The sequence below is a fragment of the Gopherus flavomarginatus genome, chromosome 1 (genome assembly GCF_025201925.1).
Source record: "Gopherus flavomarginatus isolate rGopFla2 chromosome 1, rGopFla2.mat.asm, whole genome shotgun sequence".
Taxonomy (NCBI): domain Eukaryota; kingdom Metazoa; phylum Chordata; order Testudines; family Testudinidae; genus Gopherus; species Gopherus flavomarginatus.
In genome coordinates, this window is record NC_066617.1 from 210,530,092 (window position 1) to 210,670,815 (window position 140,724).

General features: G+C 43.3%; 2 protein-coding genes across 4 annotated transcripts; one reads left to right on the plus strand and one right to left on the minus strand.

Annotated features, from left to right (window-relative positions):
* Nucleotides 1-9,540: 9,540 nt before the first annotated feature.
* HSF2BP (heat shock transcription factor 2 binding protein) lies at nt 9,541-74,578 on the minus strand. 3 transcript variants are annotated; one of them, XM_050936692.1, is made up of 9 exons: nt 74,475-74,578; nt 71,252-71,402; nt 63,887-63,990; nt 48,284-48,433; nt 46,243-46,381; nt 40,789-40,906; nt 39,635-39,727; nt 28,805-28,908; nt 9,541-9,621 (listed from the first exon to the last, which is right to left on the minus strand). In XM_050936692.1, the coding sequence occupies exons 1-9, from the start codon at nt 74,508-74,510 to the stop codon at nt 9,563-9,565; spliced, it is 954 nt and encodes a 317-aa protein (XP_050792649.1). In that variant the 5' UTR covers nt 74,511-74,578; the 3' UTR covers nt 9,541-9,562. The 3 variants fall into 3 exon arrangements, with proteins under 3 accessions (XP_050792649.1, XP_050792647.1, XP_050792648.1); XM_050936690.1 differs by lacking the exon at nt 9,541-9,621 and adding an exon at nt 16,335-20,022; XM_050936691.1 differs by lacking the exons at nt 9,541-9,621; nt 39,635-39,727 and adding an exon at nt 16,335-20,022.
* A 4,475-nt stretch (nt 74,579-79,053) lies between these two features.
* Nucleotides 79,054-114,424, plus strand: RRP1B (ribosomal RNA processing 1B). Its single transcript, XM_050936754.1, has 16 exons — nt 79,054-79,301; nt 84,236-84,318; nt 85,857-85,914; nt 86,732-86,817; nt 88,085-88,146; nt 92,522-92,651; nt 94,227-94,291; nt 94,868-95,034; nt 95,699-95,790; nt 97,146-97,243; nt 97,986-98,005; nt 98,499-98,627; nt 99,947-100,692; nt 102,872-103,018; nt 104,415-104,481; nt 111,088-114,424. Exons 1-16 carry the CDS (start codon nt 79,070-79,072, stop codon nt 111,273-111,275), a joined length of 2,370 nt encoding a protein of 789 aa, XP_050792711.1. The 5' UTR covers nt 79,054-79,069; the 3' UTR covers nt 111,276-114,424.
* The last annotated feature ends 26,300 nt before the right edge of the window (nt 114,425-140,724 follow it).

The window sequence follows — 140,724 nt, forward strand, 5'->3', positions numbered from 1 at the left end:
TCCAGGACCATAAGAACATAATTTTCAATATAGTTACATTATTCCTTAAGTACCAACCGTGCACACATCTCACAATGATTAGGAGTATCAATAAGTTACAAGCTTTCAGCAGAGCCCCTCACAAGCTACCTTTTATGGAGAAGTACCAGACCTGACAAACTCACTACACCTGGGACAGGAGTTGCTTGTAAAGAACAGTGAAATTTTTGCCAGTTGGCCCCAGTGTGTCACACTTTCCTGTTTGTTTTATTAATAATTTGCACCTATGGCATCTTTCAAGGAACTCAAAGCACTGTACAAACATCCTAATATGCCTGTTAAGTAGGGAAGTATTATCCCTATTTTTCTGTTGGGCCGAGGCACCAGGGAGCTAAGCACACAGCTCCAGATTAAATCAGTGGGAGTGCCAACTACTCAACAACTCTGCAAATCAGCCCCCACATGGCTTGAACTGGGCTCCCAGAACTAATACACACTTGCTAGAACTTTGGCCTAAATGACTTTCCCATGGTCACACAGCAAGTCAGTGGCAGAGTTGGGGAACAAAATCCTTGAGTCCAAGTGCCCAGTCACCTTCCCCAACCAGGTTTGTTTGCAGATGTGTTTGTTTAATTCAATACCTTAACTGGATTATACTAGAAAAAGGCCCAGGTCTTGTATCTCACTTGCCTGCCATCAAAATGCCCTTACTGTCATTCCCTGACCCAAAAACTGAACTGCCGTTGCCGAAGGTCAGTGGGAGCTGAGGGAGTTCAAGACCCTCCCACGAGGCATTCAGCTCCTCACTGGATCAGGTCCCATGTGCAGCGACAACTACAACAGTAAATGGATTTAGAACCAATGTACAGGGCCACATTTTTAGCTGGTGTAAATCAGGGTGCTCCACTGACATCAACGGAGCTACACTGATTTGCACCAGCTGGGAATCTGGACGACAGGCTCTAAGGCTGGGAGTTGTAATAATACCGGAAAGGAATACATTTTTAACATAGTACTGGAGACATTTGCCATGAAATGCAATAAAATACAACAAGTGCTTAGCATGGATGCCCAAAGAGATTCAAATGGGTTTTGCAGACAAGTAAGAGGAAGAGCACCTCTCTCTGCCCTCACCATAAGCCTTAGGCTCACTAGAATTATATTGTATAGATCTCAGATCTAAGCAGGATGTCCTGTTCATAAATCAAATCTCAGCAGGGCTTTCCCTCAACAGGACTTTTCCCTTCCTGGACTAGACGTTCGGGAAATTAGTGTCTTAAGCTCCAACCCTGCAAACCCTTATATACATGCTTCACTCTACTCACATGAGTAGTCCCATCAATAAAGTTATGCCTTTGTGCAAATGTTGGCAGGATCAGGGCCTATGGCTAGAAAAACACATATAAAACAGAATGCAATATTTCTTTCTAGACCTACGTATTTCTAACCAAATATCTGTATTTTTCCCTAGGATCTGATAACGGTACACACCCACCAACTGACATTTTGATCAGCTGTTTTGGCAGCTGAACTCTATACAAGGTAGGGGATGTACATTATAGAGTACATCACATAGTGCTTAAGAGTGTCACATTTCCCTCCCACACCATTATTCAAGCAGAAAATAGCAGATGGGGAGGGTATTTCCTGGCAACCATCCGGAGAAATTGAGGTCTTTGCCTTAGGCCAATCATTCAGACAGTCATTTTTAATCAGGAAATGACGTCTCCTCCTTATTGGTCTATTGCTGTTACAATGACCCTGAAACTAACTGACTGATTTTATTTCTTTTGGCTTATAAGAAAACTTTAGGCCTAAATTTATATTCTCTTCCTGGATCAGTTTCTAAATTTTCAGAAGTGATGAGTGATTTTAGGGGCTCAGCTTGAGATAATGTAAGCAGCCTGATTTCCAAAAGGCAGGTATTCAGCAAAATCAGGTTCCTTTAAGATGGGTGCCATCAAATTGTCAATATTTCTACAGTTAAAAATCAAATGTGTATTTCTCCCTCCCCCAAGTCTGGCTAAATTCATGTCCAATTAATCAATTTAAATTATCAAAGCTACTGGACATCATCCCAAAGGAAATTAAAAGTATGTATAATTTCTTAAAGTCTTGTGCTGCCTCCCTGAGCTACAGGACTGATTATGAAAATGTCTGACATTATAATGAATGAAAGAGACAACCAAAAAAACACTTTCTAAATATGCATGCACCCCAATCAAAAACAAGAGCTCTCCATCAGATCAGAAATATACGGTAGTTAAAAATGGACTCTCTCTTTAGCCAAAGAGAACAAACATCTTTTAAACAAATAAATAGAACTGCACTAATAACAACTGTTTTGATTTCTGACAATTCTGAAAAAAAATTGCTTCAGGTCAAAACAAAAGCAAACATTTCTGGCGAATCAAAAAGTTGAAAAAAGTTGTCAAAATGAAAATGGTCAAATTAAATGTTTTGTTTAGATCTTGAACATGTTTTCAATTTATTCAACAATGTTAAAAGAAATTTTGAAATGTTTTGTCTCCCACAGCCCTGCACCCAGCTGTAATGTCCAGCATTCACAGCCTGTCCCCCACACAGCTGTGTGTACAGTTTCTGGGGAATCCTCTCTGCGTCCAGCTTCTCTACAACTCCTGGCTAGCCATGTGGCCTCTGCTTCCTAACAGCCTGCCTGGCCACTTCCTGATTCAGGACCTTTCCCATTACCTGGCCTGGGGAAGGGGAAATGCAGTGGCGTGGGGCGAGGCAGGGAGAGGGGCTTAGCAGATCCATCACACTCCTAACCTAAGTGTGACAAAAGTGCTCATGCTCTGTTTGTGGATATGTTGCTAGCCTGGTGTTTCTGTACCATATGAATGGAATGGATATTTCAGTTGAGGGGTCTGTGTGGGTAGCGGAGCATACCTGCCTAGGAAAGAAGGAGGTGGTCTTTTTAATAGTTGCCTAAATGGTGTTTTTTCCACACCCCTGACTAATGTAGCTATGGTGCTATAACTTTTCAGCGTAGACCAGGCCTAAAGTGTGAATTAAACTGAATAATTAAACTGGTATAGGCCCCCCACATGGTATTCCTGTTCCAGTCAAGGGTGGCCTTTCCCAGTTTAGCTTAAACTGCTTCTAACATGACATAGCCTAAAGAACTTATCTGGAATAAAAATGTGGTGCTCCCCACAATAGCAGAGTTCTGATTGTTACATTTATATAAAAGCTTTAAAAGATTATAAGGAATTTTGTTTTGGAACAAAAAACTCACATTTCATTCAGAAAATATTGAAACAAGATGTTTCAGCATCAAATGGTTTCATTTTGGTTTTTTTCCTAAATGAAATTGCACTGAAATCAACATGTTTTTCAAAAAAATTCTCATTTGGACCAAAAAGTCATTTATTGGTTTAAAAAAAAAAAAAAGTTTACACAAAAATTTCTGACTCACTCACTGCTCCGTTGGCTTTTGAAGACCTTGCCTCAAGTCTGGTTATACTGCTGGGGCTGCCTCTTCTTGCTGATACTGGGAGATGAATAACTATCCCCTCTCCCAAGCTTTTGCTGTTGCTTTTGGGAGTTAGGGGCAAGCTCTCATTTGTCCTAAAAGCAAAATCATTGTTATCAGAGCTCAGCAGCAGGAGAACCTGAAGTCTTTAGTTCTGCCTTGAGCTATGTCTGCAGTCAATATGTTTAAGGACATTTGGGAAGAAGTCAAGCAGATGCGTGTGTAGAGCAGGGGAGTGGAAAGGAAGCAAAGTAGTGAAGATAAACAGCAGCGTTTTACTTTCTTCATTTCCAACGGAATGACATTTTCAAGCTGGAGAATGCAGTTAAACAAATATGACAATTACAGATTGTTTTCTCTCATTAGTTGTTTGTTATGGCCCAAGTTAATGTCCTTAAAATCACTCCTTCTGATGGCACTAGCACGATACGGCTTCTGGAAAGTGCAAATTTGTAATAAACTATCAAGCTTGGACAGGTGCATTAGAGATTAAGATACTAAACATGAACCTATTAAGATCTGTGGCAGCAGTTCTCAAACTGTGGGTCAGGTACCCAAAGTGGGTCATGACCCTGTTTTAATGGGGTCTCCAGCGCTGGTGTTAAACTGGCTGGGGCCTGGGGCCTAAGCCTGAGCCCCACCACTCAAGGCCCAAGCCCCACTGTCCAGGGCCCTGTGTGGCGGGACTTAGATTATAGGCCCCTGTCAATAACCTAGTCCCAGATTTGGACCTTAGCGTCCAAAATATGGGGGTTAGCATGAAAACCTCCAAGCTTAGTTACTAGCTTGGACCTGGTACTGCTGCCACCACCCAAAAAATTAGAGTGTTTTGGGGCACTCTGGTCCCCCCAAAAACCTTCCCTGGGGACCCCAAGACCCAAATCCCTTGAGTCTCACAACAAAGGGAAATAAACCTTTTCCCTTCCCCCCTCCAGGTGTTCCTGGAGAGATACACAGAAGCAACCTCCGTGAATCTAAGCAGAGGGATTCCACCCTCCCTGTTCCCAGCCTGGAGAACAGAATTACCGAGAGTCAATTTCTCTTCCCCTCTCACCCAGAGGGAATGCAAAGTCAGGCTAGTACATCTAACACACACAGGTTTTCCTCTGACTTCTTCCTCCCACCAATTCCCTGGTGAGCACAGACTCAATTTCCCTGGAGTTCCCCACTAAAGAAAAACTCCAACAGGTCTTAAAAAGAAAGCTTTATATAAAAAGAAAGAAAAATACATAAAAATGGTCTCTCTGTATTAAGGTGACAAATACAGGGTCAATTGCTTAAAAGAATATTGAATAAACAGCCTTATTCAAAAAGAATACAATTCAAAGCACTCCAGCAACTATAGACATGTAAATACAAAAGAAAAAAAACCATATAACTCACTATCTGATCTCTTTGTACTTACAACTGGGAAACAGAAGATTAGAAAGCAGGAAATAGAAAAATCCTTCTCATAGCTGAGAGAGAGGCAGACAGAAGACAAAGAACTCAGACACAAACTTCCCTCCACCCAGAGTTGAAAAAATCCTGTTTCCTGATTGGTCCTCTGGTCAGGTGCTTCAGGTTACTTTTTTTTCAGGTGAAAGAGACATTAACCCTTAGCTATCTGTTTATGACAGCCCCTACCCTGGGAAGAAGCCCCAGGGCTTTGGTCTCCTGCCCAGGGCAGTGGGGCTTGAGCAGACTCAGGCTTCCATCCCCCTTCCTGGGACCATGTAGCAATTTTTGTTGTCAGAACAGAGTTGTGGTGCAATGAAGTTTGAGAACCCTTGATCTATGGCACAGCTCCCAGTGGGAGACAGGGTCAGACCTTTACAGTGCTTTCACAAGCATCCATATTACTGGAGAGAATCCTTGCCTGGGAGTCTCAAGAATTCTAGGTTTAATGTTGAATCCTGTTACTTTCTGCAGTAGTGCTGTGAAATGGCAATTACTGGGATTTCCCATTCATCAGCAAATACATGGAGCCAATATTAATTCTGTAGGACCAAAGATCAGTGGCAAATATAAATAAAAAAAAATATATATGGAGATATACCTATCTCATAGAACTGGAAGGGACCCTGAAAGGTCATCGAGTCAGCCCCCTGCCTTCACTAGCAAGACCAAGTACCAGACCCAGAGGGGGAGGCTTCACGGAGCTGCCATGGGGCAGGGCAGTACAATTCCCCTGGATTTCCCCTGAACTCCCTGGCTTCCACCTTCATGGCTACTCAAAATGCCCCTCCGGTCGAAAGCCCTTGGCCACCTACCCTAAAATGCACAAGTTCCCTCTAAAGCCACCATCTGCTTACTGAGCTGATGTACTGGTGGATAGTACAGAAGCTTTACAATTCTATATGACCTACAGGAAAGGAGCATCTTTCCTCACAGGCATCCCCAACCCATTTCAAGGGGATGTGTTTTTGTCCAGAGGAGGAAACATTAAATAAACATATACAGTACCTTCTAAAATATTACCCCAGTCATAAAGGCTGGCTCCAGGATCAACAAGGTTTTAAATTGGCAAACTTATTACAAATAATCACATAACTTAAAAATGTACAGATCAAGTTTACTTTGTGCCCTCTGTTGGAGAGCTATCCTGTCTACCCTTCTGCGTGTTCATATCTACACCACATGGCATTCTGTGATCAGGTCAGTGAGGGAAACGGAAAGAGCACCAGCGTCAGAAAAATTCAAGAAAGCAATCCAGTTCACTCCAATTTTACACACAAATTGGACTTACTAAGAGGGATGTTAGTTCATAGAATCTATTACGTGTCATAGAGCATTATATTCTTAAATGAACCACGCTCAGCTAGCTCTCAACATTTAAAAATAATAGAAAAAAGAGTCAAACAGAAGTAGTGATGTGACTGGCTCAGAGGGAGCAAGCACATGCAGCCCCAGGGTGACATCTGTATCCAGTTGGCTGGGTACCTTTCATAGCATTTGCTGATGAAGTTTGCTCTGCACAATTTGTTGGCCTTGCACAGAAAAGCTGGTTAAACCCCAGTATATCATAGTACAAAATGGGTCAAATCACCATTGCTATCGAGTTACCTCATACAATGGGGTGTTCACTTAAAAACCTCCAGGTCAATAAATAACTAACACTGACTGCATCTCCTGCATAGGCATTTTTTGGTTAACAGAGCCTTAAATTCAAACAGATTCCAAGTCTACTGCTATTCACCACAGAAAGAAGCATTTTAGGTCACATATGATTTAACTTGATACTGTAATGTCACTGTTAAACAGAGCCACGTAAACTGTCATATCCCCCTGTGTTCAATGCATAATCCAGTGTTTATTCCATTTTGTTCTCTATGCAATTTGCTCCTGGTCCACATTAACATTTCATGGACATAGTAGCTAAGCGATAAACATCAACAACCAGTCAGCATTTCCGATAATAGGAATTGCCAGACTGGCTAAGACCTATGGTCCAGCTAGTCTAGTATCCTGTTGCCAACAGTGGCCAGTACCAGTGGCTACAAGAAAACCCTGAAATAGGCAACTAAGAAATAACCTACTAGTAAGGGAAGTTTCTTCCAAACCCTGCTCCCCAGGTCTGGGGTGGTTTATATGTTCTAGGGAAGGATGGTTTATATCTCTTCCAAATTCTGTGGATTTAAAAAAAATCCTATTTTATATCACTGTTGATTTCTATTTATCCATATCCAGGGTGACCATATTTCCTTATGCTGAATACAGGACACCTGGTAAAATTACTCATATTCAAGCAAGTTCAACGGCACTCAAGCAGAACTATGCAGTACAAACGTTCAAATTACTATCAAACTAACTGAGTCCCTGTTAAAAATACTGTGTAGTTGGATTCTTTTTATTTACCTTCTTATCTTTAAGCTTTAGCGTTCACACAGGGAAGGGTGACACACCCCTTCTCTCACCCCACCCCCTCCACACACTTACTCACTCTCCCATACCCCTCTCTCACATGGGGGGAGGGGTGACCAACTGACCCAACCCTCCCTATCCATTTCTCTCCACCCTCCATGCCTGGCTGGGTCCCCAGGATGGACCTGCCTCTCCTAGTGCCTGCCACCACAGCTTCCCCGGGCAACGGGTAGGGAGCATGCAGGGTCACATACCCCCTCCCCCAGATTTCTACCAGGGTTCACACCAGAATATGACCAAAAGCAGCCTTTCAGCACTGTGTGGGAGGGAAAGGAGTTGCTTCCAGCCACAGGGGGATGAGGGGGGAAGGAATGACCTGCCCTGTGTCTCTGCTGCTGGCCACCAACATGACCCAGCTGCCTCTGGCTACAACATGGGCAGGAAGGGGTTAAGCCCCAAGGATGCATTGTGCACCAGGGCCCAGGGAACCCAACTGCAGGGGCTCCAGGGAACCCAGCCAGAGAGGTGGCTCAGCAGGGGAGAGAGCAGCCCCAGGCTCCCTGGGGGCAGGACCCAGGGCCAGGGGTGAGATGCTAAACCCCTTCCCCAGGGGCTGCTGTGAAGCCTGCAGGGTCAGTTTGTGAACAGTCTGGAAATTGCTTCCCCCCACTCCAGAGCTTAGGGGCAGAGAGGCTCCCCCATGCCAGCACTGTGCAGAGCTTTGGTACATGAAGGGCTTGGCTCCTCCTGGCCACACAGTCTTAGGCATTCCTGACAGGCAAGAGGCAGTGGGGGAAGGAAGCAATCACCAATGCAGTTTATTTACAGTATGTAATCTCACCATATACAGCAAGGGAGTTGCCATCTGAAGGACTTCCCAGCTGCTACAACCAAGAGAGACATTCTCCTTCCACTCCCTGGTTTCCCCCCTTTCTGTCTATCCCCTTGACTTTCTTCCCCTGAGGCTTTTATGCAGCCCCAGGATAATCAGGCTGGCAGCTGTTTCTCCTTTCCCAGTCAGGCACAGGATTCTCTAGGCAGCTCCAATCTACCTCCCTTAATTGGCACTGGCATGACAGAGGGCTGGCTCAGGTTTCCAGCTCAGGACCTGTCACACAGACAACCAGTAAAATTTGGCCCCAAATTTAGTTATAAAAATAAATCTATAAAACCTAAGACCACAGAACAAAATTTTCATTGCAATAGGTCTGATCAACAGGCAAGGAAGACCTTTGCATCAGATTTTTTGTGGCAGAAGAAGAGGCAAGACTTGGTAACAGCCTGGAAGTATAGGGAAAAGGAGAGAGAGAATTATAGGACTGGAAGGGACCTCGAGAAGTCTTCTAGTCCAGTCTCCTACACTCATGGCAGCACTAAGTATTATCTAGACCATCCCTGACAGGTGTTTGTCTAACCTGCTCTTAAATACCTTCGACAATAGAGATTCCACAACCTTCCTAGGCAATTTATTCCAGTGCTTTACCACCCTGACAGTTAGGAAGATTTTCCTAATGTCCAACCTAAACCGCTCTTGCTGCAGTTTAAGCCCATTGCTTCTTGTCCTATCCTCAGAGGTTAAGGAGAACAATTTTCCTCCCTCCTCCTTGTAATAACTTTTTATGTACTTGAAAATTGTTATGCACCCAGACTCAAAGGAGTCTGTGGTAAAGGAGTGCTGGTCCAAGGTCTTGTGAAGGGGGAGGGGGGAAGACTTAATGAGAGGTCCCACAGGGAGTGGAGTGTGAGAGGGTGATGGGTAGGGTTGCCACCTCTGAGGTACAAAACAAAAGAGGGGATATTTGGGATGATCCTGAGCCCACAAAACTGGACACCCAACAGTGCATGCTGATTACCCTGCCAGGTTTCTCAGTAAAATACATAACCAAAAAAAAAAAAAAAAAAAAAGAGATGATCCTGGGAAAATCTGGACAGATGACAACCCAGATGGGCCTGCTAGAGGGAGATCCTGGAGATGCACTCATTTCCAGCCAGTCCATTGTCAATGTCATAGACTCAGCTAGTTCCCTCGGGTCCCAGTCAGTAGGAGTTACAAAATAAATGAGACAAACCATTTTCAGAGACGTATGGTCATCTTACACAATTCCAGACCCTGCATTACTCTCTCCCCACCCCCCAACATACCTTTACAAGTCCTGTGGGAGAGGAAACAGTGGTCTTTAACCCATTCCCTTTTCCAGAAGTTTTTCAGGAGCAAGAAGTAGGCCTGTTCAACCCCTGCCTTCCTTATTCAAGGAGATCATTGTCCTTCGGCTCACCAGGAATCTTCTGGCCAGGGAGCATAGCTGGAGAATGAATGAGAGCACACAGGCCTTTAAAAGGCCTGGTCCTGAGTAAAATCCTACCCTCAGCCAATGCCTTCCCAGGGCCCACAGGAATTTATGTCCACATTTGGTGGCATTCCAGGGTTTGTCTTTTTCTGTCACCCTGGAACATGAGCTGCCCAGATGGGGTTATCGCTTCCCATTTCCCTGGGAGAGCAAGTCCTTCCCTCTTTCTCCCCTTCTTTCTTTACCCTGCTTCCTGGAAATGGGTTCTCTCAAGCCAATGGAGCCTCCTTCTTCCTTCTCCTCCATTTTGCTTAGAGGTTGATCGAATGCCATGGACAGGGGTCATATCTCTCCTCCATACCTACGCACTGTACTGCCCTCTTTCCTATTCTTATCCCCGGGGTGGCGGGGGTTGGCTCTCCAGAAAAGGTTGTCCTCTTTGCCCCGCTCCTTGAACTTGGGATCTTCGCAGAGTTCTCCCAGCTTTCTGCACTGGGGCCAAGGAGATGAGGCTGGGGATATTCTCTCTCCTCCCCAATCTACTCCTGGGGAAGTGGGGAAGAGTAAGAGCACTGGTGCCCTCCATCTGTAGCTTACAGCTGCTGCTCTAAGCAGTAGCAATCTGACTTCAGAGCACCAGCTCTAAAACCCTTGTGTTCACCGCCTAACTTAACTTCACCACATCTGAGTGAGATTGAAATTAGGCAGGACAAATTTGCCCATCACTTTTTTCATTTGCTTTTCTATTCCACCGTGAGGGCAGTGTCTACTGAGCTGAAAAGTATCAACATTTATATCTGGGTAGCAACTGCCCCATTTGGCACTGTCAATAGCTTTCATTATTATTTCTCATTTGCCTTACACTAGGTCCCAACTAAGCTCAGAGCCCCGTTGTGCGAGGCACTGTACACACATATAGGAAGAATGACTCTTTGCCCTGACAAGCCAGACAGGGTGGAAGAAAGGAAGTATTGTTATCCCCATTATATAAACAGAGAACTGAGGAACAGAGACTAAGTGACTTGCCCATGGTCACATAAGTAGCCTGTGGCAGAACAGGGAACTGAATACCAATCCAGCAGCTCAACAATAAAACTATATTTCTTTTCTAGATGGATGAGCTTCAGGAGTAGTCTTCAATTCAATGTTCCTGCTAATTTTTCCCAGGACAAGGACAAGCCCCTGGTGGGCCGGGCCGGTTTGTGTATCCGCCGTGTCCGCAAGTTTGGACGATCACAGCTCCCACTGGCCACGGTTCGCTGCTCCAGGCCAATGGGAGTTGCTGGAAGCGGCGGCCAGCACATCCCTCGGCCCACACTGCTTCCAGCACCTGCCATTGGCCTGGAGCAGCAAACTGCCAGTGGGAGCTGTGATCGTCCAAACTTGCGGAAGTGGCGGGTACACAAACCAGCCCGGCCCACCAGGGGCTTTCCCTACACAAGCGGCAGAATAAGTTTGGGAACCATTGAATTAGAGGATCCCTTAGTAGGGAAGCTGAGGACCTCTCATCTCCTCAAAGAAAATCAAACACTGGATTAAAAAACCCTACTTCAATCGTTAAAACACAAATCTTACAGTTTGTTTAGTAAAGTTAAATTTCTGATTGTTAATGCAGGGCTGATAATTGTTTTACAGCCTCTTACTTTGGCCCTTTATAATGAATGACAACATCGAAAATGAGATCAGTTTTCAGCAATGGCCACCACCGCAGCAGCCTCCTGCTCTAAAATATCCATTAACAATTGAAAATGCCCGTTACGATTAAAAAACCATTATAATTAAAAATCCATTTTAAAGCACTTTCTCTCTTTCCACATCCTGACAAACATTTATTGCCATGTGGCATTTCAGAACACTGTGCTGAGCAAAAGGCTCACAATATGCTCCAAGTCAGAGGGGCTTTGCTGTACACAGGGGCGGCTCCAGGCACCAGCAGGCCAAGCATGTGCTGTGGGCGGCAAGCCACGGGGGGGCGCTCGGTTGGTCGCCGCAAGGGCGGCAGGCACGCTGCCTTTGGCGGTATGCCTGCGGAGGGTCCTCTGGTCCCGCGGCTTCAGCGGGCCTCCCACAGGCATGCCGCCGAATCCACGGGACTGGGGACCTCCCGCAGGCAGGCTGCCAAAGGCTGCCTGCCTGCCCTGCTTGGGGAGGCAAAATGCCTAGAGCAGCCTCTGGCTGTACAGCATTTATGAAGTAAAACTATTCATTAATTGGCTCCTCCTGGTGGGTAATTTTAATGTGGGCTTAATTATGGTCTCACATTCTTAGTCTAACTTTGAATGCTCCCCCCTCCCTAAACCAGTTACAGTAGGTCTATTGTTTTTAGCAGCTGACTTTAAGATTTCTGATCCCTAGATGAGGCCTCATATTTGATTGCATTTAGGGTTGCTATTGCTGCTTATGTCACTAGTCCCACACCTTTTGGTCTCCTGCCATTCAGAGCCACTGCATCAAGGCTGCAGAGGGGGAACCTCCTTTCCCCCTGCTTCCTTAACCAAGATCTGTCTGCTGCTAGATTAGCTGCCTGGGCACTGGAGACACTGGCTGTGTCAGACATGCAATCTCTTAAGGTTTCCGGGGCAGTCTTACATATTGTCAGCATTGTTAGAGTTGAATAGCTCGATGGCTGATCAGGGCAGCACAGGACATAATTTCTAGAGAGACTTCCTGTGAAGGCTTCCTTACTGGAATGGGAACGTCTCATTTTTCCTCTGCTCTTCATATTTCAGAGAGATTAAATTTCTGCTGCAGCAGAGCAATAATTGTGTTCATGATTATTACTCTGCCAGAATAAACGTTAGTGCTGGAATGAAAGAAGGGAAGCAGTATATACAGGATGAGTAGTAATCATTACTGGTCATTTCTTGTTATCAGATTAATAACATACGTGGATGGATTTTGTGATTCTTTGTGGTGTACACAGTATGGAGTGTCCAATGTATTTTCCCAATTGCCAGCTGTGGACAATTAGGTCTTGCAATGCCACACAGAGCTACAAGAACAAGTAAATATGAGGACTGTAGGGGGTTTACACATCTATATGCAAGTGAAATGCAGCTTTGGGCTCTTTGCCAGTTGTCAATATGTCATATCGGTGTTGCAATGTGTTCATGTGCCTGTGACAGGATGAGCAAAATGTACAGGGCCAGTTATCCTAAGGTTTCACACTTTCCATCAAACTATAAATTGCATTTCACTCTGTGGTTCATGACACTCAGGAGTTATCCCAACGGACTCATCCTTATTTACTGGTCTCTGTCAGTCTCCACTGGCTCATGTTTGTCTATTTAGGACAATCTTATAGCCAATCAGCACTTAGCTATTGTCTGCATCAGAAAGTGTCACAGGTTTAACTTAAAACCTGTTTTTACAGCAGTTTAGTTAAACTGACACAAACCCATTTGTGGACACTTTTTTTTGGTTAAAATTGGCTGATTAGCTTAAACTAGTCCCTAGCCAACTAAAACTGAACCAAAATAAACTTATCTGAAGGAAGCATGTTCACCAACTCTTTTGCCCAGTTTAAATCCGTTTAAAATCACACCTTAAGTTGTAGCGATGCAACCTACTGGCAGTCAAGCCCTGAGTAATTGTTGAGTTCTCCTTCTCTATATTAAGCTTCATATTGTTTTATTACTGGTGCTGCTTTTAGAGCTTGTCAGCGGGCATTGCCCTGTAAAACACGCTTCGTCCATTGCAGGGACAATTGTAAAGATTATTTACTTAAATTTTAGCCAGGTCTGATTTCACTCTTGTCCTGTTATACACAGTCTCTGCTGTTTCCTCATGTGTGGTCAGAGAACTCATGTCATTTTATTATTCTCTTTACACTCAACTTTCTGACAGTAGGCTCTAGCCTAGCATTTGTATCAGTGCATGAATGCTCCCTCTCTTACTGCAGACTTCTCCGAGCTCTGTTAGACCTATTCGGTTTTGTCCGATAAGCTTTCATAACCATTAACGTACTATAGGTGGGCAAAGCTTGGTTTTAAAAGCTTCAGTCATTCAGGTCACATTTTAAAGGATTTCTTCATCGAACAGCTTCCCTGGTGCTTCTTGCAAGCTCTGTCTGTACTGGAGCTTAGGGGAGGATTCATGAGATGGTTCCACTGAAGTTAATTTACATCAGCAGGGGATCTGCTGCTAGAAGCTTAGGCCTTGGCTACACTTGTGAGTTAGAGCACATTAAATCAGCCCTAGGTGCCCTAACCACCAAGGTGTCCACACTGGCAAGGCATGTACCAGCATGGCGGGAGACCGAAAGGAGGCTCCGCCAAAAGAATGCAGCTCACTGGCAACAAACCACAGAGAAGCTCGTAAGCATTACGGAGTGCCAAGCAGACTCGATGCAGGCGCTCATAGCACTGCATATGGACCAGATCCGTGCCAGCCCCCTCCCCACCCAGCCCTTTCCCCAAAACTCTTTCCCTTGTGCCCCTGTGTCACAGTCAAGCCACTTTCCCCAACATCTGGTTTCTTATCACCACCCGCTGCCTCCAACACCTGTAACTTCACCACTCAGCCCTGCAAACTACAACCCTTACCCACTGCACTCAAGCCCCATCACCATGCGTTTTGCCAGTTTGAAGTGCAGCACTCACTGCACAGCCCTCCACACAGGAAGGCTGACTATGATAAGACAACATATACAAATCTGTGTCTGTTTCATTCCCCACCCCGCCCCCTTCCCTCCTCCCACACAGCACAGATGTGTCATGCCATGTGTGTTTCCCCAGGAGTTGTGTTTCTTTTCAATAAATGATTTTTTTGGCTTTGCAAACATTCTTTATTGCATTAAGTAAAAGATAGTGTAGTCCATGAAAGCAACAGGCAGTGCAAGTCAGTGCAACATACATAGCAAACACAGATGCCTACTTGCACTGGAACCACTGCACTTCACTCCTGTGCAGGGCACCAAACATTACTGGCGGCTTTCAGCATCAAATTGCTCCCTTAAGGCATCCCTAATCTTTACAGCCCCACATAGGCACCGACTCTGTGGGTGCTCTGGGGCTGGAGCACCCGTGGGGAAAAATTAGTGGGTGCTCTGCACCCAGTAGCAGCCAAGCTCCTTGCCCCGCCCCGCCCCACCCCACCTCACCTCTTCCTCCTCCCTTGAGCACCCCTCATCCCAGCTCCTCCACCTACCTCCCAGTGCTTGCCACCGCCAAACAGCTGGGGGAGGAGCGGGGAAGAGGTGGGGCTGGGATTTGGGGAAGGAGTCAGAATGGGGGCGGAGTTGGGGCAGGGACTTTGGGAAAGGGGTTGGAATGGGGGCAGGAGGGGCAGGACAAGGGTGGAGTCAGGGCGGGGCCGGGGCAGAGAGGGGTCGAGCACCAGTGGAAGAACTAGCTGTAACGGTATAGTTATGCCAACACGGAGATACAGTCACATGAACCTTTTACCTATAGAAGTCCTACTGAAACAGAGCTAAGTTACTTCCAAAGAGGTGTAATTATTCTGATAAAAAGTATGAGACAAACCAAAAAGAGACAAAATCTTGGTGAAGTCAAGGTAGTTTCTGCTGGAAAAATACCCAAAAATATACCATTGCAAACTATCTGGTGCAGACAAGGCTACAGAATATAGATGTCGGTGCCCCAGGTCCCCAGAAGAGTTAGAACATGATTGTAACAGAATTATTAAGGCCTATGTTGTGTGTTGCCACAAACCAAGTTCTAACTATGTTTGTATCTGCATTCCCAGGTCATTTAAAACTTGACTCTAAGTGCATTGGCTACACTTGCAAATATAGCGCGCAAGGAGTTAAACCAGCCCTGGAGACCGTGACCTGGAAAGCGCGGCCATGTATTCACACAGTCAGATGCAAGCACAGTGGCATGGCCACATTTGCAGCACCTGCAGCTGCATTGGGAGCGGTGCATTTTGGGCAGCTATCCCACAGAGCACCTCTTCCCATTCTGGTGCTGTGGCTTGTGGGAAGGCAGAATGGGAGGTGCGGGGCATTCTGGGTCCTGTCCCAATGCCCCATGATGCATCGCTTTGCATCCCAGCAGATCCCACAGAACTCTCCAAGAGTTAGCATGACTCAGTTGCCACGTGCATGGTACATACCTCTTCAAGTAAGCAAAGTTCAATTTTAATTGCACACTGTGATCTGTGAGGTAAATAGGGATTTTACTACAGGGATTTTTACAACAGATTTTTGACCTTTTGGCTCATGTTAAGTGTAAGCACCAAATTCTGCTTTCACTTACACTGGTGTAAATCCAGAGTCACTCCATCACCGTCCTCAATGCAAATACCAAACTATAGTTCTCCTCTTGATGGCAACTCTGATTAACACTGACGCGAGCTGACAGTATGCCACAAGAGAAGTGGCTTCAATGGTGTTATTCTGGATTTACATGAGTGTTAGTGAAAGCTGACTTTGGCCCTATGTAAATTAATGTTTTGGAGGAGAAAAAGGTAAAGCGTTTAATCATCTGCCATATGAAAAAAACCCAAACTTTTCAAACTGTTGCACAAAGCACAATATAAATTTCCAAAACATTTAGTTCTTTTTAGACAACTAAAATTTCTAACAGCCTGAAGTTTCAGAATAGAGGGAACATTTACAACAATATAAAACCAGAGATTTATAATGCATAAGTTGACTGATCTTTAATTACAGTAGCACTAAAAGATGTTGCTACTATATCATATGTACTATATATTATCTATGTTCCTCTTTTTAATTTAAGAAAAAAATGGCACACACTTCGAAGTCCTTTGAGTAACATCTGTTTATTTCAGTAAAGCCAGCTTCTTTCCCCTGTTTATAAACTCCCCAAAGTGTATATTTTATTTTTTTTGGGGGGGAGGCACAATACTCTAACTACTTAATTTCCAGTAGTGGTCACATGGAGATAAATCAAGGCATTAAATGAAGATTATTCACTACAAAAACATTCAACTCAGAGCAGGTGTAACTGACACAGTGCTTCAAATGGTGACTCCTAGCTTTAGTAACACTGGATAAGATAAACTGTTTGCCCTGTTTTATTACTAGTGAAACGGACAGCAAAACCAAAAACAACTAGAACTAGGGTATGTCAGATGATCTGTGTTTGGAAGCCATCAGACTTTACTCCCACTACAAAGGGTTCTATTAAATGTAACCAGTAACAGATTGCTTCCAGATCTCAGCAATCTGGAGAAGGAGGTTGACTCCTGAGCCTACTGAATCTGGGATACAGGAAGAAAAAGACAGCAACACGATATTAAAGCTATAGATAAGTACTACAGCTAGTAAGCCACTATTTATTCCACCACAATATTTAAAGAGGGAAGGCTTTCTTGAAAAACAAATTTAAAACAGGTTTATCTGACTTCAAAACAGTTCAGCCCTTGTGATTCTCAAACTTTTTTGTGTGAACTGAAAAAAGCAATATACTGAACTATCATTTCCTTTGCACCAACAAAACCCAAACAAAATACCTTTTCTTTTGCATAAAACCAAGTTATGAACAACAATTTCACTAAGAACTGTAATAAACAGGTTGAACACGTCAATAAAAACAACTTGTTTAAAAATGTAATAGTGATCTTAAAACATTATTTGTTTTATTCCTGTTTGTTTCTGGAGTTTTTCATAATTCAAGTGTTTCAGAAGATGCAGTGAGTTTTTCAGAGCCAGCTATACTTTTACTTATTTATTAAAATAGCATAATTAAACTTTTAAAACTAAATAGGCATTTCCTCAAAGTTGGTGGATCCATAGCATTACGTGTGACTATGGGGGCCCATAGCCCCAGCAAGTTAAATCTTGGAGAAAGGGAGTTGGGAGATGTACTGATACTATCATATTAACTGATTAATTTCCAGTAGTGGTCACATGGAGATAAATCAAGGCACTAAATGAAGACTATTCACTACAAAAATATTCAATTCAGAGCAGATGTAACTGACATAGTGCTTCAAATGGTGAGCCCCCAGCTTTAGTAACACTAGGTATGATAAAAGTGTAAGATAAAGACAAGATAAAGTTGTAAGGTTTTTACCAAAGCCTCCAATGTGGATGGAAGTGCTGAGTGTACCTACATACACACACACACTCACATGTTTTTTTTCTGCTGCTTACCGGCTTCCAATGGTTTGAGTAAAAACATTAATGGGAGAACACCGCTCAGCTGAAAAGTATGTGATTAGACTTTGTTTTTTGCCTTTTACTATACTTTAAAATTAAATACTTTCTTGAGTCGATAGTCTCTAATTTCCTAGACTATCACCATTTTGACTTCATCATGGGATGGTGTCTGGTCAAGGTAAGAAAACAAATCCAAATAAAATGTATTTTAATAACGTGTGAGATTTTACTCTGATCAACATCTACACAGTTAGTATTGTATATTCTTGGATCAGAAATCATATAACTCCTGCTAAGTGCTCTTGGCATCTCTTTCTTACACTCACCCCTATCTAACCTCATTTGTGATATCAGTCTCATATTTTGCGATAACCCTTTGATTTATGGCATGCATTCTGGGAAGCTTATATATTGTATTTTGTTAATTCAGTGCTAATTAGGATCCACTGATTTTTTTAGTATGTTGGCAAATTACTGCAACGAGGAGCTTTACATCCATTTCTACTAAATTTTCTAACATTGACTATTTGTAATATTGTGCAACTATGTCTTTATCTAATGCATTTTATAGTTCCTCAGCTATAAAATGACCTATTAGCCATAACAGCTAATTAAGGGACAAAATGCATTTATTCTAAGGACTCCACCCTAAACAGAACAAGTTTGTATATATATTACAAAGAAGTAGCTACAGGATTCTTTTTATGTATCTGATTTGACTTGCACTTGATTTAATGTAACCAGTTATGCTGCGCTGTGTCATCAATGAGTTCAGTGGCACTGGAGACCCACTTCAGCAAATCACTTAAATATGTGCTTAACTTTAAGCCTGTGGTTAAATCCCAAATCAAAGTTAAGCCTGTGTTAACTGCTTTGCTGAACAGGGATGGAACTTTTACGCTTTACATTGTTTTTTGTCTTGTGCTACTGCCTGAAGAATAAAAAAATGCTGTAGCATGGTGCAGATGCAAGACACATCAACAAAATTGTCTAAAATTGATTTCAGAAGATTGTGTTCTCAGTCTTCTGCACAGATGATGTAGAAGACACCAATGCTGCATTTTTGTTAATGTGTCGGCTTCATCGGTGAAGAACCATAACACCAGTGGGTAAGAGGAAGTTGTTGTTTCTGTAAAAGTATATATCTTATCTGTCACTGTTTCCAACATTGTCACATTGCAAGCTATGTTACAAACACAAGAAAACAGGAAATGACAGTGTTATTGATACACATAAATTATAGCATTGCAAAGTATATAATATAGTTGGTTTGGGTTTTTTTAAATTGAGGTAAGCAAGCTTAGCTCTAATAAATAATGAGAATGTCAAATAAATACAACAGTGTTCACGACAGAGCAGTAATTAATTTTAGCCTCTTTCGCTATGGAACTAGGTATACTGAGACCACAGCAATCTTTTCCCTTCTGCAGGGCCTATGGGAAGCTCAGTTGCTATTATTCATGGCAGCTGCAAACTCAGTTCTCCAGCAGCTCTACTGAATTTGAATGAAAAATTCTAAAGCAGAATCTAATACACTCCACACAATTCCAATTGTCTTTGATTAGAAGGGATAGAGAAAAGAAACAGTAACAATAAAAATGAAATTTCTTATGTCTTCTGAAACACTAGAGTTATAAAAAGCATCAAAGTTGACTTTTAGCACACTAATTATTAGAGATGGACTGAACTGGACCAAAAAGGTTGGCTATCCTTGAAAATAAAGAATGTGCTACCTATAGTTCAGATGATTATTTTATTCCCTATGTATCACCAGTAGGTCATATGGTTTGGATCACTTTTGAAACACATTATCAACAAAATCCTATGAAATAAATTAAACCTGTCATTCTTCTGGGAGCTCTTTTAGGATTATGTTCAGGCACCTAACAAACAACATATGTTTTTTTCCCAAGTATTATTTGGATTGGGTTATCTGGCTAGTGGCAGGGATTCTGATACAGGTAACTAGATATATTGAAATGATTCAATCCAAGTCCACCTCTACTAATTACTCAATATGTATATTTTTAATCTGCGAAAATATTTTGCATACCCTAGCAGCATAAAAATATGGAGAAAACAAACATTTGATGTTGTAATACTTCAGCGACTATGTCTCTACACTTCACACTCTAGGATTTTGAGGTCTTCAAGCAGTTCTTGCGCCAGTGTTTGCAGCTCTGCGTTGCGGCTCTTTGACAGTGCTATGATACGTTGAAATGGCAAGGTGTCACGCATCTCAGGTGCTGATTTTGCTATAACTTCTGGTTCTAGAATCACAGACTGGAGAAGCCGTAGAACATGCAGACACACTTCTGTATCTGGGTCTAGAAGTGAGGAAGAAAAGATTTCAGCTATTTGTTACATGCCAGGATTAACATTATAGCTCTACATCACCATCCCCCATGGACCCTGGGTAAAGAAAGAGTGGCTGAAGTTCTGCTATTCTCAGCTGCTGAAATGGCCCTTTGGGGCTGCCTGGCCCCTGAATATGAGAAGATATAAAAGTGGTTTAAAACCACCACTGCACCTCTCATCAGTTCCCTGTGTGAAGAACTGGTTATCAGGAATATTTTGTTCCCTTCTTCTTTACTCCAAATGTAGCAAATCCCACAGATATGTGGGTTTATCAACAACTTTGTCAGTAACCAAGATTTACAGTTTGCTGCAGTTTCACTTGGAGCAGGATAAACTATGTCCCATTACTATTTAGTCTGTTTTAAAACACTCATTCTGCAAATTCTTATAAGGCTTTTCTTTATCTACATAAAGTTCAGATTCCATTTAAGTTCAATGAAACCTCAAATACCTCCAAATGCTAAAAATTCAGTTGACACAAACTGAAGTGTTGGTACATTTGATTGTATGGTAGTGGGACAAATCTGGTTTAACTGCTTAGGAACAAGTCAGAAAAACATGCCTAGGAAGATGTACAATTAATTCTGATTTCCATTGTTAAAGGAACAGGATGCATTTATTACTACTGAAATATTAGGAGTGATTCTATTTTAATTATACCCAATAGTCTGTAGGGGGTCTGTTTGTGCCTTTGCTAGACGCACTCAGGTGACTCCTTTTATTTTTACATTCTCTATTTTGCATATTCCAAACTTGTATTTCTAATGTATTTTGTAGCTAAAATATCTATTTATTTGTATCACGTGCTGTGCATTTCTACTATGTCTGTCACTGTCAAACCTAGATTTCAGGAAAGCCTTTGACAGAGTGTTGTACAAAAACATTGAGAAAAATTAACTGAAATTAATTTGCATACCAGCATTGCCATGGGGACTGAAGTCTTGCAGCAGGACCACAAATCAAGTGCAGTGATAAATCACAATGCCCTGAGCTAGAAGGAGGTGTCAAGTGGGCTAGAGCAAGGTTCTCTTATTAGTCAGCTTACTTAACACTTTTATTAATGATCTGAAATCAGGGTAAGCAGAATGCATTAAACTAATGCACCACATACATTAAATTGGGAGGTGCTGAAAACACCAAACAGGATAGGGAAACAGAACAGGGCCTTGAAAGGTGAGAAATATAGTCAAGAAATGACAAAAGCTTTGTCTAAATGGAGAATTTTATGAAATTCCCACTGGCACTTCAAACAGTTCAGCAGAACAGGCATTAAGCACTGGTGGTTTCTTGCAATTTTAACACTATGTTAGTTAAACCTGACTCTGCCAGACTTCCAGTGTGATGAGGACAGGTCACAATCTTTCTGTGCTTGAGATCCCCAGCTGTACAATGGGGTAACATATTTCCTTTCTCCTACCCTTTGCCTCTTCTGTTTAGATCGTAAGCTCACGAGAGCAGTGACAATCTCTTACTACGATCATGTCTACCCTACAGAGCCTATGCTGGCATAGCTATGCCAGCCTAGACCCCTAATGCAGACACTGTGTATTCTCACAGAAGGAGTTCTTCTGCTAGCACAGTAACACCACCTCCCAGAAACATATTAGCTATTCCAACAGAAGACCTTTTTCATTGGCTTAGCTGCATCTATACTGAGTTCTGCCGGCATAACTATATCGCCTGAGGGGGCAAATTTTTCACACCCCTAGCCGACATAGCTATGTCAGCAGAACTTTGTAGGGTAGACTAGATCTATGTGTCTATACCAGGGGTTCTCAACCGGGGGTACATGTACCTCTGGGGACATGCAAAAGTCTTCCAGGGCGTACATCAACTCATCCAGAAATTTGCCTAGTTTTACAACAGGCTGCATAAAAAACACTAGTGATGTCAATAAGAACTAAAATTTCATTCCACCAATGACTTGTTTATATAGTTCTATATTTTCAGTGGTTCTCAAACAATGGATTGCGACCTCAAAGTGGGATGTGAGTTTCACTTTAAGGGGGTCACAAGGGCCAGTGTCAGAGTCCCTGGGTCCTAGGGCAGAAAGCTGAAGCCCAAGCCCCACTACGTGGGGGGTAAGCTGAAGCCTGAGCCCCACTGCATGAGGCTGAAGCTGAAATCCAAGTTTTTAAGTGAGGTGAAACTTGGGGTACCCAAAACAAATCAGACTCCTGAAAGGGGTACAGTAGTCTGCAAAGGTTGAGAACCACTGGTTTATACAGTGATTAGCATAATGGAGCCCTCATCTCATCATATTTTCAGCTTGCTACCAAATATTGTGTCACCTTAAGTGAGACATTTATGGTAAAATTTCCAAAACTGTCCCTTAATTTTGGGTGATCAACTTGAAAACAACTAGGTGCCTGATTTTCAGAATGCTGAGCACACATAACTCCAGCTGAAGTCACAGAGAACTGCAGCTATTCTGCACCTCTGAAAGTAGGGTACTCATACTTAGTGGATACTCTTAAAAGTATGGGCTACAATCCAACATTTTCAGAAGTTTTTATTTTTCTGATTGTAGATCTATCCACAATAAGAGAAAAAGATTGTAAATGTGTCTTCAATTTTTGTCTTTAGGTTTCTAAGACTTTATTGTTTATTTCTGGCAAAACTGAGACTGAAATCCAAACACATACTTTTCAAAAAGAATATGACAAAGCCAAACTGTTCTCTCTAACACAGGGCCAAGTTCTGCTATCTTAACTTGGGTTGAACATTATATTACTTGCAATGGGGCTGTCATGGAGAAAGGTGCTGTGTACTGAGAATAAGGATAGTAAAATATGGTCCAGTGAGGCGGAAAAGAAGCTTATTGAAATGAACTGGATATAGTTAGTCACATCCCTCTTGTGTTTGTTTGTCTATCTATAAAACAAGTCTACTGCTTTTAGTACCTCACAGACGAGTTGCGAGGCTTAGTATATAGAAGTTGCTTTAAAATCCTTTGATGAAAGGTGCTATGTTAGCAAATACTGCATGCATTTACATTAGTATAATCTGCAAACATTAGAAGTGTGTACATACTAAGGAAGAGAGGAATTGCCTAAGGGGGTATAACACTATGCAACAAAGGTAAGGACAATTATATCTAGTTGCACAATGGAAAAATTTTCTATTGAGATCTACTGGATTCTGGGAAGAGTCTCCAATGGCAGTCACAGAATCCCTATTGGCTGAATCACTTGAATGAAGAATATATTAGGCATTTGGTGAATATAATGCTGCATCAGAAGAGGTGTAGATAAGATGAACTAAGTATCTCTCATCTCTGATTTCTATTGTTCTACATGTATTCCAAGACACTTAGAGTTACACAAATGGATACATGTTAAAACACACACATATACACCTTATGACTGTATATTGTTTTGTAAATCTGCTTGTTAGGGATAATTATATTTTTGTAATTTTCTACTTGGATTTTAAAACATACTCAAACAGCCGTTTTTTTGGTCTCCCCACTTTAATTAAGGATTTTTCTTTTAAAAGAAAATAAATTCTAGTAAAGAACAAGCAAAAGGAAAGCAAGTATGGCAGGAATCTTTATTACTCAGCATTATCTTTATTTCAATAGCTTCCAGAATTAGTCATTTCTATACTAATTGAGTAATTTTATTTACACAAAGCCAAAAAAAGTCTTAGCTGTAATCATATCACTTCATCACATCCTCCCAACAACTGGCGCACACATTTCTTAGCTAACATGTTCAAGTCTAACCATTAAGGAGAAAAAAATGTTGCTGTTTGTCTTGGTCTTGAACAGCATGTGTAATATAAGCCTAACACAGTTATAACACACTGATGCAATTTTAGCAAGGAACTGTGCTGACGTTTTGTTAACTGCTAACGAAGTACTGTCTGATGTCACTAGCACTCAGTCACTGATAAAAACAGCTGATAAAGCAGGCAGATTTTACAGTCACATCTGTCATTAGGAGTGTGCTCTCGGATGAACTATTCCCTACAGCAGAGTTTAAGTAACTGCATTACATCAATGAGAAACAGCCTATCTACAACTGGCTCTGTGGGTGGTGTGAATCCAATGTACACGTGCCTGTAACATTTCCTGGCCAACCTGGATGCAGTATTTATTGTTCACAAATGATTTGCAATAGAGTTTTAGGCTCTGCCTATGCCAGGACAATATTTCAAAAGTTTCACATCTTGGCTAACACTACTTCAGCACCACCAGAGTTAGCAATCCTGGGAGATCTTGTGTGGAGGGGCCACCAGCTGCTGCCCCCATTTTAAGCACTATCTCAATACCCATGATCACACTAAGTCTAACTAATGGTGAGGCAAGCTGATGGCCCACCCGTACAAAGGCTCCTTATATTCCTAATGCCTGTAGATCAGACCTGAACCAGCGTCGGCAGTAGCAGAGAGATTTTGAAAAATGACCCTACTGTTGATAGGGCCAAAGAGATAAGAGGAGACTTAATAAACAAAGTAACTGCAGTGGGGAAAATGCTAACACAGAAAGCATTTACAAAGAATGAGCTATGCTGCAACAAGTCCTAATACTGAAAGTTTGCTTTTTCTGTGTAACATATCCTTTTATATTCTCTTTTTTTAACTCCAGTTCCTGTATAACTGATGTCAGTTCAATCTGCCCTTTTGTCAGGGGACTGTTCTCACTGATATCTGAGGAGATCAGTCAGTCAGCAACCCCATCTGTTAGGGCCAAAACTAGTTTCCACCTGTAAATCCATTAAAGCTAATAGTGCTACTTTAGATTCACATCAGAACTCAGAATTTGGCCCATCTTTTCCACAACATGCCTGATTATTCACTGGACATGGAAGTGAGAGTACAGAGGTCTTTCACATGGACAAGTGATGCACTGTACATGTACCTCTGCTGGGCAGCTGTTTAAGTAAAATCTTAAGCACAGTACCTAGCACACACTGAGACTTCGATCACGGCTGGGAACTCTGAGCACTATCACAATACAACTAACAGAACATTGAAGAAAACGCAAATTATTTCTTATACTAATGGTCGACTGAAACACTAAAATATATTTATCAGATTAAGTTTAGAACCCTTTAAGATTTCTTATAAATAAAAACAAACAAAGTCACTGTGCTACTCATGAGAGACTTGATTTGGAGGAATTTGTTTTTAGGCATGCGGATGAAGACTTAATCATTAAATGAGTGCTGAGATGAATGCAGTCCTGAAGTGGATAAGGGCACTCTTCTGAAAACTCATTTCAAAGTCTGAAGAATTTGAATTGTTTGAGAGTTGGCTACTGTGACGATTAGAGAATCTAAGAATTAGAGGATTTGATTAATAAGAGCTAACAGAAAACCAAGATGACTTCTAAAAGAGGTGTTACCATGAGAAGGACCTGGATCTTCAAAAAATTCTGAGACACACAGACAATCCAGAGATACTCATTTGCAGAAACTTCTTGGATCAACAATAAGAGTTTTCAAATAGAACTGTGATAGCTTCAGGAGAAAACTGAGAGAAGAGAACTCTAAGAACACTCAAGAGCTCCCTGCCCTCTTTTGTTTTATGAAATACCTGAGTAATTTCCTTAGAGCTGAGCAGAATATGGCACAGCAATAATCCCTCCAAATTCTGTAACACCTCTGAGTCCAAATTCAACAGCACCAATCTTTTGGCTGTGTTCAAAAAAAGAAAATCAGCCATAACAAAAGAGATAAGAATGAAGGGGAATACCAGAGTGTGATGGAGCAGTTACCCCTCACCGGTATGTAAGGGGTTTTAAAGCAACGTTGGGGAGGCTGTGCGGGAGGCAGCCAATAAGGAAAAGGCTTGCAGTGCCAGCCAATTAGGGGAAGGTTTATTGGAGGAGCCAATCAGGGCAAGGCTGACCCATATAAGAAGGAGCTGAGCAGAGAAGGTGACAGTCACTTGCTGAAGGGTGAGGGAGAAGGACCACGGACAGACCAGTGCTGGGTTGGGTCAGTAGAGTATGAGAAAGCTCCAGGCTGATGGCTGCCAAATTAAGGCCCTAATACAAGGGCAGAGGAGGTGCTAGGGCTGTGGGGAAGCGGCCCATGGAAGGAGATGGTGGAGTTGGAGGAGGGGCAGTACATGGCTGTTGGCTATAGGTTACCTGAGTTGGGGCCTGGAGGAGGGAACTGGCCCAGATTCCCCTCTCTTTTGCCCCTACTGGCCACTGAGGAAAGTGGCCTGTGCACAGACTGCAGTCTGCCACTGAGATGAGTGGCTAGAACCTGAACTGCAGATTGCTACTGAGGCAAGTGGTTGGATGGAGGACTGTTGGTCCCCCTAAAGGGGGGAAAGAACTGAGTGAGGACAGCCAGAGGGCTGTGTCCAGAAGAGGATGCGAGTCCTGGATGAGGAAACAGGAATGATGATGTGGAAGACACCACCTGAGGAGGGCGCACTGGCAACCACCAGCTAATTCCCAGGACAGTCAGCAGGAGGTGCCGCAGTGGTGAGTTGTGCCCTGTCACACAGAGAATAGCCCAATGAATTCCCTTTTCTTGTAATTGTTTTAGCCCAGGAGAAGTGGCAAATCTGAGTCTACTCCCAATCAGTAACGCTTGGGCCAACTGCTTCTCCTTGATGCTTAATGTGGCAATTAACAGAGGAAGGTATTCTTGGTCTAGCACTTTGTAAGAGAGAAGTTGAGATGTACCTGTTGTATTCGGAGGAATGAAGCACTAAGAAATCAGAAGAGTCTCAAAAGGCTTTGTATCAGAAAGGAAATATATGTTGTTGAGAAAGATGGAGCTTCTTTATATCTGCAGATAATATAATAGCATTATCCAGGACAACACCACAGACACTGGCCCTTGAAAAGCGCTCATATTACACAGGTCCTGAAGAGGATGTCAGCCTCCCATGACCGTAGACAAATTGTTCTCCCTGAGATGGGAGAACATGAGGAGAGAACCTACCTGCACCACGAGGAAACTTGAGCTACTTCATTAATTCATTTAGGCTTGGGGCTGCCCTTTCTACCCCCTAGAGATCTGTGAGTGATGCCCATGTGACCACAGAAGCATACAAAGCTATATTTGAGGATCTGTTCCTTTTTCAGATTATGGTCAATACTGCTTATCCACTGGATCCTTTGGGATTGCACTGTTTCATAGGGATTACTTTTGTACAAAAACAAGCTGAGAAGGAGAAGCATTAACTTCAGCAGGTGTGTCAAATGTTAGCTTTTTTCCTCTTGTAATGTATATAGTCTAGTACAGATACAGCTAATACAATTTTTTTCTGTTGTGAGAAAGGCCATTTGGCATCATTCCCATTTTCTAAAGACATTGGGATAGGGAAACTCAGCCCTTCCTAAAGATTTTTCATCTATTCGGGATCTCTTCCTCTTAATATCCAAGGATTTAATGACAATAGGAATCAGTTCATCAGTTTTGCTATCTTGAAAAAGTCTCCCAGAGTCAGACAGGAAAGAAGAAATCTCTCCTTCCAAGTGAAAAAATAGTGGCACTCCACACACAGATGAGAGACATCTTTCGAACGCGCAACAGCATCTCACCCTCTTTTTCCATCAACAATTGCAAATTAAATACTATCAACTGTCTATCATCTTTGTCTGCTTATGTGACCGTGCTTTAATTAAAAAATAAAATCACATAAACTATCTAGCTCCAAGCAAGTTTAACTGAGTCCACCAAGGTCTTTTGAATGGGACACTTGGGAGCTTCAGTCACCTTATTTTTGTTAGACTAACGACCTAAATATTAGTTTGTCATAAAGAAGAAAATGTGGAGCAATGCGTGTAAGGTTTCTTTGTACTGTATGGCAAAAGACCATATACTGAGGTTCCTCCACTGAGCGATTCATCTCCCCCAGCTATGCATAAATCTATAAAATGGGTATGATATTTTACAGGCATGTTGTGAGGTTTAATTAACTGTGATCCTTTGAAGAAAAAGTTATTTGATATGAGCCCGAGTGCATAATTTGTACATAAAAATATATTCAAGAGCCATGTGACATATAGGAAATCCCTAAGTTAATTGAAATATCATAGATCAAACAACTCCAAGCGTCAATCTGATCCTTGCAACAGCAGGTGCAACTCCCATTAACTTCTATTATTATTTGTACTACAATAGCCCTGCTGCACTAGGCACTGTACAAACACAGAGACAAACCAAGTGCTGAAGAACTTAGTCTAAACAGAAAAGACACGTGAGAAGAGAAACCAACACAGAGGAGAATTTACTTACATGAGGTCACACAAGCGGCAGAGCTGGGAATATAACCTAAGTCTCGTGACTTTCAATCCAATGCTCCATCCACTGACTAGACCATGCTAGATCTTATCAATGGGAGCTGGACTCACACCAGGGATGCATTTAGTTGCAAAGGTTAATTTGTTTCAAGATCAAAGACTAAGCCTGACCTTACCCTACATACTTTTCAGCAATTACATTTTTATAGTGTCTCATAGATCAGAGATATTATTTTAAAGTGCATAGATGAAAGTGCAGGTGGCTGTCTTCCATTTGCTTTATCAGATTCCTCACCTCCTCCATTGGGATACTGCCATCAATAACTCTTACATGAATTGAATGTTATACACTAGTATCATTGATAGAAATACTTATATTCATCCCTTCAGTTATTTCTCTCTCTTTGGACCTTTATTAGCTCACAAAATTTAAAAAGAACAAGGTCACAGATCTGAATTTCTTCTCAGCTATTCTCTGTATCTATTCACAGCTATGATCAAAAAGTCCACAATTTGAACTGTTGTAACAATCTTACCGTTCAATAGCCACCAAAGTAATGGAATAAAACCTGGACTTTCACTAATGTACTTCAAGCCTTTCAAGTTGATGCTCACATTGTACAGTGACATCAGCATTAGCCTAAAATAAATTAAAAAGGTGATTAAATTGCATCTTAAACTGCATCATTACAATAACTGCATCCAATACTTACAATGAGCATCTACAGATGGCTAGATCCTGATGCATATTTCAAACTCAATATATACATACAGCTACATGAATGCAACAATGTGAGAGATTTTATTTAAATTTATAAATCAAAATATATTAATCATGTAAAAGTCAGCCAATTTGACAGCATTTAAATTCCTCTGAACTGAATGGGACTAATCACATGAGTAGGGCAAGCAGGATTTGGCCTTACATGATCACTCACCATATGCAACAGAATCCTCTTAACTGGGACTCCCCAGAAGGCAGCCTATCATCCTGATTAAGCTGCTTGTCTCAACAAATGAAAGGGCCACTTAAAAAAATAAAAGGCTGCAAAGATTTTATAACAATTACTATACTGAATCAAAAGAACTAAATGAAATTTGTTGCATTTCATTCATTCTTCTTTTGATCTTTGACAACTTCTGTATTTAAAAAAGAGAGCAGCTTAGAATTTCACAACTTTAATACCTAGCTATGCATCTCTTAATCATCTGACACTGGCCCCTCGTGTCCCTGTCAAACAAAGTTTATGTTAATTCTATACCAATTAAAGCAGCCGTCAATCATTCTTTTTATTAGGTTAAATCTGTCCTCTGGACGACATCCTGATAAAGGAGATGTCCCGAATCTAAGAGATACTGAGCACCTTGACTTCAGTGGGAGCTGAGGTTACACAACACTTTAAAGGATCAGGCCACAGGTAAAGCACACTCTAAAATAAAATCCGACAGAGAGGTTATTGAGAGAGAAAAGGTGAGACTCCATTGTAGTATATTGCAGATGATGTATTCCTTATGCCATCAGATCTTAAATTGAACTTCACACCCCTTGATAATCTGTACGTTATTCCCTGATAACCTGAAACTTCTACACTTAAACTCCATACCGTTCACTTTTTTAAACATCATCTTAATAAAATTTTTACTCTTTGCCAAACAATGTGTCTTAATAGCCAGTGGGACCATGAAATTATCCGAAGCAGGCACAATGCCTCCTGGAGTGCCACCCTTAAAGAAGGCACAATGATATCCTCTGCCACCGAACAGAGCCAACTCCACTGGCGGTTGTGGTCAGAGCTGGGACCACACCCATCTTTTTTTCATCCCACACTAAGACACACTTCTTGTTGCCCTGCTCACCCTTGCGTAGGCGTGAAGAAGCCAGGTAAAATTCAGGCCCAACATATATAAGCCAGTAAGAGTAACTGTTGCAGCCACAGAAAAGCAACAAGCCTTGAGCGTGCTGTATTCTCAGCTGACTGCCAATCCAAATGTCAAGAGTAAAGGGGATGATTCTGGCCCCAGTTCTGGCAACATACAGGACTTGCAAGAGGTTGGAGAAGACCCCTAAAATAGGAGCAGCATAGGACTTATGCAGCCTCCCTCACCAGATCCTAGCATAGAGACTGCACCAGGGCAGATATGGAGGGAGGGGACATACCCACAGTGCAGAGTACTCCAAGGGATTCTGGACTGCTGCAGGGCTGCTCTAATTTATACCAGGGGCTGAAATACCCCAGCAGCAGCCCAGAAGCCAGAGGATGCAACGGTGATGTAAAGCCACCACTGCCCCCTGGGCTGCACCTCCCAGAAAGTACAGCACAGAATCTGTCCCTGGCATATGGAAACAACTTAAGCCATCCTTCTTCAAGCATCTACCCAGGGCCCCTGCAAGCACAACTTAACACAACTCCTATAATGTGACAGATGGGAACTCATCCGTTCCTGTACAGGGAAACTGAGAAGGAAGCCACTGTTCTGCCACCATCTGAAATGTGTTTAGCAGTCCTTCACCAGTTCAGAGGATCGTTCCTGACAGTGCCAGCCTAGTCCAGTACTTGCACCCATCAGCCATATAGCACTGTCTCTGTCAATGTCTCTATGTGCTCCCCCAAACACCTTCGCATTCACACAGGGCCAGACAATTTGGTCCTTAAACGGTGGCTATACTGTGAAAAACGTATTTTTGACTCTTAAATTTCATCATGGGTCTATTGTGCCTCATGGATTCCACATCAAATTTGCTCAGTCTACAGGTAAAAAGATTTTTTTTTAATTGCCAGCCCTGCAAATTCAATCTGCGTCTGAGTCAAAACGCACTCTTGCCTTTGCACACATCACCAGCAGTCACAAAGATGATGCAAACAAATGATGCTCTCAGTTATACCTGCATAACTTCACTGCCTCCAAATACCTTAACACCTGTGCAACCCCACAAGCCTTCAGTGGGTTTTCATAGGAAGTAACTGAAGGCTTCTGTTGGCCTTTTTATTTTTGGTGTTGATGTCTGAAAGGAAAGAACCCAGCTTAGCTTTCAGATCACAGGTTGCGTCTCTGGGACTAACAGTTAGAAAAAACATCTTTTATTTATATATCAAAAAATTTGACATGGCCTCACACACACATTTTTAAAGTCAAATTACATTTAATGTTTATGCAACAGAATGAAAACGCAAACACTCCGTAAGTGCTATGCTCAGTCATGTATTATCAAAACCTCAAAATCTGTATTTAATAATTTGTCTTCCTAACGTAGCAACGTCCCTAGTCATCTTGTAAAAATACATCCATGACAAATTTAAGTAATAAAACAAACTAAAATTCTCAACTTTTCCTCGTAGTTGAAAAACGTATTCCCCGATCCACCCATGTTCACATAATATGAATGCTTACTGTATCTGACTAAGCCACCGAATTTCTCCCAGAAAGGTCCACTTTCAGAAGAGATAAGCAGGAGAAATTTCAGTAAGTTGAAAATGCTGAAAGCCACTGAAAAAGTGATTAGTATAAAGGTGCCATCTCAGCTTTAACTGCAAGACTGCTAATGCAATGTTATAAGATAAAATAAAATTCATCCTGGATAGTTTTATATACAGAAATGTGATGTCCGTATTATACAAGTTATTCAGAAATAAGACCAAATACGGAAGTTATTTTAAGTAGTTCTGATCCTTTTGGGGAACCCAGGGCACAGGAAAGATCATATTTCTTCAAAGCTGTCAAAAACTACTGATAATACTCGATGTAAAGATTGTATTGCCACTAAACGTTTGTTGCACTCTTTGCTGAGCTAAATAGATATCTGATGTTTGTTATTATATTGCCTTCCACACTCGCCACGTGATAAAGATTTCTGTACGTATTTTAAGATGAAAAGTTTTATGAACTTTTTTTTCTTAACTAGCAATACTCTGAATAGCTTAATGTCAATTTATTCTGATTTTGTTTCTCTTTTCTTCAATCATTTCCAACAGGTTTATGACCTAAATATTCAAAGGTGTTCAGCGCACACAAAATCACTGAAGTCAATGAGAGACAGCATTCAGCATTTCTAAAAACTAGGCCACTAGTGTACTGCAAACTCCTAGCCAGGAAGCTTTGAAGTGATTGAAAAAATAGTTGTATTCTGATGCTGATAGTTTTTTTTTAAGTTCTCTCCCCTTTTTAGTTTCTTTTCACACTCTCTTTTCTCTAGGAATTGAGAATGTTGGAGGATGCTATGGGGAAGAAAGGTTAATTACTGGATCTTATGACATGCTGTGATTAATAGTGATACTTTACATTTCTAGAGATCCTTTCATAGAAGGTGCTAAAGTCTTAATAAATGACAATGGAAAAGCTAACAAATAAAATCTTGCTTTTGAGGGACTTGCCCTACACTCATGGGACAAATCCCAGTACATGCCCAAAGCCTGTGTCCATGGTTTGGGAGCAAGGGAGCTTTGAGGAAGTAGGGAGTAGATTAGAATCTTCTTCCCCAATTTGGGGGGCAGGCTATGGAGCCATCAACCAGACCCTTCATGACTGCTACTGTAGTCTCAGGTTGCAGTAAGTTTGCATTTTACCATGCAACTTCTACACGGAGAGCTAGGGTAAAAAAACTAACGTTCCTAGGAGTGTTAGGAGTCTATGTCTCATTTTCAGAACTGATTTAGGTGCTTAGGAGTCTAACTTTCATGCACTTTCAATGAGACTTAGGCTCCTAAACCCCTGAATGATTTTAAAAATGGGACTCAGGCTCCTACATTGCTTAGCCACTTTTAAAAATTTTACCCCTGGACCAATGAATCTATTGTGGTCATGGCCCATAACAAGCTGTGGATGCTGCTATGGAGCTGTGCTCTGCAGCATTCATGACCCATGCGCACCTCACACCTCATAGAGCTTCCACGGCCCTTACTTGGGCAGCAAAATTTAGCCTTTAGTAATGAAATGTGAATATCTCTAACTATGCATGATCAGCCAAAATAAAAACAATAAATAAAATAACCATTTACCATAGAAAAGGTTAATATCTTTGGACATGGTCTTTCAATCTGTTCCTCAATCGAAATGTCAGACAGATTAAAAATGATGTAAAAGGACACTGCTAGTTTGTATTTTTCTTTCACTTGTTTGTTTTGTGTGGAGCTGAGGGACTGGTTGTGGTGAGCTAAAAATGTTGGAATGTTGTGGGGAGAAGAAGAAGAAAGTTTCTGAGATTTAAACCCATTCTGCTAGCCACTCTGAAGATCTAAGCCCAAAGTAATAATATATTATTAACATCATAATGTGGAAAAACTCCTTGGCTCTTTATGCCACTTTCAGCTCTACTACTCCTTTATGTTCCCTCTATAAAAACACAATTTTTCCTTTGCCCTTCTCCATATTATTACCGTATATACTTGTTCATAAGCTGAATATTTTTGGTAAAAAAGTGACACATCAAAGAGTAGGGGTCAGCTTATAAACAGGTCTACACCAAAATTTGATGATTTAAAACTCTATGGCAGGGATCGGCAACCTTTGGCACACGGCTCATCAGGGTAAGCACTTTGGTGGGGTGGTTTGTTTACCTGCCTTGTCTGCAGATTTGGCCGATCGTGGCTCCCACTGGCCGCGGTTCGCCATCCCAGGCCAATGCGGGCTGCAGGAAGCAGTGGCCAGCACATCCCTCGGCTCACGCCACTTCCCACAGCCCCCATTGGCCTAGAGCAGCGAACCATGGCCAGTGGGAGCTGCGATTGGCTGAACCTGAGGATGCGGCAGGTAAACAAACTGGCCCGGCCCGCCAGGGTACTTACTCTGGCGAGCCGCATGCCAAAGGTTGCTGATCCCTGCTCTATGGAATCATTGAATTGAATATCTAATACATTGGCTGGGAATGGTGAACTGTGGCCACAGGAGGCTGAGGGGTTCCATGCCTGCAGATGCTCCAGGTAAACAAAATGCCCCGACCCTCCAGCGGCTTACCCTGACAGGCTGGGAGCCAAAGTTTTCCAACCCTTGAAATATAGGGTCGGCTTATGAAAGGGTCATACAGTTTTTGCTATTTTTCCTTATCCATCTTGGGGGGGGATCAACTTATGGGGCTAATGAATGAGTATATACAGTATATTCCTCTCACTCTTATTTTTGTTATTTCCCCCCACCCTCCAAGTAACAAAAATTGGAAATGCATAACTCAGTCACCACATCTCTGAAGTAGCTACACTTATATATAAAGTAATTAGTTGAAAAAAAAAACCTCCAAAATGTTTCAAATCAGCATTTCCTTTGGTCAGTAGAAAAGATGTCATTTGATTTCGGAATCTGGACGCATACTTGTTTCTACGGCTTTTACTTGTACTGATTTCTTAAAAATAAATTGTGACACAACCTGGTAGCCATGCAGGCCTTACAAGTTTGACTATCAAACCTAGTCTCTCCAACCCAAGAGCCAGGTTTCAAGGAATATAAATAGGATCAAAGATTATCATTGCATTATGTAAGATACTGCACAATTAATTTGTGCAGTGCCTCTTTTGGGTTGTATGCTAACCCAGTTGGATGGACTTTATATACTGATATTCTACAAACTAGATGGCCCCTGTTGAGTCTTTGGTTTGTCTGCAGGATTGACTTGCACATGTTTTCAAATGGCTGTTGCAAGGTAGCTGGAGATTACACCACCACGAGAAACTGTTTGGCAATCAGCTTTAGTTGTCTTTACAATAAAGAACTTATTTTTTAAACTCATCTATGAAAGGAAGCCCTTCAAACACTGATGATGACAATATTGCCAAGTGTTCAAAAATCAAGAGCCAGCCCCCAAAACTCATAAAATTGCCTTAACAATCAAGAGATTTGTAGAAGTCTGGGCTCTTTTTATTTACCTTATGGATTGTGAGTCAGGGGTTCTCAAACTGGGGGTTGTGACCCCTCAGGGGGTCATGAGGTTATTACGCAGGGGGTTGTGAGTTGTCAGCCTTCACCCCAAACCCCGCTTTGCCCCCAGTATTTATAATAGTGTTAAATTAAAAACATTTTTTAATATAGTTATAAGGGAGGGTTGCACTCAGAGACTTGCTGTGTCACCAGTACAAAAGTTTGAGAACAACTGTTTTAGAGGTCACATTTCAAGCTTTTCTCTGAAATCATGAGGGCTAGAAATTTGCATTTTAAAAAAATGAAAGTTATGATTCTCACATAAGCATATGACTCCAGAAATTGGGGCATTCAGAAAAATACCAAATAATATTAAAGTTGGCTATCCTATTTTAAATGTTGACTTCCAAATCCTACGCTTGGGAAACAGCATGAGAGATATTACGTAATGCTAAGGCACTCTGTAATGACATACATAAATAACAAATTGTTAACAACATGGTCATTCAATATTTATGCTTTTTCACAGATCAACATTCAAATATCTACTAAAATAAAATACTGCACACATGAATCAAAGATTATTCACATCAGTAATATTTATCTTATTAATTTTCGGTATCTTTATATTCACAAACACCATATTAAGGCTCCCAATCCCTATTGTATCCAAGAGCCATATACATATGTCTAAGACAAGCTGAATTTCCAACTTGCCAGGAACAACTTGCTTTGATTAACTAGTAATATTGCTCAGAAAATGGCAAAGAATGTTCATGTGTTTCATTTCTTCATTTACTGGAAAGTCTGACTTTTCCCCTTTTTGGATTGTGTATCATAGTCTTTTCTTTACAATATTTCAAAACATCATAGATTCATTCATCTCACAGGGCTTCTTCACAGACACCCCTTTACCAATGTTGATGACAGCAGCTTGTGAGTAATAAGGTGGCAGGAGGTCATTTACTCTTTGCTGGCCTAAGACAAGCGCACATTTGGTACATATGTAAGCTACTTATTTAACTAACCAGGCATAGTATTTTAACAGATTATTTTTCATTTTGGACAGCGATACAGAGTGAGTCCTATATTTCTCTCAGTTCTTTTCCCTACTTTAAAACCTGAGCCTCTCTTAAATACCATTTATCCCAGCAACTCTGCCTCTTACCAAGGCAGTGATGGGCACATCCCCACATTGCCCATTATTCTGGTCCTTGATAGACCTTGCAGAGACACTGATGTGCCTGCAACATTGGCTATGGGGAATCGGTATGCAGCCACCAGCCTTGCAACCACACCTAGTATATTTCTGAGGAATGGATGCTGTGAATATTATTTCCAATGGACTTATTTCCTCTCCAATAAAATAAATAATGAATGAATCTGTGACGTGGTGTGTAAACTCCACACCAGCATGGAAGGAGTTAGGGAGCTGCTTGGGGCTGGAGTAACCCCATCCCGCAATACCTGCAATTAATGCCAGGAATGGACAAGGTACCTCAAGGAGGAAGTTCCCCTCAATAGTGGACAGCCTTGGAAGAATGCAGGGTGCTATGCTTCCCAGCTCCCAGGAAGGCCTGATGTCTAGTGCAACCTCTACCCTCACAAAAAGGAAACACAGATCTCCTGCGATAAAAGGAAGAATAGGCTTATCCTATAGCTTCTGCTGGAGTCCCAGAGGACTCTAAGGTGGACTACAGCCCATCCAGGGCCTCTCTGAAGAAAGGGGTCAATATCCTGGTCAGAACTGCATATATGTTTTTTTTTCTTGGCCCCTTTCTTTGGAATGGTCTACACTGGGTGAGGGGGGAGGAATCGATCTAAGATACGCAACTTCACCTATGTGAATAACGTAATTGAATTCAACGTACTTAGATCTACTCACCGCGGTGTCTTCACTGCAGTGAGTCGACTGCTGCTGCTCCCCTAATGACTCTGCCTGCGCCTCTCATGCCGGTGGAGTATAGGAGTCAACAGGAAGTGCTCGTGGGTCGATTTATCGCATCTAGACTAGATGCGATAAATCGACCCCCACTGGATCGATCGCTGCCCACCAATCTGGGCAGTATAGACATTGCCTTTAACTTCTTTTGCTGCCTTTGGATTGTTTGTTTCACCTGTGACTCTGAAAAGGGGAGAAATTGCCAGAAGGACGGCTGAGAGACCACCTCCACTAGACTGTCACTGAACATTCCTGCTAAAAGGACTGGATTTGTGTGACTGCTACTTTCCAAGTACATCCAAAGGAGGCATAGAGTAGTAAAAGAATCACTCAGTGAATGGAGGAGTACTGTGCTAGTGCCAAAACTTGATGGCATGACATGTTTCTGCACTGATTTTCAAAAGGTCAATGCGGCTTCAAAATTTAATGCATAGCCAAAGCCAACTGTGGATGAACTATTACAATGGCTGAGAGCTGCCAGATATATATCCACTTCAGAGCTCACAAAAGGGTACTGGAAAATACCTTTGCCAGAAACTGGGGGAAAAACAGTTTGTTCCACATCCTTTGGTATACATCAGTGGTGCACAAACTACAGCCCAACACTAGCTTATATCAAGTCCAATAAATGTTTTTGGTCACTCTGAGGTAGCGGAAACTTTCCAGAAGCTAATGGACCGAATCTTGTGGCTGCATAGGCAGCATGCAGCGGCCTACTTAGATTATATAGTTCTCTCCGGCCAGGACTGGGATAGTAGCTTAAAAATGGTCACAGCAGTACTCCAGTTCCTCGCAGATGCAGTAAGGCAGTGAACCGCAATGTCATGTACTGGGCTACATCAGGAGTCGGCAACCTATGGTATGCGTGCCAAAGACGGCACGCGAGCCGATTTTTAATGGCACACTGCGGCCGCTGCCGGCCCCACTCAGCCCGATGCCGAACTCCGGCAGCAGGCTGAGCGGGGCCAACGGCCGGGACCCTGACAGGCAGCAGCATGCCATTAAAAATCCTGCCTGGCCCAGCCCGCTCTTCTCTGCCCCCCGCCTACCACTCTCTCTGGCGGGGGCGGGGGCAGGGGGCCGAAAGCAGAAGCAAGCTTGGTCCTGCTGGCTGCTGCTGTAGGACAGGCTCTGCTGGCAGCCAAGTTTCCCCCTCCCCAGCCTCTTCCCTCAGCACGCTGCATCATGCCCCGCCTCCTCTCCCTTCCTACCGCCGACGGCCCTTGCAAGGGAGGGGAAAAAAGGAGCCCCAGCACCCTCACTGCTCAGACCGGAAAGGAAGTGGAGAAGAGGCAGGACTGGGGCCTTGGTGAAGGGGAGTGGAATCAGGGCGTATCCCTCCAGCTCCCTGCCGTGAGCCACTCAGGGCAGGGGGCTGGGAGCACCCCCCAATCCCAGCCCACCTCTCTGCCCTGACCCCTGCAGCCCCCTCACACCCCAGCCCTCTATGCTCTCCCCTACGACCCCAGCCCTGACTCTGGCACCCCTCACACATACCCAGCCCCCCGCACCCCATGCCTTGACTCCTGCACCCTCCACACACACCCTGTCCTGACTCCTGTACTCCCCACACATACCCAGCCCCCCCCAAACCCCATATCCTGACTCTTGCACCCCCCACATCCCCAACCCTCGGACCAAATGGGAGCTCTTGCACTCACACCCACCCCACATTCCCACCTGCACCCCTCGCACCAAATGGGAGCTGCCCAGTAAGCGCTCCACATCCAAACCTCCTGCCCTAACCCTGAGCCCCCTCCCTCATTCTAGCTCCTGGTCAGACCCTGCACCTCAACCCCCAGCCTGCTCCTTCAGCCCCAGCCCTGTGCTCAGTGCACTCCCACCCTCAGCTCAGTGCAGAGAGAGAGAGGAAGAGAACAGGCCAGAACCAGGGAGAAGCTAGGTACCCACTGTATGTGGGCAGGGCCGGAACCCCAGACCAGCAGTGGGCTGAGCAGGGTCAGCAGCTAGGACCCTGGCTGGCAGGAGCCAGCGGACGGAATCCCAGACCGGCGCCAGTCTGGGGTCCCGGTCCCCGGCCCCACTCAGCCCACTGCCAGTCTGGGGTTCTGGCTGCTGGCCCCTTGCCAGTCTGGGGTCCCAGCCCCAGCCCCACTCAGCCCGCTGCTGGTCTGCAGTTCTGGCTGCCAGCTCCATGCCAGCTGGGGTCCTGGTCGCAGGCCCTGCTCAGCCCGCTGCCAGCCTAGGTGAATGGAACCCCAGACTGAGAGCAGGCTGAGCAGGCTGGCAGCATAAGATCAGCATTTTAATTTAATTTTACATGAAGCTTCTTAAACATTTTGAAAACTTTGTTTACTTTACATACAACAGTAGTTTAGTTATATGATATATAGACTTATAGAGACCTTCTAAAAAACATTAAAATGTATTACCGGCACGTGAAACCTTAAATTAAAGTAAATAAATGAAGACTCGGCACAGCACTTCTGAAAGGTTGCCGACCCCTGGGATAGACCATGAGAGAAAGTCAACTACGACCCCTATTGAACAAGGTCCAAGCCTTGACACATTGTCCTGTTCCCACGACAAAACAACCCAGTTGTGAGTTGCAGGCAGTTACCAATGTTTTGTGCTGGGATTCACCACTACTGTGGCCCTCCTCACAGATCTTGTAAAGGACAGATGCCCAGAAAAGGTCCAGTGGTTGAAAAGCCTGCCATGAGACATTTAGGACACCGAAGGAGCGTTTATGTAAGGAGCCAGTCCTTTTTAATCCACATTTTTCAAAAAGATTTATTCTGCAAATAAATGCCTCACATATAGGACTAAGGTTGATCCCTTTGCAAAAAAATGAGGGGGACAGACATCTGGTATTGTACAACAACCAAAAGTTGTTCCCCAGAGAGAAAATATACTCCGTGATCAAGAAGGAGGCACTGGCAGTGAAATGGGCTGTGGATTCAGTGGATACTATCTGCTGGGAAACCCTTTTTTAAAAAAAAAATCACAGACCACACTCCACTTAGGCGTATGAACACCATGAAAGACACCAATCCAAGGATAATCCGCTACAACCCTATAGCTTCCAGGTACTCAACTGACCTGATAAGGCACATCAAAATGCTGCCTTTTTTTCACAAGACAGCAATTCCAGCACAGGGGATGCCGCCCTTGCCCCTGTCTTGAGAGGGAGGGTACGTAAACCCTACCCCAGTATGGAGGCGGTTAAGGCACCGCTTTGGGCTGGAGAAGCCTCATCACACCACACCTGCAAGTCATGCCAGGAATGGAGGAGTTTGAAAGGAGTAAGCTCCACTCAGTAGTGGGCAGCCCTGAAGGGGTGCAGACTGTTAAGTTTCCCAACTCCCAGGAAGAAGCCTGATAGCTAGCAGAATCTCTGTCCTCACAAAAAGGGGACACAGATCTCCTGTGCCAAAAGGAGGAAGGGACTGTATCTGATAACTTGTGCTGGAGACCTACAGGTTTTCCTTTTTATTTTTCCCTTTTGTAGCCTTTGGATTGTTTTACCTTTTACTCTGGAAAAGGGGAGATATAGCCAAAATGAGGGCTGAGAGCCCTCCACTGCTAGATTGTCACCAAATACTCCTGCTAAAAGGACCGGATCTGTATGAATGCTACTTTCCAAGTAGCATCCAAAGTGGGTGTTCTGATGAGGGCAGAACCTTAACAGGATCATTAGATAAAGAGCTGTAGTAATAATGGTCTACATTGTAAGATAACATGCTTCATTTTAAAAATATCTGGCCTTCATACACTTTCAGTTTGGTACAGAGTCCTGGCTTCATGTCTCTCAGAAGCTGCATCATTGTGTCCAACAACACCCGACTTGAATTAACCAGGAATTCACGGCCACATGCCAATGCAGCAACATCTACAACAGAACATAAAATAAAATAATAAAAATCACATTCCAAAAAAACAGGAAAATGAGTTCGTATCTAATACAATCAAATAGTAACTACCCGTAGGAACTGTGAAGACTGAGCCATGACATCTATAAACCTTTCCCTAAATGTAGCGACACAGTCAATATGGAACGGTATAATATGCTACTGAAGCAGAAAACAATACCTAGCAGTCAAAAAACCTGTTATAATTATACATTGTTCACTAAAAGATGTATTCAGGGTGGCTCAGCAGCAAAATGTGTAATGCAATGAGTTATGAAACAGATATGATTTAAAAAGCTCTGAACTGGCTGCATCTAGAACTACTGTAGAAATAATGTAAAGTTGATCCTAATGGACTCAGTTTTAAAGGAAGGAAGATGTAGATCAGTGGTGGGCAACCTGCGGCCCATCAGGGTAAGCTGACTGCAGGCCGCAAGACATTTTGCGGACGCTCAACGTCTGCAGGCACGGCCCCCTGCAGCTCCCAGTGGCTGCAGTTCACCGTTCCCGGAGAATGGGAGCTGTGGGAAGTGGCAGCCAGCATGCCCCTATGGCCCACAGCTTCCCACAGCTCCTATTGGCCAGGAACAGTGAACCGCGGCCACTGGGAGCTGCGCGGGGCCATACTGGTGGACGCTCAACGTCCGCAAAATGTCTCGCGGCCTGCAATCAGCTTACCCTGATGGGCCACATGCAGCCCATGGGGCTGCGAGTGGCCCACTGCTGATGTAGACTGCTTCATATTTACTCCCCCTATGTTCCCAGCTAGAGTACACATCTAAAGCAGCAACAGAAGTCAATCTGCAAGATCTTCCCTGCTCTTGTAGGAGTGCTTCCTTATGCAGCGGACAACACAATAGGCAAAAAATGCAGAAAGACTATTATTCTGCTAAGGATTCTGGACTAGATGACCACCTGAGGTCCCTTCCAAACCCTGATATTCTATGATTCTATGAAACAGTTCTCTCTTCAATAAACTTCTTGTACTGTAGGAAGCAAAACAAGTTCAAATGTTAAGCAGTGAGGAATGAAACAACATTACAACAGCTTGCATTTTAAAAAAATGAGCCTGACTCTCCTCAGACAGATGTAAATCAGGAATAACTTGACTGAAACCTACAGAGTCATAGCAGATGTAAAACTAGAGTAAGTGAGATGAGGATCAGGCTCAATTGCATTGTATTCTGATACACTGAACCCTTAAAGAGAAAATATATTGTAATCCTCACATTAACATGACAAAATTATGAGAATATATACATGTAGTCTTGCTATATTATCAATCACAAAATGGTTAAAAAAAGGAGAATATATATTCACCAACAGCAGGAAGGAAAGAAAGAAAGAAAGAAAGAAAAGTGCAAAAACGTGACATTTTAGAAATTACAGCCCTCGTCTAGAATGGATTTACTGTAAGAAAATCTGGCAGGAGGTGTTAGGCATCTTTTTTTCCTATTTGTTCTTTTTACTCCTGTTTTTTTAACATTTGAAGGGTGCTTTTAAGTAATGACTGTGACACTGACAGACCACTTCAGTTTGATGCTAAGAGACCAGCTCAAATCAAAGCCATAGGCCAATTCACTTGTGGTCTGAATATCAAAGAAATTTTAAAGTTATTGTCTTCATTTACCTATAATCTGTGGTTTACTCTCGCCTTACATTATGTATACCCTGTACTTAATTAACTCTAGATCAAAAGTGTATGTTAGTGAGAATTTAATTGATGTGTAAACTTCATGAAAACTAATGAAAGATTGTTGGGATTGCTGTAACTAAATGCATTGTGTATATCTCTGTAATTGGATTGCCCATCAAATGGGATTGGAGCCTTGGAAATATAAATGAAGAAGCATGCTAACTTCAAAGCATGGGTCACTGCATTCGACAATGGGAAATTCACAGATCCAGTCTGCGTTTAGTCAACCAAGGAAAAGCCTATTCTGTAATGGAAACATTTGCCAAATTGCTTTCTGGGGAAGACAGCGATAAGAATGGATTCAGGGAATGATCCTGAATCTCTGAACTGTTTGGATTCTAACAGGGTTGAATACTGAGCAAATAGAGATCCCCAGAATTATTTTGATAAACTCTGAGAGACTTAGGGAAAACTAGCAGATTATTACATCTCTGCTATCAATTTGGATGTACAAACTTGGACTCACCTGTTAACGTGTTTTACCTGCTTTAACTTCTCAATAACTCATTTCTTTTTCTTAGCTAATAAATTTTTAATTAGATTACTTGAGAAATCAGCTGCCAATGTTGTTTTTGGTGTAAGATTGAGAGTATCCATTGACTAGGGAAAAGTGACTGATCCTTTGGAGCTGGGAGTACCAATGTGAGGTGATTTTTGGTTTTAATAACCTTTCATCACAAAGTCTAGTTTGTCTGGGTGGCAAGATGTGCTGGAGAGCCTAAGGGGACTGTTTGTGACTCCATGGTAAGAGTACTAGTGTGGTGAAATCTAATTATAGAATATACTACCAACTTGGGGGGGGTCTGCCCTGTTTTCTGACAGTCTGACCTGAGATTGCACTCTCAGTTGTGAGCTACTCTAGACAGTGTGACAATGATTTTGCAGTCAACTGATGGTTTAGGTTTTTTGGAAGTGTAAATCATTGCTGGACTGGTTTACTGTTTCTGAAACTCCACATCGGTCTTGTTTTCTTTTTTCTCTCCTGCTTAATAATTATTTTTACAAAAATCACCATAAAAGACTTTTTTCTTCATTTGTTCTAAAGGAGAAATCAGCATTAAATATAATTAACAAACTTACTACATGATCCACTTTATACTAATTTCAAGAGACAATTTTATATCTAAAATCTGGGGAAAACACTTGATACAAAAATCACAGATGCCCACTTGACATTTTTATACACTCAGGTGATGAAGTGCTACATCAGGGGTCAGCAACCTTTCAGAAGTGGTGTGCCAAGTCTTCATTTATTCACTCTAATTTAAGGTTTCGCGTGCCACTAATACATTTAAACGTTTTTAGAAGGTCTCTTTCTATAAGTCTATAACATATAACTAAACTATTGTTGTATGTAAAGTAAATAAGGTTTTTAAAATGTTTAAGAAGCTTCATTTAAAATTAAATTAAAATGTAGAGCCCCCTGGACCAGTGGGAAGGACCTGGGCAGCGTGAGTGCCACTGAAAATCAGCTTGCGTGCCGCCTTTGGCACGCGTGCCATAGGTTGCCTACCCCGTGCCAAATGAAAAAAATGACAAATGTCAGAAAGTATGAGTATCACTGTATGTGCTAATATTTTAAGAGATGGAGATGATGAGAGGGCAAAAACATTTTAAATAGATTCAGGACCTGTACTAATGCTAGTAAGTTCGCTGGGTTCAAAGTCCTGCTCACCATTTTGTATCTTCAGGCAGCTAGCCCCAAAGATATGTTGGACATTTCAGTAACAATAAATATCGCTCTCACATGAATACACTTCCGATGCTGAACCCAATGAACCCATTAAAGACAGAGAATACCAGTTGAAAAAGTAACAACCTATGTCATAAAAATGTATCTTAAAAGACACAAACATAGGAATTCCCATACTAGCTCAGACTTACATACATCTAGTTCAGTATCCTGTCTCCAACAATGGCCTGCACCAGAAGAGTCAGAGGAAGGTGCAAGAAACCCTACAGCAGGGAAATATGGAATGATCTTCACCTCATGAAGCTCTCACTCTAATTCCCAACAGATAAAAACTGGTTTAAACCCTGAAGCATAAAATATTGTCTCTCTTCAACAACTCTTTTTTTGCATAACTATAACAAATCTGGATAATCTTCTTAGCCATATAAATATCCAGTCCCTCTTTCAATCTCACTAAATTGTTGGTCACAACAGCAGACAGTGGCAATGAGTTTCACAGTCTAATTACATGTTGAATTTAAAAGTATATCCTTTAATCAGTTTTTAATTTGCTACCTTTCAATTTTATTAAATGCCCTCGTGTTCCTGTGTTGGGAGGCAAGGACACCAGAATCTCCCAATTTAGAGCAGATCTAATCTAATCTAGAAGACCCAAACTGTGGACCAATCTGATTACACATGATGGAAATTGTTTGTTTTTTTCTTTTTCCATTTTTTTTAATTAAGAAATTATATCCAAAAAACCTACCTTAAAAATGTTAAGGTTGCAAAACCCAGATTAAGGTTCAATCATTCATTACAGTGTATCCTTTACCATATTTGTCCTTAAACATTCTCCTTTCCAAATTAAATAGACATATTAGGTGAAATCTCAGCAGCACTGAAGTCACTGGCAATATTCTTTTTATTTTTAACTCCCATCGAAGCCTTCCTCATTCCACTAACCTCTAAACATTGTCATTGTCGGTCTCTGGACCTTTATTTCTGTTATGCTTTTATAAATGAAGTGATCTGGGACAGAATAAAACCACACCTTTAATTTGTGGACAGGCATAATGTTTTCAATATTATTCTTAATGCAGTCTTTCATCTTATTTACATTTACTAGACATCTTAATGAACTAGCCACAATGACACCTAGATCACCCCCATCCCACTCCAAAAATAGGTTATTAAATTCAGAACCCACTACTGTGTATGAATAATTTATGTTGTTCTTATTTGGAACATCTTGTACTTGCCAATGTTGACTTTCATCTGCCATCATTTTGGCCAGTTTTCCTAGTGTTATTAGGAACTTCTGTAGTTCTTCACAATCCTCTCTAGTTTTGACTAACCTATATAATTTTGTGTCTCACCAAATGCTTCCATCTCAATAGTTTGGCCCTCTTTCACGATGTTGATTATACGGGCACACAGCTTTTGACATTTTTCTATGCCAAGAGCAAACGGGTCTTTGGCTTCCTATCTTTTACTTCTCACCCTACGATATCAGGCTTCCTTAATAACCATTTGTGAGGAATATACACCTTCTGGAAGTGAGATAATTAGCTTATGTCTTCTACTAATATTATATTAAAAGTGAAAGCCTTGTCTAAACTAGTGATTATAGTGAGAGAGAATCTAAATGGCAGCTTTTTCTTTTCAATAGATCTGCTCCCAGGATGAATTCAAAATCATATTTATCAACTTAAATAAAGTAAGTTTTAGCATGTTATACTCTTCTTAGCATGGCAGAACCAACACTGCTAAAAGACAATGAAGCTTTCTAGAACTTGAAGAGAATGGTGATTCATAAATGATACCAACATTTTAAAAATATCAATCATTTAGTCAAACAGCTATATATGCATCATCGTACATTTACTGCAATATATGCTCCTTACAGTATATGTGGAATATAGTCCTGACATACAAAACTGACTTACTTGTCACAATCCCTGCCAAAGCTAATACAAACTGATTTTCATCAGAATCCAGATCTTGGTGTTTGATGTCTTCACCTAATGACCTCACAAAGCTCTCCATAGTTTGTCCCGTGATTGTGAAAAACTTTACTGCTTTGCTCTGTAAGTGCGGAGGGAAAACAATCACTTTCACAGGTTGCACTCAGTAATACTGAAAGGAACATACGATAGGATACAAGTGTTGCCTCTACCCACTGTACATGTCATATTTCTTTACATGCTATAGTTTATTGTCTCTTGCAGAACTCTTCCCTTATGAGAGACATTCTCCAGTGACTAGAACTCAGCTGCCCAATTCAGCAGTTACATAAAGGGTAGAAGAAGTTAAATGTGGAGTGTAAACTGATTGGAAAACTGGCAAAAATGGTAAAGTAGTGCAACTTGAGCTCATCTTAGTGGCATTTAGTGTGATAGTAAAATGAGCAACTTAAACATGGCAGAGACAGAAGCAGCATTGCAGAAAAAGCAACTGATAACAGAGTGTAAGATAAAGCTGTGTAAATTATACTCATTTTGCACATCCACTGAATGACAAATTAAGGTCAATTTATACCTAAAATGTATCTTATACAGTATGCTCCCAATTATCTGAATAGCATGGTGGACATGAATTTTGTTCAGATAATCAGGAGTTTGGATAATCAAGAGGACAGGAGTGACACTGCAAGAAACCCTCTGCAAGGTGCTGGGGAGGAGGCTGTAGTGGCTGGGCAGAGCAGATCAGGAATCTGCTCTGACTCATCAGGACTGCAGCATTCTCTGCATCTTGCATCCGCAGGGAATGGGTGTTACCAGCCCTAGGATAGTGCAGGGAGCCCTCTGAAGCTGTGCTGTCATGGCCTTGCTCGCTCACTCCTGTGACAGCGAGGCTGTAAAGGGCTCCCTGCACTGTCCCAGGAGCCATTCACCAGCAGGGTTACCTCTCCCATGGCTGAAGTTTTCTGCTCTACTGTTCGAACCTTTCCATTAGCCAAATCCCAGGAAGCAAGGAGGGGATTTGGATAATGCATAAGTTCAGATATCAGGGTTTGGGAAAATTGGGAGTATGCCGTATTTCCATTTGTCATCCAGAGAATTCCAGAGCAGTTGCATCCATTTACACTTGGCACGATTTTAACCTTTTTGGTTTTTTTTAAACAAACAATTCCTGAGCATTGAGAAATAAGTAGCCAATTCATCCTCAGTATAATGACTTTATCGCTGTGCACTGACAGTACATTTGTATATTCCACATAAACTAACCAATACATCCTAGGTGCCTATTCCTATCAATGTGCAAGAAGTGCAGATATTTAAAAATCATTATCCATGGAATATTCCTCTTAGGAAGTGACATAATTGATCATTTGAATAAAATGTGTTAGTATGGCAAAGCAGTTCCAAACATGCACTTCCTTCACCAAAACAACACTCGTTAGACTCTTGGTCGGGCACAGTGCTCTATCACTTTTCTCCATTTTAAATTGCGTTTAAAACTATCACTTTTAATTTTGTGGGCCAGAACAGAGGAAGAAACATCCCATAGTTCCTTGTGTTTAATGGCATGAGAAGTAGACTGCGCATTTTCTGATGAGCACTGCGGCGCAGAGGACTGGTTGATAGGTACGTATGTTGGAGAATAAGTGGGCAAGGGAATTGCTGAAGTAATGTGAGGGATTCTTTTCCCCTGGTGGTGGGTTTGCAAAATTATTTACATTGTGATGGCAGTAATCTGTATTTTCAGTCCGATGATAGTTGGTGAGAGAAGATAATGTCCCTCTTATCTGTGCCTTTTAACATCAAATATTAAATTACTGTTTGTTCTCTGTTTGCTCTACATTAAACCATTTATAGAGACTATAAAACTGAATAGACCAAAAAGAATAAACAATTCAGAGAATTATTTTGTTATATGTTCAATTACTGAAATACATCTATGTGTTAAGATACATTATCTACAGCACACTATCTACCCACAATACCTAAGCATTCCCACTAAAATGTATACATCTGTTGTACTCACCCCTCCTAGAATGTTTTTAACTGCTTCCTCATTGCTAGAGACACCCCACAACAAAGTACAGACTGCAGCTCCCATTTCTGTACAATATTCTGCCTGCTGCAGTAGTTGTTGTCTTGCCTCATTCAGCTGCTGTCGAAGGGCTAGTTTCTCCTGAAATTAATTGAAGGAAATTTTGGAAGATTAATACTGAAGAGCATTTCATTTGGTTTCAAAGGATCCCAACTACATTTCTACCACTAAGCCAGAGAAAGGGAGACAATATTACAGCCATATATATAAAATGCGGCAATTCACAGTACTTCCACAGAGCTAAATTCTCTCTCCAGAGCAGTCTGAGTAGCCATGCTGTGTGCTGGGGAAGTCAACAGGAGCTAGGAGTCTGCCACCTGCAACTTATGGAGCAGTGCTAGAGTTGAACCACTAAGGCTATTGTAGATGTCATTGTTCAAGTTAAAGTAGAATCAGCTTCTACTACACAAAGAATTGCATCTCTCACTGAGAGACAAGAGATTTTAGCAAGACAGGTGAGTCTTAGGGTAGCAGTCCTGTGAAAAAGTGCTAAGTATCTCAGCCATGTGAGATAAAGTTGCTTGTGAGCTAGAATAGATGCCCCAGAAAAAAACAGTGGTCTATCTAAGAGAACCTAGAGGCTCTACTTCCCTGACATGCAGTGGAGAATAAGACAGGATCCCTGGAGCGCTAAGCTCTAGGCCCGAGGTTTGGGACGGCCTCCAAATTTAAGACCACAGATCACTAGGCTCCAAGGATCTGTCATCCATGGTGTAGGAGCAGCAGTCCCATCACGGGTCTGTCTGCTTCAGTGCTTGGTGAACTGGTTTTGTGCTTGGCTCACTCTGCCACAGATCAACACAGAGAACACAGCACTTGACTGGTAAATTCAACAAGACCTGGAAATATTTTGGAGTGGCAAATATTTCTCACAGCCATATGGGATGTTGCCAAAAAGAGGGACATGAAATGAAGATACTCCCAGGTCTCATTCAGTCTTAAATTAATCCTTACTGCCTAATCAGACAGACTAGCCTGACCAGACAAGAAAAAAGAAAGACAGGAGCAGACCACAAAGAAAACCAAGAGGTACCAATATCCTAAAAAACCCTTCCAAATTGATGCCTAAAAGGGACTAAACATAAACCTAACAAACATCACACTAAATAATGAACAATGGTTCAAGCAAAGAGAGAGCAGAGCTACTAACACTTGTGAAGATACTCTGAGCACTGTGATTTAGGGGCAGTTTTTGCAGCTGCTTATAAATAAATGAACAGCCATATGCATCTCAGGATTTCATACTTGCAGCCTGCAGCTTTTGCTTTGGCAGTCTGTGGTACAAACAGCAGCATAGCTGCTGCAGGCAATTTCAGAGTACGCCTGGCCACTCAATGGGGAACAGAGCATATGCAACACTGAGGGGAATGTCTACACTGCAATTATACAGTTGACTCGGGCTTGGGCTAAGGGGCTGTTTAATTGTTGTATAGATGTTCAGGCTCAAGATGGAGCCCAGGTTCTAGGACCCTGTGAGATTAGAGGGTCCCAGAGCTCAGGCTGCCCAAGCCCACTTGAACAGCTCCTTAGCCAGAGTCAGCTAGCTTGGGCCAGCGAGGTTTTTAATTGTACTGTAAACATATCCAGAGAAGCCCTCTCCCACTGAAGTAGGGAGCAAGACTCCTGCCCCCCCATTACCACTACATTGGGGTAGAAAAGTTAATTTAGAAAGGGGGGATCCCGGCAGGGAAGCCCCCCTGTCCCTACTCCCAGAATAGGAGCTCTTCCTGCAGGCTGGGATGGGAGGCACTTGCTGAGGCCTAAAAGGGAGGAGGGAGCTGAGGCACTGCTAGAGCGTAGAATGGGAATTGGAGAGGCACTGCTGGAGTCTGCTGAGGAATGACGGATATGGGCTTCTGGGCCACTCAGACTATCCCAATGTGTGCAGTGCTATATAGGCGGGGGGAGTGACATGACTGGAGTGTCAAGAACTGGAAACGGGGGTGGGGGGGGCTGCACCACACCTCTCGGGGAGGAGGCTACCGGAGAGTGCCTTGAGCAGAGGGAGTAGGGGCCAGGAAAGAAAAGGATGCCAACTGAAGAGTTAAAAATGGGGAAAGTACAGTCCATGTCAGAAGGAAGTATCCCATTTGTGTGGGTGCCCTGTGTGTTTCCTATCCTGACTCATAAAGGGCAGGGAGGGGGGAGCGGGGGGAGTATGTTTTTTTAACAAGTTTGAGTATGGGAAAAAAAACAGAGCCAAACATATGATTAAAAAAAACCCCAAACCAAGCAAAGAACACCACGCTCAGGATTTCAAAGCCAGGGATCTCAATTTTGGGGGATTGTCTAAATTTTTGAAGTTGTGGGGTTGAAAATATCGAAAGAGTTAAAGTCACCTAAAGATAAGATGCTATAACATGGTACCCCCATCCATCCACAATGCTTCGCAGATTCATACATTACTGTTAGAAGTGATGACTTTAATTAGATGTCTTAGGTCACATAATTGGTCTAAAAATATACTTTGCTAATCTTTTCTTATGTCCACATCTAGCTGCCTATATCACATCTTATAGCCACCCTTGTGTTGATTAAAACTGCTGGCAGTGGGAAATGCATCATGAGATTCACTGTTTTGCAAATGAAATGTATTGAGCAGATTTTTCAGCATCAATCCACAATATATTCTTCTGTTACTGTAGTCTACTCAATAGACTTACACTAATTAATGATACCAAAGAATCTGGGACTTCTATTGCTGGTAAATAAACAATTTTTGGAAATTTTTCTGTGTGTACTAAAATCAGTCTGTTATTAAAACCAGCCACTAAAATCTTGTTAACTTAAAAATGAGTTTGTTGAATTTACTCTCTTTTCTCTAAACTCAACATCAGATCCATTAGCTTCTCTGACACCATCTTGCAGCAAGTCTTCTACTCAAATACACTGAACTTTCTTCCTATCCCTCTTCTTTTCTGTATTTCATTTATTCAGTGTTTGCATTTTGCACTTAGGATGGGAAATGCAATGTTGATTAATAAGACATAACTTTGGTAATGTCATAACTGGATAAGCCTGTCAGGATGCAAAGCCACAGCAAAAAAATCAAACAGTTCATAAACAACATCATAGCAAATGAATGAAAACCAGAAATAATATTTACAAGACCAGAGGAATAAACAGACCCTGCAAAAACACACACTAACAACCCTCCAAGAAGTAATTCTACTATGGGTGCACACCACTGACTAGTTATTGTGCTGTGCAACATCTTCCAAGAAGGGTCAAACTTCATGACTACAACAGTGATAAACTACGTAACTAGAAAGTGATTAATTATGAAGACAACAGTGAACCAAATATTACATTTATGCTTCCAATTTTGCTCAGGTTCAGAGAGTGTCTTAATTTCCTAAAGAAGTTATTGTTAGGGACTGAGACGTAGGCAGTTTTGCCTAGTAATCAGAGCAAAAGTCAGGTCTAGTGGGAAAAGCAGGTATCCAGCTTGTTGAACAAAGCCTCGGGTCAGCACCAGAGTCAACTGCCAATTGCCAGAGCCAGAGGTCAAGCCAGAGTCAGAACCAGGAATCGAAGATGAGGTTCTGAGCTGAGGTCAGATGCGAAATGGCAGAACCAAGGGTCAGAGCCAGGACTGATTATTGAGGATTGGAGGTAAAGTGCAAAGGCAGGAGGAGAGGAAAGGATCAAGCATGGGGCAGGCGCACAAGAGGGTACAGGAGCCAAGGCAGGGATAAGGCAGGAGCAGAGCAGGAACAGGGTTGGGTGCAGTAAGCAGGGTCCAATGCAGCCACAACAGGACACCACCTTGTTACTTAGACAAACTTCCTGTTCCTCCTCTTGGTGGAGGTGGGCGATCCTCCAATCAGAGTTCCCATAGGTGTTGCCTTGGCTGAGGCTACAGTCCTAGTAGCTTCTCAAGCACACCAGGTTTCCATAGTCATTGGGTGAAGGTCAGGATGCTGCAGCTGTCTGGGGATTCCTAGGGCCTGGGTTCGAGACCTGGGACATCACAGTTATCTAGGTTTGTGAAGAAACAGTGGAATACAAAATGATTATTCATTCTTGACCAAGAAAAGAGTATTAACATTATCAACAAGGTGGAAGGAATGCAAGCCAAAACTGAGGAGAAACAGGTTAAAGAATATTTAGAAAAGCTGGATGTATTCAGGTCAGTAGGACCTGATGAAATTCATCCTAGGGTGTTTAAAGAACTAGCTAAAGCAATCTCAGAACCACTAGTAATTATCTTCGAGATCTCCTGGAGGAGGCTGAGGTCACAGAAGACTAAAGAAAGGCAACCATGGTACCTTTCTTTAAAAAGGTGAACAAAGAGGACCTGGTGAATTACAGACCAATCAGCCTAATTTGACACTTGGAAAGATACTGGAAGAAATTATTAAACAATTAATTGATATGCATCTGGAGGAGACAGGATTAGAAGGAACAGCCAACACGGATTTGTCAAGAACAAATCATGCCAAACTAACCTAATTTCCTTCTTTGACAGGGTTACTGGTCCTCTGAATAGGGGGAAGCTCTAGATGTGATATATCTTGATTTTAGTAAGGCTTTTGACACAATCCCCCATGACATTTTCATAAGCAAACTAGGGAAATGTGATCTAGATGAAATTACTATAAGACGCGTGGCCAAAATGCAGCTCTTTAAGAGTTTGAGTGCAGCTCACAGAGCTCAGGGCTGTTGCCTCACCCGAGGAACTCAGGCTCAGGGCTGCAGCCCCACCAGGAAGAGCCAGTGCATGAGTCTGCAGTTCTGCGGGGAAGAGCCAGTGCATGGCGCTGCAGCCTCGCTGGGAAAAGCTGTTCCATGGACTTGTAGCCCCATGAGAAGAGCTGGTGCTAGGAGTCCAGCCCTGCAGGAGGTGCCCAGGCTCAGGATTTCAGCTGCACATGCCCATAACAACAGAAAATTGCTTCACGTAGTACTGTGTGGACCTCCTTGCTTAGGATCTCCCCACATTCTGCACAACACAGGCTGTGTTTACTGTTCATAAGTCAGATTTCAATAGTTTTAGATTTAAGTGTTAACCCTCCATTAATTTAGTGGATGCCAATGACATCTTCAAATTGCAAGGAATGCAAGTATGAAGAAAGCTGACGTTTTAATCCAGAATGGGAGGAAAAATTTGCATCCACTGTTAAAGGTGGTAAACCCCGCTGCCTTATCTGCAGTGCATTGCTCACTCACTACAAAGTGAGCAACTTGAAACCTCACTACAAAACTAATAACAACTTTCTGTCTAAACACCCTCCTGAATCAGAATTAAGGAGGAACAAGCTAACTGCATTAAAATCACACCTAAACAGTCTACTACTTTCTGCGTTCAGTAAGTAAGCTGACACAATGACCGAAGCTATGTTTCCGTGGATGTAATTGCGAAAGAAGAAATGTTGGGACTTAGTGGCGCTAGAACAAACAACCTGTAGTGTTGACATAAAGAATGCACTTGTCAAAGCATTGACAAATGCCGATGTACCATTGGATAAACCTGTCAGTGTAGCAATAGATGGAGCACCTGCCATGGCAGGGGGAAAAAGTAGGCCTTATCTGACTCTTGAAAAGCAATCCCAAATTTCCAGAGTTTCTCCCTGTTCATTTTATCATCTACCGTGAACATCCCACAGGCACATACTTCAAGTACAAAAATGGTCCTAGAATTTGTCAATTTCATCTGTTTGAATGGGAAGACTCATCAACAGTTCAAAAATTTCATTGAAGAGCTGGATCTTGAAGACAAACCTAATGACATCTCTTTCTACTGTATTGTGAGATGGTTATCAACCAGCAATGTAGGTTTGTGGAACTGCTGGAGCCTTTCAATGCTTTCCTTGCAGAAAAAAGAAAAGTCCTATCCACAACTGAAAGATGAGCAATGGATGCAGAATCTCTTATTTTTTGCGGATATTATGCAGCATCTGCAAACTCTCAATTTGGCACTCCAAGGGAAGGATAAGATTATTTCTGACCTTACTCAGGCAGTATTCAGCTTCCAGAACAAGTTAAAGCTTCAGCAACATAGTGTCAAGAGACTTCAACCACTTTCCCCAACTCAAGAGTAGGGTAAAAACATTCCCTGAAATTGAACTGGAAGATCACAAACTTGAGGAATACAGAGGTAATTGACAAGAACTGCTTGATACTTTCAGGTCAGGTTTGAAGACTTACAGAAGCTGAGATCCTGCTTCGCCTTTCTTGTAGACCCTTTCATGGTTGATGTGATCAATGATGGCTGTCCGATTCCCAAAACCGTGGTCACAGAAACATCGGCTGTAGAAATGGAACTACTGGAACTTCGGGAGGAGCAGGCTCTAAAGATAATGCATAACTAGGGGCAGAGCTCTTCTTGACCTGCTGCTCACAAACAGGGAAGAATTAGTAGGGGAAGCAAAAGTAGATGGGAACCTGGGAGGCAGTGACCATGAGACGGTCGAGTTCAGGATCCTGACACAAGGAAGAAAGGAGAGCAGCAGAATGCAGACCCTAGACTTCAGAAAAGCAGACTTTGACTCCCTCAGGGAACTGATGGGCAGGATCCCCTGGGAGAATAACATGAGGGGGAAAGGAGTCCAGGAGATCTGTATTTTAAAGAATCCTTATTGAAGAAACAGGAACAAACCATCCCAATGTGTAGAAAGAATATTAAATATGGCAGCCGACCAGCTTGGCTTAACAGTGAAATCCTTGCAGACCTTAAACGCAAAAAAAAAGCTTACAAGAAGTGGAAGATTGGACAAACGACCAAGAGTATAAAAATATTGCTCAGGCATGCAGGAGTGAAATCAGGAAGGCCAAATCACACTTGGAGTTGCAGATGGCACAGAGGCAGGCATCAGGTTTCGGAATTGTATGGAGGGCCGGTTTGGGGAGGCACAGCCTCTCCTAACAGATAGGCGTGGCCTGACCCCGCACCCTATCCGTGCCCCCACCCTGCTTCTCGCCCCCTGATGCCCCGCCCCAGACTCCTGCTCCATCCAACCCCCCTGGGACCTCTGCCCCCCCCGGCTCCCTGTCCCCTGACAGCCCCCAGAACCCCTGTCCCTGATTGCCCCCCCCCCCGCTGCCCCATCCAACTTCTCCTCTATTCCTGAATGCCCTCCCGGGACCCCTCCCCCATCCAACCACCCCTTCTCTCTGTCCCTTGCCCGACTGCCCCCCGCCTCCCCATCCAGCCCCCCTCCTCCTTCCTGACTGCCCCCCCCCAGGGACCTCTGCCCCCATTCAACCCCTGTTCCTCGCCCTCTGACTGCCCCGATCCCTATCCACACCCCCGCCCCCTGACCAGCACCCCAAACTCTCCTGCCCTCTATCCAACCCTCCTGTTCCCTGCCCCCTTACTGCGCTACCTGGAGCACGCAGTGGCTGGCAGCACTACAGCCGCGCTGTCCAGCTGGAGCCAGCCACACCACCGCACAGCATAGAGCACTGGATCAGGCCCATCTCTGCAGCTGAGCTGCCCCAGGAGCTCTCAGCCCTGCTGGCCAGAGCACTGTGCCGGTGGCGGGGCGAGCTGAGGCTTCGGGGGAGGGGGAACAGTAGAGAGGGGCCAGGGGCTAGCCTCCCAAGCCAGGAGCTCAGGGGCTGGGCAGGAGGGTCCCATGGGCCATAGTTTGCTCACCTCTGAGCTAGCAGGAGATATTAAGAGTAACAAGAAGGGTTTCTTCAGGTATGTTAGCAGCAAGAAGGTGGTCAAGGACAGTGTGGGCTCCTTACTGAATGAGGGAGGCAACCTAGTGACACAGGATGTGGAAAAGCTAATGTACTCAATGCTTTTTTTGCTCCTGTCTTCACGATCAAGGTCAGCTCCCAGACTACTGCACTGGGCAGCACAGCATGGGAAGGAGATGGCCAGCCCTCTGCGGAGAAAGAAGTGGTTCAGGACTGTTTAGAAAATCTGGACGAGCACAAATCCATGGGGCCAGATGCGCTGCATCCGAGGGTGCTAAAGGAGTTGGCGGATGTGATTGCGAAGCCATTGGCCATTATCTTTGAAAACTCATGGTGACAGAGGGAGGTCCCGGATGACTGGAAAAAGGCTAATGCAGTGGCCATCTTTAAAAAAGGGAAAGAGGAGGATCCGCGGAACTACAGGCCAGTCAGCCTCACCTTAGGCCCTGGAAAAATCATGAAGCAGGTCCTCAAGGAATCAATTCTGAAGCACTTAGAGGTGAGGAAAGTGATCAGGAACAGACAGCATGGATTCACCAAGGGCAAGTCATGCCTGACTAACCTAATTACCTTCTATGATGAGGTAGCTGGCTCTGTGGATGAGGGGAAAGCAGTGGACGTGTTATTCCTTGACTTTAGCAAAGCTTTTGATATGGTCTCTCACAGTATTCTTGCCAGCAAGTTAAAGAAGTATAGGCTGGATGAATGGACTATAAAGTGGATAGAAAGCTGGCTAGATTGTCGGGCTCAACGGGTAGTGATCAATGGCTCCATGTCTAGCTGGCAGCCGGTATCAAGCGGAGGGCCCCCAGGGTCGGTCCTGGGGCCGGTTTCGTTCAATATTTTGTGCATAGCAATGCCTGTGTTATATTCTATGTATTTTCCCTTTTGAAACAGACATATTACAGAAATGTTATATTAAATTCAATGGACTAATTCCTCCAAACAGCTCTTGATATCCACTAGCTGAAAAGATCTTACAACAAGCTTTGAGAACACCCAAGCAGTGTGTTTCTCAATCTTGGTACAAAGAACACATTTATGTAGATTTGCAGTGCTGTGTGTTAAACCAGATTCAAAATGAGTCAATTTAAAAAAAAATTAAGGAAATTCATATTTAAAGGATAAAACTGTCCTAAATTCATTCTGTGACACATAACAATTGTGGCACATACAATATAAAAAAATCAAATTATTTTGAACCTCATGTAGACTATGCAATATATACATATATAACCAAGAGACAATCCCTTTATTATACCAATTCAGGTGTAATTTTATGTTTGAAAAGAAGGAGAGATCTCTGAACACAATTATCAAAACATTTTTAGTTTTCCCCCCAACTCCATTTATGAGAATAATACGTAATTCGTTATTTTAGAGACATTTATAACAAGAGGTAAAGAAATTCAGACAGAAGTGTCAATTTGTTTCCCATTTCAGCTTCAAATAATTATTAGTACTGCAGCTGTGTTTCATTTTACTATTCTTATCATATGGATCTTTCTGGTCTAGAACAATCTTTCATACAAAAAGTATTAACGCTAGAACTTTTAGGTGCACAATTTACATATTATTTGGCTATATGAACTCAATGCCCAACAGTTTTCCAGGTTGTCCAGAAGCCATATACTTGAAAAGACAGTTACTCACCTTTGTAACTGTTGTTCTTCGAGATGTGTTGCTCATATCCATTCCAATTAGGTGTGCGCATGCTGTGTGCACGTTCGCCGGAAGATTTTTACCCTAGCAACACTCGGTGGGTCAGCTGGGTCGCCCCCTGGAGTGGCGCTATGGCAGTGAATATATACCCCTGCCGACCCAACGGCCCTTCAGTTCCTTCTTGCCAGCTACTCCGACAGAGGGGAAGCAGGGCGGGTTTGGAATGAATATGAGCAACACATCTCGAAGAACAACAGTTACAAAGGTGAGTAACTATCTTTTCTTCGAGTGCGTGCTCATATCGATTCCAATTAGGTGACTCCCAAGCCTTACCTAGGCGGTGGGGTTGGAGTGAGATGTCGCAGAATGTAGAAGTGCTGAGCCAAATGCCGTGTCATCTCTGGACTGTTGTACCAATGCGTAATGTGACGCAAAGGTGTGGACTGAGGACCAGGTAGCTGCACGACATATCTCCTGGATGGGTACATGAGCCAGGAAGGTGGCAGATGAAGCATGAGCCCATGTAGAATGTGCGGTGAGGTGGCTCATCGAAACATGAGCCTAGTCATAGCAGGTGCGGATGCACGACATCACCCAAGATGAAATTCTCTGGGAGGAGTCAGGTAGGCCCTTCATTCCATCTGCTACTGCGACGAAGAGTTGGGGTGTTTTACGAAAGGGCTTTGTTCGCTCGATATAAAATGCGAGAGCCCTACGGACGTCTAGGGAGTGCAGCTGCTGCTCTCGGCGTGATGAGTGTGGCTTCAGGAAGAAGACCGGAAGGAAGATATCTTGATTGATATGGAAAGCCGATACCACTTTAGGGAGGAAGGCCGGATAAGGTCGCAGTTGTACCTTGTTCTTGTGAAACACTGTATACGGAGGGTCGACCATGAGAACCCGAAGTTCGGAGACTCGTCTTGCCGATGTAATGGCTACGAGGAATGCTGTCTTCCAGGACAGGTACAGCAGCGAGCAGGTTGCCAGTGGCTCAAAGGGAGCAGCCATAAGTTTGGCTAGAACTAGGTTGAGGTCCCAGGTTGGGGCCGGACAGCGGACCCGTGGGTATAAACGTTCCAAGCCCTTGAGGAACCTCAAAACCATGGGGTGAGAGAAGACCGAGCGGCCGTTCTCCCCTGGGTGGAAGGCAGAGATGGCCGCCAGGTGCACCTTTATTGATGAAACCACTAGGCCGTGTTGTTTTAGGGACCAGAGGTAGTCCAAGATGGTAGGAACCGGTGCCTCGGTAGGAACAGCGTTATGCTGCTCGCACCAGCAGGAGAAACGCCTCCGCTTGGCCAGATACGTTAACCTAGTGGAAGGTTTCCTACTACCCAGGAGTACTTGTTGTACCAAGGCAGAGCAGCGTAACTTGGACTGGCTTAACCATGCAGTAACCATGTTGTAAGGTGAAGAGACTGCAGATTTGGGTGGTGAAGTGTGCCATGGTCCTGAGTTATGAGATCTGGCCAAAGAGGTAGGGGGATTGGGTTGGCCAGCAAGAGGTCGAGCAACATGGTGTACCAGTGTTGCCTCGGCCACGCTGGAGTGATCAAGATCAGGTGGGCTCTGTCTCTGCAGAGCTTGAGCAGGACCCTGCGGACCAGCGGGAATGGTGGAAAGGCGTAAAGGAGATGGCTCGTCCACAGTATCAGGAATGTGTCTGATAGGGAGCCCGGGGAGTGACCCTGGAAGGAGCAGAACACATGGCATTTCCTGTTCTCGCGGGAGGGAAAGAGGTCTATGCGGGGAGAACCCCACTTCTGGAAAACAGAATGGATAACGTCTGGACGAATCGACCACTCGTGAGACAGGAAGGATCTGCTGAGATGATCCGCCAGAGTGTTCTGAACCCCTGGGAGAAAAGACGCTACCAGGTCGATCGAGTGGGCTATGCAAAAGTCCCAGAGCTGGATGGCTTCCTGACAAAGGGGGGAGGAACGTGCGCCGCCCTGCTTGTTTATGTAAAACATGGCCGTGGTGTTGTCTGTGAACACTGAGACACAACGGCCTTGTATATGCTCTTGAAACGCCCGGCACACGAGGCGGACTGCCCTCAGCTCCCGTACATTGATGTGCAAGGTCAGTTCTTGAGCTGACCGAAGGCCTTGAGTGCGGAGATCCTCGAGCTGGGCTCCCCAACCCAGAGATGACGCGCCCATGGTCAGGGCTATTAAAGGTTGAGGCAGGTGGAAAGGCATCCCTGCGCAGACCAGGGCGGGCGACTGCCACCAGTTCAGGGAGTTTATGATGCTCGGGGGGATCGTGAGGATCATGTCTATGCTGTCTCTGCCCGAGTTGTATACCGAGTTGAGCCAAGTTTGAAGGGGACGGAGGCGTAGTCTGGCGTGTTTGGTCACGAATGTGCAGGCCGCCATGTGACCTAGGAGGCCGAGACAAGTGCGAGCCAAAGTTGTCGGGAAGTTTTGCAGGCCCTGGATAATTGATACCATCACCTGAAACCGGGGCTGTGGTAAGCAGGCTCTGGTTAGAGTGGAGTCCAGGATGGCCCCAATGAAGTCTATTCTCTGAGTGGGAACCAGAGTTATTTTTCTATATTGATCATCAGGCCTAGTTGCCTGAATAGGTCCTTGATGATGCCCACATAATGGGTGACTTGTCTCTCGGAGGTCCCTTGAATGAGCCAGTCATTGAGATATACGAAGACGTGTACTCGATGACAACGGAGGGAGGCGGCGACTACAGCCATGCATTTTGTGAATACTCGTTGGGCCGCAGAAAGGCCAAACGGAAGGACTGTAAATTGAAAATGTTGATGGTTGACCACAAAATGGAGGTACCGTCTGTGTGGTGGGTAAACAGCGATGTGAAAATATGCGTCCTTCATATCGAGGGCGGCATACCAGTCTCTGGGATCCAAGGACGGGATGACGGGATCATGCGGAACTTCAACTTTATCATGAATTTGTTGAGTCCTTGCAGGTCTAGGATGGGTCTCAGACCTCCCTTTGCTTTGGGGATTAGGAAATAGCGGGAATAAAACCCCTTGCCCCTAGAGTCTTTCGGTACCTCCTCTATAGCTCCCATGGTTAGGAGCATCCCTACCTCTTGTAAGAGGAATTGCTCATGAGAGGGGTCCCTGAAGAGGGACGAGGATGGGGGGTGAGGGAGGGGCGAAATAAATTGGAGGTGGTATCCCCATTCTACCGTGCATAGGACCCAACAATCCGATGTGAGTTGGGCCCACGCAGGGAGGAAATGAGAGAGGCGGTTGTAAAAAGGCGGAAAAGGATCCTGGGAAAGAACTGGTACACCGTCCTCGGGCGTCCCTTGAAAAGTTCGGTTTGGGTCCCACAGGTGGTTTGGGAGGGCCCTGATTTTGACCCCCTTGGGGCCCAGACTGTCTTCTGCGATTCCCCCGGCTGTGTCTTCTGCCGAAGTCCTGTCGCGGCCTAGGCGGGTGGTAAGTGCGCTGAGGCTGAGGACGGAAGGATCTGTGCTGAGTCACCGGGGTGTGCATTCCCAGCGAGCGCATGATCACCCTGTTGTCCTTTAGGCTCTGCAGCCTAGGGTCAGTCTTTTCAGAAAATAGGCCGTGGCCCTCAAAGAGTAAGTCTTGTATAGTCTGTTGTAACTCAGGTGGGAGGCCTAACACCTGAAGCCATGACATTCTCCTCGTGGCCACTCCTGAGGCCAGAGTTCTGGCTACTGAGTCGGCCGCATCCAGTGAGGCTTGAAGAGAGGTTCTTGCCACCTTCTTTCCTTCCTCCAAGAAGGCTGAGAACTCCTGGCGGGAATCTTGAGGAACGAGCTCCGTGAATTTGCCCACCACCATCCAGGTGTTGTAGTTGTATCGGCTATGTAGAGCTTGCTGGTTCGCCACCCTGAGCTGGAGGCCTCCAGCAGAGTATACCTTGCGGCCCAATAAGTCCATGCGCCTAGCCTCCTTGGATTTTGGAGCAGGAGCTTGCTGGCCATGCGCTCCCTCTCGTTAACCGACTGCATGACCAGGGAGCAGGGAGGAAGGTCCATGTACAGATACTCATACCCTTTCGAGGGTACCAGGTACTTCCGCTCAACTCCCCTGGCCGTGGGCGGAATAGAGGCTGGAGATTGCCAGATAGTATCGGCGTTTGCCTGAATCGTACGAATAAAAGGCAAGGCTACTCTTGTGGGGATGTCAGCTGATAAAATATCCACCACAGGGTCTTCTATCTCCGGGACCTCCTCCACCCGAAGATTCGTAATCTGGGCCACTCGCCTCAGAAGATCCTGATGGGCCCTCAGGTCAATTGGGGGAGGGCCAGAGGAGGATGTCCCCGCCACAGCCTCATCTGGAGAGGAGGAAGAGGAGAGGCCAGGTACAAGAGGGTCCTGCATGGGCTCTTGTTCTTGGGCGGTGTCAGGTTCAGGTGGGACCTGAGAGTCTGTCGGCAGAACAGACGCTTCATCCGTACCCGCAGGAGGGGGGCAGCTTACAGTCGCCTCTGGCACCTGGTGTTCAGATGGCACAGAGCGTGGTGCTTCTGGGTGCGCACCTTGGGCTTGGTGGTACGCCCAAGGTGTCCAGAACGACCACTGATGAGGCCCTTGTCCTTGACCTTGGGTCTCCTGGAAGACTTGGCTGGACATGTCTGAGTCACGGTCCTGTGCATAGGAAGCACTGTCTGCGTGAGATGACACTGAGGTGTGTCTAGATGGCCGAGGAGCTGAGAAACCCTGAGAAAGGGCCACGTCTCTAGACGATCTCTCTTGGTGTGGCAGCAGGGAGCGGTATCAGGTGCCATAAAGGTACCGTGAACGAGACTGGGACCTGCGACCATAACGATGCCGGGAGGTTGACCGGGATCTCGAGGCTCATTGCCTGTAGCGGCTGCGAGAGGTGCAGTGCCAGAAATGATGCTGGGAGCTGGATCGGTACCAGGAGTGCCGGGCCGGTGAACAGGACACTGAGCGGTGTCGCGAGTGCAACCGGTACCGTGATGGAGAGCGGGGACTGCAAACGGCATCGGGACCGGGATCAGCGACGGTACCAAGAACGCCGGTGGGACCGAGATCTTGATCGGTGCCTCTCAGCAGTGCCGATGGAGGGTGACCTCAGCAGGGCAGGCTTGCCAATAGACTGAATGACCCGCACCGGCGGTGCTGGGGGTTGAGGCAGTGCAGACTCCGTCAGTGCAATCAAATCCCTCGCCATGGAAAAGGTCTCAGGCGTGGACAGGATAGTGAGCTCGACCACAGCATGTGCCGGGGAGCTTTCAGGCACCGGACTTGAGAGTCCTTGAGGGACTGGAATTGATGGTGCCAAAACTGGCGGTGCCGTGGCAGGTGTTGGTGCTGGGCGGTCCAACTTAGGCGGGTGCTCCAACTGTGGTGCAGGCGGCACCGAAGCAGTGGGAGTCTTAGGATGCTTCTTGACCCGCGGTGACAGGGAACAGTGCCGAGCCGACATCGATGCCGGCAACAGTCGGTGCCGAGGAGCCTTAGCGGTACCGGGGCGATCCAGAGCCGAAAGAGCACTTCTCCCTGATACAGATTGTTCAGCGCTCGGTGCCGAGGGCATTGGACTAAGAGCTGCCTCCATCAGGAGCTGTTTGAGGCGAAAATCCCGCTCTTTCTTCGTCCTCGGCTTAAAGGCCTTACAGATCTGACACTTATCTGAGAGATGGGATTCCCCAAGGCACTTAAGGCAGGAGTTGTGGGAATCTCCCATTGGCATCGGCTTATGGCAGGCCGAGCATGGTTTGAAGCCTAGTGACCCGGGCATGAGCCCCTGTATTGGGTGGGGGGAAGGGGCTAATCCCCGAACCCCTCGTAATTATATATACTATATATATTATAGAAACAACTAAAACTAACTACAACTATAGAGATTATAACTATATACACAACTATTATTAAGGAACTACGAGTAGCTAGGAAAGTGGAGATCAGCTAAGCCGCGCTCCACTGTTCCAGCGACCAACACAGGCAGTAAGAAGGAACTGAAGGGCCGTTGGGTCGTCAGGGGTATATATTCACCGCCACAATGGCGCCACTCCAGGGGGCGACCCAGCCCACCGAGTGTTGCTAGGGTAAAAATCTTCCGGCGAACATGCACGCAGCGCGCGCACACCTAATTGGAATCGATATGAGCAAGCACTCGAAGAAGAAGAGATATTATATCTTGTAAGATTCAAGTGCTGGACTGGTATTTCCCTGCACTTCTTACTAAAACTCAAGCATACAGATCATAGCTTACTTTTTTGTGAACAAATGTACCTTTTTCTCCCTCATGCAATCTGCTTGGGCTGTTTCCAGACGGGCTTTGAAGTGTTCACAATCCATTCTTATCTGCTTTAGTTCTTGCTCTCTTTTCTCCATGTCTGCAAAAAACAATTTGAAAAAATTAAACAAGAAGTTACAAGCAGCTACCTTATACTAAGCATGAAGATTCTGCCAAATGCAATATGAAAAGTCTGCTTTATTATTTGGTTGTGTTAGGCCTCCTCCTTGTGGCTAACTGGGACTATAACCATGTCATATTATTAAACACTTATTACAAAAAAATCTATTAAATTAACATGAAGTTTTTGATTTAAACCAGGAAATACATGAGAATTCACAGTGAAGGATCAAATCTATCTTACCTGACCACAATAGGGTACACAGTAAGCTATGCTGAAATTGAGCTCCCTTTTGCCTAGAACAGTAACTTTATATTTAATGTCATTCATTTTCTATTTTTTTTATTAATTTTCATAATTATCTAGAGTCTTTGCCCTCAACTTTAGTGGCAAAGATGAGGAAAATACCAACACCAACTAGAAGTAAATGTTGATTTAATCTATGGGGTATGAAGTATATGAACAATTAAAAAATGTAGTACAAGCACTCCAAATGTATTAATGTTTGTGGAACACTAGATAAATGCTACGCGTATCTTTATAGTGCTGGCTAAAACTGATCCATGACTGCTTTAAAGAAAAAAGAAAAACAGTTAAATAAGAGAAACTGATCTCCAGATTAGAAATATGATTTTATTTAAAGTGCTTTGCTGTAATAAATAGAACTCAAGTGCAAATTATTATTGTGATGTTGCACCCCATAAGGCTTCATGGAAATATGCTTATGAATGTATATATGATATAACTGGAATATGTTTTGGGCTAAAAATGCTATGTAACATATCTATGTAAAGGTTATGCTCTACTGAATATATTCATCCTATTGGTATTTATGTGTCATTGTTGTGTTCAAAGTTATGAATATTGGCTGTGTACTTGCTTGATTTCTAAGTGGCCTTAGCATTTGGTCAGCTTCTTGAGAAAGGAATGTGCAAATTAAGTGCCCAATCAAGAAACACTTAAAGGACAATGAATCTTGGAAGCCTCCAATCCACATAAGAAGTCTACTTGAGGATGTTCAGGGTAGCATGTAAACACTGGCGGCTGCCTGTAAAAACTGAGTTACGTATGGACACGTGACTTGCCCATGTGACCCCAAAACGCCATCTTGGAGCTGGACTTTGCATAGGAGAAAGGAGGGGGTCTCCACTCACAAGAAAAAGTCTATTTAAACCCCTGGGAGACCCCTCCATTTGGTCTTCAGTTGGCTAAAGAGATAGCCTCTCCACCCCCAAGGATCCCTGAAAGAAACTGGAACAAAGGACAGTAACTACAGGGGGCATGAGTGATTGCTGGAAGGAGACTATTCTGTAAAAGGAAGCTTACTGGAATTCCTCTGAGGGTGAGGTTTTTATCTGTATTCAGTTTTCTTACTGTATTAGACACAGACTTACGTGTTCTATTTTATTTTGCTTAGTAATTCACTTTATTCTGTCTGCTGATACTTGGAACCACTTAAATCCTACTTTCTGTATTTAATAAAATCACTTTTTACTTATTAATTAACCCAGAGTATGTATAAATACCTGGGAGGGGGGACAGCTGTGCATATTGCTCTATCAGTGTTATAGAGGGTGAACAATTTATGAATTTACCCTGTATAAGATTTATACAAGGTAAAACAGATTTATTTGGGGTTTGGACCCCATTGGGAGTTGGACATCTGAGTGTTAAAGACAGGAACACTTCTTAAATTGCTCTGTTAACTCTGCAGCTTTGGGGCATGTGGTTCAGACCCTGGGTCTGTGTTGGAGTAAACTGGCGTGTCTGGCTCAAAAAGACAGGGTGCTGGAGTCCGAAGCAGGCAGGGAAAGCAGGGGCAGAAGTAGTCTTGACACATCAGTTGGCAGCCCCAAGGGGGTTTCTGTGATCCAACCCATCACAATTATAATGCTAACAAATCAAGAGATTAGCCCCATGCCACTTCAAACTAGCCTGCATCACTAGGTGGGCTGTCTTCATAAGACTCTCTCACCCACTGCAATCTGCAGAATAAGAGACCAGGACCAGGTCTCCTCTCTGAATATAGAGTAACACTTAGTCAACTGAATAATCACTTTAAATATTAATTTCTCTTATATTTGTATAATGAACTGTGAAATTCTGAAGGGAAAAAAATAATTTTAAAAACTTCCTCCAGTGCCTTCTTACAATTCCCCTCATGTGTCCACAATTCACTGGGAAAGAACAAAGTGGTTCCAGAGACGACCCCAGCAATTACAGGCCAGCAAACTGGTTGAAACTATAGTAAAGAACAAAATTGTCAGACACATAGATGAACATAAATTTGTTGGGGAATAGTCAACATGGTCTTAGTAAAGGGAAATCAAGCCTCACCAATCTACTAGAATTCTTTGAGGGGGTCAACAAGCATGTGGATAAGGGGGGATCCAATGGATCTAGTGCACTTAGATTTTCAGAAAGCCTTTGACAAGGTCCCTCACCAAAGGCTCTTAAGCAAAGTAAGCAGTCATAGGATAAGAGGGAAAGTCATCTCATGGATTGGTAACTGGTTAAAAGATAGGAAACAAAGGGTAGGAATAAATGGTCCATTTTCAGAATGGAGAGAGGTAAATAATGGTGTCCCCCAGGGATCTATACTGAGCCCAGTCCTATTTAACATATTCATAAATGATCTAGAAAAGGGGGTAAACAGTGAGGTGGCAAAATCTGCAGATGATACAAAACTACTCAAGATAGTGAAGTCCCACGCAGACTGCAAAGAGCTACAAAAGGATCTCTCAAAACTGGGTGACTGGGCAACAAAATGGCAGATGAAATTCAATGTTGATAAATGCAAAGTAATGCACACTGGAAAACATAATCCCATCCACATATAAAATGATGGGGTCTAAATTAGCTGTTACCACTCAAGAAAGAGATCTTGGAGTCATTGTGGATAATTCTCTGAAAACATTCACTCAATATGCAGCGGCAGTCAAAAAAGAAACAGAATGTTGGGAATAATTAAGAAAGGGATAGGTAATAAGACAGAAAATATCATACTGCCTCTATATAAATCCATGGTTCACCCACATCTTGAATACTACGTAAGGATGTGGTCGCTCCATCCCAAAAAATATATATTGGAATTGAAAAAGATTCAGAAAAAGTCAACAAAAAAGACTGTGGTATGAAATGGCTGCCATATGAGGAGAGATTAATAAGACTGGGACTTTTCAGCTTGGAAAAGAGATGACTAAGGGAAGATATAGTAGAGGCCTATAAAATCATGACTGGTGTGGAGAAAGTAAATAAGGAAGTGTTATTTACTCCTTCTCATAACACAAGAACTAGGTGCCACCAAATGAAATTAATAGATAGCAGGTTTAACACAAACAAAAGGAAGTATTTTTTCACACAACACACAGTCAACCCGTGGAACTCTTTGCCAGAGGATTTTGTGAAGGCCAAGACTATAACAGAATTCAAAAAAGAACTAGATAAATTCATGGAGGATAGGTCCATCAATGGCTATTAGCCAGGATGGGCAGGGATGGTGTCCCTAGCCTCTGTTTGCCAGAAGCTGGGAATGGGTGACAGGGGATGGATCGCTTGATGATTATCTGTTCTGTTCATTCCTTCTGGGGCACCCGGCATTGGCCACTGTCGAAAGACAGGATACTGGGCTAGATGGACTTTCGGTCTGACCAGTATGGCCGTTCTTATGTTCTTAAAGTAGCTCTATTTACTGCCACACAAAGAAAGAATTACTTACTTACCCTACAGTAACTGTGATTCTTTGAAATGCTGCAGTCATTGTGGATCCTATTGTAAGTGCACATGCCCCTCCTGCGCACAAGGTCAGAATGTTTTCTGAACAGCAGTGACTGTCAGGGCTACAGATGCACCTTGTGCCTCCTTATGCTCCTGCACAAAGACATAAAGGGCAGACGGCGTGCAATATTCCCTCAGTTCCCTCGCAACTCAAAGCCTGTGCTGCTGAGGACTCTGACAAGCAGGGAAGGAGGCAGGTCATGGCATCATTGCAAGAAACCACAGTTACTGTAGGGTAAATATCTATCCTTTCTTCTTCAAGTATGTGCCAGCGTGGATCCTACTGTACGTGACTCGCAAACAGTATCTTCTCCAGATGGTATGAATGAGGAGAAACAGCTGTGTCAGTCAAATCAAAATTGGAGTACTGCTCTCCCAAATTTAGAATAATGCTTGACAAATATAAGGCAATTGCAGAAGATGTCGTTTGAGTTCTGACGGAGTGAGCCTTAATATTTGGTGGGGGAGGTACACCAGCCAACTGGTAACATGTCAAGATACTTTGTGTTAACCAGTTTGACAAACTTTTTGATAAAACAACCAGCTGTAGCCAAAACTGATCAGAGGACATTTTGAAAAATGTATTCCTGTCATTATAATTTCAAAGAGCTCTGAATACATCCAGACTGTGTAGTTTCTTTTCCCTTTGTCTTGAGTGTTGTTTTGGGAAGAACACAGGTAAGTTAATGGATTGACTTAACTGGAACTCAGAAACCATTTTGGGTATGAATCTTCATAAGATCCCAGTATCACATTGTCTGTGTGAAACAATGTATATGGGGGTTCAGTCATGTGTGCCTGAAGCTCACTCACTCTGTTGGCTGATGGCCACCAAAAAAGATTGTTTTGAGAGATGGCAGATGGAGCACAGTAGGAGACAGGCTAAAAGCGGGGAGTGCACCCCATAAGTTTTAGGAGAATAACACTGAGGTCCCACACTGACGTAAGTTCTCTGGCTAGTAGGTGGGCAATCTGCGGCCCGTGGACCATACGTGGCCCATCAGGGTAATCTGATTGCGGACCGTGAGACATTTTGCTGATGTTGACTGTCTGCAGGCACCAACCACCACAGTTTCCAATGGCCATGGTTTGCCGTTCCTGGCCAATGGGAGCTGTGGGAGGTGGTGGGCCACAGGGACATTTCCCAGAAGTACAGCTCGGAAAATGGACAGAGGATATAACTGAAACTTGTTAATGTCTCTTGTTGTGAGCTGCCTCCAATCAACTCATCATTTGGCCATGAACAGATATGGATGACCCTCTTTCTCAGGTGAACTGCTGCCATCACCACAGTTAGGCATTTTGTGAAGTCTCTTGGTGATGTGAAGAGCCAAAATAACAATACTTTGTACTGTTAGTGAGTAGGCCCCACTGTAAATCTCGGGTACTTCCTGTGGGCCAGGTGGATGGTGCTATGTGGAAGTCTGTCCTGTGAGTTGAGAACCACGAACCAATCTTGAACCTGAAGAGATGAAATAATCCTGAATCTGAGGCAGTGAATGCATCTGTTTGGTCTCCTCAGGTGTAGGATAGGACAAAGACCCAATTTTCATTTTCATAATAAGGAAGAATTAAAAGCACATGCCTCTACCCCTGTACTCTTGCAGCACCTTCTCTGTGGCTTCTGAGAGGCCACTTCTTTCTGTAACAGGAACTCGCAAGAAGGGTCCCTGAAGAGGGACAGTAGAAGGTGGTAGGTAAGGTGCAAAAAATGAAAGAGGATGGGGTAGCAGTGGGCAATGATGTTTAACACCCGTTTGTCAGCAGTGATCTCTGGCCACACCCCCCAGGAAGGGAGTAAAGCATCTTCTGATGATCAGCTCTGGATTGCTCTTGATGAGGCTCCCAACACTCTCATCAAACCTGCTGCCTCTGAAAGGGATTTGGGTGCACGACGGAAGATGACAGGTCTCTTCTGGAATAATAAGCTGTTTCCTAGATGGTTATTCTGCTTGGCAGTTATGGAGGCAGGATAGTATTCTTTGTTGTGTAGGGGCTGGTATTGGAACAGCTTATAGTATGGTACTGGAGAAGAGTTTACAACTGACCTCAGCAGAGCTCTTGAATCTTTGAAGGAATGGAGCACTTCATCCATCTGGTTACTGAAGTCTCCTTGAAGGACAAGTCTTTTATAGAAGTTTGTACTTCTTTTGGAATACCGGATGTCTGCAACCAAGAGGCATGTAGGTTTGTAACGATGCGTGACTCACCTCTGCAGCGCCTCCTGATGGTTGTCCAGGAAATTAGCTCTCCTAGCCTTGGAGCACCCTCAGCAGGCTGGTGTCCCACTGCCACTGGCCCCTTGTTGTCCCACTGCCACTGGCCCAGGACCTGGTGCCCCTTGTGTTTGGGGTGCTGCCCCCTGGCAATACCCCCACAGTCTCTGGGTCTCCCCACCCAGGGGGAACCCCCAACCCTCTAAACCCACCTTGCTTCAGTCGTGGGCTACTGCCAGTCACCATCTAGCCCCCGCTCTCTGGGGCAGACTGCAGTGTAAAAGCCACTCATTATAGGCAAGGGGGGGTTAGACCTGCTGCCTCTGCCTGTCCTTGGGCTGCCCTCTGCAACCCCGGTGCCCTTCTGGGCCTTTAATAAGGCCTGCAGCCTGGGGGGTTTCCAGGCCAAAGCTCCCCCATTCCTCTGGCCTTCCCCCAGCCCTGCTCTACTCTAGGTACCTTGTGAGCTCCTAAGCAGCCAGGCCCATCCCTCTCTAGAGACAGAGAGAGACTCCCCCCTGCTTCTGGACCACTGCCCTCTTAGAAGGGCCACCTGGGCCCTGATTGCTCTGCCACAGCCCTCTCCCAGGCTGCTTTAAGCCCTTCAGGGCAGGATTCAGGTAACCACCCCGCTACGAGGTGTACTGGCCATGACCATGGATCTGGCAACCATGTACAACGCATCAACAGCCACTGGCAGCACCATCTTTACTACTATTTGGCCCTCTTTGATGGTCTCCCTCAGTTCTTCTCCACAGCTATTGGAGCTTGGATAGGAAAGGGTTTACCCTCTGCCATCTCAAAAGACCTGTATTTTGCAGGAAAAAGTCTACGAGTTTATGATATAAAGTTGAAAGGAAGCAGATAGATATGCCTTAAGTTCAAAAAGGTCGAATTTCTTTGGAGCCTCATCTGCCGTTGCACTTCTCCCATGGTTTTCAGTGCAGAATGAGTTTCTTCCTGTCCCAGTCTCTCTTCCTTTCTGTCTTTTGATAGGAAAATGGTAGTTTGCATGAGTCAATACAAGTTTTGTCTTCAGTTAACTAATTTAAATTTTAAAAAAAATGTAATTGATTGACATATGTCTAGTTAATTCTGAAATCGTGAAAAACACCGGGGTTATCCTTTAACAAAATATTTAAGCAGAATGTGTCAACAAAAATCTATAGCCATTTGTACAAACTGGGCTGTTTGTTCTAAACAGTGTTTGAAGTATTTATGATTGCTGCTAATGTGGTGCAACTCACTTGTTTCAATAACATCCAGTTTCTGGAAGCTCTCCAAGATATCTCCATTCAGTATTCTAGGTAGGAAGTCTCGTAACTGCATCACTTCAGTTGTCAGTCTCTCCAAATCTCTCTTTCTGACTTTAACAAATTCCTCTTTGGTCTCAGCCTTCTGAAACATGGAACAGACCACAGATCTCTTTGTTACTCTGCAATATTCTCTAATTTGCATTCTAGTTACACTTCCTTCTTTCACTCCCACAAATGCATCTCCCTCCATTCAATATCTGTTCAGATCAGAAGTACAGAATTTTATTTTGAAAGGAAATGTTATCTGGTGGTCTTTTAAAGCATGGGACTTTGAAAATAGCAAGTCTCATACACATGCTGAACTACTGTCTTTAGAATGTCCTAAGGCTTATGCTGTACCTTTCATAGTTTTAAATGAACTCAAAAGTTTTCTGAACCACCCCTCAACCATGTTGCTATAATAGCTCGTCTACTGGAAATATTTCTGTTCACCAGAAAAGATCAATTAAATATAAAAAAAACTTAAATTAACATTCATGATGAACCAAAAACACACAGAAGCAATTAAATTCTGAGTTAAGGCCAGTAAGAGTCATGTAATTCCTCTTCTTGTACCTAACTATTACTATAGCATTCATTTCTACTCTGCAGCCTGAGAAAATTAGCTCTGGTTTAAAAAAAACCTGTGATTTAAAAAAAAAAATCAATTCCAAAATAAACTGCGGACTCAACTCTAATTTCAGAGGTGAAGGTGCACATTGCACTGTCTTGAAAACTCTGCTGTACATTCAAGAGTTATCACTAAAAGATTCAGTTTTCTTTGTTTGAAATATCTGTTCTCCATCATGCTTTGGAAAGGCAGGATTGCAAAATTTCTGAGTGATATTTTGCTATTTCAACCATCAATCCAATTATAATATTTATGTTACATCCAACAACTAGACTGGGTGCTTAAAAAACCCATAATTTCTTTTCTCCCTAGAATGAAGCAACATATTTCTTACTATCTTCTACTCTGATGACTTTGTATTATATGTGTCTAATTTTTTACTTACAATCCTGTCCATTTCCACAAGTCTCTCTTGTTGTCTCTCTCTCCCCTCTTATTTCCCCTTTTTATTTAAATTCTGCTCTTTTTAGGGGGGGACAGGAGGGAACATCCTTCCAGGAACCTTAATTTCCCCCCTTCTCCCTCTCCAAGTACCTTGCATCATGGGGACTACCTCACCTACCAAAAAGGACACAAAACTAGAAATATGTTGAAATCCCCCAATCTTTATTTGATGTGTACACTATTAAAACCCCTCCAAAACTAGTCAGAGATGTTCAGATAGTAACCCTGAAAAATTTGCTAATACATAGGCAACTGATTATCACCTCATGCCTTGCAAATCCACCTGCTCTAACAGCTGTGTGCCCACACTGGTCAGTTCATGTTTAAAATAAGCCAGCAACTACCATGCTGGCAAGAAACCTCTAATGAAAACAGTTCCCCCTCAAACCTGTCAAACTTCCTTCTGAAGAAAAGCTCTGTTTAAGCTCAAAAACTTTTCTCTCACCAACAGAAGTTGGTGCAATAAAAGATATTACCTCACCCACCTTGTCTCTAATATCCTGGGACCAGCATGACTACAACACTGCATACGTACTTCCTTCAGTCAGCCACAAGGGGTTGCTAAAGAACTATACATGCAGCCTTTTCCCTGTAGTGCTAAGCTGCCTCTGCAACATTCCCACTGCCAGCTGGATGAGAGTGAGGGTCATTCCAAGTATGCATTGTCACTAAACTATCAGGACAACACCTATGGTATTTGTATTTCTCCCACATCTTTTTCTAGTATTTCCTCTCCCTTCTTGGTTGCTTGCTTCCTCCTCTTTCTCTTCTCTCTTTTTCTATGCTTCCCTTCATTTTTACTTCTCATTTTGTTTGCTTCTTTTGGAGTTCCCCCTGACCACTACCCGCACTTCAAAAACACACCTGTGCTGTCTTGCATTTAACAAAATCCCAGTTGTTCTGGTTCAGGCAAGAGAGTGAAAATAAAAATATTAAAGTAATATTCTTTACATAGACTGTAAGCCTTTATCATATGTTTGTACAGTGCGCTTGAACAACACTGGGGTCTCTAAGTGCTACTATATTACAAATAATAAATAATATTAAAATGAATTAAATCTCAAGGGACTCAGAGGGTTGGGAAGATAAATGGGGCAGCAAGACTTTAGATGAACAGTGTGACCAACCCAGTGGACTGGGTAGATAAGTAACCAAACAAAGGATGAAACAGCAAATCAGTAGTTTTAAGAAAAATAGAAAGCAATTTGGAATTGGATATATTCATATTGAACATTAAATTAAAAAAGCCTGTTACTGGAACATTTGGATTGAGCTGTTAAATTGAGAAAATTCTAATTTACAGTTCTCTCAGTAAATACAGTTCATCTCATACAACATGACAGTTACAACAGCCAAGTTCAATTTTCTTTTCTCCACTCAGAAGTGAGTATTTTCAAACCTCCCACATCTTGGAATATTTTTTTAAAAGAAAGTAACTACATACAGACGATTTTGCCAAGGAAAGAAGGATGGTGTTGTGATTAAGGCCCCAGACTAGACGCAGAAGACCTGTTGGGATCAATTCCTGACACTGCCACAAAGTTCCCCGTGCAATAGTGGACAGATCATTTAACTGTGTGTCTCAGTTCCCCATCTGTAAAAAGTGGTTACTATTGCTCTAACGCACAAAGGTACCTTGCGGTGCTCAGATGCTATGCAGCAATGGCTGCTTCATAAGTTAAGTAGAGACACAAGGAGGGTGAGGTAATATCATTTAATGGACCAACTTCTTTTGGCAAGAGAGACAAACTTTCAAGCTTACAGCTGTTCTTCAGGTCTGTGTAAGATCAAACCCCATGTGCAAGACCCACCCCACAACATATTTCTCCACACTTTAAAGCCATCTCCACCCCTAGGCAGTAAGGCCACCTCTCCCTGAGGAGATAGTTTACCCAGCGTTTCTCTCAGCGCCCCTGGGCCTCCCTGCACAGCCCGGGTCAGGGCGCTGCTCCCCACCTACCCCTGGGGACACACCCCGCCCCCCCACGTGGGAGGCAGGCCGGGCCCCGCGCTGCCACCTCCCCAGGGTTTGCGCGGCGGGGAGGGCGGGGGCGCTGACGGGGGGCCGCGCGGGAAGGCAGGTGGCGCCACCCGCTCTACCTGCCCATCCCCTGCGGGGCGCGCGCTCCGCTTCATAGCGCCGGCCTCGCTCTCTGACGCGCGGCGCGAGGAACTCTGCAGCGCCGTCACCAGCCACGCGTCTCCGCGCCACGTGACTCCCCTGAGCGCCCTGCCCTCTCAGTCTGACGTAGGCGAGGGGAGGAGCCTAGCAGGTTCTGGGCTTGGGGGGAAGCCCTGGCAATAGGCTCCGGTCCGCTGATGGAGGGGCAGCCTCTTCGTTGTTGCGGGGCGGGGCATCCCTACCTGAGCTGTGGGGGGCCGCCCCCATTGGTGTGTGGGCTAGCTCGGTAGCGGGGAGGCAAGCACGTGTTTGGGGAGCAGACGGTGGGCAACGCTGGCCAACCAAGGGGGAGCGTTTGGAGGGTTGGTATAAGGATCAGTGCCCGTTGTGCTTGGGCTGGGCAAGGGCACTGCTGCTGGGTGGCTAGAGATGACGGGTGCTAGGGGCTGTTTTATGGTTTTTAGGTGGCTACTGATGCATATGAAGGTTTCAGTGCCAAAGGAACAAAGAGGCGAGTGGGCGTTTAGCTATTAACAATAAGTAAAGTCAATGGGAAGAGGTATGGAATCAGGCAACTTGGATTTTCTGCAAAGTGCAGCTGTTTGATGTCCGGTTCCAGAGTGGTAGCTGTGTTACTCTGTATCAGTAAAAACAACAAGGAGTCCTTGGGGCACCTTAGAGACTAACAAATTTATTTGGGCATAAGCACCCATGGGCTAAAGGCCACTTCGTGAGATGTGCACACGCTCACACACACACACACTCACTCTCTCTCTCTCTCTCTGCCTTACCAAGTGAGGGGCCAGTGCTACCGAGAACATTCAATTAAGTGGAAGTGGGCTATTCTCAAGAGTAGAATACCAAGGGAGGAAAAATCAGTTTTGTAGTGGTAACAGGGAGTACCAGTGCCATACTGAATCAGGTCTCTGGGCCTGCTAGTCCAGTTTTGTCTCTGACACCTGACAGCACAAGATGCTTCAGAGCAAAATGTAAGAGCGCTTGCATCTGACGAAGTGGGTATTCAGCCACGAAAGCTCATGCTCCTAAACATCTGTTAAGTCTATAAGGTGCCACAGGATTCTTTGCTGCTTTTACAGATCCAGACTAACATGGCTACCCCCTGATAGCTGCAGTAGGCACATGTGGGATAACCTGCTCTGTCCCACATTAGTGCTCATCCTAGTCTCTAGTAGGTAAAAAATTGGTTTAAACCTTGAAACATCAACTTTTTAATATTATTTTCAAAATGTTTACCATATTCTTGATATAATTGTCCATCAATCTCTTTTTTTAATTTTACTAAGTTCTTGGCCTCAAAGACCCTGTAGCAATGAGATCCAGAGCCTAATTATATACTCTGTGGGAAAGTATTTCCCTTTATAGTTTTTTTTAATTTCCCACTTCTAAACTTAATTGGATGTTCCTTTGTACTTAAGAACAAGGTGTTCAGTGGCATCTTAAAGACTAACAGATTTATTTGGGCATCAGCTTTTGTGGGTAAAGCACCCACTTCTTCAGATGCAACAAAGAAGTGGGTTTTTTACCCATGAAAGTTTATGCCCCAATAAATCTGTTAGTCTTGAAGGTGCCACCAAACTCCTTATTGTCTTGGGCCTTGTTTAACTTCAATATTTTATATACTTTTATTATGTCCCCTCTTGTCTCTTTTTTTTTTAAAATAAAAAATCCCAATCTTTTAAATCTCTCTTCACATGAGAATTTTTCCATGTCTCCAGTTATTCTCCTCATCATTTTCTGAACACCCCTCTAGTTCTACAATATCCTCTATGAGATGGGGTAACAAATACTGCATACAATACTCTAGATGAGATCACACTACTTTGATTGATATGAAGGCATTATAATCTGTTAGTCACTATCCCATTCCTTATGTAGTCTAACATTTTGGGTTTTTTTTAAGTATTGCAGCACATTGAGCCAAGGACTTCATCACACTATTCGTAGTGATTCCCAGGTCCTTGTCCTGGGCTGAGAGAGTTAATCTAGACTCTATACAATGTATAAAATAAATTTTCTCTTCAGTATATATTACTTGCATTTATCAATACTGAATTTTACTCACCATTTTGTTGCCTATTTGCCTAGCTTGTTGATGTCTCTCTGAAGTTCATCACAGTCCTCTCTGTTCCTGACTAACCTAAATAACTTAGTCATTGCAACTTTTACATGTCACTTCTCACCACTATTTCCAGACCATTGTTTAATACTAAAGAGCCTACTCTGGAATTTTGAGGTACCCTGTTAACTTTTTACGCTAAGGAAAACAAACTAATCCTACTCTTTGCTTACTTTCTCCTAGCCAATTTTTGATCCATTACAATGCTTTGCCTCTTATCCCGTGACTGATTAGCTTCTTATAGTCTTTTGTGTGTGACTTTGTCAAAGACCTGTTTGGACATCTAAATAAATTGTCATCTGGTTCTCTTTTATCCACTGCTTTACAGATGTGTTCAAAGAACTGTAAGAGATTAGTGAGACATTACTTTCCTGTGTAGAAACCATGCTGGTTAGACCCTATCATCATACCATGACCTTCCAGGTGTTTTGTTTGTTTTTTAATCATTGTTTCAAATAATTTTCCAGGTATAGATGTAAGTCTTACTGGTCTATAATTCGCCAGATCACCATTACACCTTTAAAAAATATAATTACAACACTTTTCTCTTTCCTGTTGTTTGTGAAAAATTTACACAGAAAACAGGGAAACAAGGCTCTCCTCCTCTTTGTATTTTACATAACTGGCCTCTTGTGTCTGCATGGAGTTCCACTGGTCTCCATGGGAACCACATGGGCAAAGGGATCTGACCCTGTGGAACAGCTTGTAGGATGGAGCCCTAAGTGTTGTCAAATGCACAAAGTAAGCAAGCTGAAAAAAAATGTTTATTCATCTGTCATTTCTAGTAATCTTAGATATTACTTGTAACTATAGTATATATAAACAGTTTCAAACAGAAGTGTGAATTTAAAATTGATTGTGTGCCTTAAAGTAAAAGGTAGTCACAAGCTCTGGATACAAGTCAGAATTCAGCTGGGCCCCAATCCTGGGCCCCAATCCTGTAGCTAGGTCCAGCCACACAGAATTTATTGCAGGATGAAGTCCCTGAATGAATAAATAAAAAACTCATTATTGGCTTTCACGTGGCAAGAGTCATTTTTGAGCAGAGTAACTTCCAGAACTGATCTAGCTCCTCCAAATAAATTAACTACTTAAGGTAAATATTCAAAGCATTTTGCAGACATTTTACTTGCATAAGGTGTATGGCATGATATCTGGAAGATTAGAAAAATAAGTAATCTGAAAGAAAAAGTCAGAAGTATGTGCTGTTGAAAGAAAGAATGTAGAAAAATTAGCATGTCACGTGTCCTGTCTCTGTTTTTGCAAGCAAACGTCTCCATTGTAACAAATTATGAACTCTGGTCCAGTTCCTCAGAGGTATTTAGGTGCCTAACTCCCACTGGGCCTGGGCGTTTTGGATTCTGTGGACTGATAATATATTGCAGTATTTTATGAGAATAGAAGAACAGATCCAGTCAGTGTCTCCTTGATTTGGCATTATAACTGCATATACGGACTCCGTTTTCCATATAACATTTTGAAGTTAAAAAACACCATGTAGTTGCAAAGTAGAAAGCATGGTCTTGTGATTAAAGCACTGCACTGGTGTTTAGGGGATCTAAATTCAGCTTGAGTTCCTACCACAGACTTCTTACTTGACTTTGTGTAATTCAAGGCCCTCCTGACCATGAAAATTATTCTGTGTGGGTGATGCCCGCTCCAATAGTTGGAGACAGGAAGGCATGACTCACCTGTATAGATCCATTTGTAGCAATGACCTACGTTGCTTGTTGCCTCACATTCCCATTTATAAAATGGAAATAGTAATACTTGTGTACCTTAATGGGAGTTGACAGTGCTGGTCAGAGCAGTTGATACAAAGCAAAGAGATGACTAGTATGTTTGAAATAAACATTAGAATTGTAGGGGAATGCTTTTTGTTAAAGAGGGGCTTTCAGATTTCTGTCAAAAACCTGAACTCTCATTCACTTTTCTCTTGTGGGGTTGTTTGCCTGGATTTTTCAGTCCATGTTTATTAATCCCTGAAGCTGTTTTTCCTAATAGGGTGACCAGACAGTAAATGTGAAAAATCAGGACAGGGGGTAGGGGTAATAGGAGCCTATATAATAAAAAGACCCCAAAATCAGCACTGTCCCTGTAAAATCGGGACATGTGGTTACCCTATCTCCAAATCTAGTTTCAAGCAACACAGTGCTCAGTGGCCGCGGGGACGAGATAGCGCTGTATATTCTGAAAAGCATTTGTGTCCAGCAAAAGTGCGAGGGGACTTTGGGCACCGCTACTACGGAAGCCATTTGGAAGAGATCGTTAAAATGTAAGTAGTGCGTAGCGGCACAAACTGCAACCGGCACATTTTCCCACCAGGAGGAAGCACCTTTCCAAGTGACTACTAGCCCTTTAAGAGCAGAACCCTCCCCGGAGAGACCTAGAACTTTTGCGACAGAAAGCGATTGTGACGCAATCAGCGGGCGTTCGATGGAACGCGTCAGCCGGTTCCCGCGGGCCGGCGGGAGGGACGCCTTCTACCCAGCAGAGGGAGGGGGAGCGAAGGGGGATGGTGGAGCAGGGACCATGGCGCCTGCCGCTGCTGTGCAGCCGCCCGAAATCCAGTTTGCGCAGAGATTGGCCGCCAACGAGAAGCGGAGCCGGGACCGGGCGGTGAAGAAGCTGCGCGGCTACATCAGCCTCAGGACCCAGAGCCCAGCGGGTAAAGACTGGGAGAGGCGTGTGGTGCTGTGCGGCGGTGGTGGGACAGGCACGTGGTGCTGGGGCAGGCAACCCCAGGTGGGTAGGGGAGACGAGTAGTGGGGGCATTGGCAACTTTGCGGAGCTGCGGTGAGCGTAGGAGACGCACATGACTGGGGTAAGGGTCGGAGCGGCTGAGGCAAGCACGTGGTGTGATGGGCGGCATCGATATTAGTGAATGAAGGTAGTAGGGCAGGCATATGGGATTGGCAGCAACGCTGGCAGCAGACTGCTGAGGGCCAGTGGGGTTAGGGAAAGGAAGTGGAGTCACAGAATGTGTGAGAGGCACGTGGAGTTGTTGGGAGCCTCTGAGAATGGAGATGTGGGGTTGGCACGTGGTATGGTACAGCAGGGCCAAATTAGGAGAGAGTAAGCGATGCTGCTGCTCAGACGGGAGTAGGGTGTCTTGTACTCTCCCATCTTTTCTAAGGAGGATTAGTATGCCCAATGTCGTTATTTTATATTATTTTTAATTGACTTTTACAACAGGAAGCATTTTTCCTGAAATATAGTTCTACAAATATGGAGGGGATGATTAGCAGCTCTTAAGAGCACAGAGACTTTAAGTACTGTAACATGGACAATTAAATTTTCTCAGTGGACCCTATGTACAGTGGGTGCACTTAAGTTTCTTGTGGGTTTAGAAATATTACAGGTTTCAGAGAGACTCCCCATTTTGAACACAGAATATCACTAGAATCAGAATGAATTTTTTAAGCTTGCTCATTGAATTTATGTTTTGAAACTGCATGTAACCCAGTTACGGTTGCCAGATGGATACAAGCATTTGATCTCGCAAATGAAGCACCGTATTTGGATGACTGAGGAAAGGTTAAGGGACAACACACTTTACAGTTAACGACAGACTGAGGCCTAATCTACGCTTAAAAATTAGAGCGACCTAGCTATGTCAGCTGTGAAAGACTTTGTGTCCTGAATGCTATAGGTATGCTGACCTAATCCCCAGTGTAAATGCGGCTAGGTGAGCAAAATAATTCCTCTGTCTACCTGGTTACTTCCTTGCGGAGAAATGGATTAACTGCATCAACAAATAACTCCTTCCATCAGTGTCAGAAGCATCTACGTTATGGCACTACAGCAGCACAGGTGCAGCTCCATAGCTGTACCATTGCAGTATAGACCTACCCTGAGATGAATGGGTGTTATTCATAGCTGTTACATGTTTTCTGCCTTACAATTCAATAGGGTCTACACTTCAAATGTACATGGGAGCACCCGTTTACAATATTTCTGTGTCCTAAACTTATTAGAAAATGTCTTGATATAGCTAGTGTGGGAAGAATTCAGTCCCATCAGTGTTAGCAATACCAGGCCTTATTATATGAATAACGTAGCTGAAGTCGACTTACTTAGATTGACTTACTGTGGTGTCTTCACCGCAGTGAGTCAACTGCTGCCACTCCCCCGTCGACTCTGCTTGCGACTCTTGCAGCGCTGGAGTACAGGAGTCTATAGGAGAGTGCTCGGGGGTCGATTTATCACGTCTAGACTACACACAATAAATTGATCCCCACTGGATCGATCAGTGGATAGCGAAGACATACCCTTAGTGAAGGCTAAGCATGTTTTTACTCTGTCCAGGACTTTGCCACAATCCAAGGAGAGGGTTATGGGCCTGCATACACATCAAGATTAAGCACTATATTGGGTGACAACCATGGTATGTCCCCTAACAAGGTGGCTATGCAGATGAGCATTTAACACTCCATTGGGTCATATTTGAAAGGATTTCATTGCAACTGGAAGAGCTAAAACCTTTTTTATTGTTTTAAATTAAATCTTAAATTCTGCAGAAACCTGAAATGTGAGACACCGAATCCATTGTATGCATGGAAATTTAGTGTGTGCAAAGTACCAGGGCTCTTGCTAATATAATTACAAAATACTTACATAAATATCAGCACCTCGTTTCTTAATTTGGATTTTTCAGGGTTTTTTCACGCTTTCTTGTTAAACCTTACCACTCAGTAATTGGGTGACTGGAGGGCTTAAAAGGGAATGGAAGAAGCCTTCTGTGATTCACAATCTGTTAGAGCCTATTTAGATTAGGAAAGCTTGCACCAATATAACTGTAGTGCTGTTGTACCAGCACAAGCCCCTAGCGTGGAGATGCTTCACCAGTGTGACTTACATTGGTGACTTTCTGAAGGCAGGTTGCACAGGTGCATTCTGTCTACTCTGCAGGTTTGCAGATACCCCAGGGCAACATCCCCCCACACTGTAGAAGGGCCATTTTTGAGCTGTAGCTAACAATCTGTTTGTACCCACACTAACTGAAACAGTGCCCCTTCACAACAAGATACCTATAACTTAATGCAGGCCTCATCTTATGCACGCTATGATCACTAATATAGGGGGTTCAGTTTTAACATACACATGAAGTGATGATATTTTAATAATCCACCTGTGGGAAAAGAGCATGAGGAATTGATAGTGTTGCATTCTAAATGTTACCATTGTGAAATAAAAATGTTTTAAAAGTCTGTCTCTTTACCTATGGAGAAGTTCCCCTTGACCTTTTCAAAATATAACAACTGACATCTGTGATAGACCTTATTATGGAGGCAGCAGTCATGACTCTATAATTAAGGTTGAACATCTACTCAGACCTTCTTTCTGTTACGCTGTTATAAATTGTTGACTATGGTGTCCTTAAAATGGTGTAAAGCAGAGCAGACCCAGGTTCAGTATCCATATGAAAAAACATCTTTCAAGCAGCAAAGCCTGTGTTTCAGAGAAGCTGCCAAAACCCCAAAACTATTATTTTGTAATCCACACACAACCTGTAACAGGATATCTGTGTAAAACTCCAAATAACAATTCTTCATGTATATATGGCCATTTTTTATCTTCAGAAGGTTGGTCTACCTTGAATTGTACTGAAGATGCATTGACTTGATGGTCACATCTCATTTACAGTTGCTAGAGAGCTGTTAATTTTGTCAAAATTTTAAAGGAGCAGATCCTGCTGAGATATTCCCATAACTTGCTCATGTAGCTAAAAGGCAATCTTATTGTCACAAAACACTATCTTTTCTGAACATTTGCTTGGATGGCTGAAGCTGGCACAGCTTTAAAATGTTGATGTTGAGTATAGTCTCCTTTGGTTACAACTTACGATCTGAGCCTGATGGTTTTTCAAGGTTCACATGTAGCACTTTGCATATTTCCCTCACCCACTTCTGTTTTCTGTATTTGGAAATGTTGGTGGATCGGGCTGAAATGTGTGTTTGATATGGTATAGTAGTGATAGGGACTCTCAACTAGTGCTCAAAGTCTTGTAATGATAAATCTTAAACCTTAGTATCACTTTGCTATAATTAAAAGGCTCTGAGCACTATTTTTGGCATCACTAATAATAGAGAACCTAAAGTATGTAGGTGTTCAACTGGCTCTACTGATACTAGTTACTTTTCTTAGAAGTTGACATGCCATATCTTGGAATTGAGTGTAAGACCACTGCACAAATTCTAGTCAAAATTAGAGACTCTTGAATTTTTAGTACTATCAGAAAGACTCTGAACAATTAAAATAAACAGGTAGTAATGTACCTCAAGTTTAATTTGTGACTAAAATGTTTTCATAATATTTGTTTGTGCAGCTTGATTTAATAAAAAAGGGAATATGCCATATTTTTGCTGATAACTAGAGGCTCACCTATAGGTGCCCTTTAAGAGGTATCTCTTGACCTGTGCTACATGTAAAGTGAAACTTTTATTAAAAACACGGTCAAGGGAAATTTAGCAATGTGTGGACACAGAAGTGGTAAGATGCAGTGGGAAGGAGAAAGAGTGAACAGTCTGCATTGATGTAGGAGATTACTAAACAGGAAGGGAATGCTTCTTCAGTGTATCAAATTAAAAGGAAAACACAGTGGAGAGTGTGTTTTAAACCAGGAAAAAAAGGAGCTATGCAAGCTTAGGAAAAAAAACACTTTGTTCTAATATAAACTTAACTTTTGCAATGCAGTGCATGGGGTTTCTACTGATAAGAGTTCAACTCTCAGTACAATCAAAATAACTCAATTACTGTCTATGTTTAGGTTTCAGAGTGGTATCCGTGGTAGTCTATATCAGCAAAAATAATGAGGAATCCTTGTGGCACCTTAGAGACTATCAAATTTATTTAGTCTCCAAGTGGGTTTTTGCCCACAAAAGCTTATGCCGAAATAAATTTGTTAGTCTCTGAGGTGCCACAAGGACTCCTCCTTATCTATGCGTAGGACTGAGTCATGCTCACATATATTAAATGTGATTCAGTGATCTGCATTCTAACATTGTTTTATCCTATCCATGACTGCTGACCACTGAGAAATCAGTTCAATGTTAGAACCACATTAAAATAAGATTCCAAAATATAGACCTGTTCTGAATGTATAGATTGGGCGTTCGTGTTTCTTAGTGCAGTGAAAGTCACTTACTCTCCCTGATTTGTACTTAGCCTTTCTCTTCCCCTCTCATCCTTTCCATGCAAAATTAAATATGATGCCCTCACTTAAAAATAACACTCGGGACTTTGTTCCCTATAGTATGTTTTCTTTTAGTGCAATGCTATGCTGGCAGGGGGATGGATCAGAATGATCTAACAGGTTTTACCCATCTGACTTCTTCAAAGCCCTTGTTAATGTACTATATACTTTATATGAGACAAGTTGGAGGATTAAAGGCACTGTATCACTGCATTAACCACTTTTTTCCATATGCAAAACCGTCATATTAGCTTTAGTTCCATTCAAAATAGGAGAAAAAATGTTTGCCCAAAAGGAATTTAAAGAGATGGAAGAGGGTGAGGGGAAAATGAGAAATCTGCTTGTAAGCGTTTGGTGAAGGTGTCTTTTTTTCAAAAGCATAATTTTTTGTTTTTTTTGCACTGTAGGTGGCTTCAGCCAAGAAGAATTATTAAAAATATGGAAAGGACTATTTTATTGTATGTGGATGCAGGATAAACCTCTGCTACAGGTGTGTCATTCAGTGTTTTTTTGATATATATAATGGATATCCTTCTGAAATACACCATGAAGATGTTGTCCCCTTTCATTTTGGGTAGCAACACTGACCCAGTTTAACACTCTTGCCACATTTCATTCATAAAGATAAGTTGGAATTAAGTGCATGTAGGAGAGTTAATTGCAACTGGCAGTCTACTAAAAGGAGGCACCTGTAGATTTACTTTAATGGGAGTGTAGTTTGGCTTGAAATTTTCAGCAGTCTGTTCCCGAGAAATGTGAAACCTTTTCCTTCATTTAATTTTATTTTGTGTATGTACCCCCTGGAATTGTATTGGTTGCATATGCCCTACCACAGTTGCCTCTGTAAACAAAGTAGGAATCCTTTAACTACAGCATATCCTGGCCTCTGATTTAACCCAGGTAGAAAGTTTTGCTTGCCTTTTTTTTTTTTTTTTTTTTTTTTTTTTTTTCCTTCATGTCAGGCTACAGAAGATAAGCCTTTTCTTTGTCACGAGGGATTCAGCAAGTCTTTCTTTCACTTGCCATTTGGCTTCAGTGATGATTTTCTGCAACTTCAGTCTATATTGGTACAGTTTCTATCCTGAGGGAGCAGGGAACTTTACAGTTTGTCATCCACATTTGGAATTTTGGAAGACTCTAGCATAGCTCCTCATCCCTTTTTAAATTTAAGTTGAGGATGAAGAGGAAGCTAAAAGTTAATAATTCTATTGAGGTAAATGATGGTTGGTGATATATTCTTTATTGTCCTGTCATGAGTATCTGAAGCTGAATCCTCGTAGTCCTGATTGTCCAAATCTAATTTTTTAGTGCAACAACTTGGCCAGGAAGTTTGGATAACTTTCTGCTTTACCTTCAGTTCTAAGTGGGCTGTGTGGTACTCCATCCAGTGCCAGCTTTCTTCCCTTACATTGTCTGCAGATTCTTTGAAACTTGAGTGCTGCTTTGTGCTCAGCACTATGCAAGCATAGAGGAAGATGTTGATTCCTGACCTTAAAATCACTCCTAATCCTAGTAACTTCATTCCCTGCAACAGTTTAAATCTCCATTTGTATAGCCAATATTCATTTTGTAAAGAATACAATGTGTGCTGCATATAATTGAGGACTACATATTATCGGGGCTCATAAGGTTTTATACAGATGTGTAAACTCAAAGGTGTACATTTATTCTGATAACCTAGTTTTGTCTGCTGCTGGAAAGCAGTTCTTTTGTAGACTTGTGAAAATGAGCAGATCCTTGGTATGCTTGAGTCTTCTCTTATGTGTAATCTATACTAACAGAAGTGCAGCCACAGCGTGACAATGTAGGTAAAAAAACCATTTTCAAGATCAGCGATGCTTTGTCATATCCACAACTGCGTGAGATTCTGTGTATGAAAACATGGACTCAGATACGTGCTAACTCAACGTTTTTTTTAGTATAAAGTTAATTTAAAAGTTTAGATTAACCAATATTGTTTTGCCACAGATTGGAAGGAGGTAACCCCTGAAACAAGGTGCTAACTTTATTTTATTTTATATTTTTAAGGAGGAACTAGCAAGTACTATCTCCCAACTTATCCATGTCGTTCAGAATATAGAGGCTCGTAAGTTTACTATTTCATTTTGTTTTCTCTGATTTTTCTCCGAAGTGCCTTTATATTTTGGGACTTTTAGCCAGTTGTCACAGAGTCCAGAAAAGAAGCAGGTAGGATTGTTGTTTATTTTGTTGTCATTGTTCTTTTCTAGCTGTCATCCAAGATTTGTTTATGATTGCAATGTATGAGGCAGGTCTCTATCACATGTTCAGAATCCAATCAGTCCTTATTTGTATCTAGACTTGTCTCGATAAAGTTTGTTTGCAGTATGGTAATGTGTGCTTATTACCAGTCTGACATAAAAAGTGCTCATATTACAATGATGGGTAGCAACACAAAACCCTAAAATTTCCTTTCTACTTCACTCTTATTCAGCTGCTGATTTGTTTTTATGTCGTAATTTTGAACTGTAAGGCCTTAATTCAGGATTAAAAATGTGCATAACTGCTTTGCTGAATCAGGGCCTAAATGGGTATAGGTACAACTTAGTGCAAAATCAACGCTTTCTTCTCCCTTGCAAAGATTTGCATTTTGCATTTAATATTTTACAAAGATCACTCACTGTAACTGTTTGCCACACCTATCTATGTAAAGTACTTGTTTGCTCCCTATTACTGTAGTATCTGAGCACCTTACAATCTGTATTGTATCTATCCTCACAACAATCTTGAGTATATTTCTAGGCTGGTGCTGAAACTGCTGGACCAGTATGTAGAGAAGCGTAAAAAAAAATTAAGTGGAAAAGTAGTCTCTCTAGGCTGCTTTCAGTAACATAAAATAGTATTGGTGTTGAACATGCACATTCACTATTTTTGTTCTGTTGCAGAGCACCTCTTCATTCAGACCTTTTGGCAAACTATGAACCGTGAATGGAATGGGATAGACAGACTGCGCCTTGATAAATATTATATGGTAATATTCACTTTTTTCAGGTGGTGGGGTTGGGTGTTTTTTTTTTGTTTTTTTTTTCTTTTTGGTATATCTATTTTGAACGGACAAAGCATGATGATGCTGTACTGGAGAGTTGCCATCTCTTCGTATGTCTTTGCATATGTTATAGCGAAAGGATTTTGCTAGTTTCAGGATGCACAATGCAAAGCATATTTGTTTATAGGCCTTTAATTGGTGCCCTGGCAGGTCTAGAAGTCATGACATTATTTTTATATAAGTATCTGATCCTGCACATGCTTATACATTTGCTTAGCTTCACACCGCATGGATATTCCTCATTAACTTCAGTAGGATAACTCCTGCGAATAAAGTTAAGCACATGTATAAGTGTTTGCAATGATATCCAGAGGGCATGTTAATGGATACCTCATCAAAATTAATATTTAAATAAAAGTAAGGCTACTTTGAGATTTTTCTGGAGGTGCCATTTAAAAACAAAAAAAAGTTACCATCTATAGTAGTTAAACTTACCACAGTGTACTAGATTCCTAAGTATAGGAAATATTGTATTAGATTTAAGTATTGAAGTGAGGTAAATTAATTTTTTAAAGGCATAGTCTAAGCATAAAATATCTATTAATTGAAATACACAGTAAAATCAGATTAGTATTTTGTCTTCCAATTTTTATTTTTATTTCCTTAAAAAAAGGAAGCTAAATTCAAAAACTTGTATTATTGTAGTGTTATGGGTGAGAAGTTAACTACTCCAAATTGAGAACGTCAAAAATGTAAGGTTCCTAGAGGTTAATTTACTATGGCTGTTACATGTGTAGTATTCTGTCTCTTAATTAATTTATATACAACAGGACAAACTAATGTTACTATGAAGTTGTTAACATTTTTAGTTGGTTTGAATTTATTAAATTGGAATTTCTGTAAATGGGGAAGTGGGGAAATGCACCTTAACTGCTTTGAAGGATTTGGGGGATGGGGGAGCAGCATAGAACGGTGCGGGGGGATGTACTATGGTCACTGTATTTGTTTGGCTTGCAGTGTAATGACAGCAAATAGTGATGCTGTTGGAACTTCAGATCACACGCTGCCTGTACCCCATCTCCCAGTAGGGCGAGACTTCTCAAGTATTCATGAAAGAACCTTTCCAACAAACTTTGTAGGCCATCAAAAGCTCAACTAAAGAGTCTGCCTATGTGACTGTCAGAGTAGCTATTTTATTGACTCAAATAGTTAGAAAACTGTAGTGTCGTATAACAAATCTTCTGCTTTATAGCTAATCCGCATGGTTTTGAGGCAATCCTTCGAGGTACTGAAAAGAAATGGATGGGATGAAAGGTAAATAAACTGCTAGATATAATTGTATAATAAAGAAGTTACACGGTCTCAAAAATATTTTAATTTAACGTGCCTCTTCCTCTCTAGATGGCACTTCTTAGTCATTGGCTTTCTTTGTTCTGCTTAAGCCTTTTATGTATCACATCACTTGTGCTATCTAATACATAGATTAAAGTCTACATTTTGTATAAAGTTAAACATTTGTTACAATTAATAACACTCAAGTTTGCCTAGATACTTAGTCTAAACGTGCATTCCACAGTAAGGCTTTTGTGAAGAAGCTGTATGGGTATATTGTGTGTGTGTGTGTGTGTGTGTGTGTGTGTATACACTGAATATAAGGGCTTTTAGCATGAGGGCATAACAGGTCTTGCATTCATTGGTCTTCGTGTATACTGATGTTGCCAGGCTTTTTGGCGTTGCAGCCAGGAGGACTGGAATTTTAGGAGTATGCATAATAATAATGAAGTCCTAGCACAGAAAATCTGGAAAACGGAATCTTGTTATCTATGTTTTAGGAATTCCGTTTTCCTTGTCCTGGGTGACAATTTCTTGATAAAAGCAGCTTATAGCAGTCTTTCACTGTAGACTGACTTCTCTGTCCAGTCTGTCCTGTTTCGTATGCACAGCCTTGTATATTTTTAATAAGCTGTTAAGCAAGATGGTGGTTCTAATGTCTAACTTTCATGCTGTGTCTAAACCTCTGACTTCAGTTTCCTGGGTTGGCCTTCTCTTAGAGTGGTGATGACTTTCAAAATTAATACTTCTCATTATTAATTAAAGAAGAGGAAAGGTTGCCTAGTAGTGCCTCATGCCATTCCACAATGTCAAGTGCACTTTATTTATTTCTCTGAAAACCAGGAAATGGAGAGTTAAGGTAATGGAAACTTAAGCTTCTGAAAACAGGAAATACAAAAGATACACACCATCCCTACCATGTACCCTTAACTCTGTTTTCTTTGAGCAATATCCAGACATGCCAGTAACACACAAGCACACTGACACACTAATCTTACAGATGCTGCAGAGTACATGAACACTGTAAGATAAAATCTTACATCTTCTCTTTGATAAAGCAAAACTTGGATTTAGGTCGGGTGTAGTAAACAGGAGCTACCTACACTGATTTTATTCTATACAAACCATCTCAGACTTACTAAATGTTACAATATTTTCACTCTTGCTCAAGTATTCCTTCAAAGACATTGCCTTCACTTACCCCTCACTTTGCCCTGGTGACTACCACACAGGGCACCAGATTGCTGATCATCCTGATTAGCAAGATCTTTCTGCACTTCTGCTGATACAATCCTCAGAACTGAGTGCTGAATTGAGAAATGTTTGATCCTTCAAGGGACATATGCACCTTTTCTCATATCACAACTTTGCTAAGATGCTCCAAGTAATCCCTCCACTATTTGGTACAGCTACATGTAACACGGGCAACACAGCTGGAGTGCATGCAGATAAATGTTGGATGTGCAAATCTGTGGAGCACAGCACCAACAGTGCTTCGTTCTTTTAGTTCTCCTTATCTATTTATTGCGGCACCATGCTACTGAATCCTTCACAGTAATATTGCTAGCTCCAGGGCACAGAGTTAAGGTTGCGCTGTGAGTATGTTGTGTACTGTAACTTCATATTTCATGGTTTCCAAAGAAATAAGTATAAGTGCACTTGACATTCTGGAAGAGCATGAGATAACTTTAACTCCATTTTAACAGAAGTGTCTGGGCACTCAGTTTCCATGGGGACTGGGGCGGGGGGGAGGGGGTTACATTTCAGTACCCTTATGAACCACAACGCGGCTTTTTCCCCTCCACTGCCTTCTTGGCAGTGATTAATCTAACAACAAAATCCACTGGCCAATTAGTCCCTTCTCTGCTCCTGTATCGTTTTCTCATCTCGCCTCTTTTCCTGCCCAGCACAGCCCTGCCCACCCGCCTCCCCATGTAGAGCTAGGTGTTGGCATGAGACCTGCAGGTTGAGGAGCCAGGGAGAGGATGCAGAAACAGTTCAGGGGCTAGCATGGAATCAGTGGGAATGTTGTGGGTTTTTTTAAAGGGAGGGACAGATGAGTATGGATGTGGGCAGGTGTTACAGGGCAGAGCAAAGTCCCTTGTACATCCCCAGTGTACAGCTCTCACCCCCAAACTCTTCTGTTCTGACCTCCTCTTCTTCTATTGGAGTAGAGGGAAGAGTGAGCCTGGAACCCCTTCCCCACTGCTGGGGGAAGCTGGGGATTTCTGGATTCTTTCTCCAGTCGGGGAGTAGTGGAGGGGAGCCCTGGAGGCCCCCCATTTGGGCCAGTGGAGCTGCCAGAGGGAGGAATGGTGGGCAATGGGAGATATTTGTGGAGGAAGGCAGAGATGACTCCACTTGTCTTTCCCTCACCTCCCCGGTATGTCACGAGAGGGAAGGTGCCCAACTTCCTCTCTTCCCTCTCTTGTGGTTAAAGTACTTTTTTGGAAAGCCAGTACTTTGTCAACTTCCAGTCATCAAACTAGGTTTTCAAAAACATAGTGTTGGAATGATCCCTTGCACTAACAGGGGTTGTTATTTCCTTTGTGGGCTGTGCCCTGGCACAGCGAAAGGGGCAAAGCCTTTACCCTGCACCATCCCCAACCCCCACAATCCCTGCACTGCTCTGGCACCTTTCTCACTGCTACGATGCCTCGCCCTTTAGCCCTTACCACTGCATCAAACTGAAAATGTTATGAGCCGTTCACGTTAGGGGTGCTGTGTATGAGGAATTAAATGACTCAGGGACTTGCTTTCCTTTGCTCATACTCAATACCATTGTTCATGATGTTTACAGTATCCCAGTCACTTCCTAGAGTCTGTCGTCTTCCTTTTGATTAATGCTCATTTCTTTGACGGTACTATGATACAGGAGGGCCAGGGAGCAGTTGTCCTATTGAGCACCAGGACATGGGCAAGCACTAGGCTAATTAAGGTGTGGTTCCCTGTAGACTAGGGAGGATTGCTACAGGTTAATTGAAGCACTTGTAGTCTATTAAGGCCCTGTCAGGAACCTAATAAAACTTCCTGCTTCGGGCAGTCGGGGTGGAGGAGGAGGAGGCGTTTGGAGGTGTGCTGTGAGAGTTGAAAGACCAGAGAACCAAAGTAAGGGAGACCCTGTCCCAGCAAGGGAAGGAGACTCCCTTCCCCAGTGTCTAAGAACCGAAGGTACCCCACGCAAGGGGGAAAAGGGTATGAACCCACAGGATTTGAGAGGGGCTGTGGCTCAGAATGAGGAGTAAACCCAGACCCCTCCCCTGCTTCCCTCCTCTACCATCTTCCCGAGCTACTAGCTGGGACCCCAGCGCCCAAGAGCAGGGGCAAGGCCCCTCCCTGCCCCCACCAAGAAAAGCGCAGGACTCACCATACTAACATTGTCCATCTTGCCACAGTACTTATAAAATAAAATCAGTCTGTATGTGGATTTCAGAGCGCTTCAAAATGTCTCTCTCAAACCAGAAATTTTGGTCTCAGAGGGGAAGAAACTTCCAAGAAAAGCCTAGGCTTAGAGCAAAGACAACGTACATGCTTTGATAGCTGCCAGGGACAAGGCTTGAACGCCGAGTGCCCTGGTGTTGCTGAGATTCAATGATCATAGCATATCTCCTTGAGCCACTCCAATTATCCTGACAACAGGCTAACTGGAAACCCTTTCTCTTTTAAGGGGTCCTAGTTTTGCAGGGTGTGTGTATTTCTCTTTGCCTCAAGCTGCTGATGATCCAACCCCAAGTTCCTAAATTAATCCTAAATAGCTTCAATATAACACACCCAAAGGGGCAATGGGAGCCAGACACTAGGTAAGGTAAATTCTGAGCAGCTGAGATCAGTTTTTGAAGAGGACTAGAGCGATAGCCTGAGTCCCAGGTGTGCGCACACAGAAAATTAGAAGAGCTAGGTTATTTTGTAAAATGCTGGGGTTCTTTTAGGGGGAGTTGTATCATGGGAACCCCTGGCTGAAATGACCCCAAATCTGGACTCCCTCACCACCATGCGACACAGTAAATTTCAAGGCATTCTAAGTCAGCAAATGGATTCTTGAGCACTTAGAATGGTCTTTTAAACAATAAAAGACACTAAACCTTAACTATAATAGAGTTGCCACTCCACTATAGTCACTTGTGTTGAGTGGATTTCCTTACTGCAGGCAAACAATATTCTGACCTCAGGAAACTCTGACAATAACAATTTTTTTAAAATAGTAACAATTATGACTGGACTTATCTGAATATTTTCTTTATTTCTGACAAGTGTTAAAAAGCCACCTTCTAGTAGTTGGTGAAAAAGCAAACTAAACCCAAACTTTTAAATGTATGTATCCTGCTTGCTTTTTTTTTTTTTTCCTTTTCTTCCCCAGTTTGATTGAGCCATTTCTGCATCTGTTAATGAAGGAAGTCATATACCCAGAAAGTAATGCTCCCAATGGGATAAAATTCCATTTTATTGACATCTATCTGGAAGAACTGGCTAAAGCTGGAGCCAAGGAGGTAGAAAACAACCTAATTCTCTTTGTGATTAATATTGCTGTATTATACAACCATCTTTTATCAGTGTTTTTAAATCCTAGTTTATTTATATTGTTTTAAATATAACTTATTAACACTGAACACTATTTATGTTGTTCTTGGAAAAGGAACATAGATTGGTCACCCTCCAATTCTCATGCTTTGCTACAAATGCTCCAATTTTAGATTGTAAATATAATGAGGGAATCTTTTTTATTTTGACTCCCTCCCTTTTTTGGGGGGGAGTGGGGAAGAAAACCCTATTGTTGTTTCTGTTGAGATTTTTAAAATTTTCATCACTCTTTTCTTTTATAAAAATTCACTTTGAGCCCATACTTGACCTGATCCTTTAACCACATGTTGTAGAGATTCAGAAATCTAATTTTAAAACTGTCTTCAATGACTTTGGCACTACTGGATTCAGGCATGTGCATTTTGATAGACTGCCCCATAAAGAACAAGTTACACAATTTGCCAGGTACCAGCAATATCTTTAATGTAGTTTGCCTGTTTATCTCTTTCAGTAGAGACCTTCCTCTTTCTTATTTAAGTCTTATTGGCTATTGCAAAGCAGCAGAATTTTGCAGCAGTCTAAAGTCTGATTCTACAGCAGCTACTGTGGAATTCTGCTGCAGGAATCTGAATTCTGCTGGCCATTTTATTATTACTTGAAATCCCTCCCCACAATGTCGTTCTTCTTAGGCTGCTAGGGAGGAATCCTTGCAGCCCCCCTATACTAATTCGTAGCCTTCACTTTGCTAGTCCATATGTGGTGCTGCTGGCAGATGCCCTCCTGGTAACTATTTTCTCTCTCTGTTTAACAGACAAGATGTGTCTATTAGCAGTTTTGTAGCAGTGCTCTCTAAAGAAGAGACAGCAGAATGCAAAGGGTGGCCCAGCAGGCAATTCTGTTGGCAGGTGTAGGGAGTGTATGTGGGGGTGGGGGAAGTTTCTGTAGCAGGAACAGTGTCTCCAGTCAGGGCTCTAATTCAGCAACAGTTCCTCCAGTCCCAGAATTGCATAGGGTTTATAAGGCCTGTGACTGAGACTTTCAAAACAGTCTAAGGGATTTAGATTAATTGTAATGAAAGATGCGTGTAAATCCCCTAGATGCTTTTTAAAGTCTCCACCTATGTTGAGTTTAGCAGAGGGATCAGATCTTACTGTTCATTACTATTCTGTTTGATGGTCTTTTGGTTAAGGTCTGCAAATCAGAAGACACCCAGGATTTAGTGTGCTGCAGACTTCCTTTGTGACCTTGGGCTGACTCACTTAATTTTTTCCTCAGTCTCATTTTGCCATCTGTGAATTGAGGATCAAAGGCATATTGTGCGGTTTAATAAATCGATCTGTACAAAGCACTCTGTTTCTATAGTGTGTCCATCAAATATCTCAGTGGTGGTGCTGAAGTGTTACTCTTGTCAATTTTAATGGGGAAAAATGATGAAAATCCTGGTGTGTAGCCTCTTAGAAAGATCTCCTACCTCACAATCTACAATGAGTTACTCGACCTGCCTGCTCTACTGTACTGAGTCTTTTTGTCTCCTAATCTCACAGCTCACAGCAGACCAGAATCTCAGGTTTATTGAACCATTCTGCAAAATTGCTGCCAAATCTAAAGAGTAAGTTTGATGGATGAATATTGGATTTTCCATTTTATTTATTTATTTAGTCTAAGATCCAGGAAGCTCTTGAAATGCCATTTCAAAAGATGATAAACAAATGAACTGAAGCAAAGCAAAGAACATAATGAAGTTCAGGTCATAGAAAAACTACCACCTGGGCAGGCCTTTGTGGCTAGCTTAACTCACCTTTATGTTCCTCAAAACCAGAAGTGAAGTGGGTGTGTAAATAGGGGAACCACTTATACCTCTGTTTATAGAGTGCCTAACACAACAGAGCCCTGACTCTCATCTGGTACTATTGGCATATAAAATATTAATTAATAAACCAAGCAAAATCTCCAAGCTGTAACATTGGAAGAACCAAATATGAAACTGGAAAATCTGTTTGCAATAAAGCAACTTGTTTAAGTAGTTGGTGACTTTTTTCCCCCAAAGTTAGATGCATCTCTCTCTCTCTATCTTGCTCTGTCTCACTGTCTTCAAAGTGTTTTAAATGTAAATGGGAACGAAAAGTGGCTTTTAACACTCTGCCTGTGTTCCCTCCCACTCTCATCCTTTTTTTATATAATACAGTCATCACCTGATGCAGGCAGTAGCCCAGGGTATCTTTGAAGCCATTGTGGATCAGTCCCCTTTTGCCATTGAAGATCTAATGAAAGAATTGAAAACGAGCTGTGATGGTGATGTTGAGCTGTACGAGGGAGATGAAGCTGAAAACAAGGAGCCACTAGTGACCAAAGGTGAGGAAGAAGTGATGAAAATTTAGCCTAGACTTTAAAGAAATACGGTAACTATTGACAAGATCCAAATGTGTATCCCACCTCTTAAAAATACCATTCCCACTCTCAGCCAGCTTAAGGCATGCAGGTGGATAAAAGAACAGCAAATTTTGCTTCTGTTCTCTTCAGGTGATCTAGTAGACAAAGTAACCATAGACTAGTCAATTACAAACATCTTAGTGCTCCCTTTACATACCAGACCATATGGTTCCACATTTCAGTTTACTTACAGCAACAGTCGTAGATAACCCAGGACTGTCCAGAAACTAGAATTTTGTGGCAATGCTCCAGGAGGGAATTGGTCCAAGCTATTTCTTCTACTATGGGGATGATTATTTTAAAGACCCAGAAATAATACTGCTGTTCTGAATTGCTTTTTCATCCTTGGAGCTAAAATGCTTGGATATAAATGGGTATGTATCATCCCCAATATAAAGGGCAGGTAACTGCGGTATAGAGCATCTGCATTAGTTTCCAAAGGTAACACAGAATGTCTGTGCTAGAGGAAGGAAAAATATCAAGAGAGAGTTTCATGGCTCAAGTACTGCTCTTATTCTGCTGTACTGGACAGCGCTTTCCCCATTCTTTCTGACTGATCTTTAAAATCTTTTTTGTGTAATAACAGACAAAGGTTTATCAAAAAATTCTGCACTGGGCATTGAAGAGCAAGAGGACCTTTCTGAAAATGCTGATGAAAACATTGGTCCTGTTCTCCAGGTTTGTGCCTTGCTTCCTTCATGTTAACATGATGTCCCCATGAATAACCCTAGGCTTTTTTAATTTGTCACTTAGTGGATAGTGGAAACATGACCAGTTGAATAATAAGGTGCACATCTCTTAGGGTATGTCTACACTGCAAGTAAAATCTCGTGGCTGGCCCGTGTCAGCTGAGTCAGGCTGCAGGGCTGTTTAATTGCAGTGTGGGCTTGGGCCGGAGCCTGGGCCCTAGGACCTGCAAGGTGGGAGGGTCCCAGAGCTCAGGATACATCCAGGTGGGAGGGTACACATCCCTCTGGTACAGGTGGGAGGGAACACAGGCAGAGTGTGTTTTAACACTCTGCCTGTACATCCACACCACGGTTAAACAGCCCCGCAAGCCCCTGTCAGTTGGCACGGGCCAGCCATGGGTTTTTAATTGCAGTGTAGACATACCCTAAATGTCTTCAGCTGAGTGTCCTATTAATAACATATGTCTTGTGAGTAGGTTACAAAACAAATGACGAAAGAGATGTACATGTGCCAAATTCTTTTTCTTCTCTCTCCCCTGCCCCCTTTTTTTTCCACTTCCACCTCAAGAGGTAGCAAAAAAGTTGCTAAAAACATAATTGTGTTCTCTGTCTGTCCCAGGAGTCAGCATATACCTTACTCATGTTGACAGCACAAGTGAGAGGGTGGAAGGGTACACAGGAGATGGGGCTGGGCACTAAACGCGTGACAGATCTTATGAACTCTATGGAACAAACTGCAGGGATCCAGGATTATGCTACAACAAAGATGCCTCAGGTTCCTGTGTTGGGCTATGGCTCTTAAGTAGGGACTAGAATGTTGCACATTTAAATCTTGGCATTGAACTGAGAGGTTTTTAAAAAACAAGTTAATTTGTTTGCTTTTTCCTTCTGAATGAGAGTCCAGGTTAGAAGTGTTCTGAAAAAAGATTATTTGAATGCTTCATTGTAATGTAGTGTTTTTGTAGTCATGTTTATCCCAGGGTATGAGAGAGACCAAGTGGATAAGGTAGGGAGTATCTTTTATGGGACCAATTTCTCTTGGTGGAAGACATAAGTGTTCAAGCTACACAGAGCTCTTAGGTTGTCTCTTCAACCAACAGAAGGGGTCCAATAAAATATTACCTCACCCACCTGGTTTCTCCCATTGTTGTGTAGTCAGGCAAAACCCATTCATAAAGCTAGCATGTGCATTCAGAGGTTGAATCTTGGCAGAGATCAAGTATAGTGGAATGAATTGGAAGTAGTAAAAAGCATATGCTGCTTGAAGTATTTATAATATTAGGTATACTTGACGGTTCAGTATGATAGCCTGCAAAGATACTATATTGTGCTTTCTTTTGGCAGTTTAACTACAAAGCTGTTGCTGACAGACTCTTTGAATTGGCCAGCAGAAAAAATACACCCGCCTTTAACCGAAAACGCCTGTACAAATTGGTCAAAAAGTGAGTTCTCTTGAAACAAAGTGCTGTATGATGATTTGTCTAAATAGACTTGACATCCTGTTTCCCCAACCTCCTCTACTGTTAGGGTCCATATCAAGAGATTTGCATCCTTTTAATGAAAGTGTTTCTGCAGTAAATTTACTGTCCAATACATTCCTACTTGGCCCAGATATCTTAGAAATAGGACATTGCTTACAGTATGTGGTAATATGAGTACAAAATCTCTGTCAGACATGGATATATGTATGGGTCTGAGACAGATTTTGGTTTTGCTTTTGTGTTTTTTCACAGATTCCTAGACAGTAGAGTTGGAAGAGACTTGAGTTGTCTTGTCTGTACTTCATACCAGTTTAGGATTGTTCCCTGCTTTGCACTGTCAAGCGCTTTGTCTTGTATAGTTCTAAGTATTTCAAGTGATCAGGCGTCCACGCCTTCAATTCGCAGATTACTCCACCCTCGCTTAAATCACACAGTATTTGAACAGCACTGTGTTCAAACTGCAGGGGAGGGGAGCGGCAGTGTTAAATCGCACTCTTGCCAAGACTTGTTCAGTAGTTTGGCTTTGAGTTGCTGGAGTTCTGAGGCAGATCTCTTGGAGAGCTAGCGTTTTGTAGCCCTCCGATGTATTATGCTTTCCTCAAAAGTGGGAAGTGTGCATCATAAATGCAGTAACTTGGTGACATTTCAGTCAAATATTGTAACAGTAAGACTTTTTTTTTTTTTTTTTTTTAAACTTTTTCAGGTTCCAGGACTTAGCAGAAGGTGAGAATTGAGCATCAAAAAAGAAGCACTTTCATTCTGCTAGATGATTCATCCTGTTCTCGGTGTAGATTTGCAGTGAATGTTGTCTTCGTGTGCTGTTTGAAGGATATTAGTTTTGGAGGTTATTGCTGTGATGTGGTTTTCTTATTAGGAAGTATAACTTGCTCAGATTCATAGAGGAATCCCCATATCAGGTCAGGTCCCCATATCTGTTGCTTCACAACTTGGGGCAGCACTGTAATTTTATAAGCCAAGGTCCTGCCTTTTTATTCAAATTCTTTGCTTCTTAAGTGAGAAACATGATCAGTTTGATTCAGAATAATGAAGAAACCTCACACTTCTGTGCACATTTCTTTGCAGTGCTTTAAACGTGCTGATAGACAAGTGGAGTGGGGAGTCAGTGTTTGTGCCCCTTCTGCTGTGTGTGAACACAGAAACTACTTGTGGGGAAGGAGGTATTTTCAGATGTCTCATTAGACTTTTTGCTCAACAGGAATCTTCCCACAAGATGATTTCCCTGAAGATGTTTCTACAGATGAAGATGACGATACATTCAGCAGGGGCAGGCGAAAGAAAAAAGCTGTCAAATCCGTGGAGAAAGCCAAGCTGGAGAAAGAGAAAGGTAGGAGGCAAAGCTTCAAAACTGAGACCATTCTCACCAGTCTGTAGATATGTCCACACTGCAGCTTTGAGTGAGTCTCCTAGTCTGCGTAGATGGACTCAGGCTAGCATGCTAAAAATAGATGTGTGGTACACTGAGACTCTGGTTCTCAAGCCTAGGGAGTCCGGTGGGCTTGAGAGATTGAGCTGCAGTGCTCACGCTTCTTTTTTTAGCACACTAGCCCAAGCCCTGCTAATACAAGTCTGTCTACCCAACCTGGGAGGCTTGCTCCCATCTGCAAAACAGACATACTTAGTGTGGCTAGGCAACATCACAGGATGAGATTGTTTTAAGTTAGTGATCAGTTGCTTGGGATTCACTGGTTTCTGAGTCTCATTGCAATGAAGGATAAAGGTTGAAATCCTGATCTCATTGAAGTCAACGGGAATTTTGCCATTGACGTCAGTGGAACTAGGATATCACCCATTATGCGGCAGATTGGGAAGAAGCTGTGCTTTGCCTTTCCCCAGTCAAGAAGCACTATTGATATTTACTGTGAAAGCAAGAACATATCTGTCCCCTTGAAAGAGGAATGCCATTAGAACATTAGCAATTAGGGGGAATGGCTGGAAGAGAGGAATGGAAATAAGCTATATAGGAGGCTTTACAGCTGTTTCTACCATCAGGGTTTGCATTTACATTTCTACAAGCTTAATGTTCTTCAAGAAAATGTACCAGAGTCAGCTGACACGTGAGCTGCCTTTTAATGGGTTTACCAGCAGGAAGGCCTCTGAGACAAAGCACCTTGATGGGGTGGAGATATTACTACTTTAGAACTACTCATGGGCAACTGCTGGCAACCCAGCGGTAACATGAAGAAAGGCAAGAAAAGCATTAATAGGCCTGGAAAAAATGGTATGGATTCTCAGTGGCTGTATGTGCAGTAAAGATTTAGGGATGTAAGGAAAGCAACTCCTCTCATAGACTCTAGGACTGGAAGGGACCTCGAGAGGTCATCGAGTCCAGTCCCCTGCCCTCATGGCAGGACCAAATACTGTCTAGACCATCCCTGATAGACATTTATCTAACCTACTCTTAAATATCTCCAGAGATGAGATTCCACAACTTCCCTAGGCAATTTATTCCAGTGTTTAACTACCCTGACAGTTAGGAACTTTTTCCTAATGTCCAACCTAAATGTCCCTTGCTGCAGTTTAAGCCCATTGCTTCTTGTTCTATCATTGGGGGCTGAGGTGAACAAGTTTTCTCCCTATTGCAGTTGTCTTTTCATTTTATATTTGGATTAAATGTTGCTGCTTCTGGTTTTCGCCTCCTTGCAGAGAAGGATGGAATAGAGCCATCAAGTACAGAGGAAGATGATGCATCAGGACTCCAGAAGAAGAGGAAGAGGTGGAAGAAGAGGGACTGTCAAATTGCAGACTCCAGCACAGCTGATGGGAGAAGTGAAGAGAGGGAACCTGATGCAGTTGGACCCAAAGAACCTAACAAGGGCAGAGCACCAGAAACTAGTAAAAGAAAAAGAAAAAACAAATCTCTAGACAAAGAGGCAACTGAGACTGGAATTGGTGTAACTGGCAGCGGAGGAGATGGTGACAATTGTGCACAGGGTGCTCGAACTGACGTAATGCAGACTGATAGGAGACAACTCAAGAAAAAGAATACGAAACTTCAGAAGGTTCATGTAAAACCTGTATCTCAAAATGGACCAGCTAATGCCAATGCCCTGTGGTATGACAGTTACTGTGCCACTGTAACTACTACCAAGATGGTGAAAAAGAAACAGAAAATGAGGACTGTCTTACTCAATGGCTTATCTGAACAGGCTGTTCTGCAGTCAGAACAGGAAAGCTTGCAGAATAACCTTACAGGAGAAGGGGACTCTGAATCCACACTGCCCCAAAAAGTCAAATTGAAGAAAAAACCTAAGTTGGACAGTTTAGATGGGCTCAGGGTCTCAAACCAGAAACCACCATCCCTGAAAAAGAAGAGGAAGATCAAGGAGGTGATAAACTCTGTTGAAGTGAAGGGAGTTCTTGAGGCTGCATGCAAGAAAAGCAAAAAGAGTGTAAGCAAAGGGCTCTAATTCTCTTTTGCCTGTGAGACTTGTTTGAATTCAGTTTGAGCCGAGTGGTATATGGGCTCAATTTTACACGTGTTAAATTCCCCTTGTCAAGGGATAACAATATCAATTGGGAATTAAGGGAGTGGGAGGATCCCATGGGTATATTTCACCACCCAACAGTGTCATGGATCTGAATCTAAGGTGGGGACTTTCATTGCTCATAGTGCTTCCATGACGACTTGTGTGAATGGGCCAAATTCTTGGAAGGAAGGCATTGCATCCAATGCTGTGCTCAGCTTGTTCTGGGACAGGAGTCCATCTCTGATGCAGCAATAATAGTTCCTTGCAACAATTTATGGTCATTTTGGTTTTTGTCCCCTACCCACAAGAGAGGGTGTAAGTGGAGGCAGTCTGAATTTAGAAAGCATTTAGGATCCAAAAATACTTTGCAGGTTATGACTTAGACAACACTGCAGGAATCCTGGCAGTGTTTCCTTGAAATATTCTGAGTATTTTCCTTAATGAAAATGATTGAGTATTTACAGGTTATATATTTTCATTTCGTTTACTGATGTAGTTCAAACATTTTAGTCCAAGTTTTGCCCCTCACACCATTCGTTTTGTCTTTGCCATGGTTCAAAGGAAACTATTCTGCAAATATTTATGAACATTCTTTGTTCCTCTGCCTAAAAAACCAGGCTGCTTAAGAACCGTGTATGCCTTAGTTACACACCAATTTAAACGAGTTTTAATACACATCTTTAGTTAAACCTGTGCAAATTTGTGTATAGACAAGGACTAATGGTATAGTCCTTGGAGGACTAATAACTCATACATGTGATACTGTTAGAAAGTTTCCAGAGCTTTTTATACATAATACTGTGATGGTTTTTGGTTTTTTTTGGTTTTTTTTAAGGGCTGTATGTTCAGAGAATGATGCTTTGTGATAGTATTGGAAATTGGCATTTTCAAATTGCAAAGCTCACATTTCTGCCACTGGAGAATTTGCAAAATATTGGATCTTTAAATCTGTCTCTGGTGCAGAGCTAAATACTTCTTCACTCCTTTATGATGTACAAAGATGGATTCCCCCTTTTTAAAATCTTGTTTTAAATTGTGTAATATCAGGTTCTCACTTCTCTGTCTTTGGTGGAGGAGGTTAGAACTCAAGAATGTCCCACAAAGCTGAATCCTGAATTGCAAATTTCCCTGCTTCCAGCAGAGAGGAGTTCGAGATGTTTTGAGTCTTGGTTTCCCAAGCATGAAAAATTTTGAGAATCAGAAGAAGCTAACTCTATACATCATAAAAGAACAGGAAAGGGCAAAACCAGAAATGTTCAGAATTGCTTCACAGTTTGCCTGCTAAAATTAGGAAGCTGAGACTTCTGCATTGTTTGAAGTGGAGCTTAATTTTATTAGTTCTGGTCCATGAGATTCAGATTGTGTTGAAAAGGGACCCCTCTGATCTCCCCCTCCTTTTATTTATTTGTAAATTTTTAAAATAATCTAAACTAACATTACTCAGTTTGTCTATGAGGAGAGGGCAGCCACTCAGTGGCCAGTGCTCTGCAGGAGACTTAGGTTTCGTTCCTGGTAGCTTTCTTGTTCCCCAGGCTAAAATGTATTGTTAGCATATTCAGTCCCTAGAGAGGAAAGCATGCTTTGTATTTCTCAGCATCCTGTCCACTCCTCTGTCCATCCAGCTAAAGGAGTAGAGTTAAACAGTCCCATGTAATCCTTGACCCTAATGGGACAGAGGGAAAGGGGAAAGCTTCAGAGCTCCCAGATGGACATAGAAGGGAGTAGGGGAACCTTGTGCTCCTGAAAATGATGCCATTATCTGGACTCTGACAGGGATCTTACAAGTTCCCTTCACCTTCGAGAACTCCATCAATGCACCTCCTCTTCCCATTCAACAGTCTTGCGATTCCAGTGCTGACCTTTCTTGAACAGAGACTTCCAATCATGCAAACTTGTGAGGCATTTTTGTAATGGCTGCAAATGCTAACCAGGGGACTAACAAGTGACCACAAACTAGGATTCATTCATGATGAGTGACCATTGTTTAACTATGGCCTCCACTGGCAAATGACTAGCACTAACCCTGGCACCCTCTATTTTTCAGTTAGCTGCTGCTCTTTCTCACGCTGAGTAAACTTGTGTTTTATTTTTCCCCTCGTAGGAGGTTGGTGGCACTTTCACACCATTAAAGAAAAAGAAAGCAAAGACAGGGAATGACTTTGTGAAATTTGAAAAAACAACTTTACCAAAGCCAGTGTTCTTCAGGAAAGCCAAAGGCAGCCTGTCTTCAACCAGAGCCTCCATGCAGGTAAAGTAACCCTGATTTGGTTCCCCCAGAATTGTGGGGGGTTGCCTTAAGTATGGCTCACGGAACTCCGAGACTTGGCTCGTGGCCACCCACATCTGAAAACCGAGGGCAGCTTGCCCAGATGTGGGTCTCAACCTGTGATACTCCGTCTGGATCACACCAGTGTCTGTCTAGTTTTGCTGGGACCTATAGTCTCCATGGGCAGCATCTATGACTGTGGAAGGGCAGCTGTTGGCTGCTCCATCCTGTGCAAACTAGATGTGGCCTTGAGGTTCCTAACAAATTCTCAGCACTGTTCATACTTGATAAAAGTTTGAGAACCCTAACCTCAGTGAAAACTGGCCTGGAGCTCCTCAGCAAATAGAGTTGTGATTGCCATGGGGTTTTTAATTGTCCATTCAAGAATTAATCTATATACATATATTTCCTCCCCTCCCACCCAGGCACACAAAAGCAAAGCTGTCAATGTGAGCAGTTTAAACTCTTCAGAAGTAATTTTATGTACCTTGTTGCTTGTATGTGTCTGGATTATCTGCCATCTGAGTTGATCAGAATGATCATCCCCACGTTTGCAACGTCGTCTATCTGGCTTGCTCTTGCTGGTGGTTGTCTTCCTCTTCCTCTTCAGGGGTTAAGGTGGAAAGTGAAGCCTCTGTCTACGTCTAACCAAACTCTACCACCACTTTAGTCTCCCCTGCTCCCTTCACTCCCAATAAACTGCACTAATCTTCTTGACACCTGTAAAATAGGCAGTTTTAAAATAATTTAAAAAAATAGAATAACCAAACAAACTACTTTGAGTAGTGTAAGTTGATTCAGGCATATTTCCTAAGGCTGACAAATTGGGATGGTGACATTTTTCATTGTTTAAAAGAAATCCCTCTTGTCTAAAGTGTAGTTTTGAGGGTTTACATTATTTTGAGAATACTAAAGGAACAAATAATTATTGCTCTTACAGATCAGCTCTGAGTTTTGCAGTTCTTTCTTTTCATGGAAGCTTGTTACAGAAGAGGTCTTCTGAAACCGCCAACTTGTTTCCATATAAGCCTCTTAAACTTTCTCTCAATCTTTCTGAGCACTATTAAAATTATGCTTTGTAACACCCTCGTAGCTCGGTGGGCTAAGAGTGCTGTGAGGCCAGCGTACTTAACATCTGGGAGGAAAGACAATCTTCTCAATGGTTGGCGAGCTATCTAGTCAACTTTAAGAAATATCCTTCCTTCTTGTCCATGACGATGGTGGCCGCTAAGCAAAGGCTGCTATACGTAGGTCTTCAAGGTGGGGAGGGTATCTACAACAAGGGAAGAAACTGGGACTCCTCAGAGTTCCAGCAGGGAAACAGACGTAATGTTGCCTCAAATCAATCTTTATTTGCCATCTTCATTTTATTCTGTAGTTAAACAAGCTGCAGTGTTCCAGCTCCAAAAAAGTCACCTTTGGATTGAATAAGAACATGACTGCAGGTGAGTTTAAGGTGTCTGCATACCTTCATCACGTGTCTTTTGGGGTGCAGGGGGGCAAGGATGAAAGGAGAGGGAGGTGAGAACTACACAGACAGTATTTAGAAATGGATGCGGAACCTCTCGGATGCTGGTTCTGGAGTTTGTCTTTTTGTCACAATCTTGGTATTGTTTATGAACCCAAATCACGTTCCAGGAAACAGACTGAAATCTATAACCTTCTGGTTCAGAGACAAAGGAATTGTCTTGACTCCATGAATTTGCATTGATTCCCTAATGGATGGAATCCACTGGATTCAGTAATGCCATAGTAGAGTGGTTTCAAATCCGTGTCATTCCGTGTACTGCTTTGTAAGAGTCTTTCATGTTTTCACCAAAAAGTTGACCAGTGATCAGATCACTAACATAGTGAACATCAGTGTAAATGCAGTAGGATCTGACAAAATAGGGAAAGACTAAGTTAAGAATTACTTAGACAAGTTAGATGTCTTCAGGCCTGCAAGGGCTTATGAAACACATCTTAGCACTGGCTGAAGAGATCTCTGAGCCATAAGCTGTTACTTTTAATTGTGGAGGAAGGAATAGATCCCAGAGCACTGGAAAAGGGAAAATATAGTACCTGTCTATGAAAAGGGGTCTAAGGATAATCCAGGGAATTATAGACCAGTCAGCTTAATTTTGATAATCTGGAAGGATAATAGAGAAAATAATCAAACAATCCATTTGTAAGCACCTAGAAAATAATAAAGTGATCAATAACAATCAGCATGGATTTGTCAAGTACAAATCTTGTGAAACCAACCTAATAGCCTTCTTTCACTATGCTTGTTACCCCTTCAGTAATGGGGAAGCAGTAGATGTGACATATGTTGACTTTTTAGTAAGGCATTTGATGCTGTATATGATCTCCTAAATTAAGGAAGTATATCCTACACGAACCTACTATAAGGTGGGTGGACAACTTGCTGGAAAATCATTCTTAAAGATTAGTTATCAATGGTTCACAGTCAAGCTGGACGGGGCATATCAAGTAGGGTCCCCCGTGTATCTGTCCTGTGTCCAGTTCTATTCAGTATCCTTATTAAATTATTTGGATAATAGCATAGAGAGCACACTTAATACCAAGCTAGAAGCAGTTGCAAGTGCTTTGGAGAGCAGGGTTGGAATTCAAATTGATAAACTGGAGAAAAAGGATGAAATTCAGTAAGGATCAAATGCAGAGTACTCCACTTAGGGAGGCGTAATCAGTTGCACAAATACAAAATGGGAAATTGCTTAGGAGAGAGTTCTGCAGAAAGGGATCTGGGGTTATACTGGATCACAAACTAAATATGAGTTGTCACTGTAACATTGTTGCAGAAAAATCAATGATTATGGGATATATTAGCAGGAGTGTTGTAAGCAAGACATGACAAGTAATTCTTCCACTCTACTCAGCACTGAGAAGACCTCAACTGGAGTATTGTGTCCAGTTTTGGACTCCATGCTTCAGAAAAGTGTGGACAAATTGGAGAAAGTCCAGAGAAGAGCAACAAAAATGATTAAAGGTTCTAGAAAACATGAACTATGAGGAAAGATTGAAAAAGTTGTTTTTGTTTAGTTTGGAGTAGAGAAGACTGATGGGGATATAACAACAGTGTTCAAGTTCATAAAAGGCAGTTTTAAAGAGAAGTGTGATAAATTGTTCTCCTGTTCCACTGAGGTCAGGATAAGACGTAATGGGCTTACATTGCAGCAGGGGAAATTTAGGTTAAAGATTAGGAACAATTTCCTAACAGTAAGGGTAGTTAAGCACTGGAACAAATTACCTAGAGAGGTTGTGAAATCTCTGTCAAATCTGTTCTTAAAAACCTCCAATGACAAACACCTGTCAGGGATGGTCTTGGTCAGGCCTGCACAACATGCAGCCCCCGTGGGCTCACTGTGCAGCCCGCAGGCAAGCAGCGCAGTGGGGCTGTCGGCAGGAGCGGCACCAGGGTTTTTGCTTCCCTAGGCGGCAGCGCTCCTCCTCTGAGCATTCAGCGTCGGGGATCCTTCCACTCCACATCTTTGGGGTATTTCGGCGGCAGCTCCACCCTCACCATGCTTGGGCTTTGCGGCTCCCGGTCATGTGAGCTACCGAGGCGTGGAGCCCTGAGCCTGCTCTGGAAGGCACAGTGGCAGTGGTGGCTCAGACTCCTGAGAGCTGCAGAGCCCGAGCACGGCAAAGGAGCAGCCGGGGGGTGCATGGGGGGCCAGTGCCTGCATGCCTCCACTGCAGCTTGCAGGAGCCCCCGAGGTGGGCACCGGGCTGCAGCCTGGGCAGGAAGGGCTAGGGGCATGGCTGCTCCCTGCTAGCCGCGCCACCACCTTTGCAGAGCTGCTGCCCCCCTGCGCCACGCCAGCTCCTCAATGGCTGGAGCTCACCGTGGCCGCAAGCGGGACGCTCTGGCTCTCCGGTGCCTCCGGAAGGCAGCTCCTCCCTGCCAAGCTGCTGCAGTGGCCCAATTCCGGGGGCTGGTGGGGTGGGGAGGGCTTGCAGGGGGGCAGTGTACCCTCCAGGGGAGTTCAGGGGGTGGAGAGGGGGAGAACCTGGTCTGGGGAGCAGCCCCTGGGCAGGCTGGCCCGTGGGGTCTATAAAGGCTTGTTGGGATTTGCCCCTTAATGAACCAGTGTGTAGAGGGGTGGGGGGCGCAAGGTGGAAGTTTTGCCTAGGGCGCAAAATATCCTTGCACCAGCCCTGGGTTTGCCCCCTGCCCAGGGGGGAGCCCCACCTCACAGCCCCGTGCGCACCGCACTCCAATCGCCCTAATGGCCAGAACCACACGTGTCTCCATCTCCCGCTCCCCCCCCCCGCTTGGTGTACAGCAGGTGCGACACTTCCGGGGCCTGCTGAGGCGGGAAGCGCTGGGCATGAGGCAGAGCCGGTAAGCAAGGGGAGAGGTGCCTGGCCTGGGCTCGAGCCGCAGCTGGGGGTGGGGGGAAAGGACTGTGCCAAGACCCCCTCCCTCAACTCCCCCCTCGGTTGGGGGCGGGGTGGCTACTGCACTGATTGGTCCCAAGACAGCCTCCATAGTGATGGGGCTGGGGGGGCGTTGAACCATCTGTGGGCAGCCAGGAAGTCCCCGGGGGAGGGGTGTGTGTGTGTGTGTTGCACCTGGGTCCTTCCCCCTCCCTGGCCCCTATCACACTGCATCCCTCTCCCCCTGGGCTCCCTGTGGCCCCTGTGTTTGTGTGTTGGACAGTCACATCCAATCCTTTCACACTGCCCCCCTTTCGCCTCCCTGGCTCTGGGAGTGTGTGTGTTGTGTTTTTTGGGTGGGGGGGAGGAGCGAGTTTCAGCGGTGCTGAGGGGGGTGTTCGGCCCTCAGCTGTTTTCTTTGGAGTACTATGACCCTCGCCGCTTTACGAGTTGTGCAGGCTTGGTCTAGGTAATACTTAATCCCCTGCACTGCGGAAGGATTGGACTATTTGACCTATTGATGTTCTGTCCAGTCTGACATTTCTGTGATTCTGTGACGCTCCTTGTCTTCAGATTCCCCACTGCTTCATTTTGCCTCCCAGCAGAAACATCTGTGAAACGCTGAGAGTCCATGCTCTATGGCAGGGGAATCACCATTATTACGGAAAAATTCCAATTTTACTTTGGCTGCCTCTGCTGACCATGATATTAACAAATAAGTATCCCCACACAGAAACTCTTACATGTTCATATTTTTCTTGGGGACATACTGATGTGTATAAAATTGAAATTGATTTCTGATGTAATAAGAGAAGGTATCCATTTTCTTACCTTTTTGTTCCTCTCTAAGGCCTGGTCTACACTATGCGTTTAAACCAAATTTAGCAGCGTTAAACTGATTTAACCCTGCACCCGTCCACACAACGAGGCCCTTTATATCGATATAAAAGGCTCTTTAAACCGGTTTCTGTACTCTCCCCATGAGAGGAGTAGCGCTGAAATCGGTATTGCCGTGGTCGGATTAGGGTTAGTGTGACCGCAAATCGACAGTATTGGCCTCCGGGTGGTATCCCACAGTTCACCACTGTGACCGCTCTGGAAAGCAATCTGAACTCAGATGCACTGATCAGGTAGATAGGAAAAGCCCTGCGAACTTTTGAATTTAATTTCCTGTTTGCCCAGCATGGAGCTCTGATCAGCACAGGTGGCGATGCAGTCCCAAATCCAAGAAGAGGTCCAGCATGGACTGTACAGGGGATACTGGATCTGATCGCTGTATGGGGAGACAAATCTGTTCTATCAGAGCTCCGTTACAGAAGACGAAATGCCAAAGCATTTGAAAAAAATCTCCAGGCTATGATAGGCAGAGGCCACAGCACAGTGCTGTGTGACAAACGTAACGGAAAGCCAAAGAATCAAATGGACGCTCATGGAGGGATGGAGGGGGTACCGAGGACTCCAGCTATCCCGCAGTCTCTGAAAAGTATTTGCATATTTGGCTGAGCTCCCAATGCCTGTAGGGTCAAACACATTGTCTGGGTGGTTCAGGGTATATTTCATCAATTTACCCCCCTTTTCCCCCCATGAAAGAAAAGGGGAAAAAATCGTTGCTTGACTTTTTTCAATGTCACTGTATGTCTACTGCATGCTGCTGGTAGACGCGGTGCTGCAACACTGAACAGCAGCATCCTCTCCCCTCCCTTCCCGAGTGGCAGACGGTACAGTGCAGAAAGACTGGTAGCTGTCCTCGTCATCATCCCGTGAGTGCTCCTGGCTGGCCTCAGGTGAGGTCGGCCGGGGGCGCCTGGGTAAAAATAGGAATGACTCCCAGTCATTCCTGGCAGATGGTACAGAACGGCTGGTAACCGTCTTCATCATAGCAACTGGGGGCTGAGCTCCATCAGCCCCCCCCTCCTTTTCATGTCTAAAGAAAAGATTCTGTACTGCCTGGACTATCGTAGCAGCAGGATGCTGGGCTCCTCTCCACCCCACCGTTTAATATCCTGCCTGGACTATCATAGCAGCTGGAGGCTGCCTCCCTCTCATTTTATCTCACTAAAAAGTCAGTGTTTCTTATTCCTGCATTATTTATTACTTCATCACACAAATGAGGGGACACTGCCACTGTAGCCCAGGAGGGTTGGGGGAGGAGAGAAACAACGGGTGGGGTTGTTGCAGGGGCACCCCCTAGAATGGCATGCAGCTCATCATTTCTGTGGGATCTGACACGGAGCGCCTGTGCTCTCTGGTTCTCTAATACACTTACCCCATATTCTAGGCAGGACTGACTCTATTTTTAGATACAACATAAAGGAGAGAATGACCCAGGGAGTCATTCCCATTTTTGTCTTTGCGCCCCTGGCCGACCTCAGCGAAGGTCAGCCAGGAGCACCCATGACAGCAGCAGACGGTACAGAATGACTGATAACCGTCATCTCTTCGCCAATTTACAATGGCACAGCAGACGGTACAGAACAACTGGTAACCATCTCTGCTATCTTGCAAAGGCAAATGAATGCTGCTGTGTAGTGCTGCAGTATTGCCTCTGTCAGTGGCATCCAGTACACATACGGTGACAGTGACAAAAGGCAAAACGGGCTCCGTGGTTGCCATGCTATGGCATCTGCTTGGGCAATCCAGGGAAAAAGGGAGCGAAATGATTGTCTGCCATTGCTTTCACGGAGGAAGGCATGAGTGACAACATTTACCCAGAATCACCTGTGACCCTGTTTTTGCACCATCTTGCATTGGGATCTCAACCCAGAATTCCAATAGGCGGGGGAGACTGCGGGAACTATGGGATAGCTACGGGATAGCTACCCACAGTGCAACGCTCCAGAAATCGACGCTAGCCTCAGTACATGGACGCACACCACCGAATGAATGTGCTTAGTGTGACCACATGCACTCGACTTTATACAATGTGTTTTACAAAACCGGTTTATGTAAAATCTAAATAATCCCGTAATGTAGACATACCCTTAGATGTAGACCACGTCTTATTATTTCAGCACTGGAGTAGCAGACTCTATATTTTACAACAGTAAGTGTGTGTGCTCATAAACCATCTTAAACCCTACTGCCAGCAGTGGTGATCAGCCGCTAGGACCATGGGATTTAAACAGTATGAATAGTGCTTGTTCCCCTCCTTCCTTTCAAAGAGAAGATGTAAAGTTTAGCAAGAAACCTAGATCAAGGGCTCTCAGTCTGAATTGCATCTTTACAGAGAGATTGTTTTGTGGGCACCTTGCCTCCCACTTACAATCGTGGAATAACTGGCAACTGCAGGAATAGGAGGGAAGTATTTAGCTGGCTTTTAATGCTATAGAGAATCTGGTAACAAGGAGAGCTACACCACAGGGCCAGCCAGTTCTCTCTGGATACCACCAGTCAGTCCATGGGTTACAGCTGAAGGTGGTAGCACAACCTAAAGAGAGAGCGATAAGGCACCATCAGGAGCTGGAGGTTCATGCTGACCTCTTCCATACCCCATCCCCACAAATCTTAGGTTTTTGATTTTTTGCTAACAGCCTGGATCTTGTGCATTAATGGCAGATTTCCTTGGTACTCCTTTGAGTGGCAAAGCAATCAGGGAACTGTGGAACTGCCTAAATCTCTCAATGTCTGGATCTCTAATAACTTTTTGTCCTTTAACTTTTGTTTGACAGAATTTAAAAAGACAGACAAAAGTATCTTAGTGAGCCCAGAAGGAGCCTCCCGGGTGGCTTTCAACCCTGAACAAAAGCCTCCCCATGGGGTGCTGAAGTCACCTGGAACACCCACAGGAGAGCCCCAGATGAAGAAATCATTTGTAACACCTGCTAAGAAGAGACCAACCGCTATGGACTTCTTTTAAGCCAAGTTGGAGTGGCCTACTTTTGTACATGACATTTCAGGAAACTATAACTTTCTCTGGAGGTATTTTGGACTTCTCTATTTTTTTAAATTGCTTTGAACTGTATATAAAAGGTTCTGATTGTGACCTGTAACACTGCTGCTTTTACCACCTTTTCAGCTGTACCTTGTTCCACCTGTTACAGAAAAGAGATTAAAATGAGAGTCTGCCCAGGTTTCCAAAAGGTGTGGTCTCTCCCCATGACATTCTCAAGAGACTTGCTAGTTAAAGAACTTTTAGGGTCAATACTTCGAGACTGATTAAGAAAACTTGCTCTTCAAGCTGCTTGACTGGCTTCAGCAGGTCAGGATGTTTAAACCTACTAGGCAGCTGTCAATGTATTTACAGATTTGCTCCTGACTCTTGCCTGGTGTGTCATTCTGATTACTGGCATTCTGATTTAGCCTGTTTCTGCTAATGAGCTGTTTAATCAGCTTCTGACAGTGAAAACCTAGTGTCTCTGTTTAATGGACCACTTCACTTTTAGTGGCCTTACTCATGGCAGCAAAACTTTTCCATGGATTAGAAATAAAGTAGCTGTTCAGATGATCATTTCATCCATAAACCCCTGACGCTGATTGGCCAATCAGCTGTTTATATGCAAACCACATGAATATCTGTAAAACAAGTGACTTGTACTTTTACCATCACTTGTGGTGGCAGAATCGGCTCCTCCACATTCTTCTTTTACCTACTACAACTGAAATAATGCTATCATATTTGAGAAGTCTCTTGTATTTTAATGTTCAGTTCTGTCTTCTTTCCCAAAGAGATTGTTCCGAAACTTTTGCAATCTTTGTTTCCTCCTCTATCAATTGTTGTCACTACATTTGAGCAGAAGTCAGACTTTCATTCACTGAATGAAATTTGTACCATATTAAAACAAGCTAGATCAGAGTAGTGCATCTTTGTTTAGAATACACATCTCTCTGAAAACCTTGATGTCTTTAAAAACAAGGTAGAGCTTTATAGCCCAAGCAGCTCATAGCTTTTTCTTTAAGGTAAAACCAGAAGAACTATTTCTACAGGATTTATTTCTGGTATGTTTTATTCTGCATGGAATATTCAGGTATTCTGTGATTATCCCTATGATTTTACTTTGTTTTAATTTTGTTTCTTACTCTTATAACTTCAGTCAAGAATGAGATAAACTTCTGAACAGACCATTAATTTATTCTGACAAATTGTGTTGTAGAAACTATTCTATAATCTGGTGCAGTAGGTCTTTTCTGAAAGACCTGCCTATACAAAAAAGGATTTGCACCAGACCTCTGTCTTAAAGCACAGTGGAGTGTCAGGTCACAGCTATTCATTTAATTTCCCTCTGTTGCTTCTGGGAATCCATAGGCACAGAAAGCCCATGTTATTATCTTGTCATATCAAAATGCAGATGTTTACTTTAGCCAGTGGAGTAAATATGTAAAATCTATCTAGAAAGATAGATAGATCCGTATCTTTTGACCAGTATTTGGTGCCTGCTGTCCTCTTCCAAATAGTTCCAAAAGCTACCAGAATGAAACTGTAACTTCTGAGAAACCAGTTAATTTACAAGTTCTCCAAAATGTTTGCATCATTGTAAATTAATGATGGTGCTCAGTGTTAAATGGCTCTTGCTGTTACACTAAATTAATGCCAGTTCACGGCTTGTGGTACTGACATAAGAGCTTTAGAAAATCATTTAGTCCTCCTGTTTGAATGTTTCTACTCAGTCAAAATGAAGGCCTGAATTTCAGTGGGCTGTGTTTTTTGTTATTGAACTGGTTGCTCAATAAAGAACTAAGGGGCATACATCTGACAATATTAATATTTGCTGTTTGGTACATTATTAATTTATAAATATGAGAATTTCTCATAATCGAAGAAAATGACTTATTCTGAGAAGACAGTGGTGAGTAGGAGTTAACAAGGACTAATCAATAATATGTTGTGCTGTTTATCTTGTACTGTGGGTAAGAAATCTCTTGTGGAATATGCATAATAGCATTTGTATGTGCATGGACATTAATGCATTATGTTTGAGATTCAGTATTCCTCCAAGGATTTAGATGCAACACAATCAGGGGGTTGAACCTGGTGTATATAGAGACACAGGAGATCAGAAGTTCAAACAAAATGTCTATTTTTTTTTCATCTTTCTGCAAGCATCTTTAAATTATCTCATCCCTCTTTACTGGTTCTGGATCCTGTGACCGAGTGCTTGTCCAGATGTTCTATCTCCCACAGATGCTAAATGATGTGGGTAAAAATGGCAGTCACAGTTTAATGAATATTGTAGTGATATGATGGATCATTGGGGCTCATGGATTTATGCATTCTGTGTCTGTCTGTACCATTATATTGGTGAAATGTCTTGTAAATATGCATGTGTAATATGTATTTCATTTGCTTCAGTGGTGCCTGGAATTTCATTAAGGACAAATTTTTAAGAAAACCTAAAAAATTGACAATGCAATTGCTAGATTAAATTACCCAGAACATTTCAGTAATGGAAATTCCAGTAAACACTGAAGATAAATAAAGGAGACATCAATGCAACATCTGGGATACCCACTGTGCAAACACAATTGTAGTACAAAGAGATGGATTTTTAAAATAAGTGGGTTCTAAGCAGGTTGATATCACTTAATAATTTTATTCCAGATCTGCAGCTGCCAACCATATTCAGAGTTGAAATGAACAGAAGGGTGGAATTAATGTGGTTAAGATTAAAAGGACAATATTTTGTAATGGGTCGGTTTCTCTCTCTCTCTCTCTCTCTCTCTCTTTTAATAAATCCGGTCAACTTTGTACTTGTGAAACTTTTCTGATGGTTTGTAATTCTTTATAATTTTAGAAGAACTCAAAAGCACAGAACGAATCCTCTAGGAAAACCTGTTTAAAATTGTATTTAAAATATCTGGCTGTAAAAGCTTTTATGTTTTATCAAAGCTTAAAGCTTTGTGCACTCCCGTTCCTTTTATTCTCTTGTTTCCTGAACATAACTTTTATTGCAGGCAGGAAATTGTTTCTTGCACTACTTTGTGTACATCTTCAACTGCACTGTTAATATAAATATGGATGGTTAAACATTGGATCTTTTAGTCAAGTCCAATAAAATTCATTTCTGTGGATTTTGTATCTTGGAGTGAATTTTTTATTTTTTTTGGTAGCATCCTGGGGTCTTTTTTTTTTTTTTTGGTAATACCCAGAAATGAGGAGGTATCATGTGCGTATTGGAAGTAAAGAAGCTAGTGGCTGAATATGCCTGTCCACATTGGCCATTGTAATAGGAACCATTGAGTAGATGTCAACAGAAGAATAAAGACTCCCTAAGAAACAAAGTTAAGATAAATACCATAACTACATGGCAATTAAAACTCCAAGCTGAGGAAGTATTGTGGGAGGAGGCATACCTCAAAGCTATAATCCTTATGCCTTACTCAGATGTCCAAGTGACTAGAGTTGGGCAATGTGGTGGTTCTCTACATATTCTCCAGCAATAAAACATAATGTATTCAATTACAATGATCACATAAGTACTAAGAATTCCAAGAACTATGCTATATGCATGCATCTAAGATTCTGTCAGGTCACATTTTCCTGACTGAAGAACTAAATCTTCAGTATCTGAGAGATACTGGAAATCTAATTCTTCAATCATGAAAATGTGATCTGTCCACCCACAGCAACAGGCTGTGGGAGTAGTGCAAAATGAATATCCTAAAGAACCCAGAAAGAGTAATTTCTTTCCAAATAAAATCAGTTACAGGCAATGGATCTCTTGCAATGTGAAAGATTAAAAAATACTTTTTCTTAAGAATTTAATAAATGTCTTGGGTGGGGTCTGTTTTGGCAATGTTTGAATAAGATTCCATTTAGGTAATAGTAATTATGAGCATGCAATAAGAATATAAAATTACATTTAATCTGCTATGCTTGTGGGCTGGTTTTGGTTTGTTCCTCTGTAGAGGACCAGCAGAGATGAAGGCATGACTCGGTTTAGAACTTAAACTATCCTTTTGCTGTTGGGTCCCTCCTGCTCAGGCTTCCAGCAATTTGCCGTGCAGAGAAGCTTGCCCTGACTGGTGAACTTGTTCAGTGGTTATCAGACTTTGTCGATCCCAGCCCCTTTCTTAAATCCCACTACTGAATCCACTCAAGTGGATTGTAGCCTAAATAGCTAGCTAGGTTGGTATTCCTATAGCCCCTAGCAATCAGGCTTCTGTGTGTGACATTTATCTTCACAATACCTGATGATGGTAGGCAAGTGTATTATCCCCAATGGGGATCTGAGGCACAGATGAATTAGCTGACTTGCCCAAGCTCAAACAGATAATGTGTGGCAGTGCTGGAAATTGGACCTGCAAGACCCATGCTCCTTCCCTCTGGAAAATATAGAAAGTTTCTAAAAAATGCACATAAAGGAAGACACTTAATACATATACGAACAAGAGTTGAATTCCTGGATTTCCACTGGGCCTTAGTATAGAGGTCTTTCTTTACGTTGGGTTTAGTTAATTCCCATTTACCATTGCCTTGGATGGAAGTTGGAACACACCTTTGGTGGACAAGTCCAAGCCCCAAACTATTTGTCTTTAATGTAAACTTCCATTATTAAGCCAACCACTCAGTGTAGTTTTCCTCTTTAAAATGTAAATATATTTTTCAAGTGACAGTGTAACTATTTTTTTAAATATTTTTGCAGTTAAGATTGGAATTTTATTACAGCTGTCCTGGATTTCATTACTTAATAATAAGGCTGCGAGTTTATCACAGAGGTCCCGGATTCTGTGACTTTACGTGACTTCTGCAGTGGCCCATGTGCCTGGCTCAGGAGCAGCTCAGGGCCAGCTCAGGCAGCCTCTGCCTCAGTCGCACCAGTCACTGCTGGGACGGTCTGGGCCACTGGGGTGCCCCTGGGCAGTCTGTCCTCCCAAAGTTAATCACTGTATATAGTAAAAGTCATGGACAGGTCACAGGCCATGAATTTTTGTTTACTGCCCATGACCTGTCCATGACTTGTACTAAAAATATCTGTGACTAAAATGTACCTTACTTAAAAATAATGCTAACATAATTCTGATGTCTGCTATTTTGAAGGGGACGCAAATGGTAACTGAGGTTCTGTTCCCAGAATTGTGGTGCCCCTGTTACCTGTCCCTAGAACATATTTATTTGACAATAGAGTACTGGTATCAGGCCTACATAGCCACTGCACTGACTGAAGACTTGGGGTTCGTGGAATTCAGGTAACAGAACTGGAAAGATTCCTGGACCTTTCTGTCACCAGAAGGGATATTTCAGAGGAGCCTGTTCTTGTTTGTAGGAATTATCAAACATTTGACACATGAAAGTTAAAAGGATGTCAACTCCAAAAATAACTGGTTGAAAACTTTTTAACTTACTGTTGTTGCAGGTAACCCCGAAGATTAGTAAAACTGAAGAAAGTTAGTGGTGGAGTAATGGGGGAAAAAGTTTGTTCACTTTGTGCATTTGACAGCACTTTGTGCATAGTAGTTTTCCTTGGTTCCCCATATAGTGAGTTAACTTGCAGAACAGACTCTACTTCTAATAAGTAGAAGAGTGGAAAACTCCTTCTTAAAGATTCTTTGAGACACTTTTTTTTTTAATTTCAGGACATACTAGTTACAGGGTTTTTATATCAGGAAACAGAAAATTAGTTTTCAAAAAATTGAGGTTGACTATGTCCCTTTTAAAGACTAGATATGGATCTCTAGTGGTACTAAGCAGCTGCATACCTCCTTCTTGTAGTCTTCTCCCCTAAGTGTCATTTTTTTTCAGGCACCTGGAAAAAGCAGTTACCTTTCTGTAACTGGTGTTCTTCGAGATGTGTTGCTCATGGCTATTCCACAATAGGTGTGCATGCTCACCACGTGCACCGGTGCCGGAAGTTTTTCCCCAACAGTACCCGTAGTGAGGGAGCACCCCCTGCCACCCCTGGAGTGGCAACTGCCTGGCGTGGTATAAGGGGAGCTGTGCGCTCCCCCGACCCTCAGTTCCTTCTTGCTAGACAAGTCCAACAGAGGGGAAGGCGGGCGGGATGTGGAATAGACATGAGCAACACATCTCGAAGAACACCAGTTACGGAAAGGTAACTGCTTTTTCTTCTTTGAGTGATTGCTCATGTGTATTATTCCAAGCTATATCTGTTGGAGGTGGGTAGGAGTTCACAAGTTTCCAGGAAGGAGGATGGCCCTGCCGAACCCAGCGTCATTCCTGGTTTGGGAGATGATTGCATAATGCAAGGTGAACGTGTGAACTGAGGACCGCGTGGCAGCCCTACAAAGGTTCTGGAAACGTGGGCCACGAAGGCAGCCGATGAGGCCTGCGCCTGGGTCAAGCGTGCCCTCACAATGGGTTGCAAGGACAAGTCCCTGCTTAGGTGATCTGCCCTCTTGTTCCGAGCACCTGGTAAGTGGAAGGCCTTCAGGTGGATATTGTGGGCTAATCAGAAGTCCCACAGCCTGAGGGCTTTGTGGCAGAGAGCAGAGGACCAGGCCCCGCCTTGCTTGTTGATATAGAACATGTCCATGAGGATCTTGACTACCTTGCCCTCCAGACACAAGCGGAAGGCCATACATACCAGCCGCACTGCCCCTTCTGTTCTTTGACGTTTATATATAGGGTCAGGTCTTGAGCCGACCACAGGCCCTGGGTCTGAACACTCCCCATCTGGGCTCCCCAACCCAAGTCCGATGCATTGGACACCAGCTACAATGACGGGGCCTTGTCCCTGAATGGGACCCCTTGGAGCATGTTGCTTGGGGTGGACCACCACCTCAAAGAGGTGATCACCGAGTCTGGCACTGTAAGGACCTTGTCCATCCTGTCCATGGCCTGGAGAAATTCGAGGCCAGCCAGAGCTGGAGGGGCCTCATCCCAACATGCACGCTGACATATGACCCAAGAGCTGCAAGCAAACCTTGGCTGTTGTAACCAGGAACCTTGTGACTGAGTCGATGAGACCCTTCAGGGTCTCGAACCTGTCTAGCGGGAGAGAGGCCCTGGCTGACACTGCATCCAGGAGCACCCCAATAAACTCGTTGTGTTGGACCAGGACTAACGTGGACTTGGCATTGTTTACCAGCAGGCCCAAGGCGGTGCATGTGGACAGGAGGAGCACCACGTGATCCCTTGACAAGCCAATTATCCAAATAAGGAAATGTCTGGAGCCCCCTCCGTCTGAGGTAGGCAGCTACCACCAACATGCATTTTGTAAACTTTCTGGGGGCAGTGGACAGTCCAAACGGGAGGACTGTAGATTGGTAATGATTCTGTCCCACCACAATTCAGAGGAAGCGCCTGTGCCCATCAAATATGTGGATGTGGAAGTACACGTCCTGTAGATCGAGGGCGGTGTACCAGTCCCTGGGATCCATGGAGGGGATGATGGAGGCCAGGGAGACCATGCAGAATTTGAGGAATGGGATAAGGAAGTAATGGGAGTAATATCCCTTCCCCATGAACTCCTTGGGCACCGCCTCTATCACTCCTAGTTCCAGGAGCCACTCCACCTCCTGTTTGAGCAGAGCTTTGTGCGAGGGGTCCCTCAGGAGGGATGGGGGCAGAGGGTGATTGGATGGGGAGGAAGTAAACTGGAGGGTGTAGCCTCAGGAGATGGAGTTGAGGACCCATTGGTCCAAAGTGAGACGCAACCATTTCGAGAGGAAAGCACACAACCGGTTGGAGAAGGGAAGCTTTATTGGGGTTGGATCCCTGACGAGGACTGGGGGGTTGCCCCTGAGTGTCCCATCAAAATCTCCTTTTCCCCACTTGCTTGACCTTGGAGGGTCCAGGCTTGGGGGGCAGGCCGAGACTGCCTGTGAGGGCGTCTCTTATAGTCCCGCTGCTTCTTATGGGCAGCCTTGTACTTCAGGAGGGTGGCCGGGGTAGAAGTCTGCTGCTGCTTAAATTTAGGTTTAGCCGGAGCTGGGACATGTAGCCCCAGTGTCTGGAGGGTCGTGCAGGAGTTCTTCTTGCCATGCGAACAGAGCTTTCCCATCAAATGGGAGGTCCTGCATAGAAGACTGCGCCTCACCATAAGAGAGAGCCATGACGCCCATCTCCTGGACACCGCTGAGGCCATTGAATCCGTGGCCACGTCTGCAGCATCCAAAGCAGCCTATAGGGAAGCTCCAGCTGCCATTGCTCCTTCTTCCACGAGTGCCCTGAACTCCTTATCACGCTCCTGGAGGGAGTCCTGAAATTTGGGCAGGGAGCCCCACAGATTGAAATCGCACCAGCCCAGGAGAGCCTGATGATTCACCACTTGTAACTGGAAGTTCAAAGACGAATACATTTTTCTTCTGAAAGAGTCCAGTCTCCGAGAGTCTTTGTTCTTTTTGGGGTCAGGGTGGCTGACCTTGTCGTTTCCTGTGGGTGACTGACTCAACCATCAGGGAGTTGGGTGCCAGGTGGGTATATAGGTACTCATGCTCCTTAGCGGGTGTGAAGTACTTTCACTCAGCCTTTTTTGATGTAGGGGCCAATGAGGCTGGTGTTTGCCACAGGGCATTTGAAATCTTAGCCACCTGTTCATCGAGTGGCAGGGCCACACTACCTGGTGCTGATGGAGACAGCATGTTAAACAGGGAGTCCGCAGGCTCTTCCATCTCCTCTGTCTGGAGGTTGACGCGTGCTGCCACCCTCTTTAAGAGGTCTTGATGGGCCCTAAAGTCCTCCTCCGGGGTGTCAGCCAGCACCGGAGGATCCACCACCTGGTTGGACTCTGGGCACGGTGCCAAGGACATGCATCCCACTGACTCCTTCATCAGGGGTCTGGAGATGGATGCCATTGGAGCCTCTGAAGGTCCGGTCACCTTGCGAGCTCCCACCGGGGGTTGCGTTGGAGGCCACGGTGCCCACTGGGCCGGCCACAACACTCGCTGCCACTGCACTTACTGTGGCACCAATGGGGCCAGCTGTCCAGGGTGACCAGTTTGGCTTGTTGAAGGGCGGCTACGAGCGGAGACCTGGTTGGCATAGGATCCTCTGCTGTCTTTCAACCAAGAGGAGCGGTGGTGCCAGGATCTGCGACAGTCATGGGACCGGGATCTCGACATGGAGGACCAGTACCGACGGTAATAGCTGCTCCGTGAACGGCCTTGACAGGCAGACCCACGACAGCAAGACGCTGGCGATCAACGCCCAGGGCTGCAATTTCTCAGTGGAGACTCAGAGCAGGAGTTTGAGCGGTAACAGCTGTCATAACCTTAGTCCCAGATTTGGACCTTAGCGTCCAAAATATGGGGGTTAGCATGAAAACCTCCAAGCTTAGCTACCAGCTTGGACCTGGTACTTGCTGCCACCACCCAAAAAATTAGAGTGTTTTGGGGCACTCTGGTCCCCCTAAAAAACCTTCCCTGGGGACCCCAAGACCCAAATCCCTTGAGTCTTACAACAAAGGGAAATAATCCTTTTTCCCTTCCCCCCTCCAGGTGCTCCTGGAGAGATACACAGACACAAGCTCTGTGAAACTACACAGAGTGACTCCCCCTCTCTGTTCCCAGTCCTGGAAACCAAAAGCACTTTCCTATTCCCCCAGAGGGAATGCAAAATCAGGCTAGCAAATCCAACACACAGATCGCCCCCTGATTTCTTCCTCCCACCAATTCCCTGGTGAGTACAGACTCAATTTCCCTGAAGTAAAGAAAAAACTCCAACAGGTCTTAAAAGAAAGCTTTATATAAAAAGAAAGAAAAATACATACAAATGGTCTCTCTGTATTAAGGTGATAAAATACAGGGTCGATTGCTTAAAAGAATATTGAATAAACAGCCTTATTCAAAAGAATACAAATCAAAGCACTCCAGCACTTATATTCATGCAAATACCAAAGAAAAGAAACCATATAACTTACTATCTGATCTCTTTGTCCTTACACTTAGAAACAGAAGACTAGAAAGTAGAAACTACTTCTCCAAAGCTCAGAGAAAGCAGGCAGACAGACAAAAGACTCAGACACAAACTTCCCTCCACCCAGAGTTGAAAAAATCCGGTTTCCTGATTGGTCCTCTGGTCAGGTGCTTCAGGTGAAAGAGACATTAACCCTTAGCTATCTGTTTATGACAACATGGAGGACCAGTACCGACGGTAATAGCTGCTCCGTGAACGGCCTTGACAGGCAGACCCACGACAGCAAGACGCTGGCGATCAACGCCCAGGGCTGCAATGTCTCAGTGGAGACTCAGAGCAGGAGTTTGAGCGGTAACAGCGTCAACAACCATGCCGTGACAGACTGCAATACCTTTTTCCGGGATGAGGACTGATGACGACGTCTGTTGTGGTCCTGTCAATATCTGCTCTCTGAGGAGGATTGGTGCCGTGAGTCCCGGCTGGACAGAACCCAGTCCAAAAGTCTAGCCAGCATCGGGGGCGATCGACATGGGCTCTGCCCTGAGCAGACGTGGGACGGAGATCGGCATTGGGAACGTTCCCTCAACCGCGACCAGTACTGAGCCAGGGGCGACTGCGGAGATCCCAGCGGCAGCTTGCCTCTGGAGCACGGGGCCGACATTGGCAGGGCTCTGGACACCAGAGTAGACATGACGTCCTGGGCCACCTGGAGGACTTCGAGTGTGGAAGGCATCCAGAGAGGCCTGTTCCAAAGAGATTGGACTACTCCACTCTACGTGAGTCGGAGGTCTGGAGCCCGATGGGGATCGAGGACTGCCCGACATGGGCTTAGCGTCTTTCCCAGACTTCCCTCGGTGCTGTTGTGAGGAGGGAGTGTTGGTCCTCTTGGTGCATCCCGTGAATGGGGAGCAGTGCTGATTGGTCGAAGGCACCGGCTGATTGCTGCGTACTGACACCGCGGTGCCCGGTACCGTCTCGGAGCAGCGTGCCAGGGTCGGGGTCAGCACCGACTCCATTAGAATGGCCCAGAGCCTAATGTCTCTTTACCTTTTGGTCTGGGGCTTAAACGATTTGCAAATTTTGCACCTTTCGCTGATGTGGGTCTCTCCCAAACAGTGCAAACAGTCTGTGTCTGGGTCGCTCCTTGGCTAGAACGCCAACAAGAACCACATGACTTAAATCCCAGGGCTTGGGGTATGCTCCGGCCTGGGCTCACTGACTAACTAAACAGCTAACTACAGGTACTAAACGAACAGTTCTGAGGATGAGCTACGGCGAAGCTGGAGCAGAGCAGTTTCAACGCACCTTCACTGGTGGCAAGAAGGAATTGAAGGTGGGGGGAGCGCATAGTGCCCCTTATACCGTGCCACGCAGGCGCCGCTCCGGGGGTCTCGTGGGGGTGCTCCCCCCTATGGATACTGCTGGGGGAAAAACTTCCCACACCGGTGTGCGTGGTGAGCTTACACACCTATTGTGGAATACATATGAGCAATCACTCGAAGAAGAATACATTTTACAGTGTTTGGCAAAAACAAAAGAACACGGGTTTTCAATCTGCACTTCCTACAGTCACCACAGTGTCAGACTTCTTCAGTTGCACCCGCTGAGCTATACTTGTATCTTATGACCAAGAAAAAATAAGAATATGCAGCTAATGTATACAAGCTCACTTCTTATGTACATTGCTGCAGATTGTCCAATACACTATTAAGAATTTATCTTTGTTTTGTATTCATTTCTTTATATCCTGACCATGGGCTTTTTCTCTTTGTTGTCTCTTCTCCAGAAGAAGAATGCAGCAAACACCAGTAGCTAGCAATGGGAGGATGCCATCTGACTAAGATCTTCCCATAGAATAGTTATTTTACAAAGCAACTAATTCAGTCAAGGAAACATTACTAAGCTAGAGACACCTTAAAAATCATGCTGCTTACCTTCACCGAGTGTGAAGCTGGTTATCTTCCAAGACAGATGAGATAGGGTACATTATAAGGTTAGTTTGGCCACCAACTAGCATTTAGAGTTTACTAAGTGCTGAACTAAACTTAATAGCTATGTCTGGCAAAGAGATCTCTATGCTTCTAACACTAATAAGCTTAGCATTTGGTTTTCAGTATGTGCAAAAAGTCTTTTTCTGAATTATAGGACTACTTAATATCAAATTCTTTTTTTCTTACCTCACTGTAAACACATGATATAGGGCAGGCTTTTCCATCCATGACTTCGATGGAAGAGATTGTGAACAATTGAGTTCCTGAATCATATGTGGTCGAATTCTCCAAAAAAATATAGAAGAGAGGTTTCTTTGTTTTTCCAGAGAAACATTGCAATTTAATTTTTAAATGAGACTCTTTGTATTTAGCTTTGTTAGGTGTTGACAAGTACTCCTCCATCTTTGCCAAGATGGGTGTTAGTTGCTAGGATTGCCATTGCTATGACCTGAGGTAAAAAAATTTAATGCTCCAAATGCAGGTGATTTATGAAAATCTGGTGGGGCTGAGTCATAGAAAAAGTCACTAGTTTTAAAAGCAAATTCATGTGACCGAGTTTGGAATGCAAAGCTACCATAATCATGTATGATAAAGCTTAAACTGGATTAAGAAATTATCATTCCTTAAGGACACTCTTCCTAATTAAGAATACACAAATTTACACTTGTTTTTATGCAGTATATACACTACATTCTGTTTAATGTGTGACTTTTTTTATTCTTTGATATTTTCTTTTGGATTAAAAAACCAGCACGTCTGTCTGAATTTTTTTTTTTAAAGATAAGTAAAACTGAAAGATTAGAGAAGAAATGTGTCTGTTTTCAGCTGATATATTTGACAGCACTTGAGGTATAGTCATGGGAGGCCCAGATTTTTAAAAGTAATTTTTAGGTGCCCAACTTGTGATACCTTAAAGGAGTCTGATTTTGAGAGTGCTGAGTTCACATCCTCTGAGAATCAGTTCCCTTTATAAGGGGCCTGAATTTGGGCATCCAAAAATGGAAGCACTCAAAATCTCTAGTGACTTTAGAAAATTTAGGGTGTGGTTTCCTGCATACAATTAGTTTATTTTGTTTTGCATGGGTCTTTCATGTCGTAGCAAGGGAAAAAGTACTTTAAATGTGATTGTTAAAAAAACATAACTTGGCAGGGGAACTTTGAGGGGTATATTACCTGAAACTACTTTTACCTGGATTTCAAGGTGACTTTGTCTCTTTATAGTAAATACCATCTGCCCTCCAAAAATACAGCAGATGTAACACTAAATTGGAAGAGTGGAATTTTCAAGTGCCTAACGTTGGCCTCACTCTGCTTCCACTGAAGTCTGGCAAAATGGATCCTTCCTCCAAAGGTGGCAAATACCAGCAGTTTCAGAGGAAAATGTAAAAATCTCATAGTAAGCAGATGTTGAATAATCTGTTCCCCACATTAGGTTTTACCTGTTTGTTAGAGAGTGGCTTAAGACTTGAAACATGAGGTTTATATCTCTTGCAATTTTTTGTTTTTACTCTAGATATTCTCATTGTTGTACATAGAAGTTCCATGACTTTTTGAATCTTGTAACATTCTTGGTCTCAACTACTTCCTGTGGCAGTGAGTTCGAGTCTCGTTCAGAGTTGTGTGAAAAAGTTCTCCCGCTTACTCCAGTGGGAGCAGAGTTAAGCCAAGGCTGAGCAGTGTGAAAATGCCACCCAAAACTCAGCCTGTATAATTATCCAGCTCATGAGCTGAATAGACAGTTCAGTAACATGTTTTTTCAGATGAGCATATCAAATAATAAAAATAAGATTTGCCTGAAGTTCCTATTTTGTAACTGTGTGAAAGAATTTCCTGCACAGCTTCCTTTCTGAGCTTTCTTTGCAGAGCCGGACAAAAATTTTCTGAGAACAGTTCTCCATCAGAAAATGCTGATTGAGCCAAATTGAAACTTTCCATGGAAATGACACAGCCAGCTGCCACCACCTCCTCAAATCTTTTCTTCCCCTCTGGCAGCCTCCGATGTTCACTGAAGGTAGGACAAGAAATAGTGGGTTTAATCTACAGCAAGGGAACCTAGACAAATTAGAGGGCTGGGCCAAAAGAAACCTGATGAGGTTCAACAAGGGCAAGTGCAGAGTCCTGCACTTAGGATGGAAGAATCCCATTCACTGCTACAGACTAGGAACTGAATGGCTAGGCAGCAGTTCTGCAGAAAAGGACCTAGGGGTTACAGTGGATGAGAAGCTGGATATGAGTCAACAGTCTGCCCTTGTTGCCAAGAAGGCGAACGGCATTTTGGGGTGTATAAGTAGGGGCATTGCCAGCAGATCGAGGGACGTGATCATTCCCCTCTATTTGACATTGTTGAGGCCTCATCTGGAGTAGTGTGTCCAGTTTTGGGCCCCACACTACAAGGATGTGGAAAAATTGGAAAGAGTCCAGTGGAGGACAACAAAAATGATTAGGGGGCTGGAGCACATGACTTATGAGGAGAGGCTGAAGGAACTGGGCTTGTTTAGTCTGCAGAAGAGAAGAATGAGGGGGGATTTGATAGCTGCTTTCAAATACCTGAAAGGGGGTTCCAAAGAGGATGGATCTAGACTGTTCTCAGTGGTACCTGATGACAGAACAAAGAGTAACGGTCTCAAGTTGCAGTTGGGGAGGTTTAGGTTGGATATTAGGAAAAAGCTTTTTCAGTAGGAGGGTGGTGAAGCACGGGAATGGGTTACCTAGGGAGGTGGTGGCATCTCCTTCCTTAGAGGTTTTTAAGGTCAGGCTCGACAAAGCCCTGGCTGGGATGATTTAGTTTGGAATTGGTCCTGCTTTGAGCAGAGGGTTGGACTAGATGACCTCCTGAGGTCCCTTCCAATCCTGGAATTCCATGATTCTAAGAGAGATTTAGTTTAGGTATTAGGAAAACCTTTCTAACTATAGGGATTGTTAAACTCTAGAATAGGCTTCCAAAGAAGGCTCTGGAATCCCCATCACTGGAGGTTTTTAAGAACAGTTTGGACAAACCCCTGTCAGAGATGGTCTAGGTGGTTTACTTGGTCCTGCCTCAGGGCAGGGGGCTGTATTTGATGACCTCTCAATGTCCCTTCTAGCCCCACATTTCTGTGATTCATACACATCACTCTTTTAAACATCTTGCTGTCTCCCTCTCCTGCCCTCCCAGTTGCAGATGTTGAAATCCTTCCCCTGTGGAATCCTACTGGTACCTCCTCATTTTTTTAACATGTTGTCAAAGAAGTTGTGCCCAATCTAGGATTTTTCAGAATATTAATGGCTGAGCATGCAGTTCTACCAATTTCTATTGGGTCAGACAATAATGGAAAAAATGTCTGATCCTGCCCAAGCCCTGAATACACTCCAGCCTCCACTAGTAGAGATACACCCCTTGGAAAATTTTGTGCCCCAAAATCCTAGTGTAGCTGCAGCTTTGGATGAGCTGTCCCTGATTATTCATTAACTGGATCTTGAACTCCAGCCAACATGGAATTTTTTAGTTTTAGTCCCTTAGTCTTCTGACTGCATGTGTGCACATTTGGGCTGGATATCGCTTTCCTCAGCTGGATAGAATTGTAGTTGCTGCCTAAGATTAGCCAAGGGAGATGTTATGTGTTGGCTCTAACTCCTCAGCACAGCTGTGATGTACAAGGAATGCAAACGACAGGCAGTTTTCAAGATTATGAAGATCTTACGCTTTCCAGCAGTGCATGATGAGCAAAACCCCACCTCCCAGGGCCTAATTTTAACATCTTTTTGTCATTAATATATAGCATGTAATAGGGGCTATATAAGCTATATAAGAAACTAGTTAGAGCTTTGGTGGCTGTACTGCTCCTTCAGCTATTGTGGGTGGAGTAAGGCAGGTGCTGAACCCTCCCTCCAGAAACACCTTCAGCACCTAAGCTGCCTGACTCCAGGCAGCGGATTCCCCTTTGTGGATCGCTAAGCAAAGATGCACATGTCCCTGCAACCTGGCCTTAGGCTCTGAGAGAGATACAGGGCTTAGCAGTCAGCCCCCAGGACAGAATCTGTCATTATCTGGTTTAGGGAGTGTCCTGCCTAGAGTGCTGGCTTCTGTGGATCCTATTCTTAGGCACCTATCTCTCCCTATTCATTGTATAGGGATCTTACACACCTAACTCAGCTTGGTGGATCTCAACGTTGTTCCTGTGATTTTCCAGAAGTTAGGCACCACGACACTCAATGTTGCAGCTTGAGTCCCTTCATGGATCCCGCCTTTGATGCTAAAATATGTCAAAATCAGGATTTCTCTCTTTAGATTACCCAAATCCAGATTCTGTGGCTCTCAAACAAGTTATAATTCTATTCTATTTTATTGTTAATGTCCACATTTCTCTGGTTTTTCATTCCATCCTTTTCATTGCTACTAGAACTTTTTGGGGCTGCCTTTGATTTTTTTCAGGTTGTCTACTAATATCAGAGAGCAATACTTTTTCAGGGAAAAAGAAAATGGAACTGCAATTTTTGCATTTCTGACTTTCGAGGGTATGACCATGAGATGTCATTACCTGTTCCTCTAAAACCCCAGAACAGAATTGTTTCAAGTCACTTGACTGCCTCTATTGCCTTTTAGAGAGACAAGGTGAGTGAGGTAATATCTTTTATTGGACCATCTTTTGTTGGGGAGAGAGACGTGCTTTTGAGCTACACAGAGCTGTTCTTCAGGTCACAAAATGCTCTGTGTTGCTTGAATGCGTGTCTCTCTCACCAACAGAAGTTGGTGCAATAAAAGATATTACCACCCGCCCCCTTGTCTCTCTAATATCATGGGACCGACATGCCTGCAACAACACTGCAAACATCAATTGCCTTTTGACAGTTTGGGGTTTAAGAGCTAATTAAACTAGGGGCAGTACTAACAGGCTCTCCTTCCATTTTCTTACAATTTGTCACCTTGCACAAGTGTAGGAATAATAATGAAAACATAGTATAGATTATTTGGGGGATTTATGTACAGATTATGGCACCTACTGAACATTCTGGGCTCTCCCAAATGCTTGCAGTTAGCTCCCCAGAGTGGGATTTGGTACAGCATGACTTCAGAATGGAAAGACGTATACTTATGATGATCTGGGCCTGGATTTGACAGTTCACGTGAATTTGAAATTTGCTTGAGGGGGCAGTGCAAGGGGTTGTCTGAGGATGCTAGCAGATATCAAAGTCATAGTTTACTTTTCCATTAACCTTCAAACCTAGGATCCTTCTGAAACCATTCACAGCTCTGCCTATTACATTTGGGAGCGAAAACAGATAGTAAGTAACGGGTAAAATCGTGGCCTCATTTAAATCAACTGATTTCACCCTAGAAATATATTTTTGAAGTAGATAGGGAAGGGCAGGCGTCCTTCAAAGCTAAACAAGCATACAGCCACGGCTAGTCAGTAAAAGCAGAGCTGTGATGTCATAAAGGTTGCATTATTACACAGGCAAACCAAATGCAAATTAGAGGTAGGAATGTAAAATATTAAACTGTTAGCTGGTAAGTATTGATCTGATCATTAACCCACCCTAACCGTTACCCCCTCTGTGTGCAGGTCTTGAACAGGTTCTCCAGCCCCGGGCCACACTGGCCACCCCTGGTGCACCCCAGGCCATGCTAGGGCTTTGTGGGGGATGACCAATCAAGAAAGGGGAGTGCATTTAGGCCGGGGAGTGTGGGCAGGGGCTATGGGTCCTGTCGGGGGATAGAGTAGTCCCTGGCCTCCCCCTGTGCCAGTGAAGGGAACCTGCTGCTGCTGGGGTGACATGGAGCATCTGCAGAGGCTGCATCGAGACAAAATAGGTACCTGGGCCCCTCTCCTTTTAATTGGTTAAAAGATATAATTTTAATAGTTTATACGGTTATCTTTTTAAAAGATGTTTACACCCCTCATTAGATGAAGTGCAATGTGAGACAAAACAGTCATCCTTATAACTCCAAGATTTTGTCTTATATTGGATATTTGGCGTTTTGCTGATCAGTTATATTGTACACAGTGATATTAAAATTTTGGGGAAGCTACTGAATTTTTAAAAATCTAAATTCGATTCACTTCAAGTAGAGAGGATATTTTTTTGAGCTCTGTAGGAAAAGAATAACAAAACAATTACTATCACCCAGGTAACAAGACTGAAAATAGATGCGGTATTACTCAGCTTACCATCCACCCCCTGGAGTTCTAACTCAAATGCAAATCTGTTCTGTTTAAATCACAGCAGTGGCCAGAGTTTCTACTGCTTTGTGTGCACATTTCTACAGGGAATAAAATATGTAGAGACATGGTTTTGCCAAGCTTATATCCCAGAGCAATGGGAACTGAAGTAAGTGACTCATGACTGCACAACGATGGCATGTGACGCAAGACACACACACAGGGCAAATGCTGAGAGATACAATTTACAAGTAGGAGTTTTATTCTTACTGCCAGCACAGGGCTTGCTCTTTTCCACCTCATAGGATGCATTAGAATACAAATGTATTTAGTACAGTATCTCTCATATAAACTCTCTCCCAATTCTTTTCGAGGTTAAGTAATACAAGTTATGTAGCAAGATGTATATGGATCTAAATTACAGAAAACAACAGGATTAAAAAAAAAAAAGCGAAGTGCCTAAAAAAATCCTAGCCCACTGAAAACACAGCTTTCTCATAAAACTATAATTACCACATGCCACAATGTATTGCACTGTATTACACTGCACTGTAGCCACCTGTGGCTCTGAACAGCAGGGATTTTGTTTACTGTTAGGTTATGTCTACACTACGCAGCTTTTAGCAACACGGCTGTGCCATTACAGCTATGACACTAAAAGGCGCGCAGTGTAGCTGCTGTTTGTTGGCAGGAGAGAGCGCTGTTCACACCACTGCTTGTCCTCGACAAAACTTTTGTCTTTTGGAGGGAGGGGTGGTGGTGTTTTTTTAACACTTCTGAACTACAAAAGTTTTGTCTTTCACTTGCCAGTGTAGACAAAGCCTTAGAAAGCTGTCAGTTAAGGGCCATGTACAGTTACAATTTTACATAAATAACAATAGCAAGGCATTGTACAGTGAATAAACTAAAAGCAATTAGTTAAAAAAAACAGAGAAGTTATTTTTCCACAGTTTTGATAGTAGATCTAAGCACACTAGGACTCAATCCTTAATTCAGCTAATGTAAACAACTTGGAGCCAGATCCTCAGCAGATTTAAAACAGTGTAGGTCTGTTGGTTTCCATGTAGTCATGCAGATTTACACTGGTAGAATATCTGGGTCTAGATTTTTGCTTTCTGTTCACTTTAACTTTTTACTTCAATATTGACTGGGGACAAAAAACATGTAGAAAGCAGGAACAATTGGAATACTATGGCTTATAGTAACAGGGAAAGTGATATAACATGAGTAAGGAATGTACATCTTAGAATACACAAAGTGAAACATTCTGGGGTTTTCTTCAAATGGAAGGATATTTCTAGCCTCATGTCAGGCTAAGGGATCGGTAGAACATCAAAACTCTGGACTGTCTTCAGTTTGCATTTCAGGTATTTTAACCTAAAGTCGTCATTGCCCTGGCTCTCTTCATGGCACTCAGCCTTCTGGGCCCAAAATTCTTGCATATATTACTCATGGGAGTCATCCCATTTACTTCAATTGGATGACTCACATAAAGGTTGCAAGATCAGGTCCTACATTTGAAGGTTAGCATACATTGCCACTGTAAAGGCTGCTCTGCAAAATGATAAGGTGGGCTGCCAAAGAGGAATAAAATTGTTCACTATATAACTAATGAGTATTAATCCTTCATCGTGGCTAATCTCCTAAAGTAGCACTTGCCCAGGGATTGCAGGGATTAACTTTTTGGGGGGCATGAAGCTGAACACCAAACATTAACCTTTGATTTTCATCAACTACTGGACAGACATGACCAATGATCTTGTGATCAGTATATTTTTCCAGATGGAGAGATTGTTGTTTCTACCAGTAAATAGATTAAAGTGGCACAAACCAGGTGATTTTCACTTACAAAACTTAATTTTTATGTGAACAAAACCTATGCTGTCTACAGTTGCCTCCCTAAAACATCAATACTCTTGTACACTCTTGAGGCCCTTCCACACTAAAAACAGTCAGGTGGTTGTAACTGGTTACAATTCCCTGATGACAATTAAAACCCTGTTCACATTTGTTATGCAAATGTGTTTTAATGGTCTCCCTGAGTTGTACTATGTACCACAGTCCTGTTTGACTAGTTGTACAGATCTGTTGTGGGTTAGTGACATCACACACCCTGGACAGTAGCAATGTGTGGCAGGGTTCTTCCCATTGCCGCACGTGTGTGCCCCAGCTCGGACCTGGGTAAAAGGGGAATTGGCCTGTCTCCTGAGAATTCCAACTAGAAAACTAGTTGGTACCATTAGGGACTGAGGCACCCAGAGGAACATCAAATGGTAACTTTGATCACTAATGGACTTAGGCTCAATTTGAACTCTTAAAAATATTTAAAAATAACTTATCAGTGTTCTTTTAAAGTGGTCTGCAAAACTGAGGCTAGTGTTTAAAAAAACATGCTGAGGATCTGACCCTTCAGAGTACAGAAATCGGTAGGAGGTGAGGACACTCAGCACTTTGCAGGATCAGGCCCTGAGGGCAGTAATGATTGGCTCTTTATATTTCCATCATTTAACCATCTGTTCCAGGGACCCGTTCTCTGATCTAAAGAAAGTTAAGACATCTATAAATGCTATTCAGTGCACTATAATCACTATTGCAGTCAATATGGATTTAAGTCTGGCAGTCATTCTTCAGACCAGTTCTCTTGCATCAATGCGGAAAACATGCCAGTCCTGCTAGTTTGCCGTTCCATTTTATTTAAAACTTTCTGAGATATAGCATTGATTGCTGCCTCTTTTGCACAAAAGCCATCAGTCCAAGCCTCCCTGTCAGATCATTTAGAATGTCCATAATAACTCTCCAGCACCGAGTGAGCTCTGTGACAATATCCATTTTCAATAATCTACTTCCTGCTAGCCAGAGAAGAGCATTTTTTCCATCTTCATTGACAGTTCCCAACAACATTATATATTTTAATACTGGTCCAATGGGATTTCTGTTTGAACAGAAGACTTAAGGCCTAATAAATAAAACACTGCTAGGACTCTTATGTAGTAAATCTTCATTTTGTACAGTACAATCAATCTTAAGCAACCACTCAAATGACCAACAAAATTAGTGTCTTAGCAGAGACGGACTTCTGATTAAGGGGGTGCAGAACTGTACTGACTTAGGTCCCAATTCTGCCACCTTAAGGGGTTGTCTAGACTAGCAAGAGTGATTAGAGTTAACTAATGCATTTTAGTGCACCTAGCTGGGTGTAGAGGTGCAGAGCTTGGGTAGCAGTTACTAGAGGTATTTTGCCTTTGGACCTCTAGGTGCATGGAGAAGTGAAGCAAAGGGAGGATGCTTAGGACTGCTTTCTACATGTCCTTTTTGGAGATGCAACATGTGCTCCCCCCAACAAATAACCTTAGCCTGCTAGCTAGTGCACAGAGATGGGCAGAGCCCTGCACACACATGCTCACTCCCTTAGCAGGGGCTTGGGCACATCTAATGATGCTGTAACTCCCCTCGCTCACCAGGAATGCAAGCAGTGCTTTGTTAGCTGCACCTGAACAGGTATGTGAGGGCTCCCTGAGCCTGGTCCCTGTCTGGTGCACCTGTGCTAGAGGCTGCCAGAATTGGGCACAAAACCAGAAAGACAGATGTTACAAGTGTAATGGGTGCTTTGCTCTTCTGGGGAGAGGAACTAGTTCTATGAGAATGCAAGACTCACATTGGCAGTTGTTGAAAGGGCAATCAGAAATGCCAGAGCCACTATTGACTGCTCCTTTGGATTGCCCATGAAGAGGAAATAATTACTAGGAGGGAGGAGAGGCATCATGCAGCAAGTGCTTGAGGCATGTAGAGAGAAAGTGTTAATGTCAATGAACAACAATGTTAACAGATACCCAGAGTCTCCTACATATATTGCTTCCATGCAGGAGCTATTTTCTTACGTTCCTCCAAAAAAGGGGTATGTGCCCACACACCTCCACACATCTATGTGGCTAGAACAATGCATGCAGCCCCCTCACATTCTGGGAGTGAGGAAGTGCAATAGAATCTTATCATAATCCAGGCAGTAGGATGGCAGAAGAAATGTTATTATTCCAGATTCTAAGGGGCTTTGAAAACAATGGCCAGTAATCAAATCTCAACATTCCACAAACTCAAAAGAAACTCTCAGTATGTCTTTAAATAATTACCCATGAGACTTACTTCTAAATTGACATGAGCCAGAGAAAAGCAGCCAAGAATCAGATGACATGAAGTGATATTTAATTAACCCAGTATTTCAGAGCAGTCATATATGCTGGTGGTAAGCTCTTTAGTTGTTATTTGTTTTATCTCATACCAAAATGTACTATCTCAGTGAGCTATATTCCAGCAGTGATCTGTGTGTATATTCTCTCCCTGAGTGAAAGTCATTTTCATTTCAGTGTGTGGAGTTTTATGTGTGCATGTCGCAGAGAATATGCTCTTTATGGCAGAGCTGTGGACTCAGAAATATTCCACATTATGTTGCAGTTATCTGAAAACCCTAATGCTAGCATTTGCTGGCTCTTCCTTCTCCTTCATATACTTTTAAGGTTGGTTGGGGTTTGGCTGTAAAGCTTCTGAGAGATGTTTGAGGCTGACTTCAGAATAGCAAAGACTACAAAGCTGCTTTGCACTGTTTCCTTTTGTTCAAAACCCAAAACGTCAACCACCGCCTGCTGAAGTTTAGGAAACACGTACAACAATCAGTTTTGTTAAATGGGAAATGAAACTTCAAACTTCCTTCATGCTGTGTGTTTGGTGTTGCAAATTGTGTGTGGGTTTCATGCTGTTGTTTTTATACATATATGCATATTTACAGAGTGCGCTATGTGTTGTTTGGGTGAGCATATAACGCATGGGGTGCATATGGTGCAATGTGGTATTACAGAATTGCATATTTGTTTTTATTCACGGTTACCGTGCGTGCATGAGCATGTAGCATATTGTGTTTGTGTGCATATATATCTAGTCTGAGTGGTATGTTTTGTGTAGATGTGCATGTTCTATGAACCTGTTACTTTCTATGGATACATTAAGGTGGGGCTGGTAACATTGTCTCTTATTAAAGTTGCCCAACATTTCCCATTATAGAACCCTGTTTTCAGTAACTTAACTTTGCCAAACTTCAACAGTTTAGGCTGAAATTGTCCATGCTAGTTGTTTGCCTCAGACTGAATGCTTTGTGGAAAATTTCAGCAGAAATGTTTAAGTTGATTCCAAGAATGAGATTGGGGAAATATGTTATTTTGCCCATGTTAAAAAAATCTGGTGACGTTTTATTTGAAAAGGTCTAACACCCCCCATGCTGTGGAGCAGGAATTTAATATTTGGCCAGGGGGTACTCTTTGTGTCAAGGATGTAGCTTTTGCCATCCCTGTGAAACTTTGCTCAAATTTTCAGTTATAACCCTGTGAAAAATTGCAGTTTGCACATGTTCAATGAAGACTTACCAGATGTATGAAGCTAAGTTCCCTGAAGATCCCAACCATATCAGGCATGCTGCAGCCCAGGGTTTTCCCTGTAATTACATCTCTCAGCTACTGTGGGTCCAGATCAAGCTACCTGAATGGACAGCAGGGAGCTTGCCTGTCTGTCCTGTGCTCAAAATGACTCCCTGCTGGGCCCAGGCACTGTGGAGGACCGAGCTGCCTGATTCAGATGCCCAGGGGACAAGAGCCATACCTGTAGGGAGGGAGGAAGGTAGATTAAAACAAACCTGGGGAGTGTGGGGTGTGTGTGGGAACTGGACACTGGCAAGAAGTAGGAGACAGAAGCTGGGACTGAAAGTTAGCTTGTGGGGAGAATATGACAGGCTGAGCCAGGAGAATGGGAGCCAGTGGTTGTGGGGAGAAGGTGAAATCAGATGAGAAGCTGCAAGGAAGATGGGACTGAGAATCAGTGAGGTGGAGAAGAAGGGGAAGGGAAGACAGACCTAATGAGAAGCCAGGGTAGGGTGGGGGGGGGGGAAGAACTGAGTCTAGCTGGGCAAATAGATGGGGATAAGGAGGCAGTGAGAAAAAGACTGAGATTGGACAAGGAGCCTGAGGAGGAAGATTGGAACTGGGAGCCAGTAGAGATGGAGAACGTGGGTAGAGAGGAGGCAACTGGAGGCCACAATGGGAAACAGGGACAGATCAGACAAGGAGCCAGGAGTGGTTGAACTGGCTGGGCAAAGAGACTGGAAACAAGGAGCTGGGAGGGTGAGAAATAGAATAGCTGGGCAAGGAGACTGTGGCTTGAATGAGAAGCCTGAGGAGTGGAGACTGGAACTGACTAGATGAGAATGTAACTAGGGTGAGGAGCCAGAGGGATCACATTTGGGGGGAATGGGCAGAAGAATCTATCCCATTAGAGCACACTCCCCCTAGAGTCTGGAAGAGAACTTACGATTCGTGAGTCTCACCTTTCCTCTGCTATCAGTAGTTATCTGTGAAACTCACTGGCAAAGTGTCCCAGTGCCCTCTAATGCCAGCCCATGTAGAGGATAGCAACCTCCTATTACTATCAGGTACTCTGTTAGTGCAAGTGACAAAGGCTGGTGTGGTGGATCAGAAGGTTCTAAGCCTGCTGATAACCCATGTGGGTGTCAATATGATGCCTCATGATAGAATTTCTGTTTTTTTCAGTTTGCTTTCTTAAAAAAAAATGTGAAATTACACACACATTCACATACATAGGAGGCCTAGAGCTAGCCAACCCTGCTCCATCATTCCCAGGGGTGCTGCTAATTAACTGCATCTTAGCCAAAAGGGCTAGGATTAAGATCAGGTGATAGCCTGAGACATCTTGGCTTTATAAAAGGGCAGAAAAGGTAGTTTGGAGGAGGTGCCATAGAGGACAAGGTGGGTTTCTGTGTAAGGGTTATGAACTAGGGTTTGGAAGAAACAGATATGGTGGCTTGGGAAGTCAGTGTTCTAGCCCTGAGCCTGGAAAACTGAAATGTAGCTAAGCCTAGAGAGGGCTGAGGTGATGAAAAACTCCAGGGAAGCACTCTGAGAAATCAGGACAAGGACAAGAGTGCAGTTTGCCTGCTGACTTCTTAGAGCCAGAGAGCTGGATAAGGAATGCAGAGTCCTGTGGGAATCTAGAAAGGACTGGGAATGACTTATTTTGAGGTTTTTAATTTGATTGTTTTGTTGTTAAATGCAGACCCCCAAGGAAGGGAACTATTGTACAGAAAGCCTTTGTGGATTGTTTTTGGGAAACTGGAGAGAAGAAAATGAGGCAGGCAGACCTTATGACTGTCAAAGTTAGAATCAGGACTCACAATTTGTCAGACCACTCTGTTTTATTAGCACAGCGCTCTGCCAATAACATTCAGAATATGTGAGCGGCCATGCAAGGCCAAAACAGTCTTATTTATACAGATAAAAGAGCAGGAATCAGACAAAGGAACAAAGAAAGCAAAACTGTAAAATTCACCTGGGGCACAGCATGCATATCCTACTTCCTTACTAACTCTTTATGGATCTGAGGCTAATACTTCACCAATTGCCCTTAAATGGTGCAATTGTTCTATGTGAATGTCTGTATTCCTGACACCTGGATTGCAGCATTCCAACAGTTTTTCTTAAAGGTACAGACAGCATTTCTTTAATCCTTTCTATTTTCACAATATAATTCATTCTACTTTCACAATCCCTCCTTTTGGTCAAGCGCACGCCATGACCAACAATTACTGGGTTCCACAAATTAACCGTTTTTTATCTTTTTGTTCATCAGTGATATTCAAAATCATTATATTAGCACTCTGTTTTGGGGCAGCCATCTGGGTGACACAATTCTGGATACAACAGATTAACTGAAAGCATACAAAAATCACTAAGATTTCAAACAGGATAGTTAGGGCTCCCTGAAACAACCAGTTTCCTATGCCAGAGAAATTGAACAGGTTACTTAGCCACTTCCATAAAGAACTCAGCTCTTCATGAGGAAGATATGCGATTTGTTCTAAGTGGCTGTAGCGATCTATTACCTTATTGGTATTGTATAAACATACAACATTGTTTTCCAGTGAGAGCACAGGTCCCTCCTTTGGCCGTGAGCACTATGTCCAATGCCTGACGGTTCTGGAGGGCCACCTGTCCGATCGCCTCTGTTTCCTTGGCCAGGGCTCTTAAACTTTTTTGGTTTTATTTGCCATTATTTAACTACTTAGGAGCCTTTTTGCCTGGTGTATTGCTCCCCCAAGTGGGGTAAAGGAACTGCCAATAGCCTCTTCCCAGGTGTTATTACTGTTCCATATTGTGTTAAACAGACAAGGTCCTCCAGTGAGGTCTGGGGAATTGAGTGGGATAGCCAGGACAGGAACACCAGTCTGAGAGTGGGCTGGGATGTGGCTGCAGACCCAGCATTTAGAAATAAGGATCTGAGCTATCCACACTTGCTGCTGGATAAAAGAATTGTCATTGTGTGCACCCCAGACCTTAAGATACCAGCAGCCGAGGAACAGGCGCTACCAGAGCTGCATGTTGGAGGCAAGGCCCTTCTGGTTCTGACAACCTCAACTGAGGGAACTGCACTCACAGTTTTATGTTCACCAGGCAGCAGGCGCTTGGCTCACTACTGCTTCTTCTTGGGCCTTGCTTTATGTAGTCATCTGCTTCTGGCAACCCTTACGAGAGCGTAGATTGTAAGGTATTGCAGGCTGTTCCTCTACGTCTTCTTCTGGAGTCAAAAAAATTGACTCTGCGTGGTCCTGAGGTGGTGATTGGTTCACTGGGGTCTGTGCATTCTTACACTGCGAAGCATGTATCCACTCTGAGATGCCAGACAGTTTAACAGCCGTCCCTTGACTCTGGCTGTAACAATGGCCTTCACACCTTATCTTTTCCTGATGCATACATTCCTCATTCACACAAATAGATTTGAGAATACAAACAGTAGTATTTTATATAGAACAAAAAAAAGCATTGCAAATTAAACCTTGCTAAGTTTTACAATTGATAACTAAGACAATTTACATTGAGACCCAGGCCTTCAATGTTTCTCTAATTTACTTAACACAGACACAATAGAGAATCCTGTCTCTTACTACCTAAATCTTAAAACAAAGAGTTAGAGAGGGCCCAATTTGTAATGCATATGGGAAAACAGAATCCTATAGTCCCAGGGGGTCATTTCTTTCTGCTATTTAAAAATAGTGACTAGCAGGATGAAATCAAATTATACTTTAATTCTTATGGGATATTATAAAATCCTGCTCCTACATATCCCCCTTTTGACACTAAGATTATTAATCGCCAGTGTCACTTCTTATTTAGTCCACGTAATAGAAAATACTGGGAGGTGATTTGGGCCTGTGGCTTTAGCTTTACATACATTTGTTTTATTCACCAGCACATTTTAAACATTTCAATTAAACACATACAATGTAAAACCAAAAACAATTAGGGTAGTAATATTAGTATGCCAGTAGTTGTGGGAGACCATCCAGAAAATGTTATACCAATGGTAAGCTGTTATGCTTTTATGCAATGGTTTAACATGGTCCTTTTTAACATTTTCCACAAAGTTTAACTGCTTAATTCTCTTCAGCCTCTATAGTTAACTTTTCACTCTCTTTTCTTAAATCACTTGTTTATGTTCCAAAATGACACCTTTATTACCTTAGATTTCACCCTTTTAAGTATTGTTCCAGGGGTTCATGCCTGCACTTACTACTTTTTTTTCTCCTGACACTATTCCCTTAGGGCTTTCAACCTGTTTCTTTTCTGTTGCTTGCCTGCTTGTCTGGGCCCGATCCTGCTTTTTTCAATGAACCGTTTGTGAATGATATTGTGGTCATTTCACAATTTTGAAAGAAATGTTCAAGGAAAGGGACCAGGAAGGGTGGGGGCTAGTTGAGGAGCTCCCCCCGCCCCGAGCCTTGCTGAATTGGTAGTGGGACACTATAAAGAATTAGTTTCTGAGGCAGACAACAAAGGGGAACAGAACAAGGGACTTTTTGTCCTTTTTACAATGAGATGGGAGTATGAAGGGGTTTGGATCGATCCGGGGTTTGGAGAATGGGGTAAAGGGGAGCGCTCGGTCTAGTGGTGGGAGAGGAGGCTTTTAATAAAGCTTTTAATTTATTATTTGAATAAGTGAGAGGCCAGTTTTGATTTTGTCCACCTATGATTTGCCTCTTCCCACCACTGCATGAAACAATTAACCTCTCCTTTAGCCAATTTAGTTTTAGGTTGGCCGAGTTTGTCCTTTAAGACGTCCACTCAGTCTTTGTTCCAAGATTTTAACATTGGCCACTGAGTTTTGGGATCCCCCTGAGTTAGCCTAGACCATTTTCCCAGAAATTTACAGGAGTCTTGACCCTTTTTACAGGAGTCTGGACCCATCCTAAATACATAAAATGAGCCGGCGTTCATTTAGGGAACTGTCCCGACTTAGACCTCTGGTTACCAGTACAGGAGGACTTTCACACACCAATCACACAAGAAGGAAATTCAGGTTCGTCAAAGCGATGCCTGCTGCAACACATAAAAGGAGCCCACAGGCTACTGCCTCAATTGCCCTTGCTTTCACACTAAAGGTTTTACCCAAGGTGTGGTGCGGCTGCAATTGTGCAGATTTCACTCACTCAGACCGCGGGGACAGGAACCCCTTGGTCGGCCGATCCCCAGACAGAGACGGCACCCAGACTCAAACACTCCACAAGAGGACAGATAGACACAGAGACAGGACAGTCCTCAGTCCGGACAAAACACAGAAATAATTACCTGACCAGATTCCTGATGTCAGATCCCAGGATCCCTACCAGAACAGAGTGGGAACCAACAGGTTCGATGGCGTAGACCTCACTGTGGCTGTGCGCCTTTCCGCTCTAGTGGGGGACCGCTTGGGCCAAATGCCCAGGTGCCGGCTGCCACGGTCATCCCACAAAAACAGTCAGGAATCACACAGCCCCAGTGAAGACGTTTGCCATCTCGGTGGAACCTCCAAATTGTCAAAGTTAGAATCAGGACTCACAATTTGTCAGACCACTCTGTTTTATTAGCACAGCGCTCTGCCAATAACATTCAGAATATGTGAGCGGCCATGCAAGGCCAAAACAGTCTTATTTATACAGATAAAAGAGCAGGAATCAGACAAAGGAACAAAGAAAGCAAAACTGTAAAATTCACCTGGGGCACAGCATGCATATCCTACTTCCTTACTAACTCTTTATGGATCTGAGGCTAATACTTCACCAATTGCCCTTAAATGGTGCAATTGTTCTATGTGAATGTCTGTATTCCTGACACCTGGATTGCAGCATTCCAACAGTTTTTCTTAAAGGTACAGACAGCATTTCTTTAATCCTTTCTATTTTCACAATATAATTCATTCTACTTTCACATGACCCACACCTGTGTTAAAAGAACATTAAGCTTACAAGCCAAGCACTCAAGTTAGGAAATGCTAGAATGGAAGTTATTTGTGCACATAGCTGCTGACTTTCTTTCTAGCTGGGGAGTGTTCAACCTC

Excerpts from the sequence above, each read along its gene's own strand:
- HSF2BP (XM_050936690.1), bottom strand. The coding sequence starts at position 74,510 with ATGAAGCGGAGCGCGCGCCCCGCAGGGGATGGGCAG. Across the intron at positions 71,403-74,474 it reads GCCCCGCAGGGGATGGGCAG|AAGGCTGAGACCAAAGAGGA; the intron begins GTAGAGCGGGTG and ends TCCATGTTTCAG. Across the intron at positions 46,382-48,283 it reads TTAAAAACATTCTAGGAGGG|AGCAAAGCAGTAAAGTTTTT; the intron begins GTGAGTACAACA and ends CCGCACTTACAG.
- RRP1B (XM_050936754.1), top strand. The coding sequence starts at position 79,070 with ATGGAACGCGTCAGCCGGTTCCCGCGGGCCGGCGGGAGGGACGCCTTC. Across the intron at positions 79,302-84,235 it reads CAGGACCCAGAGCCCAGCGG|GTGGCTTCAGCCAAGAAGAA; the intron begins GTAAAGACTGGG and ends TTTGCACTGTAG. Across the intron at positions 94,292-94,867 it reads ATTGCTGCCAAATCTAAAGA|TCATCACCTGATGCAGGCAG; the intron begins GTAAGTTTGATG and ends TATATAATACAG.